The sequence below is a fragment of the Cydia strobilella genome, chromosome 5 (genome assembly GCF_947568885.1).
Source record: "Cydia strobilella chromosome 5, ilCydStro3.1, whole genome shotgun sequence".
NCBI lineage: Eukaryota > Metazoa > Arthropoda > Insecta > Lepidoptera > Tortricidae > Cydia > Cydia strobilella.
Genome location: NC_086045.1, coordinates 19341298 through 19452649, shown reverse-complemented (window position 1 = coordinate 19452649; position 111352 = coordinate 19341298). Strand labels below are relative to the sequence as shown.

General features: G+C 39.2%; 7 protein-coding genes across 9 annotated transcripts in view; 4 read left to right on the top strand and 3 right to left on the bottom strand.

Moving 5' to 3' along the window:
- Positions 1 to 6284: 6284 nt before the first annotated feature.
- Positions 6285 to 45922, bottom strand: LOC134741567 (THO complex subunit 2). Its single transcript, XM_063674394.1, has 30 exons — positions 45782 to 45922; positions 45277 to 45442; positions 44341 to 44582; positions 43258 to 43391; positions 41654 to 41910; positions 41406 to 41555; positions 40747 to 40916; positions 38566 to 38731; positions 37222 to 37391; positions 36779 to 36977; positions 34930 to 35177; positions 33699 to 33816; positions 32655 to 32787; positions 31889 to 32049; positions 27991 to 28247; positions 26716 to 26875; positions 24654 to 24902; positions 23082 to 23302; positions 21078 to 21246; positions 20888 to 21001; positions 19301 to 19436; positions 17076 to 17160; positions 16814 to 16883; positions 15284 to 15353; positions 13911 to 13951; positions 12284 to 12385; positions 11541 to 11598; positions 10672 to 10742; positions 8067 to 8116; positions 6285 to 6440 (listed from the first exon to the last, which is right to left on the bottom strand). The coding sequence occupies exons 1-30, from the start codon at positions 45850 to 45852 to the stop codon at positions 6407 to 6409; spliced, it is 4272 nt and encodes a 1423-aa protein (XP_063530464.1). The 5' UTR covers positions 45853 to 45922; the 3' UTR covers positions 6285 to 6406.
- A 605-nt stretch (positions 45923 to 46527) lies between these two features.
- Positions 46528 to 47139, top strand: LOC134741566 (small ribosomal subunit protein bS6m). Its single transcript, XM_063674393.1, has one exon. It carries the CDS (start codon positions 46605 to 46607, stop codon positions 47055 to 47057), a length of 453 nt encoding a protein of 150 aa, XP_063530463.1. The 5' UTR covers positions 46528 to 46604; the 3' UTR covers positions 47058 to 47139.
- A 212-nt stretch (positions 47140 to 47351) lies between these two features.
- On the top strand, positions 47352 to 48651 carry LOC134741793 (ferritin-2 heavy chain-like). Its single transcript, XM_063674689.1, has 2 exons — positions 47352 to 47754; positions 48415 to 48651. Exons 1-2 carry the CDS (start codon positions 47389 to 47391, stop codon positions 48649 to 48651), a joined length of 603 nt encoding a protein of 200 aa, XP_063530759.1. The 5' UTR covers positions 47352 to 47388.
- Positions 48652 to 55486: 6835 nt separating this feature from the next.
- On the bottom strand, positions 55487 to 62868 carry LOC134741500 (Bardet-Biedl syndrome 7 protein homolog). 2 transcript variants are annotated; one of them, XM_063674299.1, is made up of 15 exons: positions 62701 to 62868; positions 62495 to 62618; positions 61562 to 61676; positions 61353 to 61506; positions 60990 to 61183; positions 59728 to 59908; positions 58998 to 59179; positions 58615 to 58732; positions 58285 to 58425; positions 57903 to 58126; positions 57270 to 57428; positions 56916 to 57025; positions 56739 to 56841; positions 56201 to 56325; positions 55487 to 55683 (listed from the first exon to the last, which is right to left on the bottom strand). In XM_063674299.1, the coding sequence occupies exons 1-15, from the start codon at positions 62800 to 62802 to the stop codon at positions 55502 to 55504; spliced, it is 2214 nt and encodes a 737-aa protein (XP_063530369.1). In that variant the 5' UTR covers positions 62803 to 62868; the 3' UTR covers positions 55487 to 55501. The 2 variants fall into 2 exon arrangements, with proteins under 2 accessions (XP_063530369.1, XP_063530370.1); XM_063674300.1 differs by having other exon boundaries at positions 61353 to 61482; positions 62701 to 62867.
- Positions 62869 to 64548: 1680 nt separating this feature from the next.
- On the top strand, positions 64549 to 75175 carry LOC134741490 (translation initiation factor eIF2B subunit epsilon). Its single transcript, XM_063674282.1, has 10 exons — positions 64549 to 64706; positions 64796 to 64920; positions 65099 to 65290; positions 65685 to 65868; positions 69856 to 70100; positions 70565 to 70684; positions 72152 to 72462; positions 72631 to 72813; positions 73494 to 73774; positions 74906 to 75175. The coding sequence occupies exons 1-10, from the start codon at positions 64620 to 64622 to the stop codon at positions 75107 to 75109; spliced, it is 1932 nt and encodes a 643-aa protein (XP_063530352.1). The 5' UTR covers positions 64549 to 64619; the 3' UTR covers positions 75110 to 75175.
- Positions 75176 to 76730: 1555 nt separating this feature from the next.
- Positions 76731 to 84986, bottom strand: LOC134741492 (anaphase-promoting complex subunit 10). 2 transcript variants are annotated; one of them, XM_063674283.1, is made up of 4 exons: positions 84836 to 84986; positions 84571 to 84694; positions 79017 to 79253; positions 76731 to 76943 (listed from the first exon to the last, which is right to left on the bottom strand). In XM_063674283.1, the coding sequence occupies exons 2-4, from the start codon at positions 84665 to 84667 to the stop codon at positions 76732 to 76734; spliced, it is 546 nt and encodes a 181-aa protein (XP_063530353.1). In that variant the 5' UTR covers positions 84668 to 84694; positions 84836 to 84986; the 3' UTR covers position 76731. The 2 variants fall into 2 exon arrangements, with proteins under 2 accessions (XP_063530353.1, XP_063530354.1); XM_063674284.1 differs by lacking the exon at positions 84836 to 84986 and having other exon boundaries at positions 84571 to 84701.
- Positions 84987 to 100852: 15866 nt separating this feature from the next.
- The window catches only part of LOC134741792 (protein timeless-like), an 18082-nt gene continuing 7582 nt past the window's right edge, over positions 100853 to 111352 (top strand). Inside the window, exons 1-12 of the mRNA XM_063674688.1 lie at positions 100853 to 100952; positions 104537 to 105087; positions 106180 to 106333; positions 106425 to 106471; positions 106530 to 106694; positions 106783 to 107060; positions 107157 to 107517; positions 107607 to 107798; positions 108441 to 108541; positions 109529 to 109727; positions 109877 to 110046; positions 110403 to 110875. Coding sequence (XP_063530758.1) covers positions 100856 to 100952; positions 104537 to 105087; positions 106180 to 106333; positions 106425 to 106471; positions 106530 to 106694; positions 106783 to 107060; positions 107157 to 107517; positions 107607 to 107798; positions 108441 to 108541; positions 109529 to 109727; positions 109877 to 110046; positions 110403 to 110875 — 2788 coding nt within the window. The 5' untranslated portion in view covers positions 100853 to 100855. The remainder of the gene's footprint in view (positions 100953 to 104536; positions 105088 to 106179; positions 106334 to 106424; positions 106472 to 106529; positions 106695 to 106782; positions 107061 to 107156; positions 107518 to 107606; positions 107799 to 108440; positions 108542 to 109528; positions 109728 to 109876; positions 110047 to 110402; positions 110876 to 111352) is intronic.

Genomic DNA, 111352 nt, shown 5'->3' with positions numbered 1-111352 from the left:
ACGACCATATTTATAACATGTTGGAAGAATGGAACGTACCTGTCAGTGCACATTTCATTTCATTCACCACTCTTTGTTGTTGACTTAAAACTTTCGGGGAATTCATCGTGATGCTTAAACAAGACTTAGTGAATTTTATCTTCGTATACAAACTAATCATTGTCTGTATTTAGATGATAATCGAAAGGTATAACCTTAACATAGCACCTCCCTATTTATCATTATATTTATCGATGTAATTTGTATGCTTTGTAGCGCACCTCCGGCTCTCATTAGGTTATGTTTATGTACTTATCTACAGTTTTCAGAATAGTTAAGTAGGTACTTGCCTATTATTTTGTGATCAGAATCTCTTTGTTTTTCTTTACTTATCAAGTTACTAGAGATACAAGGCGAATGTTGGTGCCCATGCCTTGTCCGTTTACGTCACAGACTACTTAATAAGATTGGAGTTCACAATTCCAAGGTTATTAATTCAGTATCAGTAGCAAATTTTTGACGAAGGATTAATAAATGAATTACGGGACACACGCTTCATTACATATTTATATTAATTTAGTAATTAGTGTAGAAGCGTCTTTATCTTCAGTATTGGTTTGGTTTGGTTTGGTGAACAAACTTCTAACCTCAAAATACATACGTAAGTTCTTCGGGAAAGTGGGGCAGATTCTTAAATATTTAGTCAAATAATGGGGGGGATTAGAGTAATAGGCACGTTTTAGCATTAGGACTGCTTCTAGAAAATTTATCTGAAACCATAAAATAAACGTACATATTTCCAAACTGGAATTCAGGACCAGACTCCCAAAGAGTAAAGTAAGTATGTAAGGTAAAGGTTGCCATACGTCAGGATTTGTCGGGGCATGTCAGGATTTTTGACCCTTTGTCCGGATTGCGGCTGGACTTGGCAAGTGTCCGGATTTTTAGGAATGGCCCACCGCAGAGCGCAGCGCACCGCCGGGGCGTCGTTCAAGCTACGCCAAATCTCTGTTACAAGAAATGGGTGATGTCAGGATTTTTATCAGGATATTTAATTCTTCCATATGGCAACCCTACTGACAAGATTTTCTTGACCAACTACACTATACACAATAATTGCACTATAAACAAGCATATTAGAAAAAGGTTGGCGAAACCTGAAATGTTTACTTTGTAGTCTGTGCTTTACAGCAAGGGCCTGACACTCTTTGATAGAGAAAGATAGTCTTATTGCGATTCCTAAAATAGTGCCATGCTTTGTCCTTATCACCGACCGGGTTTTTTTTCATGGTGGCGATGGCGAAATACCGAAATTTATAATCATGCTTAAGCATATACGTAGAAAATAGAAGAGGAAAGATGCTTGGACACCTGCTACGACACGACGAATTTATCAAGAACATAATTGAAGGGAGAGTTGAGGCAAGGAGGCGGAGGGGCAGACCAAGGAGAACATACATAAATCAAGTAAAGGAAAAACTCAACGTCGTGTCGTATCAGGCTGTCAAGGAGAAGGCAGAGGACCGACACTTATGGAAATCGCTCCACCGACAAGAGTATAACTCTTAAATATATGATGATGAAGGATATACGTGGCATAGACATAGTATAGTAGTGACGTAAGTGATATTAACAGTGACGTATCTGTCGTAGTTTTTTGGTACCTATATTATATAATAGGTACCAAATCCTAAATTATATTAATTATATTATATAGGTATAGGTCCAAAAAAACTACGACAAATACGTCACTGTCAATATCACTTGTGTCACTGTCAATTAAACATTTCACGTTTCGCCAACCTTTTTCTAATATGCTTGTTTATAGTTGGTCAAGCAAATCTTGTCAGTAGAAAAAGGCGCGAAATTCAAATTTTCTATGGTACGATATCCCTTCGCGCCTACATTTTTTAAGATTGCCGCCTTTTTCTACTGACAAGATTTGCTTAACCAACTATATATAGCCGGTCAAACAACTTTGTCAGTAGGAAAAGGCGGGTAATTGAAATTTTCTATGGGACGTTAACCCTTTGTGCCTATATTTTTTAAATTTACCGCTCTACTACTGACGGAAATGACTTGACAGACTATATTGGCCAACATCATTGATAGAAAAGGTATGTCAAAAAAAAATACAACTTTTGTTCCGCCGACTGCACAATAAGTTTTCAACAGTCAACTAAAATCGAGACAATTTTAACTTGCTCTAAAGGGCCCTCCACACTCATGCATGAATCACAGCGCGAACGCGAGTGTGGAGCGAACTAGGCTCCACACTCGCGTTCGCGGCTTCGCGCCGTGATTCGCGCATGAGTGTGGACGGCCTTAAGAATTTTAACGAACCTACAGTATGGCAAAAAAAGAGCAGAAATTAAAAAGTGGCAACACTGTAGTGTCGTCCCTTTCAAATCAATCTAAGAAAAACGGGACGACACTACAGTGTTGCCACTTTTTAATTTCTACTCTTTTTGCCAAACTGTAAACACAATAAGGTTGCATTGTTCTAGCACCCACAGAGTATGCCTAAACTAGTCTTTTAAGTCTCACTCAAACAAAACCAATTCTAACACTGAACAGAGAGGCTTCCGCGAAAATCGAAGTTCGCAAATTGCAGGCATCTTTCTCTGTCACTCTAATTAATTAAGCCTTCATTGGAGTAAAAGAGAAAGATCCCCACAATTTGTAATTTAGTAAAATAGTGCGCAAATTTGAATAAAGCATCTGAAAGTGTATTAATTTACGATCAATATAATTATACAGGACCAAATCGATTTTGTCTAATTATGCATAAAATTATATGTTTTTTGTTGTGTAGGCTGCATCCATCACTATGCATTTAAGGGTTAAATAAAAAAATTAAAATTACCAATAAATAAATTATCTTAGCGTATTTTTTCTAAAAAAGGAATATATACAAACATTTTATTGCATTGGCGACATTGTCGTAGTTTTTTGGTCTAGAATTCCAGCTTAAAAGGTATATTAAAAAATAAATAAAATAACCTATTTTGCAAAATACTCATATCTTCATATTGTCGTGACCAAGACCTTGTGACGTATTAAAACACAACACAACGCACTCCATATATCTATCTAGGTAATGTTTAGGGCTCAACATCATATTCCTAGCGCGCAATAGCGTTGTCACGGCTCACTTGAGAACCCTTGGTTCCGCTCGGAACCCAATCTCAAGAAATTACACAGACAATTTTTTATCAAAGCATCTGCTATCTGACCTTTTCAACCCAGAGGGGAAGCTAGGCCTTATTGCGAATAGTCTAGTCAGTGCCGGCCCGAGTCCTTGATCAGGGTAGAGCGAAATCGGGTTTTGGCGCCCTTCGTTAAAGCTTTTTACCCAAGAGCAAAACGAACCGATTATGGGCCCGCGTCAACTCGCGTCTTTTAACTTTTTTTTTTTCTCATTTGCCATTTTGGCGCCCCCCTTGGTGTAAAAATGCGTGAGAATCCTAGCCAATATCCACCAACCAAATAGCTGTAGACCATATTTTAAAAATCTGAAACTTTTAACCCTCCCCTCTCTTTACATTTTTAAAGTAGGTACACCTTTTAAAATTTTGCCAAAATGCCAGACGCAAACAGTATTTAGAACTTCCGGAACCAAAACTAAAGATCTACAAAAACGGCCCCTATTACAGAGCTATTAAAATCTACAACAAGATTCCTGCTTATTTAAAAACATACAACCAATTTGCAACAAATCTAAAAAGTAAACTAGTCGAAAATAGTACATTATGATACAAGTGTGCTAAGTTGGTCATTACACACGAGGCGATATTGTGCGCGCGAGCTGTAAGCGAGCGCGCAATAAGAAAGCCGATGTGTGTAATGACCAATGCACACGCGTTTCATACGACGTTTTTCAACACACTTGCGAGAGAAAAAAGATACTCATATTAATCAAATTTTAATAGTTAAAACAGTTAGTATTGTGTGTTTCATCTGTCATACTCGTACTGCCGGCCGGCCCTCGCTCGCCCCGGCCGCGGGCGGGCCGGCCGGGCCGCGCACCGCGCAGGCGCTCGGGCGCGCCCATGCCCGCCAGTCCGACCAATTAAAGAAGGCTCCCTTTCCATGCATATTATTAGCAATCAGTTAGCTTCTTAACTCAGTCGGATAATATAATGAAAAATCACGAGTGGAATAATACACTGAAATAGCACGCGTGTTTAATATCTAGGATTATGAGCCAAAAATCGGTGGAATAAAAACGTCGTTTTGAGCAAGTGTGTTAAAAATGCTATTACAGTATATCTGAATTTATGGAGGATACCTTGTTATAAGTAAGTAAAAACACATTTTAGTTAAGTACCTATTAAATTGATTGTTCCTAATTGTTACCTACTCTTAATATTTATTTTAATTTATGTTATGCTTGTCACATATAATAAAACTTATATTTGAATGTTATTTTTAGCAGGTTTACTTACTAATGTTTTTGCGATACCCTACCAGGGTCCATGTGCCTATATGTTACTATATAATATAAATATGTACATTGCATGCAAATAAATCTCTATCTAAAAATTGGTATTGGATGGTATTGGGTAAACTAGGGAAAAGTGTGGAGGATTCGTACCTCTGTAAATTTCTAGCATTCGTATGTTAGCCAAATCGTCTATGTCAAAAATTGTGATGATGAACAACATAACTCCAAATCTATTATGTAGTTGTAATTCTTTGTTTCGAGATATCATGGTTAATATCTGTATTGCTAGATTGCTACTTAGCTTCTAGAGAATCTAGATGTTTTGAGACTTGAGTTAGGTATCTTCTTAAATAGAAGGGGTGTGTCTACGGAGCCACAATTTTTTTTTACAAATAATCATGGCTTGAAAATTTAGCTTAATAAGTTAACAAGTGGAGAGGATTAATAATAAAACTTATCAGAGTAAATATTTCAAATATGTAAAGTATTTTTTATGACATGGGAAGTAAACGAGTATATAGTCAATGTAGCCTCAGCGATGCCTACGACTTCGCGAGGAAGCGGGGCCACCTGCCACTGGGTTGACGACGGTGGAGAAAAGCCTGAGAGCAAGGGCTAAAAGACCCACACCTGACACTAAACCGTGCAGAGAAGAGGACAGGGAGGGCCGACCCCAAGTAAATGGGATAAGATCTGGGAAAAAGAAGAAGATGGGAAACAAACGAGCAGACAATCGCCTGTATTACCATCGCCCATGGACACCCGTAACACCACCAGGCCTATGGAACTCTCCGCGCGAGCTCGGATTTATACCTACGGCTCGCTTGCCGCCGGCGGGACTCAAGCTAGCCAGTTGGTTGCCACACGTGCTCACGCACGCATGTCACCGCGCGCTATGCTAAAGAAATGTCTTCGTTACGAACAAATAACACAGATTGTAGTGTGGATGGATGCAGAAACAACAAAAGAAATAAAAAATATAGTTTTTTCCTCTTTCGACGGATGAGGAAAAGTAAGTAGACATTCTCAATATACCTATTGTTATTATTTTTACGATAGTTACAAGCTACGTAGGTACTATTAAATTGTTTTAAAGATGTAGGTAATGTTTTTTACGACACATTTATAGCTAGATATCTACAAGTATTTGAAAGAAGCGTCGGCAACCCTAGCGTTGTGCCGGTGCGCGCGGTGCGGGGAGCGGCGCGTTGAAGGTAACTCCATTGTATTTTTGTGTAGGTATCAAAACGGTAGGTATTTGCGTTTTCTTTGAGAAGGTTCCTTCACACTCATGCGCGAATCACGGCGCAAAGCCGCGAACGCGAGTGTGGAGGGCCTTAGAGATAAGTATCTGTTCGTAAGAACTATTATATAATCTGTGACACCACATTGGGGTTGTAAGTGCGTTGCCGACCATTAAGATGGGAGTACGCTTTAAATATACTACTACTACTACTATGAATAAACAAATAAAAATGAATATTTGTGGATAATCTTACACAGATCGACCTAGCCTCAAACTTGGCAAAGCTTGAACTACCTGTAGAACAACCTGTACTGGAGATAGACGATCTTTGCTCCCGAGATTTGAACGTCGAACGTGCCGCCAGTAGACATTTCTAAATGGGGTTGGCAACTGTCAAAGGTTTGCAGAGATGGCGACATCATAGTTTGCCCCTTTTTCTATGAGATTTGGCTTAAAGGGCTGGCATCCAGGGCATTAAAAAAACAAAAATTTGACACAATTCTAGGGATTGACAGGGCAAGCTATGCTGGCGCCATCTGCTAATTATTTCGACCGGCCAACCCCATTACCATAAGATCATACTTGTTCATCAATCATATTCAAATAAAGCCATTCTGAGTTGTCAAGAAAGATATTTTATTGCATTTGTCATAGTTGTCATGCAAATTTATTTTCTTAATCCGACTGTTTAAATTATAACTACACTCAGGCGCCACGAATGTTCTTCTCTCTTCTTATCTTCTCATCTTTGACTCGTTGGACCGCCTAGTATAGCATAGTTAAGGAATGTTATAATACAGTTTATTGTAATTCCTACCCTTTTGGATCAACAGCAGTCACTATCTGCATCTCAAAGTTGAAAGATGATAGGCAGAGGTAAAATCGCTAAGACGAAACTGTGATTTCATGACACGCAGATTTTCTCGTGCTTACGCGCGACACGCGCACATTGACATATCGACGGCGAGCGATGAATGGCATAAGCTTAAACCGGTAAATATGTGGCTTTCCATCACAGAAGGGTCCTTATGCTTCAAGTGCAATAATGTCCTTTTTATCTGAAATTCCAACAGAAATACTGATAGAAAGCCATGGAGCTCTATGGAAAGCCAACATATACGTGTGTGCGAAAGCAAAAACTTCACAAAAATGAAGTCATTTTTTTAGAGCAACTCAATAAACTTGTGCGCATTCAAAATGTCTGCATTCGGTTCATATTCGGGTTACGCAAATATGACCATATTTCCAGTTTCCAATCCCAACTCAAGTGGCTCCCTAATATCCGTCATCGTCGTGACTCTCACATACTTTCCTTTCTTTGTTCTATTCTTTTTAATCATGCCACTCTCCGCTATCCCAACAAACGTTTCTCTTATCTTAATTCTTTAGATCCTCTCAATATTTGCTCCTATTTGTCCCATCTTCCTCTTCCAAATTTTATAATTGTTACTACTTTTCAGGTCACTCAAATGTTGAACTCTCTCCCCGTCACCTACCGTATATTCTTATTATGAGACAATTGTCTCCGATACCCAAAGGTTGTCTGGAAGATATCACTCTTAGCGATAAGACCGCCTGCTGTTACCTCTATCCAATTGTCTTGGTTTATGTTTCTGTGCGTTTATTGTAAAGTATGTGAGGTGTGCAATATAGAGTATTGTATTGTATCGTAAGTCAACGTTTTATCTCGAGCGACCCTGCCTCTGTCTATCTTTCAACGTGTCAGAAATATAGTACTTTTGCGTTCTATATTAATTTATTAAGACATCATACCACAGGGCGGACACGCTATACATCAAAAATCACTCGCGTTTCTATGTGTGAACGGCACGTCCGTACACGCGTCATGCATCGTTAGAGTAAGTTGCTTAAAAATAGTACTAGAGCACGCCAGAAGTCCGCCAGATTTTAGGTAATTCGAGTCGGGGCGGGGCGGTGCGTGGCCGTTCTGTATGATAATACTATTACTTATTCTGTGATCATACAGTGATTTTCTAGGATTCCGTTAACTTCAACGGAACCTTATTTACGACATTAGGTTTATTTTTTAATATTATGTAAGCAATTATCTTGAACAGCATGCAAGCAAAAATATTCCCTCTAAATCTCTCTAAATTAATAAATTATGAAATGTAAATATAGGTACATACTTTTATCGTCAGTCAACGAGTGGCGATAAAATAAAACACGACCGAAGGGACACTGCCTCTCTCCTTTAAATCGACACAAGGTGCGAATTAACTATTCGCACATGTATCGTACAATTCGTACGTTTTACAGTACATATAGCCCTTAAAATTTTCGAGATAGTTACGTAATGTACTAATTACCGCACTAGTGGGGTAAAGTAGCACCATATTATGTATTTACTGTAAAAGATATTAAAAAGGATATTGTTTATCTCTTGGTTCTTCATGCGAACGATCCCTGAACGGCGATTTTTCCTGTAAAAAAAAGATGTTTTTTTATTTTATTTAATCTGACACCGACAACTCGTACTATTTTAGTAACTACTACAATTATAAGTATTGTAACTGAGTACAATATTGTAGTACACACAATATTTAATATAGAGAACATTCATGTTGTTGATCGTTACTATACTTTACAGGTCTGTCAAAGCCAGTTTCAATCAATCTTTATGTAGAATGGCTCCATCGATACTGTCGATGATTTCGCCAACATCAAAGTGGGATCCACGTGGGATCGAGTTATATTTCTTCAATCTTGATGTAAATCAGCCAGTGTACGGTAAAAGTATAAATAATACAATTATGGCCTCTAGGGCTCTATCCAGATACGGTTAGAGGTAGAAATACCAAAAGCTCTTAGAGCACGACGTTGTTCGGTAGTTGTGATAATGAGCTCTTGTATAGCGATAGCGACTATACAAGGGCCACGTGGAGCTACTTGGCGTTGACGCCAAAACGGTGGATAAACTCGTATCTAGATTAATTCTTCATTATCCGCACACGTCTTCATTAGTTTACTGCATAATAAGCTATCAGTATTACACTTCAAACAACGTTAATGAGCAAAAACAAAAAATTAATCCCGACTCGATGTCGCCAAGATGGCGGTCGTCAAGCAACTCACCCATCGACCCCTCGATTTCGACCCATAAAGTGAATATTTCAACCACTCCGCGCTACTAGCACACGATGCTTGTAGTATTTGCTTGTTTTTTTTAGCAAACAAGAAATAAAAAATGTATAAAATCCACCTGTCAATAACAAACTAAAGGTAAACGCATTGTATTTTAATTCTAATAATCGTAAACGACTAACTGGAAAGTTTGTTGCGGCGATTCTTCTCGACCGATGTCGTAATTTCCGAAGTGCTAGTAGTCAGACTTGCGCGTGTGGCCTATTTACAAAACAAATACTTTACTTAGGAATCGGTTTTATTGTTCTAAACCGGTTAATCTGACAAGAACTTTATGGAAATGTTCTCCTATAAACCGGTTTAAAAATAACGGTTTTACTAACGAAACCGAAATTAAAAGGTTTTGCACCAAGTACATGATAAACGGTTTGGAAATATAACCGGTTTCCGAGCCTTGCTCATTACTCTCATTAGGCTTGCGTTGCAAAAAATGAATGTGTTGTTTCCTTTTTTTACATATTTCCACTCTATTGCTATTTGCTAAATCGTTTTTTCTTGTATATTCTGAGTTCACAACAACAAGAGACAAAGATGCCAATCGTGTGTAAAATCAATGGAAAGGTGTCAATGTTCATACCATAAATGAATTCAGCATCCCCGATTTATACTAAAACGATACCAAACCCGGCCTAGCAGCTTCACTGATGTAGATAATCAAGATAAAAATAAATAAACATTCAAGAGCGGATATCTCAAAAACTATACTGGATATCGAAAAACTGACTTAATAAAACTTGTAACAAATTAAATCTCTTTTCATTTTGTATAAGTGGCCAAGTCGCTCAGACGCATAGGTTCCGAGATATAATCGAAAAACCGAAAAATGAAACCTTCAAACCCCCCTCTCCCCCCAGCACCAGGGTTACGGCCGGGGACTTTTGATATGTGCCTAACTAGTCCAAACAAAGCTACGAAGTCGAAAATTGTGTTCCAAGCATTTCCCTCTATAACTTTTTTTGGGCATTAATTTCCTGGCCTAGAGAAGATACGAGTATATAGAGAGAGATAACTACGTTACGCTATATGATTGGCATCTTGTCTACACACCCTGACCTCAAATATTAGGATCTCACATCTAGTTTAGCGCGACCCGCCAAAGGGTTAGCTACAATTTGAAATAATTTCGTATAATAGATAGATAGATAAAAACTTTATTGCAAAACATTATCGTGACAAAAAAAATAACTTATAATAAAACTAAAACCAAAGATAGATATAACTCCGTAATAGATGGATACAGTCTAAGGAAAAAACGTGCCTCGAAAATCTGATTCTCAATTAGATGGCGCCACTAGTTTTGGCTTACTCTCATATAGAGGGCGTTGACGGTTTCGTTTGTTTAACGCATATCAGTGAAAGAACATGGCTCAAAATCATATAAAAATAATTAATGCAAATAAAAAAACCATTTATCCATGTTTTATCGTATTTTTATAAATCTTCCTTTTTAGTTATAAAGTATGTCGATAGATGGCAGTGAATTTACAGTGGTTACAAAATTTACTATGACAGTACCGCTCTATCTTATTATATCCTCTTTGCTAAAACTAAGGCCTATTATATTGAACTAATTACTAACTACTAGGTTTTTTTTTGTCACGACTGTGTAGTCGCGAAAAGGCGCCGACTCAGCATGTGCTGCAGCATTGCTGGTATTCTGCCGGGACCTAGCAGTGCGCGCGCAGACTCACGGTATGATCAACCATGCACCAGTGACAAAAGAGACCGCAGGAAAAAAGTAATAGAGTATCGTATTTATTTTCATTTGTCCATTGTTTCATAGTCACACTATGGGTTTCCATTCTAGTCAGAAAGTATATTTGAAGTTTCTTACCCGTTTATGATATTTCTCGTAATGATGATCTTCCTGCGCTCCGTTTTGGTGACCTCCCATCTTTAAAACAGCTGAAACATATAAGCTACATTTGAGCATTCTTTATGTAATAGGTACTTCTGAAAGAAATAAACTTTTCACATCACCTATACGGAAACTGGATTTTTCTTCCCTGCTAGGAGGGATCAAAGTGGCACTTTTCTGTTCAAGGACATTTTGTTGCCAGTATGAAATATTGACACAAAGGCATATGAAATTAGTATGCATATAATCGATTACGTGCATACAACTTAAATAATATTTTGTTGTAATTGTAAACAATAAATGTAATTAGCGTATTTTAAATTAATTAATAGCATAAATTAAAAACTGTAATAGATGTCATATATTAAAGAAAAAGTGACGAAGCCCTCCAGTGGTGAAGGCCGGATTCGAACCGGCGTCTTTAGCTATCGCGGCTAACGCCATGAACCCCTAGGCCACCCCGCCACGGCGGTGCCCGTCCGAATTTCTCGACTATATGCCATCTTAGTAAGACTAGGCGTCTTTGACCAGCTCTAAGGGCAAGCAGTGCGCGCTTGCACCTCCTACACGAACTCCTTACGGATTTACGTTGTAGCGAGAGAGACTGGTGGTGGTGGTGGATTTAAAAAAACCGCATCAAAATCCGTTGCGTAGTTTTAAAGATCTAAGCATACATAGGGACAGACAGACAGCAGGAAGCGACTTTGTTTTATACTATGTAGTGATAATTTTATTACGATCACAAAATCATGTGATTATGCAAATGAAAATTGCAAAATATTGAATTGATTTATCTATTAGGTAGATTCCTCCCATCTAAGGTAAGAAGTAAAAGCTGTCATTACCCTTTTGCTCGTCGCGCCGTCTTTTCTGTTCTAAAATTGCTGATTCATCAGCTCTATCCTACAGAAGAAAAAATCTTATTATATTTTCAAATATGCGAGGTTTTCTGTATAAATAATGTGGAGAAGACCCGCATGTAAAACTTATTGCAGGGAAGACCGTCATAAGAACTCTCTTATTTGTGTACGTACGTCGCGCAGAGCTCAAACACAGTCAGAAAGGAAGAGCTTCACTCCTTCTGCTCTACCGATGTGTAAGAGGGAGTATGTGTAAAAACGCAAGAGTTAAAAGCGACGATAGAGTTTGCACTTAGACGGTCTTCTCCACATTGACCTTAATCTGTTTCTATACCCACATATTAAAGTTGCATTTGTAAAGTATTGTGCTGATATTACCGAAAATCCTTTGTCAAATTGTTAACGTTTTTTAAATTTTTTGTTAAATTCCGATGCATTTTTCGATGTTTTGGGGCTATAGTAGAGGCTTTATATAATATTGCAAGTAAAAAGGGCACCAGACTATCCGTGCAATATCACATAAATTTGTTCCTGAGTTATGAATGTTATCTAATGTCTATGTATACAAGTATGTATTTATCTATATAAGTATGTACATGTATATCGTCGCATAGAGCACAAGGTTTGCTTAAATTGGGGCTAGGTTGATCAGTGTAAGATTGTTCCCAAATAAATATTTATTTGATTTATTATTTATTTAGTGTATGTGCAGTGTCGGTCCAACTTACCCGCTTGCGGCTCATCTTACGTTCTTTACGCTCATCACCTCTAACTTTAGTCTTTCGCTTTTCCTTCTCGGGTGATCTCTCTCGGTCCTCTATCTCTTTGCCCTGCTTATTCAAAAAAACATGTTAAATCATGCATTCAGATGACCGAGCAATAATAAAATTCATTATATAATTACCATCTACATATTTACAGCTTATGAATCTAGATATGTTTTTACTAGCTTTTATACAATTGAGTCAAAGGAAACATAGAATACGGCAACTGGGATATATTTGTATTCAGACATCAAGTCCTTGCGTTCCTTCCAGAAGTATATTTCTTTTGTAACAATACTTCATCTGTCCACGACGGTCTTCTTCATTTCTACTATAAGTCCACTTAATCTGTCCGGTATCTCTCAGCAGGCTGTATAAACATTATGTTCGGATTCCTCTTGCATGGTGTAACTTCCTTTTTGACAGTAATAATTAGTTGCACATATTCGCTGGATCATTTGACTCAACCTCGTTACGACAAATAATATTAACCTTACCATAGCGTACTTGGACTGGGCTGATAGACCAACGACTCACAGCTTTTCTGATTTTACGGCTTCCTGGTACGAAAAGTTTAGTAATGTTTGATAGTATTTAATATTTATAAGGTTTTTTTTTTTTTTTTCTTCATCTTCGTTCTTCATAAAAATCTTGATGGAAGTTTCACACAGGGTTATTAGATTATATAAATTGTTTCTTCAGATTCGCAGCAAGCTTGTAGCAGTATGATAAACAATTTCATTGATATTTTGTGTTTTCAATTCTCGTGCATCTTCTGTCTTGTCTTTTTACATTTGAACACGAAGCGTCGTCTTAGTTGTCGATGTTCACAAAATAGTGTGCGAATGTGGACGATTGCCAACTTTTCCCTTCTTGCAGGTTATGGCTAATGGTGCGGTTGATGGTCTTCAATAAAATCAAGTTTTCTATTTTATCCTATTTTTCTATTTTCTTAGTATTTACATTTGTCGTCATTGTTTTCACTTGTTACTTCGTTGTTCATGTTGGTTTTGATTTTTTCTTACACTATGCTTTCTTAATTTCTTACTTTGTTCTTTATGCTGTATTTGATGTTTCTTTCACAATACGTTTTTTATCCTATTTTTCTATTTTCTTAGTATTTATATTTGTGGTCATTGTTTTCACTTGTTACTCCATTGTTCATGTTGGTTTTGACTTTTTCTTACACTATGCTTTCTTCATTTCTTACTTTGTTCTTAAGGCTGTATTTGATGTTTCTTTCACATTACGTTTTTTTTTTTCATTTTTCCTTTGTCGTTTGTGCCGTTCTCAATTATTCTCTTACAGTTTGCATTTTCTTTATATCTTACTCAGTCGTTCTTGCTGTGACGCCGGAGTTTATTTTTTTATTTTTACATGTTACAGAGTCCGTTGTTTTTAAATTGATTTGTTAGACACTTATTTATCACTGGGTAATGTTTTTAAAGTCTGTTACACTATTTGTTGAGGGTCCAGGTAGTTGGTTAGCAAGCACTTGTACTTGTTTAGGTTCCGGTGCGGTCGTGGCCCAGCCCAATCCTCAGTCCGGCGCCGGCGCGACGCGAGGCCGGCTACTTACAACGATACTCACCTTGCCGTTACTGCTGCTTTCCACTTTACGGCGTTTCACATCTGCAAACAATTTCGAATGTTATAGGTTATAGGTCTAACGCTTCATTCAGATTAACCACAGACACCAAACTGACATACGTATTTGTTCCTGAGTCATGGGTATTTTCTGTGTATTTAACTATATATTAAATATATCGTTGTTTGATTACTATGATTACCCACAACGCGAGCCTTCTTGAGCTATGAGACTTATTTTTTTCTATGGTATCAGTCGATCAGGTTTTTTTGAGGATTAAATGTCTGTATGGGACCCATTGTCTTAAAGCAATACAAAAGTCACAAATGATGGTCAAAGTCTGGCATCGCCACTTTACTGAGCAAACGCCCTAACACAAATGGCAACACGTCGTGACGTCACTGTGTCACTTTGCTTAGAAGCAGTTTCGATGTATGGAAAACAAAGAAATTGCGATTTTGTCGCTGAAATGTTGCGTTTATGTATATTGTTGCCGAGCAATATTTTTTTCAATAAAATGTACGGAATCGATTCATCATCATCATCATCATCATGTCAGCCGATAGACGTCCACTGCTGGACATAGGCCTCCCCCAAGTACCTTGGGGGGATTGCCGTAGTCGCCACGCTTGGCAGGCGGGTTGGCGACCGCAGTTTGATAGAGGTAGTTCTCGGAGGACGCTGCTGCCCATCCACCGGATTTCCTTAAGTCGCCTCTTACGACACCCACGGAAAGAGAGGGGGGGGGTGGTGCTATTCTTACCCGACACCACACGGGACAGGAATCGATTGGTACCGTTATTTTTTTCCTATTTGAGTTTAAAAAAATTTTTTTTTCGAAACGTCTTTTTTATTATTATTCCCATATATTTTTTAAGTTTTCAATTTATTGTGATAAATTGCTCATGTTCTATCTATTTAACTAGATTTAGTTATATAATTCAACATGTGTAAATACCTATAAACTTTACACAAGTACTGGTCGATATGAAATAAGCAGTCGCGCACACATACTATATTTGTATTGTACGGGAGCACTAATGCGTACTGATCTCGATTGTCTTAAGGGGCCCACTGACTATCAGTCCGCCGGACGATATCGGCCTGTCAGTTGTTCGGAACTGTCAAATTTTTGTTCTAACTGACAGGCCGATATCGTCCGGCGGACTGATAGTCAGTGGGCCCCTTTACTCGTACGTGCCCCGTTTAGTTGATGGGGTGGTCCGTGAGATCAACATATAAGCAGCTCTCTATATCTAATAATGGAAACAAGGCGATCTGTCATCTGTCAGCAGGTGCAGAAGGACATCGAAGTGGGCAATAAGTAAGTACGGTACTATGCAGCCATATATTTGAGCAGTAGGGTGATTGCTTACCTCGATCGATGTCATCGGGCACGTGGCGATGTTCTTGCGGCGGCGACACGGTCTCCAGGTACCGCTCCTCCTGCACCAACACATACAACATAACACCTAGAGTCCCAAGGACGCGATACAGTACGAATACATACAAATTTTATGTATGGTCTATACTTCTCATCTCATTAGAAAAAGGGTAAACAATCTCGACGTGTCTTTTTAGTGAAAGCCGCTTTAAAAAAAGGTTACTATAACTTATGAAAATGATCATATTATATGCTATGTAATTGTTACATACATATTTGCTGTTACTTATTTTTCAAGTGTTTTTCAATAAAAAGACCCATCAAGATCGTTTACCTTCTACTAATGATAAAAAAACCGGCCAAGTGCGAGTCGGCTCGCGCACCGAGGGTTCCGTACTTTTTAGTATTTGTTGTTATAGCGGCAACAGAAATACATCATCTATGAAAATTTTAACTGTCTAGCTATCATGGTTCATGAGATACAGCCTGGTGACAGACGGACAGCGGAGTCTTAGTAATAGGGTCCCGTTTTTACCCTTTGGGTACGGAACCCTAAAAAACGAGGTATAAAACCCATGGGGACTTGGATGCTTTTTTGCATTTCCTAATCTGACTGGTTGGGAGGGGTTAAACGATAATTTCGATGGCGCGAGAACTATCGACGTTAGTTCTTTTGATAGCATTACAGAATTCATGTAATCTGGTCGTAATTTCATGGGTTTGAATAGTTTACTTTGTTAGTACCAAAGCAGGGAAAAGGAACAAAATTCAAGGAATAAGGGAAGAAAAAGATACGAGTGATGCACTTTTTAAACCAGGCCAAAACGGTTGTGTGTTCGGCCCATTTCGTTGTTACTAAGTCAATAATAGTACATTATTGTCGAGGCTCGGAACTAGCTACTTGCTGGCTGAAGATTCGTTTTAAACGGACAACCTCGGGAGTCCGTTTAATTGAATCCGAAGCCAGCAAGTAGCCTTCCAGCCGAGTCATATATAGTGCTTTTCTCAAAAATGGTGCAAGAAATATTAATATAATAGAAATATTTGACATAAGCAAAGTTTTAATGTATATATTTTCACAGGAAAAAGTAAAAACAATTGAAAAGATTTGCTTTGCCGCCTTTTTTTTTATTATTAAATAAAGAATTGTATTTTTCTGCTGAAAATACGCCAACTTATTTGAGACACCTAAATAGTCGCGGTACAAACATTATAATAATAAGTACTGATCATCTGTTTGGCTGTTTAATGGACCTATCCCTTCATTTGATATGGCAACTTCAACTTTTAAAAAGCTTGGAACTCGACAAATAATGGAATTTGTATGCAACATTGCAGTCCCGAAATCGAGACTGCAACTTTTTAATTTTTTGACTGACCATAAACTACACACTTCGCGACCTATTTTTTAACCGGCAACGTCGACTTTGCCGTTCATTTTTGAGAAAAATACTTATTAGAGATTAGTTAGGTAGTCTACAAAATATACTATTTTATTTAGTTCAGGATTCATTCAACTTACTCTGTGTTGACGTTCTCTCGGTGATCTTTCTTTGCTTTTAATCTCTTCTTTTGCTCTTTCTTTAGATGTCCTAAATGTAAGTATAATACATCAATTTAGTTTAATTTGTACAATATTAAATAAAGTTCAATGTGGTAGTTAATTTGTTTCAAAGATTATTATAACGTCAAATGTTAGCATGTTTAATGAATGAATGAATTGTCTTTTATGGAATAATCGCATAATAAATGTTGTAATTTTGTAGTAATAAAGCTGGACTCACACTCGCGCTTCGCGTTTGGATTCTTTGTCGCGGTCGGACTCCTCTCGGCGCCGGTCGCTCGTGCGCGACTCCCGTTTATCGGTTTCTGATGAAGATAAAGTGAAATGTTAAGTTTTATTACGAAAAACAATGCAAACCAATGTGTTTTATTTGCTTATCAATTATCAATAGCAGTTGATAAATTTAAGGTGGATGTATAAATTCGACACTTTGCATTTTTAGTATAAAGTAATGCTAGAGTCAGACCAAGTTAACTCTGCATGGCATATAATTGTAAGTGTGGGTATGTTATGATTAATGCCAAATTTCTAAGAAAATATGACGTTTAGAATGTTCATAGCTCATTTCTATTTCCCACAACGTTATCAGCTACTTGTTCAAATTATCGTTTTTAGGGTTCCGTAACTTTCGTATTTAAAATGAATATTGTATATTTTTGTTATCATATGAGAATAAATGACTGTATCGATCGTCCAGTGGCGACCTCATTAGGGGGATTGTATTTTCTAATAAATCAATTCATTACTGTAAAATTTAGACAACAACTTTAATAGGTATATTTAATTTTACAGTAATGAATTGGTTTATTAGAAAACACAATCCCCCTAGAGTGTGCAGAAAGAGAAGAGTCGTGAAATGTATAGGATCCAATAAATTCTACGACTCTTCTATTTCCGCACAGCACAGACCCTTATGTGGACGCCATCGCCACTGGACCAGTGGGGAGACACTCCTCTTTCGGGCAAACTCGGCTCCGTTCGGCTCAGCATTGCTACGAGCAATTATTAGGGTTGGCACAACTTGACGTCCCTTTGCGTGTACGACCACAGATAACATAATGACTTGAATTTTGACAAACCTAAATAGCCGAAAGAGATAGTGCCATAAATTAGAAAGGGACAGCATGATTCGACCCTGAATCGCTGTCAAACTTCGCGTTCGTACGAAGTGTCCTTTCTGTACGTTAGTACTATTACTAATTCTGTGACTGGACGGACGATGCCCTCCCTCTTAAACCATAAGCTTCGTGTTACAACGATAAACATAAAGTTTCCGATTGTCACCTCTCGCGAAGGTGACAACGATTTCGTCAGTCATATTTTGGTTTTTCTCAGAAACGCTTATTTTTTCAGGATTGCCATAATACAAATCTACCCTAACCTATCTATAGGATAACCTGAGGAAAATCCTGAAAAATTAACGGTTTCAGAATTATGAGATTATGACTAATGATAATATGACAATCATTACATTATGACTTTCAATAATTATGTCAAACAATGGGACCCCTTCCTCCGCATCTCTGCAACGATTCGCTGCCACGCTCTATGCTTAGCAAGAATGCGCCGCGACACCGACAGTAGCTCGCGCGCGAGATAGACTTCCCGTCTTTTTCTAACTGTATTAAAGAGGAATCATGCACACAATTTTGCGCGCGAGATACTAACACAATAAAATAATATAAACATCAGAATTTTTAAAGAAAAAACATTGTTAGTTTGATTTTGAATGTTTTTCTTAGTTCATAAGTGTCTTTTGACGACCGGTCTGGCCTAGTGGGTAGTGACCCTGCCTGTGAAGCCGACGGTCCTGGGTTCGAATCCCGGTAACGGCATTTATTTGTGTGATGAGCACAGATATTTGTTCCCGAGTCATGGGTGTTTTCTATGTATTTAAGTATTTATATATTATATATATCGTTGTCTGAGTACCCATAACACAAGCCTCCTCGGGCTTACCGTGGGACTTAGTCAATCTGTGTAAGAATGTCCTATTATTTATCCATACTAATATTATAAATGCGAAAGTCTGTCTGTCTGTGTGTGTGTTCCCTCTTCACGCTTAAACCGCTAAATCGATTTAGATGAAATTTGGCATAGAGATAGGTTGAGTCCCTGAGAAGGACATAGGATAGTTTTTATTCCGAAAATCATCCCTTAAGAAACTAAAAAGCGGGGTGGAATTGAGATAATTAATGAAGTGTCTGCTAATTTGTGTGCATAATATGCTCAAATTGAATAATTGCTATAAGATTTTCTCCAGGCGCTATTCTTAATCTAGCTGGGGTTACTAGGTCCACGCAGACGAAGTCGCGGGCAAAAGCTAGTTTATTATAAGTATGACTGTGCAGCAGTTACCATCAAGTTGTTACCAGTGGCAACAACTGAGGTTTTTTATCTCATCTGTCTCGGTGGTAACTAGTGGGAATAACCTTTAGTACATACCCGGCATGGGCGGCGGCGCGGTCTCCGGCTCCTGCTTGGGCGCCTCCTCGCGCGGTGCGGGCGCTCCACCCCCCGCCCCCGCCCCCGCCCCCGCACCCGCCGCCGAGTGCTTGTCGCCCGGCTGCAGCTGCACCACCTGCCCGGAGCCCAGCCCCAAACACAATATTACTTATCTAACTTCACATCTAAGTGTAAGGCCCGAGTGGACGCTCGCTCGGCGGGGCGCGGGGCGCGGGGCGTGCAGCGTCGCGTCGGGCTCACAAGTGATGTGAGCAGCGTGCACTACTCGTAAGCCCGCTCCTATACGTTTACATTTGTTTAACATGCACGCCGCACGCCCCGCCCCGCTGCACGCTCAACACGAGCGTCCACTAAGGCCTTACACTAACATTCCGACGCCTTAAGGCCGCGGACTGGCAAATCGAGACCATTCGTACATGGGTGAATCGACTATTTCTGGTTGTTATTGTGTCCCGTCAGCCAGGGGACAATATTAGCACAGTTTGTTAGACGGAATGTTGTATAATGATCCACAAACGTGACAATGTATTGCCGACCATAATATGAACGGCCTTGATTTGAAGCTCGCCACGCCGCGCCCGGCTCGCGTCCAGTCCGCGGCCTTAGACGGGTTGTAAAGCCAGGAAATTAGAAGTGAACAAAATATATGGCGTACCCGCGCGAAACTTGAGGAAATTTGTCCATAGCGCGAATTTGTTCGTTAAAAATATACTTGTCTAAAATTTTGCTCGTCGCGTCTCGGCCATGTAACTAGCTATGTTATACTACAATTACACTGGTGTGGTATGCAGAGTAACGATATACAATTGAAATAAAACAAAACTTTTAGCATAAGAAGTTTTCTGATGTGGTAACACATTGACAATATTCACACGACTTGTAAATGAATAATTGGCCCACGAGCCAAGTAACTGCCTCACATATCGATTGAATCGAGTTAGAAATTAATAGTACTGATAGGAATCGAGTTATGTTCGCCTCGCCACTATGACCTAGACCAGGGGTCGCCAAACTTTTTGACCCGAGTAAGCAGGTCGGATTGTATGGAATAATTCTTTTCATCTATCATGCTCTAAAAGAGGGTCATTGTTGTTCTAAAAGGTGTGCAGAAAATGATACGTTCCTACACTAGAGCATTTTACGTTCCAAGTACGATTTTTCAAATTTTTTTACGATAAGAAATTGAAATTTGGGTTTAAATGAATTTGTTATAAAATTTCCATTCTGATATTTATTAAATATCTATTATTTTTCGCAGGCCTAAATGTATGGATTCCTTTTGAGTTCCGTAGTTAGGAGAGCCTTGACCTACTTCAACTGGGGTACCTTTGTTTGACATAATTATTGAAAGTCATAATGTAATGATTGTCATATTATCATTAGTCATAATTCCGAAACCGTTAACTTTTCAGGATTTTCCTCGGATTATCCTATAAATAGGTTAGGTATGTTTTATGGCAATCCTGAAAAGTTACGCGTTTCTAGTAATCTATAATATCACAATCATTACATTATGACTTTCAATAATTATGTCAAACAATAGAGATCCACTTCAAGTGCACCGACCTGATGGAACTCGCTCTCCCTCATCATGGTGGGCATGCGGTTGCGCAGTTGTCCGCTGTAGCCCGTCGCCAGCACGTACAGATCTTGCCTCTGCGTCTTCTCCTCTTCTCTCACCTGACGAAACGTGTTCATCATTAGTTTGTTTCCTTTATTCGATTAGTACATGACATTTTTAAAATATATTCCTCACTTTCTCAACTTTCTTCTCGATGATCTGCGCCAGTTTAGCGAGCACGGGGAACCGGGGCAGCACCCGGATGAGCACGATCAGCGCGTTGCGGATCTGAACGTAGTCGCCCGACTCCAGGCACACCACCATGGCCTTGGTGATCTTGTAGTGCCACTTGTGGCACACGTGTCTGGAGAATACATTTATCTAAGGCTTAATATTAAATGATAAACTATAACAAAAAAAAAACAAACGTTTTAAAAACCGAGTTGAAATAAAATGTTATATGAAAAACCAATCCTGATTTTATACGATCTGTGGTGTAAGTAAATATACAATGTGGAAGGAATGAATGGCCTCTGGAGGGGAAGTACCTCAAAACCTTAAGTTAGCTCATTTTGCTCAAAGGAAACATTCTTTTATTTTTGAAAATAAAGAAAACTGAATTCAAAGATTTTTATTTTTCTTTTCAATTTTGCTTGTCTAGTAATATTCTTGAATATTAAATTTCCATTTTATGGATATTTTGTACGACAGACAAGTGTAAGGCCTAATGTTTCCTGGAGAAATGTAATCCTTAACATTAACTGTATCGAATAGTAGAATAGAATAGCGCGTGTTTATTTTTATTTATTTTTTAGTCGGTTCGATTCCCGGGTGAAACAAGCGAATTTTCAACAAACAACAATCTTTGAATGCAGTTTTGTTTCTTTTTTAAAATAAAACAATGTTTCCTTTCAGCAAATTGAGCTAACTTAAGGTTTTAAGGCACTTTCCTTCCAGGGCCCATTCATTATTTCCACACTGTATATTATTTTCCATCGTATTTTGACGGAAACGTACGAACGTGTCTTGCTATTTCAGTCAGTCACGGTACAAAAAGTACTGACGTTGGCTGAAGTAGCATGACAAATACGAACGTTTCCGAGAAAACACGATGGAAAACAAATTATGTGATCATTTCCTTGCATTATTTAACCCCTGAATCCCGCGATCGCCATGTCACGTCCAAAATGGTCCCATGTCACGTCCATTAATTACGCGAGGGTTTCAGACGGGGGAGAGGATTAAGCCGAATCTTACTAAATCACACGTGGGGCAGGGCAGAGAGGGGTTTTGGCAAATATCACGTATTTTTTTCCGGGTATAATATAGTGTAAAAATTTAGGAGAATCAGATTAATTTGAAGTAAAACATTGTTCTAGACTAAAATATGCCAAAACCTATATATTAAAATCCATGAATGTATGTAAAACTATATTATACCCTATACATATATTATTGGTATTGATATATTAAAGATTCGGTCTCCGTCGTCTTTGCTACTCTTGATAAAAATAATAAAGCAAATTGTTTTGTTTAATAAATAAAAGTGTTCAATATTTTTGTTAGCAATTATGTATGACGTTCAAAATAACACTTGCACAGTCAGTGCTATCAAAATCGCTGCCAACTTAGCTTGGTCTAACTCTATGTGCATAACGCTGTCTCACTAAAGCTCTGGTTTCCTAGGATAGCGGTACCGTCATATAGCGGCCGTAATACAGCGGTCAATGACGTCACTAGAACGTTGTCTATGTAAACAAAATGGCGCGGTGATTGACACCGTAACGTCAAAAAGCGGTGCCCGGTGTCGCCATTTGCATGACAGCCGTCTTGATGGTGTCGATAAGTTCGTGAACTTTATTTGGATAGCGGCGAAGCCATTTCTATAATTACATTATAGGTATTTGGGTTTTTTTGACCGGACCCACGTGCAAAATGAGTTCAACTGGAGCAGCGAGGACGACGAAATTTCAAATGCACCTTCTGTACCACGGGATTTGAATAAATGATTGGTGGCCGACGTTGTGTTATACGGCCGTGAAACTTTCCACGTGTCGTCACTGTAAAGACGGCCGTCTTTTTGCGTCCGTAATATTACGGCCGCTATGTGACGGCACCGCTTTCCTAGGAAACCAGAGCTTATCTCGCAAATCCTCGTTTTCGATCGGCACTCAAAGGCCCTCAGCAGTCAGCACTGACCTGTAGTTCTCGTAGCCGACGTGGTCGTTGGCCTCGGTGAACTGGTTGGAGACGCGGTACTTGGTGACGAAGCCGGGGTAGTGCGCGCACTCCTTGTGGAAGGTGGCCTTGTCGGCGTGCCAGCGCATGGCCGTGCCCAGCACGCGGCACAGGAACAGCGCGTAGCGCGCCGCCTCGCCCTCCGTGCACGACATCACCGAGTACGTGATGTCGCAGAACAACTGCCAACGACACATGCTTGTTATACCTACTTATCCCGTCCCGTTGAGCGCATCACTCACACTATTTCAATTTTTAAGCCGACACAAGTCTTGTCATAATTTCTCGTCGGTAACGAAACGGTTTATACATTATAATGTAGGATTTATTAACGGCCGAGTGGATTCTGGGCATTAAACACGAATCCGACGAAGTTAAACGTCAAGTTGACTATTTCGAATAATTAATTCTTAGGGTCGGTTGCACTACAATGGGTCATCGTCAAAAAAATCGTTAAATTTAATCGAATGGGGAGTTCTACAGTTCTCCGCACAGGGACGTTTATGAGTCCGTCCGGCGCGGTCGGGGCAACCGGTCTATAGAACCGAAGTACACTTATAAAACAAAACATTTAGCGATCGACGGGTGACGAAAATAAGCTAGCTCGAGTCAGTGGCGTGCCTAGTTTATTGGAGTAGGGCAAGCCGAAAGATATGTTTTCGTAACAACTGCCTAATCTTCACTCTTCAGACTCAAATGCATCTGCTAGCGTGTCGAGACGAGCTAATCATAGCGCACTGAGAATTTTGCAAACATATCAGCAATTTCAATGTCTGAGAAATACACAAGTCGGGTGTTGGTTTTGGCGCCGAAATGATATCCCGTTTTTCCACGAAGTTTAATGACTTTACCTTGCCTTCGTCGAGTAATACGTAGAAGCATCTCATACCGTCACAAGGAACAACTTAATCCATTGTTTTGTTAACAAATTAGACACTTATAAACACGCCACAACAAATGAACAAATCCACATTTACTAATTCACTTAAACAAATTGAACTTTCGTTACTTTCTTTTAAATAATAATACACTTGAAGTTTGAAGTAAACGCGCGCTCGTGCGAACTTAAATGCACCCAACTTCACACCAAAAGCCAGGCTTAAATTAAATCGCCTTATAAAATTGCTATACATACCAACAAATAGTTACATCGTTCTGTGGCGGTTTGTAGGCTTAGAGCGCCTAGAGCGGAACGAAAAAGTAAGCCCGGTTGCAAGCCGACGAGAGCGAGCAGGATAGCCGAGCTGAATATCCTACGACTTATTTCTTTCGCGCGGAAGTGGCGCCACGGCAAAAATATGCAACGCTCGCGCTGCGGTCCGAGCGCTGTGACTCGAATTTAATAATACTGGTTCTTGTGGTGCGCGGTTTAAAAATAATCTATATCGATTTTATCACTACGTAATTTCGATAAGGCATCTAAGCTCGAGTGGACGTTCCGAACGAGAATTATGAAAAGGATAAACAAAGGCACCGCGTAAAAAAAAACATCGGCGGGTGGGCCGACGCAGACGCAGACGGCAGCACACTCACCCGGTCGTAGCACAGCAGCGTGGAGAAGTTGGGCGTCTTGAGCGCGTGCACGGCGTGCACGAACTCGGCGCAGAAGAGCGCGTCGGCGGGCGTGAACACGCAGCGCGGGAACAGGCACAGCTGCATGAGGCGCGTCACGGTCTCGTTCTTGGCGGACTTGGCGGCGCGCGCCGGGAACCAGCCGCCGCACTCGCGCGCCAGCCGCGCCGCCACGCGCGCCACGTGCGCCTGCTGCCGCACCTGCTCCTCCTGCACGCGTACGCAAAGATAGATATAACTCCGTAATAGATGGATACAGTCTAAGGCAAAAACGTGCCTCGAAAATCAACAAAATTTGATTCTCGTTCAGAGGGCGCTACTAGCTTTGGCCTACTGTCGTATAGATGGCGTTGACGGTTTCGGTTGTTATTTAACAATTTTAACGCATATCAGTGCAAGAACATGGGTCAAAATCATAAAAATAATTAATGCAAATAAAAAAAAAAAAATTATCCATATTTAAATACATTTTATCGTATTTTTATAAATCTTCATTTTTAGTTTTAAAGTGTGTCGACAGATGGCAGTGACTTTACTGGGGTTACAAAATTTACTATGACAGTACCGCTCTAGTATAAGTTACTCTATGGTGTACGTGTACGATCACAGACACGACTTTATACAACGAAACTATGTAGCGCGCCGAGCGAAACGAGCGACGGAACATATGGCCGTCGAGCGGGTTAAAACCTTTCGTCTCGATTACTCTGAAAGTATTCTTCTGTATAAAATTTTGGTCTTCAGATTTTATACTAAAATTATACTGCCGTGCGGTGCAGTATATAGTGTATGCAGGGGTAACGATATACAATTGGAAGTAAATGAAAGTTAGACATGTTTTTTTTCTATCGAGCCGACTTTAACCTTTTAAGGTTTTGACCGGAGTCTGCTAGTTAACGTGTGATTTTTTTCATAGTATTTGCGAATAACACGTGTAAAAATTTAATATAAATACTTAAATTTTGCGTTAGGCCCATCTAAATGACGTAACGCTTTGAAGCCCCGGTCCGATCGACCCGGGGGCGCGGTACGTTTAGGCGGATCCGTAGGGAACGTGCCGCTTTACCTCGCGGAGCCTCCATCGGTGCTCGTTCTGTAGAGCCCGCCTATTGTCGGGACTCAAAAACACAAGATGTAAAATAACTTTGCTCTCGTGTTGCAAATATAATTTTTCACTTCAGCAGTGAGAACATATTAAAGGTTAAAATGTATTTCTAATTACACAGGCCTTCACTAAATTAAAAAAGCTACTTTGTTTCACTCCCTGGAGTGAGGAAAGTCGCACTTTCCTCACTCTAGGGAGTGACGAAAGTAGGCTTGTTCGAGCTGCTGAGGTGAAAAGAAATATGTAATCAAACGTGGCGAAATGGCCCTGACTGAGTCTTTGTCACATAATGATGACGATTCATCGTGTCACCGTACAATGTTGGTCCGACGAAAAACGTTGACGCCAAGTACCGTCATCACTCACCGAGCCATAAACGTACAGGAAATTGTCATTATCACATGACAATTGGCAAGTTGTTGTAATAGGTACCAGTAAGGAGTATATTATTATATTAAGTTCTTAGATATAATATCTGAAGTTAGATCTAACACTACTCATCATAATCTTCCTCGCGTTGTCCCGGCATTTTGCCACGGCTCCATGAGAGCCTGGGGTCCGCTTGGCAATTAACCCCAAGAATTGGCGTAGGCACTAGTTTTTACGAAAGCGACTGCCATCTGACCGTCCAACCCAGAGGGGAAACTAGGCCTTGTTGGGATTAGTCCGGTTTCCTCACGATGTTTTCCTTCACCGAAAAGTGACTGGTAAATATCAAATGATATTTCGTACATAAGTTACGAAAAACTCATTGGTACGAGCCGATTGTTGGATTGGTACTAGATCTAACACTACTATAGATTGTATTTATAGCATATAATGTACATATATGTTATTAGTTTTGTGTAAGTATATGAAGTGCTTTGTGTTTCTTTCTAAGTTAGTCCGATATACTTCTAAACACTATCTATCGTTTACCTGCAGTTTATCTATGAGCGTATTGAACCGCTCCTGCTCCTTCTTGCCCTTCGTGCCTTGCGACGAGTCCTTGGCGGCGGCCGCTGCGGCCGCTCTCAATCGTTCTATCTCTCTGTCGTAACATTCTTCGGGAACTTTTAGATCGTACATGGACAGGGACCTGCGAAAACAGCAGTTATTTGAACATGATTTAGAAATTTGCCACAGCAAACAATAAGTACATTATTGTCGAGGCTCGGAAGTAGCAGAGTCATATATAGTGCTTTTCTCAAAAATGGCGCAATAAATACAAATATAATAGAAATATTTTACAGAAGCAACGTTCTTATGTATATATTTTCACAGAAAAAAGTAAAAAGATTTGCTTTGCCGACTTTTTATTTTTTTAATTAAAAATAGAAGTGTATTTTTCTGCTGAAAATACGCCAACCTATTTAAGACACCTAAATAGTCGCGGTACCAACATTATAATAATAAGTACTGATCATCTGTTTGGCTGTTTAATGGACCTATGCCTTCATTTGACATGGCCACTTCAACTTATAAAAAGTTTGGAACTCGACAAATAATGGAATTTGTATGCAACATTGCAGTCCCGAAATCGAGACTGCAATGTTTTTAACTTTTTAATTTTTTGACTGACCATAAACTACGCACTTCGTGACCCACTTTTTAACCGGCAACGTCGACTTTGCCGTCCATTTTTGAGAAAATTATTTTTAGATAAGCTTTTATTACTACAGTGAAATGTGGATAATTGATATTTGAAGGGAACTGCAATTTTGTGTCAATTAACCAGATTTTCGGTTTCCAGGTCCGCAGCAAGCTCTGCCGAATTTCACCTCCCATACAAACGGTGTTTCTTTCTCATTTTAAAACCTAGTGTTGGATTGTAATGAAACTTTGCACATACATTGACATGAGGTACATCTAGTCCTATAATTAGTTTATATAAGCTTTAGTTTAAATATAAATTAAACGCAATAGAGCAAAAACAAGTTTTGTATGAAAAACTTAATTTCTCTGTTTAACTATGACATCTGAAGCTACATAAACTAATAACAGGACTAGATATACCTTATCCTATTGTAAGTACAAAGTTTCAGAGCAATCCAGGCCGTCGCAGCGTAACTTGCGGAGGTTGCGGTGTAGCAAATTTCTTTTATGGAGGTACAAATAACCGTTGAAACTATAAAATTCCGAAGAATCAAACATTCGAACGAATATTCCTATTGATATTCAGCAAAATTACGATAAATATGTAAAAAGGTATACCAGAACGTAACGTAGAACTCTGGTGATATATCCTCCCAGGTCCTGAGAGGCAGGAGGGGAGTGACGGAGTGCACCACCGGCTCCAGGGCCTCCTTGGCCGCGACGCTGTACCGCTCTAGCGCCATCTCCGGGCTGGTGGTCTTGCTGTCAGAACTTTTACGCAGCAGTTCCACTTTAGCGGCGATTTTTTGGGCTAACACTGGGCGGTGGAGGAAAAACGCCACGTCCGCGTCTACGTGGTAATCGCGCAGGAGCTCCTGGAAGAAAAATTAAGGTCATTATTATACCTATTTTAGTTTTTACTTTATGGAATATATATAGTCATTTAGTCATTTATTCCATATTGCATTGTCATGTACATAATAAGGTGTTACATTTTATATAGCCAGTTCATGACACCCTGTAAGGGCACACAATAGTACAGTTTTTCTATTCTATTAATTCTAATTTACACATTGTAATTAAGGTAACATAATAAAATTAACATATTAGCGTATCAGTGGTTTAGTAACCTATTAGTTAGTCTCATAAATTAATTTAGTAACTTCAACAATAGCAACGTCAACAATATATATATTTTATACGATCAGAAGGTCGTTATACAATGATTGTTTACGTTAAAAGTGTGAAATAAAATGTTAACTAAACCATCAGACATTATCAATCAAACGTCTCTTGTGGTTCTAGAAATCTTACTAATACATTTATAAAAGCGAAAGTAAATCTGTATGTCTGTTAACTTTTTCTGCTTAAGGTGGTTCGATTTTCATACAAAATTCAATCTGCTTTAATTAAGGCACTACAAACTATTACTACAGAAATATTTGCTCATTTATCTACTTTCGAATATTCATTTGCGCTAAATTAATAGAAAAACTTTGTTTCATACAGAAATCATACATAAATCAACGTAATTTTTTCATCAATTTTACGTATGTGTGTGTCACAAATGTCGTGTACAAATACGTTGCGTGCGGCGTTGCCACTCTATGACGTTGGCGACGTTGCCTGGCCGACCTGGCAGGATTAACAGTGCCGTCATGTTTAGTGCATTTTTATTTGACAGTGTTGACACTGACACATAGGGTCATGTTTATTGTGACATCAATTTGTTTGTATAAATTGAAAATGATAGCAACGTCTAAATCAAGTTACAAAAATCATCGGTGTTCTGGTCCGCGAAAATCCAGAAAAATTCAGACTCAATTGAAGCGGAATTCATGATGGTGAAGTTTCGTAGGTACGGTACAGTCATTCCTTCATTGTACATTGTAATTTTCTCGTGCCGATCTTTTTAGAAAATAATTCTCACTTCTTCCGTAATGGTAGATATAAGCAGTGAACAATACCTATATAATGTAATTATTACTGTTTTGGTTGCCGAATAGTCAATGAGTCACTAACTCTAGGTTTTTTTAGGTATTGTGCAAAATGAAGAGGCATTCTTGGAAATAAAATGTTTTCTTTCATTAGAAAGAAAAAATCAGGACAGCCTCACTGCAATAAAGTAAAATAAAACATTTCCTGGGGATGAAAATTATGGAATTTTGTCTATGAATGAAAAACACAATTATTACTAGGTAAGTAAATGATAACTTTATTAGAATCCATATTGTTGCATCATCTTTCTTCCTATAACATTAGAGAATTTGTGCTATCATGATATTATTTTTCTTTCAGGTACAGGGACAACTACGTATAACAAATATGAAAAAATGTTATTTCATTTGTTGTGTGAATCCATCTACACCAACAAGACATCCACTGCTGGACATAGGCCTCCCCAGGGATCTCCACAACGACTGGTCTTGCAAGACCGGCCAAAATATCGAGAAATAAATAATATAAATAAACATGATAAATATCCCGTTTTCTATAATAGTTATAATTAGAAGGCCATGCAATGTTGTTACTCACTGTACCTACTTGAATCCAAAAAAAAATATATAAAAAAAGTTTTAATTTTATTTTACAATTACTACTTTATTATTAGTACATTACGATACAAGTGCGAAAAGTAGGGAATTGGCAACGAGTGGCGATAAATTGAAACACGACCGAAGGAAGTGTTTTAATCGACACGAGTTGCGAATTACCTTTTCGCACGTGTATTGTACAACGTTTTACAGTACATAATTATGGCCCTTTACATTTTCGACATATGCACGTATTGTACTAATTACCGCACTAGGGCGGTAACGTATATGTAGCACCATATGTACTAAAAAGTATTTTACAGTACATATGGTGCAACTTTCTCGCCCTAGTGCGTAAAGAGCACTTTTCATGCATATGTCGAAAGTTTAAAGGGCCATATGTACTGTAAAACGTTGTACGATACACGTGCGAATAGGTAATTCGCAACTCGTGTCGATTTAAAACACTCTCTGCGGTCGTGTTTTAATCTGTCGCCACTCTTCGAATTTTCTCTTTTCCGCACTTGTATCGTAAATAACTATTTCAAACTGCAAGGGTACGATGATAGATCTCAATTCAATATAAATTTGCAACATTTGGCATTATTAGGTTATAAATTGTATGGAGATGAAATCTATCATCGTACCCTTCCAGTTTGAAAAATACTATAGAGGCTGGGCAGTAAGGGATTGCTTTACTTGTAGAACTATATTTAGCGCTTTAAAAAAAAACTGATACCTGACACTTACAAACCTGGACTTCCTTGGGCTAGTGCTACTAAGAATCGTCAGTATTCTCCATCCTTTCTGAGTTGGAAGAACCCAAAAAGGTGAGATTTGTGAAAGTCAGGTTTTCAATATATGTGGCGTTTTCAACCAAACGGGTACCTACTTATTGTTGTCATATTTCCATAAAGCTTCAAAATGAAATCAACCTAATCGACAACCGACAATGTGGTACCTTTTAGTTCAAAAGTCACATATTTTTATAAGACGTTATAAACTAATTTATTAATAATACTGAATATCTGGGAGAAAAAGAAAACATAAGTAAAAACTCAAAAATGCTCGTTTTCCCAGAGATAAGACCTAGCTAGATCGAACCCCTTACAGCAAATTTCATCGAAATCGTTAGAGCCGTTTCCGATATCACTGAAATATATTTCGGTTATATCGGAATCGGACAAGAATTCGAAGACTAAAAGGTATAAGAAACATAATACAAAAAGGACAAAAAAAAGTACCCCTGACGTACCAGTCTCGAACCCGAATCCTCTTGCACGTATTTCCACGAACATACCGCAACGCCATTGCAGCATACTTACACTGCATGAAATTGTCTACTACAAGCATCACGGAAACACTGTTTGCATGTGTGAGTAATAGTAGGAAATAGCATGACAGAAACACTCTGTCGACTTTAAAAGTGTTTTTTGCACTAATGAAGTATTCAATGTTTATTATAATAGTTCAATATTTATGTAAAGAGTGCGCTAAACATACTTTTAAGTATACAGATACAAACACTATTCCACAAAAAAATAAAACCTGAAAATTTGCGAAAGTGACGCCATCTAGCGGGGTTTAAGCTTTGGGTAACCTAGTCGAACCACCTTAAACAGCTGAATCGATTAAGATAGAATTTGGTATAGCCATGGTTTGATTCTCGAAAGCCCTTAAGTAAGTAAGTAAGTATTTATTTGCAAAGAATAAGGGGTTGAAATCGGGTGGTAACATTTACTATGGAAGTGAAATGGTAGGGTCTACGATTGCATGACTGTTAATTGTGTCGCTTAACTAATATATAGGTAAATAAATAGAAATATCTACCCTATTACATTACCTTTTCATAATACCAAAATCTGACAGTTGGTTTTACCCGAGTTTGGAGTTAAGCGACTCAATTCATAGGAATAGGCCCTTTCAGATCCAACCTAGAAAGCTAAGACGAGGAGAAAAGAAGGTAAGGCAAGGCAAGGTACCTGTAGCGGCGGTAGCCTGGCCGCGTACTCGTCGGGGGCGTGCGAGGAGGCGAGGAAGGTGCCGAGCTGCACGAGCGCGTCCTGGCACTGGTCGGCGAGCCGGCCCACCACTTTTAGTTGGGAGCCGGGGGGCTCGCCGTGAGAATTGTCTTCATCGATATCTAAGACAAATTTGCAGAATATTAGCTATTTGTAACGTTTCATGGTGAAGGTACCATTGCGGTGCTACGCGACGTAAGCGCCAACCGCAATAGACCGGCCTTTACCCGTGGAACGTCACATTTTATAAGCAATAAGAAAGTTGAATTTAAATCAATTATTTCATACCACGCACGCAACAAAACAGCTGCAGAAACAGTTAAATTATTTATTAAAATTGATAAATCAGAATTGAATTAAATAAAAAGTAAGAAACTTGACCGTGAAACCGTGGTCATCATCATCATATCAGCCCTTTATCGCCCACTGCTGAGCATAGGCCTCTCTTCCGTAGTCACTTAAAAACGTATTAGCCCCCATTGATCTCTACTATTCCATACACATTTTTAAAAGTTATTCTATAGGTAGTATTTTTTAAACAGCTCGGGTACCGAGACAGATGTCATCTCTATAGAATTTATAACCTTAAAACGAAAAATGTGGTCTCTGTCACCAAACGGTTGGAAAATAGTATTTTTAAAATACTATACCTACCATAACTACACTTTTCTCTCAAGTGATCACAGTTTTATCTGTCATCTCTTCTATTGTTTCTTTAACAGCTTACCTTTCCATACGCAGCAGTGGCGTTGCTGAGCCGCCAGTATGCAGAGTGATATGTCTAGGTTGTTTCCAACTATGGCCTCTTTTAACCGCGCTGACGACCTTCTAGTATTGCGCACTTGAGAGAAGTAACCAGCCTATAAAAAAAAGTTTTTGGAACACACAGTCAAGAATTTGTGTAAAGTAAGACCAAGAAAAGTGTGCAACGATTTTGATAGCACACGCAGTGCAAGTGTCACTTATACGTCATAATTTCATAGAAGTTTGATGTTTAAAATAACACTTGCACTGTGTATGCTAACAAAATCGTCGCAGACTTTTCTTGGTCTAACTCTATGTATTTTGTACCTGTCACAGTGACAATCAATATGAAATTATGAACTAGGGATCTCATAAATTATTGTATCTGTGACAAGGTACGAAATGGTACAGAAGTGGAATTATTTAACAGTCTCGAAATTAATTCGCCGTAATCGTTAAAACCCGGCCAAGTGCGAGTCGGACTCGCGTTCCAAGGGTTCCGTACATAACACAATTTAAACAATGTATATTTTATGTGAAACATGAGTGAAATGTCTTTAAAAAACCCGTAGGGGTCGGATCAAAAACTAAGTAATTAAGTCCTACTCACGCTTGACTGCACATTTCTAATAAGTTATCCTGTGATCTATAGGTAAAGATCTAGTTTGTGTACTTTTTCAAAATTTTAGACCCAGTAGTTTTGGAGATAAAGGGGGGGGGGGGAATGGTCATTTTTTGCCTATTTTCTTTAGTAACTCCTAAACTGTTTATCCTAAAATTATAAAAAATATATATTTGAGATTCTCATAATGAGATCTTTCATTTGATATGTAACACGATATAGTTTGAAAAACTTTTTTTTTTAATTTTCTTGTTTTTATGAGCACCTCGTTAAATTATTAATCATGGTATTGGTACAGGGAATAGTGATAAAAATACCAACCGGTCCAGCTTGCTATATTCTAGCTAACTAAGAAACTTTGCACGGTGAAAATAAGCAAGATTGGTTTCTGTAAGAATGACTTACCTCTCCTTTTAATAGTTCACCTCCAGCCATGGCATCTAATTGTTCCGGTGTCATTTCTTCCGCAGCCTCTATGCCAGCCATCTTTTGCACTATTTCCTTCAATATAAGCAGGTCTTGGCTGTAATGACACATAAATACGGATTCAAATGAATTTATGTGAAAATTTTAATTAAAAATTCATATCACGCTATCTATCTAAGATAATAAAGTCGTGTTCACATATTATCGAGCCATTTGACTAGATCGATTTCTTTGCCTTCGACTGTACACGCGGCGGGAGGCGGCGGCATGCCGCTAGGGGCACTTTTTTTTGGGGACTTTTCGTAACTTATATTACCGTGGCTAACCGCTCAAAAAGAACCCTGTATATAAAAAATTTCAAATTTCGAAAACTATCCCTAGAAGGTAGGGAAAGGTAAACGAACCAATCGAGTGGAAATCGGATAAATCGGATTAACTTGTACAAGGAAGTTTCGCAGCTGGAATTGAACGAATGTATAGAATTTCAGGGAATTCAGGGTCTCGAAGTATAATAGGGAAAAGTTTAGTCAGGGGGGTGTCACTGCGCAGTTTAGGTATATTTGGCCGGCGCACCGCCCAGGCAAGTGTATGGCAGTGGACTGCCGCTCGGCTCGCACGTGGCGCTCGCGCAAAATTGAAAATATCAAAATACGCAATGGCTTCGAAACCTAAATCGCGATCTAATCTGTATAAAAGATTATGTTCTGTTTACGGATGTCTGAATAAACGGAAGAACAAGGAAGCAGAAAAAACATTTTTTTTAAATTCCGGACTATATTGACCGACATATTTTCAAATGAATAAGTACTTCTGTGGCATACCTACTTCCGTGAGAATCAGACATACTATCCCCGGCTAAAAATTTTTTGTTTACAGAATCAACGTTTGTAATTCCTACATATTTATGTTAAAAATAATAAATCAGTAGGTATAGGTACAAAAACTTGTCAAGTGACAACCCCGTGCCGACACTCGCAGCTCGGTCATAAAACTGCGGCGTGCAAAGAAGATTCACGGTTCGTGCGCGGTTATAAGTTTCAATTTTGCTTGCAGGCGGCGAGTGTAGGTATAATTTTATACCTAAATCTGGCTTTTGTGAAGGAGTGAATTTTCTGTACGGTAGTACTATTAGTTATTGTGTGGTTTAGTGTGCGATCTAAGTGCACGCTCAACCTCCGGCAGGAGGTAACAGGTAGGAGGGGAGACGTACCTCTGGTGAGCCTTGAGCCGGTTGGCCACGAACTGCAAGAGCGCCGTGAGCTCGACGTTGTGCTTCTTGAAGGCGGCGCCGGCGAAGGCGGCCAGCGCCTGCAGCCACGGCGGGGCGGCGGCGCCGCGCGCGCCCCGGCCGCCCGCCAGCGCCTCCAGCAGGCTGCAGCCCAGCACGTCCAGCGCCAGCGCCGTCAGGTACTTCAGCGACTCCACCACCGGCCCGATCAGGTTGTCGTACGATTGGATCTGGAATCGTTTATCATTAGCGGAGGCCGGAATTCGAGTGCCGGTTTTACTTCTCATTGGGGACTTATCTACTTTCGATGTCATAATTAAACGTGATTCAAAGTAGGTGGAGGTCGATAACGAGCGATCTTATAGGTAAAGAGCGATCTCTTCTAGATAACTTTTGAGTAAAGTCGTCGTCGATAAAACTTGCAAATGATGTAAACGAATATACTTTGTTAGCGTTTGACACGTAACCAATTTATTAATATTGAAAATGATGAAATTACTATTATCACATCTGGCGGCCTAGCTGAGGTGACGATCGCTTACGCTTCGCCATCGAATCGCTTTGTGTCTCTCTATCGCTCTTCCATATTAGTGTGACGGGGTCAGTTGCGTTTCGTTCGCTACGGAGCGATAGCGATTGGCATGTTGTCTACGGGGCCCGTTATCCCGATTCATTTTTACTCTTCGGTTAGCGTTCCGCCCCGGATCTGCATCGCTAGCTGCTCGAAGTACGCACGCGAATGGCGCCGAAACCCTCTTATTTATCAAATATATATATATGCGTTTCATGTGTATGATGCTTGATGTTGTATACCGGTAACATGATCGTACCTGTAGCAACATGTAGTCGAAGAGGAACTGCGGGGCCGCGTGCGACAGCTTGCCGATGAGGCGGCCCTGCGGCTTGATGTTCTCCTTGGACACGCGCTTCATGATGTGCTTGATGTTGTATAGTACCGGTAACATGATCGTACCTGTAGCAACATGTAGTCGAAGAGGAACTGCGGGGCCGCGTGCGACAGCTTGCCGATGAGGCGGCCCTGCGGCTTGATGTTCTCCTTGGACACGCGCTTCATGATGTGCTTGATGTTGTATAGTACCGGTAACATGATCGTACCTGTAGCAACATGTAGTCGAAGAGGAACTGCGGGGCCGCGTGCGACAGCTTGCCGATGAGGCGGCCCTGCGGCTTGATGTTCTCCTTGGACACGCGCTTCATGATGTGCTTGATGTTGTATAGTACCGGTAACATGATCGTACCTGTAGCAACATGTAGTCGAAGAGGAACTGCGGGGCCGCGTGCGACAGCTTGCCGATGAGGCGGCCCTGCGGCTTGATGTTCTCCTTGGACACGCGCTTCATGATGTGCTTGATGTTGTATAGTACCGGTAACATGATCGTACCTGTAGCAACATGTAGTCGAAGAGGAACTGCGGGGCCGCGTGCGACAGCTTGCCGATGAGGCGGCCCTGCGGCTTGATGTTCTCCTTGGACACGCGCTTCATGATGTGCTTGATGTTGTATAGTACCGGTAACATGATCGTACCTGTAGCAACATGTAGTCGAAGAGGAACTGCGGGGCCGCGTGCGACAGCTTGCCGATGAGGCGGCCCTGCGGCTTGATGTTCTCCTTGGACACGCGCTTCATGATGTGCTTGATGTTGTATAGTACCGGTAACATGATCGTACCTGTAGCAACATGTAGTCGAAGAGGAACTGCGGGGCCGCGTGCGACAGCTTGCCGATGAGGCGGCCCTGCGGCTTGATGTTCTCCTTGGACACGCGCTTCATGATGTGCTTGATGTTGTATAGTACCGGTAACATGATCGTACCTGTAGCAACATGTAGTCGAAGAGGAACTGCGGGGCCGCGTGCGACAGCTTGCCGATGAGGCGGCCCTGCGGCTTGATGTTCTCCTTGGACACGCGCTTCATGATGTGCTTGATGCGCTGCAGGGAGTTGCCCCGCACCCTCATCAGCGCCGGCAGATGCTCGCCGGATTCGTTCTTCCAGCGGGAATACAGGCAGTATCTAACAACAAGAGTCCATCTATGACATTGCTACAATTTGTTATGTACATATAATATAATAAAAATACGAAGGATTGCGTGGCTTTCCAATAAATAAATAAACAATGTTTTGATATTAGTCATTGCCATGACCGGTACTGACATTTAGATGAAAATCTGTTCAGTGGTTTTTGAGTTAATCGCGAACATATAGACAGGCAGACGCGGCGGGGGACTTTGTTTTATAAGGTGTAGTAATTTTTTACCTGCATTGATATGGATAAAGTTTGAGCAGGGTGTAAACTTCCTCGGCCATGCAACAATTGCCTTCCATCAGGGTGAGCGAGGGCAATATGGCAGCGTCGAGCACAGTGAGGGCTTCATGTTGCAATGGATCTTCTTTTAGTGAACGGGATGTTCGCAGTATACGTATTATCTGAAAACAAATGTTTAACTAAGTTTATTCTATTCTATGACTCGATGAAGATCGCGTAATTACCACGCTTCTTAACGCGTGTCGAGTTGGTTAAAACCATCGAGTTGGTAATAGTAGCCGCCGTGCAGGTCTCGATGACTCAAATAAAACTTCGATTTGAAGTAAACTGATGTAAGGCCGACGCACTCGCGCGAGCAGGGGCTAAGAGGAAGAACTACAGTCCTGAGCCGTTTTGTGGTATTCCCGGAAGCCTAACGCGGCTCACCCTAAAGACCTACTGTCATTACAAAACCATTCAACTCTGGAGGGAAAAACCAGGTTTGAACCATTCCAAAGCGCTTATCAAGGCCTTCAGCAAGAAGGCTTCTTCGAACGCCTTAACGCTGTCTAGGAATCCACTGCGCAACTTGGTAAGGGTGCTTACCGGGCAATGCGGCTTAAATAAGCACATGCACACTATGGGGAAACGTGACACGGGGCGGTAGACTCTGTATGGAGGCAGAGGAGACGCCCCTACACATCATCACATAGTGCCCTTGCCTAATGCGTACTCGTGACTTAATCCTGGGCGGACAGTATATAAATAGATCCTGCAGCTGTTTGAAGTTGCAGGTTTGGATCGAGAGTTGTAGTAGGTGGCGATCACAATAGATCAGGGATGGTCGCAGTGATACATTAGGCTTTGGAGCCTTATATAGCCCCTAACACAAAGAATAAGAAGAAGAAACTGATGTAATCTTCCAAATACTGGTTTACAAAAGTAGAGTTGCCCAAAACGGTTAAAAAGTGAAGTGGTGGTTGTTGTATGGAGGCTGATGAAAGAGTGATCTAGCAAAATTGAACGTTAAACAAGATTTGAAGCACTACATATACATACAAAGGTAAGTATATACGGGGTCAAGCTAAATAAAACCGTTTAAAAAGAAAAGGTGGTTTAAATTTAGGTGCCTCTAATTGGCCGCGATACAAATTGTGTGGAGCGCTCCTATTGGTGCTTTAGAAAAAGCCCGACGGCTGCGTTTAGCTACTGCATGGATAATTTATATAATAAAAGAGTTGCGTTCGCAACAGTAACTAAGACATTTAATATTGAACATCGTTCCGACCCTTATTTTGCGCGTCCGGTTTGTGATTTTAAAAATATAACTGAACTAGAAATGTTTTATCGACTTACTTTGTACATTAAAATGGGATCATAATGGAGCGAAGGCCCCAAGAGGACCAATGCAGGGATGACGTTCTCTTTCATGTCTTCGAATGTGACGCACGCGGGAGGGGCCAACGGAGACGTGAGCGGTGGGATGGGTGTGCCCATGATCTTTGGGGCAACTCGACAGTGTCTGAAAAAAAAAAATGTTATGTATCAATAAATTAAACATGGAAAAGCAAAATCTTAAAGGTAACTCTTTTTTAAAGTTTTCCGTTTTACACTGGAATTTCAGTAATCAATCAATACAAAGTGTTTATGTAGCAGCCTTGGTAGCAGCCAACTAAACTTTCAGTGGCAGTTTGTTAGTTATCACAGGTGCTGTTATAACACAAAAATACTGGGTTAAAAAAATCACGTCTTCTGACTTGGTGAACTTGGTCTACAGACCTTATAATAAATCGCATCCTTACTTCCTGCAGAGCGGCTCGACGAGCAGGCCGCTCGGCAACCCCAGAGCCCAGCAGCCGCGCCGCCAGCGCCTCGCTCAGCACCAGCTGGTCGCCCCATTAACCCCGCAACCGCACTTACTTCCTGTAGAGCGGCTCCACAAGCGCGTGCAGCATGCCGGCGAGCGCGCGCGCGGGCCGCTCGGCGACCCCCGAGCCTGGTAAACGCGCCGCCAGCGCCTCGCTCAGCACCAGCTGGTCGCCCCATTAACCCCGCAACCGCACTTACTTCCTGTAGAGCGGCTCCACAAGCGCGTGCAGCATGCCGGCGAGCGCGCACGCGGGCCGCTCGGCGACCCCCGAGCCTGGTAAACGCGCCGCCAGCGCCTCGCTCAGCACCAGCTGGTCGCCCCATTAACCCCGCAACCGCACTTACTTCCTGTAGAGCGGCTCCACAAGCGCGTGCAGCATGCCGGCGAGCGCGCGCGCGGGCCGCTCGGCGACCCCCGAGCCTGGTAAACGCGCCGCCAGCGCCTCGCTCAGCACCAGCTGGTCGCCCCATTAACCCCGCAACCGCACTTACTTCCTGTAGAGCGGCTCCACAAGCGCGTGCAGCATGCCGGCGAGCGCGCGCGCGGGCCGCTCGGCGACCCCCGAGCCTGGTAAACGCGCCGCCAGCGCCTCGCTCAGCACCAGCTGGTCGCCCCATTAACCCCGCAACCGCACTTACTTCCTGTAGAGCGGCTCCACAAGCGCGTGCAGCATGCCGGCGAGCGCGCGCGCGGGCCGCTCGGCGACCCCCGAGCCTGGTAAACGCGCCGCCAGCGCCTCGCTCAGCACCAGCTGGTCGCCCCATTAACCCCGCAACCGCACTTACTTCCTGTAGAGCGGCTCCACAAGCGCGTGCAGCATGCCGGCGAGCGCGCGCGCGGGCCGCTCGGCGACCCCCGAGCCTGGTAAACGCGCCGCCAGCGCCTCGCTCAGCACCAGCTGGTCGCCCCATTAACCCCGCAACCGCACTTACTTCCTGTAGAGCGGCTCCACAAGCGCGTGCAGCATGCCGGCGAGCGCGCGCGCGGGCCGCTCGGCGACCCCCGAGCCTGGTAAACGCGCCGCCAGCGCCTCGCTCAGCACCAGCTGGTCGCCCCATTAACCCCGCAACCGCACTTACTTCCTGTAGAGCGGCTCCACAAGCGCGTGCAGCATGCCGGCGAGCGCGCGCGCGGGCCGCTCGGCGACCCCCGAGCCTGGTAAACGCGCCGCCAGCGCCTCGCTCAGCACCAGCTGGTCGCCCCATTAACCCCGCAACCGCACTTACTTCCTGTAGAGCGGCTCCACAAGCGCGTGCAGCATGCCGGCGAGCGCGCGCGCGGGCCGCTCGGCGACCCCCGAGCCTGGTAAACGCGCCGCCAGCGCCTCGCTCAGCACCAGCTGGTCGCCCCATTAACCCCGCAACCGCACTTACTTCCTGTAGAGCGGCTCCACAAGCGCGTGCAGCATGCCGGCGAGCGCGCGCGCGGGCCGCTCGGCGACCCCCGAGCCTGGTAAACGCGCCGCCAGCGCCTCGCTCAGCACCAGCTGGTCGCCCCATTAACCCCGCAACCGCACTTACTTCCTGTAGAGCGGCTCCACAAGCGCGTGCAGCATGCCGGCGAGCGCGCGCGCGGGCCGCTCGGCGACCCCCGAGCCTGGTAAACGCGCCGCCAGCGCCTCGCTCAGCACCAGCTGGTCGCCCCATTAACCCCGCAACCGCACTTACTTCCTGTAGAGCGGCTCCACAAGCGCGTGCAGCATGCCGGCGAGCGCGCGCGCGGGCCGCTCGGCGACCCCCGAGCCTGGTAAACGCGCCGCCAGCGCTGCGAACTCGCGCCACGCGTTCACGAGCAGCAGCGCCTCGCTCAGCACTAGCTTCTGGTTGCCCCAGTAATCCTGCAAAAAATCAACTTTGCACAGGGTGGAATTTTTAAACGGGGCACTGAGAGCGGCTAGCTGATCCCTTGTCGTTCCCTAACATTTTAATTAAGGATGACACTAGAAATTTAAAGATTTTGAAAAAAAAATTGGTCAGCAACATAATCGTCAACATTGACTTTTTTTTATGTCAATTAGTAACCAACCTAGGAACACTAGAAAAACCACAAACGAAAGAAAATGTTTATCATACATTTAGTATAGATAGAGGATTTAGTTGTATGCTCTACTACCCAACAAGGTTCCAATTCCAAACTGACTTCCTCGAAAAATTCCAAGACACATTGGTTTAGATATTTTTCATAGAACATACATACATAGGGAGAGGAGTGTTAGTACAGTACTGGAGTTGCAGGCGTACATAGGCTACGGAGACTGCTTAACATCAGGCGGGCCGTATGCTTGTTTGCCACCGACGTAGTATATAAAAAAAACAGCCTAAATTACCTGTGGATCAGATTTATCTTCGACAAATTCAGTGGGAGCATTGGCCTGCGGTCCTTTAGTGGACACAATGTTAATCTTGCGAATGTACTCCTGAACGGCTTTAAATTCCTTGTCTGCTTCTTTGGCCATTATTGTATCGTCAGGGCGCAACTGTAAAAGAATAAAATGTTACAACTAGTTGATGTAGCAGCTCGCGTCAGTTCAGATCTTCGGCGGTTAAAACGTTAAACAGACTTTACAATGCTTACCCAAGGATAGATATTATCCAGAGCTATTACTTGATGTTGTAATAACAGTGCTATAACTGTCATGAGTGGTGGTGGTTCTTCGTATTTATCTAGCACTTCCATATTGCCAAGTTTGAATCCTAAAACTTCTGATACAACTTGTGGGTCACCCATGTAGTTCTTGATTAGGGATATGAATAGCGAGTCTAGGTGGGGACGAGCCTCAAAAGACTCTAATATAATGTCTAAAACTCTGTTTGGATCCAAATTGAAACAACCTGAAAGGCAGAAATATAGTATTAAATCATTGCTTACAAGTGCTAACATATTTTTTAGGGTGTATTGTTTAGGGAGTTTTAGCATTAGGACAATCTTCCGTCCCCATACGAAAGTCAGGCAGTTGCTGCGCTCTCCAAAGGACAAGGACCCGCTGGGGAGCCCGGGGGTATACGAGATACCTTGCGATTGTGGTAGGGCGTATGTATGTATGTATGTAAACACTTTATTGTACATAAGACAGATTACAAACACAATAAAAGAACATAAATATATACAATGTACAAAGGCGGACTTATCCCTATAAGGGATCTCTTCCAGTCAACCTTTATGTCGGTGAGACCGGAAGGAATGTCTCCACGAGGTTGTCGGAACACATACGCAGCGTAAAGAACATGGACACCAGGAACTCAGCTGTGGCAGAGCACGCGAACGATATAGGCGCGTCCCATTTCATTCGTTTCGATAAAGCGAGAAATGTTTTGTGCCGCGTAAGATTCGCGAGGCGATTGAAATTGCACGCCGCCCTAATTCCAATCGGGCCCTACCAGACCTTCACTTGACGACTCCATCTGCGGACTGCCCCGCGCCCCCGCCCCCGCCCCATCAGCGCGTGCGCAACGAGCGACGAGGCGGGCGGCGCGGGCAGTGCACGACGTACAACCGCCGCGGACACTCGTGTCTGAGGAAGGATTCCCAAAGAATCCGAAACATGTCGCCAAAAGCGACTAAAAATAATAGTGAGTAAAAACCGTACTGATCTAAATATTTTGAACTTATTAATGAGTTTCTTTATCAAGTGCCGGTAATATCATATGAAGGTACGGAACTCATGCCAGGCCCAACATGCAGTTGGCTGGGTTTTATAATATTATTTCATAAGTATGCAGGAAGTGATGACAACTAAAATGTTACCTATGTATATGCAGCAATACTTCTCTCGTCTCTCATACTTAGTTCGAAAACTTAACATAAGATTTGCAGAATCTATCTTTTGTCATATCTTTCAATGGCGTTATTCATACACGTGTATCAAATCTAATAAACCATTGATTGAATTGAATGTCCCTTTCCGTCATTTTAATATTTGTATTGTGTTAGAAAGAGGCAAAATTTAACAAAGGTTTGCAAGAGGTTGCTAAGTTTTAGGAATAAGGGGGTAAGACTGGACAGTATATATGTATAGTGGTGATAGTTCCGATGGATCCGACTAACTAGGTACATTTTGCTACCTGTGTTCATAGTTATTAGATGTCTAATGTTAACCCATATTCAGCAAATAAATAATCTAGCTGGTCTTGAAATACAGTTTCTAAGATTACAGATGTTTGAAATTAACTCTTACATACCTATAAGTGATTGAATGATTTCTAATAATCCTTTCCATTCTGTTTCTTCAGTGACCTCTTGATTTAACTCTACAATTAACTTCGCATATCCTTCACTCTCTTCTCTGAATAAATTAAATTTACGTTGTTTGTAACTGAGAAAAAAAAACAATCATTTATAGTTGAAATTTTTAAGCTGACCATTTAGGACTATGAGAGCTCATAGTTCTACTCGGTAAGCCTAAAAAAATTCAACTATACAAGGTTAGTTCATAGACAATTATGTAAATCTAAACATGGCAATGGCATTATAATTGTATTTTTTTTTTCAAACCAAATACACAAGTAAATTACCCACAATACAGATAATACATTATTAATGATTTGATTATAATTGCAGAATGGGTTGCTATGGTTTCCATGTCAATTTTTTTACTATGTACAGTCAAGAGCATAAATATATATACATTCCCAAAGTGTCAAAAATATGTGGACGCTCTTACACCTTAGACAATAAAGTTGTGTTCACATATTTTTGAGCCATTTGTCTGGTTCGATATTTTTGCCTTTGACTGTACATAGTCAGCATCAAAAATAGGATTAGACTATATGTCAATAGTATCTACACCATCTACTATTCTCTAATAGCTTAACAAAGAGAACATATTTCTCCATATATAGAACAATTAAATTGTAACAGAGACTTTAGATTAGAAGGACTGAAGAGATGTCAATTTGCAAAAATATTGCAGGGTGGCAGATTCTTTTGTTGCTTCATTTCATCTGCTACTATTAACCTTTTGGACGCCAATGACCGATATATTGGCACCACAGGTCCAACGCCAAAGACCGATTAATCTGTCACAGACCTCAGAGCAACAAAGACCTACGTGCATGTGCATAAAGTCCAATTTTCAGTTTTGACACTTTGGTGATGTGTTGTCAGAGTGACAGCTTTTGTGTTTGACACGGCGTCGAAAAGGTTAATGCGGAATGTATATACATCAAGTTTGTTTGTAGGTGGCAGGTAGTAGGTTCACACATTCCCAAATAAACTGTTGAGATGTATTTTTATTTTAGGGGTGAATTAAAAATTATACTTACTACAACTTCGTCTTAATTTTAATGAATTTGGTGTAAAAGTTTTTGTTCTTCAATGTACCAACATCCTGTAAGGTATCAATTTCCAGTCTTTCCTTCAACAGTTTTTCAGATATAAATGATTCTAGTTCCCGCACTATATAGCAGAAGTTGGAGCGCTCCTCACTCTGGATGTCTGAACAGGTCTCTGCATCTAGTACACACACCACGTCCAGTACTATAGATGGTATATCTGCATGTAAAGCCTAAAAAATACCACATAACAATAAGTTTAGAAATAGTTATTTGTTTTACAAGGGGGCAAATTTGTATTGTTTAACATTTTGGATGCCAAGGACGGATATATCCGCACCGCACAGTAGGTCCAACGCCAAAGACGGATTAATTAGTCACAGAACACAGAGCAACATCGACCTATGTCCATATGCAGAAAGTTCAACTTGTGTTTTGACACATGATGACCTGGCATCTGAGTGACAGCTTTTGTGTTTGACACGGTGTCGAAAAGGTTAACCCTTCATGCTAATATTTATACCCAAGCAAGCGAAAGATTCCAAAAGTGAAATCTGGAGTGTTGCAAGGGTTTCAAGGGTTAAACCAGTGATCGGCAACCTTTTAGCAGCCAAGGGCCACATAGTAGTTAAAGAAGTTGAAGCGGGCCGCACTTTGTTAATATTTGTGACTATCCGATATTTTCATTTGTTAATATTACATACAAAATAGCCAGGGAGGCTCGTGGACCGCAAGTGAGAAATCATTCAAAATCTCAAGTCAATTCTTTCAGCTAACATGAGGAAACAACTCAAATTTGCATCTGATTACTTTGGCCACTCTTGTGGAGACAATGCAACTTTTTCATAAGGTTTTCAAACACAAAGAGTGCCTTTAAAAGCTGGTGTGGGGAAAATAAACATTCTCAATATTACACATCATACTGACACATATTTCTTGGAGTGCAGACAATACAGCATCTCTTTTTAGCGCCCCTCGCAGACCGCAAAGCAGCAGATCGTAAATGTTCTCAGACAATCCTGATAGCTTCCCAGATTTAGTCAACAATGGACTCTTGTCTTCATCTTTAATAGATTGTGTCACAGTTTTGATACTGAAATAAACAATTGTTTTATTTATATTTCTTGAATAGATATATGCTCGACTTGGCAGGGGCACCGCCGTGCCCCCAGATTTTATGTGATTATGACTGATAATATTGTAGAGTAAACGGTCTGTAAATTTAATATGAGATAATGCCATAACTGTAAAACTACTTGACTAAATGCATTAATGTATTGTAGAGGATTATCCGTAACTTAAATACAATTTTACTGATTTCATACTGACGAACGCTTATATTAATAAACAAAGGTTACGCATTTTTTAACATGCGGTAGATGTTACAAACAAACATATCTGGTGTGGAACATAAGTAACAACTTATACGTACAATTGTTCTTTTCCTGATTTTTCCCAAGTTTTACAATATTCTGATACAAACTTAGTAAACGATTTCATCATGAATGCCAAAAATTAATTCTACAATATTAGGAAAACAGCAAAGCAAACGCCTCCACGGCCATGACGGACATGACGGTAAGGTAAGACAATGTTACCATACGTAGTGATTATACTGATTATATGCTCTTTGGTTACTATACCACGTATTACCATTGTTAACACACCGTCGCACCGCACCAAGGTCATTGTGCGATGCAACCATAAGATATCGCTTTCTCGCTCTTACTTATGGGTGAGTCGCACCACGACCTTTATGCGGTGCGGTAGTGTGTTAGATTTTAATAAATTTCCCAAAAAAACGATTGAATATGTCTATGGTAAGGTTGGTCAAGAAGGTGATATCGCTTTCTCGCTCTTACTTATGGGTGCGTCGGTGCGTCGCACAATGAACTTGGTGCGGTGCGATGGTGTAAACAGCAAAAGGTCCCTCCACACTCGTGCGCGAATTGCGGTGCGAAGCCGCGAACGTCAGTGTGGAGTCTAGTTCGCTAATCAGCGAAATCGACTCCACACTCGCGTTCACGGCTCCGCGCCGTGTAGTCTGGAGGTCTGGAGCGAGCTCAAAGCGAGCTAAATATCAAAGTATTTGACCAAGTATTTGACCGCTACAACACTTTTTTTTTAATGTGTTGTGTTACAGAAAATACAGAAGTAAAAAAAAAACAGTTGTCAAAACAAAAGTCGGCTCTCGGTTGGCTTTAATTTAATTTTCTAGGTTACTAAACAAACATATTCCCTAATCTGTTGTAAAAATGCCTAGTTACGAATTAGCGCTAATGTTACGCGCCATGCCGAAACCTGAATTGAAAACTGCACTTAAACGTGTCTCACATGCGATATTTAATCGTGGAGGTATCATACGAGATATCGAAAACTTAGGTTTTCGTGCAATGCCGTACAAAACCAGTGCTCACGGTTTAGTTCATCGAGAAGCAAACTATTTCGTGTTCAAAATTGATACAGCGACACAAGCTGTAGCCGATCTGAAGGAAGAATATAGCAGAGATGTCGATATCGTGCGGCAGCGTGTGTATAAGGTTCAAACAGACAGTGATCACAAGTGCACCCTGGAGACAGAACTGTTGCCACCTGCTTACCGAAAAGAAGTCCAGAAAATGATAGAAGTTGTAAAAACTCAGGTCAACCGTTTTACTTACAAATTTAAATATAATTCTGGCTTGGACTATTATCCGTTCCAAAAGTAATGTAATATTTAGATAATATAACTTAACCATAGATAGTTGTTATTGTAGATAAGTAGGCATTGTAATAAACATGATCCTAGTTTGTTTGTGTTTTATTTACCTGTAAATTCACCCTTATAGTTACCACTAGCTTACTGTCATGTTACATGAGGCAGTCTTACAAATCTATTTGGTCTCATAAATTTTGACAACAGCTTATAGGTACTTTTGTTTATGTTTTGGTTGTAAATGAAGAAATTCTAGTATAAGTAGTGGCTAAATTATGTTTGTTCTGAGACAGCAAAAGTCTTTAATTGCTTTAAAAGGATTTTGGTGTCTAACAGATACAGTAATGCAAAATGTATTGAAATATTCAATCAACTTCTTTAATGACAGTTGTTACTATAAACACCAGTACAGTAAAGATTTGGAAGCTGGTGTAAATAAACAAATTCAGACGGAACAGCAAGCAGCTCATGAGTATTTGAACTTGTCAGTAACATTTTTACACCCAAGTGTCTCTAGACTTGGAACCGGGGGTTTCTTCATGAGAATGTACCATGAAGAGCTTCAGCATATGGAGGATTTAATAGAGTATCAGCTTTATAGAGGAGGCATTCCCACAATTAAGGCATTGAATGCACCTGCACTGAAAGACAAAATTACCCTGCTCGAAGCTTTCAAACATGCATTAAATATGGAACATTGTGTCACAGAGGTATGTATCATACTTTTTATATCAAGATTGGAATACGATGGATTGGATGGAGACGATGTAACAATAAGGGTTTTTTGCCATTTTGGCTATGGAACCCTAATAACAAAATCACATTTTGTCATTTTTATTAACATTATGAATTAAAACTATTTGAATGGAAAACGCGTATAATGAATATACATCTCGACATCCCTTAACCTCTTGTGTGCCGAGATTATTTTGTTATTTTTTTCTAATAGTTTCCTCATATGTGGATTTGCATTCCGGCATTCAAGGGCTTAATTTACAGAGGTGCATGGTTAACTGGAGGCTGTAGTATATACGTACTGGAGTATGCAAAACTACCCACATATGAAAATAATGAACAAAAACTATAAATAATGAAAAACATTGGGATGTATTTTAAATTGAATATACACAATATAATCCATCCAAATAGTTTTATTTCATGCCAATTATTGCGGTAACCAAAGTTGTCTTTGGTATTTATTTATTTAAGCTTTATTGCACAATACATGAAGGTACAAAAGGCGGACTTAATGCCTTAAGGCATTCTCTACCAGTCAACCAATGGGTTAAACCAGAAAGATTAAGTAGGTGACTTTTAAAGTAAATGAATTAGTATTGTTACTTTGTTAACATTAATTAATTTTCCTGCAGCTAATAAAAACTCTGGTTTCAATGGCAGAAAAGAATAAGGATTATCATTGTGTTAATTTCCTTACAACAGTTTTCCTCAAAGAACAAATGAATTCCATCCATAACTTATCCCAGCATGTGACTCACATTGCCAGAATCAGTGAAGATCCTGATGCGCTACACCAGTATGATAAATATCTTCAAACAACTTATCCTAACAAATCTAAGTCTCCGCACTGTAAGCATCACAATAGTTAATATCCTATATGTGGCCTAATACTACTGATAATTACATGTAGTATGTACCTGGCTCTATACTTTTGATTGTTGTATCTATGGTCATTTTAGTTTTGAAAGAGAGAGCTGTCAGATTTGGCGGCAGGCCGGTGCGCGAGGTTATGTTACTTATGTTCGATTTGATCTTTATGTAATCTTATAATTAATCCTGTATATCAATGTAATAAAAGAAATGTCAAAGCAAGCACTGGTTTGTGTGCTAAACCCCTTTTACTGAGCATTAAATCTATGGATGATTTCAACTCAGAAAGCGGGATTGTGAATTCAAATGCCCACATAGAAATTGGATGATTATTTTCATCTATATAGAGATGAAGCACACATCTCGAAGAATGTGAAAAAAAAAACGCTTAGTTAAGGCGTATATCTGGAGCATTGCTTTAAATGTTTGTGAGACGTGGACAGTGACACAACGGGACAGAGAGCGATTGGAGGCCTTTGAAATCCGGTGTTGGCGGAGGATGCTAAGGATTAGCTGGACAGAAAGGAAGACGAACGTTGAGGAACTGAGCATGGCAGGAGAGAAGAGATGCCTGTTAGGCACAACAGCTAACAGAAGGTGCAAGATGATTAGTCATCTAATACGGCACGACCCGCACGACAGATTCTTTTTAAACATCCTGAAGGGCAAGATTGAGCGAGAAAGACGCAGAGGAACACATATCTCAGCCAAATGAAAGATAGAGTTTCTGTCATGTTGTACGAGGGAGTCAAAAGGCTGGCCCAGCAAAGAATGGTAATTACTCCATCAACAAGAGCATAGCTCTTAAAATTGATGATGATGATGAAAGAGGTACATAGTAATGTAAGTTGCTTGGTCTTTTGAATGTTAATTTCATAATCAAGACAATAGTGTATATATATATAAATATATATGATACACGATTTCATTAGTTTGTTTTGTACGGTAAACAAAATGATTGACAATTGGTTTCATTTGTTTAAAATAAAAGTTGTTTTAAATTTGCAATGCACTGAACATTTGCTATGTATTGATCTAGTTATTAACCTGTGTTTTTTGTCATTGTTTGTTTTTGGACTGACACGTTGAGACACGTTGGAATACAATGAGAATAGATCTCGACGAAAATGCAAGCAAACGACCATCACGGTGAGATTGGTGAGACGCAGAGAACTATCATTAAGAGCCAACATGGTTATAAGAAGTCAAAATGGTAAGGATGGTATTGTGCACTGTTCAGGTACAATTCAGGTGCTCAGTGAAGTTAATTATTAACAATGAGTTGTAAAATGACAATAATTGAATATTTACTAGGTATTATTACTATTATTTTTTGGATAGTCTAATGACACTAAAAGGTTTTTTTTGTTCTAATGATGCATGAGTATATAATGCCTATATATGGTAAGAGATAACAAAAAAAGGTGATTGATTAGTATTGCAGAAGTTATTGACTGACAGCGGGCTAGAATTGTAGGAGATTGGCCCATGACGGTTGTCGATGGGAAGATTTAGAAAAGGCCTTTACCAAGCATCACACTTATTGAGATAAATACCCGGTCTCTAATTCAGAATAAAAGAATCTTAATAGATAAATGTGCATATCGGTTATTTAGGTGAAAAGACAAAGAAACTAGTTTTTGTTTTGATGCAAACAAATTATTTATAAACATTTGTATATAGGCAAATGTAAAAAAAAAAAATGTTAATTAAAGATGGTATATTCTACATAGTAGTACTGTAGGTACATGCATTTAGTTGCCAATCATTGTTGTACTGAAAATTATTAGTCTGGATACTCCGAGAGATGCATATAGAAACAATAATGAATTAATGGAATTACACACAGTATGAATTCTAAATTTGAAATGAATGACATTGATAGTTTTACATCTATTTCATACTACTGTTTTAAATGTCATGCAATTGAAAATCAAAGTAACAATTTTAAAACATCATTATTATCATTCAGGGAGCATGATTTACATGATGACTGGTTGCGTTGTGGATATTGACATAGCATAAGAAAATGAAAAAAATGAAATATAAATGTTTATTTTCTGATAACAATAAGTACAGTTCACTTTCAGTGGTTAAGATCTCCTAGTAGGTATTTAAAAGAAGTTATATTTCACTCTATTTAGAAATCTTGAATACCTACTTCATACCTTTGAATTGGTGACAAGCGGTATTTATATTTAAACCTTATTGCACAAAATATACACCAATGTACACATTTGTTTCTCTAAATTTATAAGTTTAGTGCAAGTTCTGTCTAGTAAAAGCAGATTGGCTAAACAAGAACAGATTACTTTTTCCATGCTGTTGACACAATATTCAATATTTGTATTAAGCATATTGCATAGTATTCAGTTATATTTTGCAGTTGTACAATACAATAACAAACCACAAATGAAACTATGAATTGTTGCTATGAAATACAATTAATTTGTGACTTTATGGTTTCATTTGCATAAAGGGTGAATCTGAAATAATTATTGTATGACAGATTCAGGTTAAGAAATTTTACAGTTAGTGATGCCTAACTAAGTTAATCAAACTCTTAGGTCACAAATTATAAAATTCAGGTTACTAATAGGTAAGGACCATAAAGTGTCAAGAAAAGGCAAAAGCAGCATACTTGTGTATACATTATCAAGTTAAGAAAGTCTATTTGTAAAATTAAAAAGTTTATAAAAACAGTCCCTGTTTGAAAACAAACAAGACTTAAAGAATTCTCATTGAAAATTGACTTGAAATGCAAAATCGATGAATAAGTACAACCACTGTCACAAGTGTTAGTACAAAATTTTAGTATGGTCCTGAGCAGAAGTCTGTGACTGACCTTAACAAAAGAATCAACACCAGAGTAGGTAAGTTAAATAAACGAAGCTAAAAGTAGATAACATTCAAACTTAAAGAAGCCTTATAAGGAGCTTGGAACTAATTTTTATTTTTCATTTCAATTCATGAAACTTTGTATTCTTAAAATTTGCTTGATCAGTGGGTTTAACAGAAGGTACCATGGAAGGTAACATGTATGATTTTATGACAGAGACACAGTGATGACAAGAAATAAGTTGGTAATATTAATTAAAGTATAGTAAGGCAAAAGAACCATGATTCATAAAGACAAAATGTATGGTTGCATTTTTGTCATTAAGTGCGTTGTCGCCACGATTAGCATAGCCAGGAAATATTGGCTGTATCAATTAACAAAAAGTGAATAAATGTATATTGGAATAACTTTTAATCACTTCCAATACTTCCAATAATATAGTAGGTGGGGTAATGACACTAATGACGCTAGTATATGTTACGGTGTACTCGGTGTAGTACCTATACGCTATTATTTAGAGCTACTTTTTTTGGGTGCATGTCATCCCGAGATATAGTTGCTGCGTTCTTGCCGATTCCTGGGGCTGAATATTACCATTGTGAAATACTGAACGAAGTTTAGGACGAAACATCAGGATCATAAGGTCATTGAATAAATAATTATCTGTTTATATAAGTAAATTAATAAAAACCTGTTTTAAATGTAATCTTCTTAAAGTTGATGAATCGATGGAATATTTGTCATTTTATTTAATTAATGTTGAGGATTTTTCGATGAAGATAATGACTGATATCCATGACGTCATTGACGTCTGATTACGATTTCAGTAACGATGAGTAGGTATCTAAGGAAGATCTTAGGTAACAGAGGTCCGAGAACGATGATTATGTATATGACCGAACATATCGATTACAGTGTCGATGTCAACGAATGTTTGCCTCGATGTCCACGACAGGGTCAATAACTGACCATATCGATGATGAAAACGGAGCTGAACGACTTCGATAACAATGTCGGCGATAATGCTTGACTGACCATATTGATGATGATATCGATGATGATTACCGAACAAATCGATTTTGATGACGATATAGATGATGATAGATGATGATTAGGTATATAGTAAGATTAATTGATGATGATAATGATTGACTGAGTCGATGTTTATATTTCAATTATTAAATTGTTGAGGATGACTGTGACTAAAATTATCTTTGCTACTGCTAATGATTATAACTATTTTTATTTTTGTATGTTTCAACGCTGGTAACCTGGCTGAACGGATGAAGTTGATGATAAGCGAGGGCATCGCAGCAAGAGCTGACTGAAGCAAAGGAGGTGAAACTGTTAAGACAGAGCTGCCAGCAGTGGGCAGGGCCCAAGCTGCCGATGGTCAGGGCCGCAGAGTGAGCAACCGACGTACTATGCGCCGTGTCCACGATTACCGTCTTATGCATCTGATCAAGCGACTCGGCGAGAGTCTCTCTCGGTGTTGGTCGAGACTCTTCGCTGACACGACTGCTAGTTATTATATTAATATTATGAATCTAGAATATAACCGTTGAGTTTTGGCAGACTGTCTAGTGCAGGCCGTAATGGCAGACTGTTTATTATGTTAGTTTATATTTTGGCAAAGATAGGTACTTGTAATATGGACCTTGTAGTTAGATTCAAAAATAAATAAATAATTAGTTATACTTTGGCAAACTGTCCAGCGCAGGCCTTGAGGGCAGACTGTCTGGGGCAGGCCGTGATGGCAGACAGGCCATAACAAATTAAATGATTAGGTTGGCTATAGGTATGAATGTTGGCAGACTGTCTAGAACAGGCTTTGATAGCAGCCTGTCTTCTAGAGCAGGCCGTGATGGCAGACTGTCTAGACTGGTCTAGTCTAGAGCAGGCCATAACAACAGTCTAAATAAATAATTAGATTGACTAGGTTGAATGTTGGCAGACTGTCTAGAACAGGCTTTGATAGCAGCCTGTCTTCTAGAGCAGGCCGTGATGGCAGACTGTCTAGACTGGTCCAGTCTAGAGCAGGCCATAACAACAGTCTAATTAAATAATTAGATTGACTAGGTTGAATGTTGGCAGACTGTCTAGAACAGGCTTTGATAGCAGCCTGTCTTCTAGAGCAGGCCGTGATGGCAGACTGTCTAGACTAGTCTAGTCTAGAGCAGGCCATAACAATTTTTATACTTTGGAATGATGTCTAGAGCAGGCCTTAAGGGCAGACTGTGATTGTTTATGATGAATTATACTTTGCCAAACTATTTAGAGCAGGCCTTAAAGGCAGACTGTGATTGTTTATGATGTGTTATACTTTGCCAAATTGGCAGGCCTTAAGGGCAGACTGTGGTTGTTTATCATGAATTATACTTTGCCAAACTATTTAGAGCAGGCCTTAAGGGCAGACTGTGATTGTTTATGATGTGTTATACTTTATACTTTGCCAAATTGTTTAGAGCAAGCCTTAAGGGCAGACTGTGATTGTTTATGATGTGTTATACTTTGCCAAATTGTTTAGAGCAGGCCTTAAGGGCAGACTGTGATTGTTTATCATGAATTATACTTTGCCAAACTATTTAGAGCAGGCCTTAAGGGCAGACTGTGATTGTTTATGATGTGTTATACTTTATACTTTGCCAAATTGTTTAGAGCAGGCCTTAAGGGCAGACTGTGATTGTTTATGATGTGTTATACTTTGCAAAGCTATTTAGAGCAGGCCTTAAGGGCAGACTGATTGTTTATGATGTGTCATACTATGTCAAACAGCTTAGAGCAGGCCTTAAGGGCAGATTGTGATTGTATATGATGTATTATGCTTTGCCATAGAGCAGGCCTTAAGGGCAGACTATGATTGTTTATAACGTGTTATACTTTACCAAACTGTTTAGAGCAGGCCTTGAGGGCAGACTGTAAATGTTGATGTTGGTTTATACTTTAACAGACTGTCTAGAGCAGACCATGACTGTAAGTTAGTTCATATAGTGAAAGACTAGAAGAAGGCTGTAAATGCTACTATAGGTGCTGGTTGTATGAAATGACTGTTTACATGATCTCAGGTTAAAGCATCAGGTTAATATACATATTGTCACTGGCTGCGATTGATTAATGAGGAACTGAATAACCAGAAGGTTAAAATAATGTTGTTATGTATGTTTATCTTTCGTTAGTGTTAAGGTGGATGACATGTTATGATATATGGTTGTTGATATAAATGTTTAATTACTTTAGTGAGAGGACTCACTAAAATAAAAAGGATGGCCGAGCTGTAAGCATCACAATAGTTAATATCCTATATGTGGCCTAATACTACTGATAATTACATGTAGTATGTACCTGGCTCTATACTTTTGATTGTTGTATCTATGGTCATTTTAGTTTTGAAAGAGAGAGCTGTCAGATTTGGCGGCAGGCCGGTGCGCGAGGTTATGTTACTTATGTTCGATTTGATCTTTATGTAATCTTATAATTAATCCTGTATATCAATGTAATAAAAGAAATGTCAAAGCAAGCACTGGTTTGTGTGCTAAACCCCTTTTACTGAGCATTAAATCTATGGATGATTTCAGCACAAATAATGTAACAATTTTTGCAAATAAAAACAACAGCCGGTACAGTCAAGGGCATAAATATATATACATTCCCAGTTTCAAAAATATGATGATATGAAGGGATAAGTCCGCCTTTGTACATTGTATATATTTTTGTTCTTTTATTGTGTCTGTAATCTGTCTTATGTACAATAAAGTGTTTACATACGTATGTACATACATACATGTGTACGCTCTTACACCTTAGACAATAAAGACGTGTTCACATATTTTTGAGCCGTTTGTCTGTATCGATATTTTTGCCTTCGACGATGACATAATTAGAGTCAAACCAAGAAAAGTCTGCAGAGATTTTAACCAATGACTATTGCCTGTTAAAAGAAAGTACAGTCGGCGATAAATGCTATCATGTATCAAAAATGAAATTTATATAATAAAAAACTTATTGCATGTCTATAATTTATTGATTAAAAGGTCTGGTGATGATGGCGATTGAGATTTATTACTAAGTATTTTATATATGACGTCCAAGCTACAATCTTTTAGAGCAGGAAGTAGCTCTGATTTTTCATTGCCTGGTTCGGTTCTGTATAATGTGTTCTTTTTCCAGTCTGTGTACCATTGCATAACAATATCTGCAAAAGAAATATTTTTTTAACTTAAAGAGCTGCCTAAATCAAACTCTTAAGCCGCTCCAGACTACGCAGCGCGAAGCCGAGAACGCGAGTGTGGAGTCGATTTCGGTGATTAGCGAACTAGACTCCAGACTCGCGTTCGCGGCTTCGCGGCGTGATTCGCGCATGAGTGTGGAGGGACCTTTACAGGTACCTATATAATCATTGTTGTAGATGGCGTCACTGTCAGGTCTCGTCCTTTTTTATTAGAGTTCCGTAGGGAACCCTTTAAATTTTCGATTTAGGCCACATGGCGGCAGACTCTCCAACGTGCACCGTGCACGGTCCCTATAAATTATAGTTGATCAAGGAAATCTTGTCAGTAGAACAAGGCGGCAAATTTAAAAAATGAAGCCGCGAAGGGTTATCGTCCCATAGAAAATTTGAATTTCGCGCCTTTTTCTACTGACAAGATTTGCTTGACCAACTATATATCGCCTATTCTTCTGGTAGTTCTGATTCTATACCTATATCTTACCAACAAGAATTTGAAAGTATGCGTCTGCCTCATCATCTAACGGTGCCTCCCATACTCGGAGATAGTCTTCACATAATACAGCATGTTCACTGTCAGCTAATACATTTTCGTCTAAATCTAAAGCACTGAAACAATAATTTAATTAGTTTAGTATTATTATAATAAGTATTAAATTACATAAACCAAAATTGAAGACAAAGAAAATATGTTTTGTGACAAAACAAAGTGACAAAGTATTCCAATTTAAACCGAATCGAATATAAAATGCCTAGCGGCGAACGTCCTTATACCGTCCATAAAGCTATTTCCACGGCCTCACTTTGGTCGAGCATTTTATCCCAATTCCCAAAGAAAAAGCACGATAAATTGGCTCCGGCTTGCCCTGCGGGAATGTAAACTCCGTAACAGACTACCGCACCGCACCGCGACCTTGGTGCGCCGCACCCATAAGTGAGAGCGAGAAAGATATATTACACCAAACAAGACACCCCATCACTGATTACATTTCCTAATGATAACCAATGATACCAACACTTACTTTAATGCCTTTTTTAAACCAAGATCTTTATATTTTTTATGCTCTGCCTTGAATTGCTCTTCTATTCTTTGGAAAGATTTTATGCAAGCTGCCACTGGAATATCTGCAACATATAAAAAACTTATTTAGTTTATGAAATGGGAAACTTCAGCAGGGTAAGTCAACAACACAACATACCACAAGATGTTTCCAGGCGAATGCTTTTTCGTAAGGAGCAGTTAGAAATTACGTCTCTCATCGTAGCTATTGTGGAAACGTTATCCGATTTGAACACGGCTTGGCCACGCCTGCAACATTGAGAGTTGAGAACTATATAAGTATAGTTGGTAAAACCAAATTGCCAGTAAATAAGAACAAAAAGAACTATACTCATCCTTTTCTTTTGGGTGCTAGTAGTAGTGTAAGACAAAGATAGTATGATTATCTCTGTCTATGTTTGAAATGAGACAGTCCTTTGACAAAATAGGTACCTAGATCATAAAACACACAACAAAAACAAGCTGTCCCTTCTGTTCCCAAAAGGACACTTACTGCAAGCGACACACGAGGATTGTTTTGAGAAGAGAGTGCGACCGAGCGACGGCCACTGACGCAGCAGGCCTGGGGAGCTCCCCTGGTAACGCCTCTGACAGCCATGCTGTCATTTCGGCCACAGAAAAACTGCCTGATACACTCAGTACACACCACGCTCTGGAATAAAACAATGCAATAAAAAAAACATACCACCGAATTGAGAACCTACTCCTTTTGGAATTATGAAGTCGGTTATAAAAATAAAACCGGCCAAGTGCGAGTCGGACTCACGCACGAAGGGTTCCGTACCATTACGGAAAAAAGCAGCAAAAAAATCACGTTTGTTGTATGGGAGCCCCATTTAAATATTTATATTATTCTGTTTTTAGTATTTATTGTTATAGCGGCAACAGAAACACATCATCTGTGAAAATTTCAACTGTCTAGATCACGGTTCATGAGATACAGCCTGGTGACAGACGGACAGCGGAGTCTTAGTAATAACGGGACCTTTTACCCTTTGGATACGGAACCCTAAAAAGGAAAGTGATGACTAAAATTTCGACCAGGATCCTTTTATCAAACATAGACAAAAGGTTAAGGGCAGTAAGAGAATCAACTGGTACCTAAGGCCTGTTGTAAAATACTAACCGGCTCTCACTATCCGAATCCGGATCTTCGTGTTGGGAATAGTAAGGCAGCGCCGGCAACCTTAGTATCATGAGACGCGCAACCCGCGGCGCGCCAGCTGGCAAAGCGTATATCAGTACCCGGGCACATTCTGCCTGCGGCGGACCCGCGTGCCGCATGCGGATCCACAGTCGTCGGGTGCCGGCTTGGCATCGCACTGTTGCTAGGAAATCTGATGATGATCCCTGATTAAATAAATGTCAGAATCAGATGTGAAAACTGGGTAATACTTTTACTCGACAAAATTGGACACTGGTAGTACCCGGGTTTTTAAGGGTGTCGTAAGATCGTACTGATCGTATCTTTAATTATAAACTTACTAAGTCACCAATTTGTATATTACCTGGGACGGACATACACTAAGCACCGCTGCGCTGTCAGTCTTCATGTCCAACTTTCGGTTGCAATATATAAAGAGCATATCTAGAGGCACGGGGGCCATAATTCTTGCTTCTTGCCAACCGTCTTTAGGCGCTCCTAACAACTGCAACACATGAAAGAATTTTTATGTCAAGCCATATAATTATCATCATCATAATCATAACTTAAGAAATATGCTTCTATCGATGGAGTAATCGGTCATCTCATGGTGGATCTACTCGTACCTACTTTAGATATCTAGAAAATCTGAACTAGTTTTTCTATTTGGGCCCTATGATTGAACTTTACTCGCCTCATACTGAATGTCCAACAGCGGAGGAGTGGTCACTCCACCTTCCAAGGACCGGGTATTTCTGTGATATTTCTCTCGTTCATTAGCTGCCTGTTTTTCCAATCGAGCTACCTCAGCCCTTTGGACAATAGAAATATGTTAAATATTTTGCCCAGCATCATCTTACGTTGAGGTGGGATGATGACATTAACACGAAAGTCAAGTTAAATTGGATGAAGGAGTGGATAAATGGACCGGACATTGTATAGATTATACCTATACACATAGGCCTGTGGGCGTCGTTCGGCTGATATGAAGAAAATATTCGGCGGATAGGAGGGTTAATATGATCATGATGACATTGATGACTAGATGAATTATGAACCAGCTACTGATCAACATACTCTAGTTTACTCCTTCTCGTCGCTATAACGTCTGGGGGAACATTAGTAAACATTCCGGAGCCGGAAACCAGCCGACGAGATCTCAGAGCAAATACTCGGCCCGAAAAGGTGGTGACCAACAATTCGCTCTCTTCCGTGCCGACACATCCGCCGCTGATTGACGTAACGGGTTCTCCGGAAAACTGTAACAGTAAATCATTTGTAAATCGCGTATTTAATACGACCTGTAATACCCATACTACTACCTACTTACTTACTTACAGTCCACACACACACACACACACACACACACACACACACACACACACACACACACACAGTCACAGTCACACACACACAGGTCACAGGTTACAGTCAGTTGTGTACTTAAAGTCCGCGCTTCAATCTTCGGATTTGTATGAAGTTTCCTTTCTGTACGGTAGTACTATTATTTATTCTGTGGTTTGATTATGGGCATCATTTACTTTTGGCTATTCAAACTATAAATAGCAATTATTTTTCCGTTCAATAGCAAGTTCAAAACTAACTGCAAGATTGACCAAAAAGTTTCTTAAAGGTATTTAGCTTAACTGTCGTGTACTTAAACTTAAATCACTGTTACTCATTCGTTATTTCTACCATATTTCTACACAGTTTTGCTGCGCTGCTATGTAGCTGTGTGTGTAATTCACCTATACTCTCCTGCCGACCCCTATAGCTTTGCCTATAGGTATAATAAATTTGAACTCACATATGTATATTTTAGTCGAGGCTTGTCCCCAAGGTTCTCCATATCGACGAAGTAGAGCTGCACAGATCCATCATGGCGACCGACGGCGAGGTGCGAGCTTCCGTTGGAGAAGTACCAGCCCAGGCACATCACTGAGCCCAAGCCTTTGCCCTCCACCAGGCATTTGCTGGTGAGCGTTGAGCTAAAAAAAAACACAGGCATGAAAATAAATGTTTGATATATGTATAGAGAGTTCATAACTCGTGGATTGGATGTGACAATGACATTACTGGATATTACAGTCAACAAGTATTTTTTTAATATAGCTGCTCAAACCTCAGTTACTTTACGTAGCTGTTAAGCGTGCGCAGGGGCGTAGCTAGAGGATATGGCGCCCGGGGCAGTCACCAAATTTGCGCCCCCTGACGACTGACAAAAGTTTCCCTGCTGCTGCCTTTTGCCCATTTTGACGCCCCCCCTTGGATGGCACTTGCCCCCTCTGCCCCCCCCCCCCCCCTAGTTACGCCACTGAGCGTGCGGAAAGTTGGTTTTCGCGAACAGTTGCTTTTTAAATTTAATTTTGACTGTTGTAGGGTAAATATGAGAGTTCTAGCGCACAGGGGGTGGGGGCACACCCCAAGCAACGCCTATTTGGACCACGCCCCCTTTTGGTCACGCCCATTTGGTCCCAAGTCACGCCCTTTGTGTCACGCCCATTTTGGCCACGTCCCTTTTGGTCCCAAGCCACGCCCTCTTTGGCCCAGGAATTGATTTTTGGACAACTTCATTTTTTCGACTCATCATCATCAGTCAATGATGTTACAGGATTAATAATATAAAAGTTACGAATTCCTTACTTGTTGTTTTTCTTATTTTTTCGCAACTGTATTAAAAAAACGTCGATCGATATACGTGCGGAAATGTCATTCTTCACTTGTCCCGAGTCTTGTTAAGTCCCGAGTTAAGATATCTCGGTACTCGTGAAGTAATAATGACATAATCGAAATTAAACTATCGTGAGACATATTTCAAAAAATTAAAAAATAATAGTGTGTGAAACCGTACTGATCTAAATTTTTTTTTAGTTATGACATACTTTCCGCACTAGCATCAAAATGTACTATATTCGTTTTAAAATGTACCAACTGAGCACAGGACAGGATGTAGTGCGACAATGGGCCCATAACCTGTTGCTTCGTTTTTGATACCAGCTAGGGAGCCAGCTGATTGAAGACGAAGAGGTTGATATTAGGTGAGGAGTAGTATTTGAAATAACTACTTACTCTTCAAAAGCAACGAGTCCAACGGAACCATCCGCAGCGCCGTAGAACGCGTAAAGGTCCGAGGCGTGCCGGTGCGGCGGGACCAACAGTCTTGAAGGGCCGGAGGTGACCACCGCCCTGGCTGCGACCTGCCCGTTCTCTAGCATCACTGCTCCTTTGTTAGCGATCAGGACTAGAAGTCGCACTCTGGTGTTCTGTAAATAAATTGGTGGATGGTGGGTCTAATAGTGGACTTGGTGGTGGTAAACTACCATCATATCATATCGTCCCCACGTCGTCGTTAACTGGCAATATCAATTTCTTTATTATTGATTATAAGTAGGTAATAGTAATACCTACAGATGTTCTGAAAAAGCCACTTACATTGGGAGTAGCAAATGACGCAATATCTAGAACTCTATCCTCGCAAATGTACGAATTAAATTCCCTCAAATCCCTATAATGGGTCACGGTCCGGCCACTGCAGAGAATCAGATCGCCCGCCAAAATGGACCTGCAATGATTTTTACAATAACTTCTGTAAATATTTATTAAAAGAATCACTTCCCTCTCGTAAGGTGAAAACAACATACATGGACGTGATCGTATCCGACAGAGCTGTTTCGATTGAAAGAAACACTTTCCCCTTTCTCGTGTAACCTTTGACTTCATTACCTGATGCAGCAAACACTTTATCTGCTTGGGATCCTGTAATGTAACTTACATTAAATTTGACTAAACCTTACGCTGACAAACTACGCCTAATGCTAACTTTCCCATGGTGTAAGAATAATGATTGAGATCCTATTAGCTACTTGGGTGACGGGTGACCTGACTTAGGTATTGCACGGTTGGAAGAGAACCGTCCAGGTATGGCGAGTTGTAAGGATAACTAATAAATACCTATATTTTAATATCAATATACTCTTATACCTTTAAACGAGCAATTCTAGTATATAAGCGGCGACGACTTCGTTGTATATATATTTCGGGGATCTAGGAAACGGCTCTGACGATTTTTTATTGGTACCGGTTGGTATTGGTTGGTTGGTTGGTTTATGGTACCGGGTTCAAATCCTGGTAAGGACATTTATTTGTGTGACGAGCACGGATATTTGTTTCTGAGTCATGGGTGTTTTTCTAAATATTTATATCGTTGTCTAAGTACCACTAAGTATCCACAACACAAGCTTTATTGAGCTTACTGTGGGAATTTTTAAATTTGTGTAATAATGTCCTAGAGTTAAACCAAGAAAAGTGCAGATTTTGACAGCATAGAAGTGTGACGTATTAAAATAACTGGCACTGCGTATGGTGTCAAAATCTCTGCACTTTTCTTGGTCTAACTCTATAATATTTGAACAAGTTTGGGAACAAATCAAATTATTTTATTAAATATTTTGATTTGTGTTTTTTTAAAGTAGTCACACTACTATATATAAATTAAAAACTGTAATAGATGTCATATATTAAAGAAAAAGTGACGAAGCCCTCCAGTGGTGAAGGCCGGAGGTAATTAGGCATACCATCGTCGGTAGCTAGCTGAACAGCTGTTATCGGTTTCCCCGGTAGGGTTTTAAATTGAACGGTTGCCTCTTCATCTTTTATACTCAAACATTGTAGAACGCCGTTTTTGTCGCCGATTACAAACTGGGAAAATAAGAGATTAATTAATTCATTAAGTACTTATGATTAAAACTGTGTAAATTTGTCACTTTAGCTACCTACTCACCTTCTGCTGAGATTTTGGTCCAGGCGCAGGTAATATCTTTAAAGTATCCGGGTACGTAATACCACATATTGCATAGTCTATTCGCGAAAAATCATATTCCATACTTCCTGATTTTACTATTATTAGACAATGTAGATATAGGCTCTTAACTGTTGGAAACTAGAAATTTCTTGCTTAAGTAGGTCCTTATATCGAAATATTATATTTAAGTGCTTTTCTACCTACTCTAAAGTAGTTTTACCTACATTAAGCTAATGTTACGGGTAGACTAGCGTCACTCCCGCGACATGTTTCGGAGTCTCCATTTTCGAGCACTAACAGTGTATTCTGAGTAAGTAGCGGTCACGACGGTCGGGCGTCACGTACATTAGCTTAATGTTAGTATGTCTCACGATAGTTTAAATTCGATTAGTTTTACCTACTTATAAATCGATAGTACCTTGGAAACCAGAATACAAACATTGGATTTACGCTGTAAGTTTTAAGTGTAATCAGAGACTATAATATTAATATAGCATCTTTTATTACACCTGAATAGGTGCAACCCATGTACTACCTAAATACCTACCCGCTAGGTATATACTAGACCTAGATAAGATAGACTAGTCAGAACATAATTATTTAATCTAATGGCTCTTGCACATGGCACATGTAAGCCGCGCATGTTGAGGCCAAAGAGTAGTATAATATGGTTGAGGCGCAGGCTACCGCGCCTTTCCTTGCTCTAATTATTATTATGCAATCCTCGCGGGTCCTATGCGTGGGTAGCTCCCGACAGCACGCACTCGCTTGGGGATGGTATACTCGCTGGACCCTTGGTACTTGTTCGCGTACGTACGATGCGTATAAAGCTCGCTCCAGACTACGCGGCGCGAAGCCGCGAACGCGAGTGAGGAGTCGATTTCGCTGATTAGCGAACTAGACTCCATACTCGCGTTCGCCCTTTTGTGTGGAGGACCCTTAATCTGCACAAGGGCCTAAACATATCGCTAGTAAGAAGCTTTTATGTTGCTAGTCAGGAAACTAGCTGAGAGAATGAAACTACCTACTTTTTTCTACCAGTGTTGCCAACTCAGAATTTGAAAAAATGCCAGACTTATGTCTAAATTATGCCAGAAATATGCTAAATAATTTTGAAATGTAAAAAAGATGCTAAAATATTATAGGTAACTAAAAACCGGCCATTATGACATGACATTGACTATACCATAGATAACACAAAAAGATTAGTGAGTGTAGACGAGACAATTTTTCGCACAATCTAATTGACAATTTAATTGGTAACGCGTATGAAAAAAAGGTCGCGGTGCGGTGCGGTAGTCTGTTATGGCTTATTATAATTCCTCGTATGTATAAAATTTCCTTTGACGGTTGTGCCATGGATTGTCTATCACTGCCAAGTCGGTTTCAAACTTGGCTTAGGGACATAATCACTTGATTCACTAAATTATGCTAAAAAAGATGCCAGATGCTAAATGGAAATTTTCGATGCCAGAGTGTGAAATTATGCCATATCTGGCACCAATTATGCCAAGTTGGCAACACTGTTTTCTACGCTATTGTTTTATATTATCATAATATTCATATAGGTTGTCAAAGGACTTTCTCATTTCAAACATAGACAGAGAGAATCATACTATCTTTGTCTTACACTAGTACTAGCACCCAAAAGAAAGGGATGAGTATAATTTTCCTGGTTGTTACTGACTGACAAATTGGTTTGACCAACTATAATTATAAATTCAAACACCAACATATTGAGACGCAAAAGTGCCTCAAACAGGTTATGCCAAAAAATTGTTTATGTTAATGTCAATATTGTCAAACGTCAATGTCAGTTGAAATTAAGTGACGTACGCCCCGTACTTTTCTAACCTAAGAAAATATTTTAAGTAAAAGAAAAATATTTATTATCAAAAATGGAGAAAGAAAATGCCGTTCAAGCGGTCGTTGTGATGGATATCTTTAATAACAACTTTGATCCTATAACAAAATACAAACCTATGGTAAGAAATATTACGTTATACTGTACTGACAAGATTGGTTTCATCATCTCTTACAAATTCAAATATATAAATGAAAACTTTATTTTTAGGGATTATTTACGGTCGCCGGGGTGCCTCTAGTTAACTACGTTCTGGAGTCTCTGGCTTTGGGAGGAGTTGATGAAGTGATTTTATTTTGTTGCAATGACGGAGTTAAAATCAAGGAACATTTAAGGTTATTCATAAACATCATTAATAATGTTTTAATAAAAATTAAATGCTAACATAATTTTTAGTTTTCAAAATGCTAAAGTTTTAATTAATGTTCTTGTATTTGGCTTACAAACTTCTGTGCAACAGAGGCAGCGATATCTCCAGTTGACTGTACCTATTTTGTCAATTATAAATTGCAGGAGTGCAAAAGAACAGCGGGCTCCGTGGAGTCTAACCGTGGACACACAGGTCTTAATGTCCGACACTTGCCAGACGATGGGGGATGTGATGAGAGAGATAGATGCTGCCGGTTTGATCCGAGGCTACTTTGTGCTGATGTCCATCAACAGCATTGCTAGCATACCCTATGCTTCCATGCTGGAGCAACATAAGTAAGTCTTATATTTATGTTTCATTCTCAAAGAGCTTTATTGCACTTAATATATTGCATAAAGTCAGTCAGGCAAGTATCTATTTGGGTACATAAGACTGACTTTATTCCTGACAACATTCTACACCAGTCAACCATAGGGCCAAGTCATGCCAAATATGCGTAGTGTATGACAAATATGTTTCTAAGCATACAAATTTCAGGGTTCAGATGTCATAATGCATTGCATACGTTTCGTACGTGGGATAAGTGTGTCCCGAGCTTAACTATCGCGGTAACCAAAGACAATATTAAATTAATAGAATTCTTATTTTAGTCATTTTTATATAGTGTGTCCAGTTATGGGAAGGTTGCCAGTAAGACGATTCATTCTATTATTACTATTTCTCTTACAGAACATTATGCAAGAAAGATAAGGGTGCAGCCATGACTCTAGTCTACAAGAAAGTGTCCTGGGAGCACCCCCTCATAGGCACTGACAAACCAATTTTCCTGGCAGCCGACGGTCACACAAGGAAAGTGCTGATCCACAAGAAATATAAACCCAAGTCTAAAGATAAAACTATCACATTGCCCTTGGTAAGAAAGATCCAACTTCTGTAGCTTTATAGTATTTCTCAAACAGCTTGGGTATGGTGACAGTTGTCATCTCCATACAATTTATAACCTTAAAACGCAAAATCCCGCAAAATTGTATTGTGATGTCATCTGTCACCGTACCCAAGCTGTTTGAAAAAAAAAAACTATAATATTCAATTGATATTACTGGCAGAGTGTACTAGTCCAGGACTTTTCTGTTGGTTTACCAGTTGGGACCAATATTAAAATTTCAGTCTAGATACTAGGTCAAGTGGGATAGCATTTGAAAGAGCTCAAATTGAACATTCCGAAACAATTACTACTAACACTAAACTGTGAAATCATGCCTGTCTAGTGATGGGCAGCGGTAACATTCCCGCTACCAGTAAGTTTCCATTTGGGAATGTTACTAGTAAGTTACCAATGTTACCAGTAACATTCCCAAAAGCCGGTAACATACGAAACTGATGATAGTGATGACTTATATGAGATAAAATACGGTTCAAAACTTATTTTTTTAGTACAACTTACACAAAAATATGTCCCATAGTTCTTAATTCGCTGACATAAGAGCTATGGGATCAGTTTTATAAATTTGGTATACAGATAGTGAGTACCGGGGAAGGACATAGGATACTTTTTTATCCCAGAACTCACCCCTTAAAGGGATGGAAAGGGGAGTTGACATTTGTATGGGGAATCAATAACCGCTGAACCGATTTAGATGAAGTTTGGTATGGAGATAATTTGAGTCCTGGGGAAGGACATAGGATAGATATTCGCGGGCTTGGTTTCCGCAACTCGACGTCTTACTATTGCGCCTATTTTGCGTGAGGAACATAGGATAGGTTTTACCCTAGAAATCAACCCTAAAAGGGGTGAAAAGGGGAGTGGAAATTTGTATGGAACCCAATAAAACGGATTTAGATGAAATTTGATATGGAGATAGTCTTAATTGTTGGGGAGGGTGTAGAATAGTTTTTATTCCCGAAGTTCTCTTGATCTTGTTCTCTTCTCCACTCTTCTAACACTCACTCATAGTGCCGCTGGTAATGTATGATGGAGGCAGCTCAAGACCTGGAACACCTGGAGTGCTCCTGGGTGCAACGGGTCAGGGGTAACAATCGCTCAACGTGCTGCTGGTAGTATACGATGGATAAAGCTCAAGACAATGTGGAGTGCTACTGGGAGCAAAGGGTCAGGGGTAACACTCGCTCAACGTGACGCTGGTTGTATATTATGAGGAAAGCTCAAGACCTGGAACACCTGGAGTGCTGCTGGGTGCAACGGATCAGGGGTAACACTCGCTCAATGTACCGCTGGTAGTGTATTATGGGAAAAGCTCAAGATCTGGAACACCTGGAGTGCTGCTGGGTACAAAAGGTCAGGGGTAACTCTCGCTCAACGTGTCGTTGGTGGTGTATGATGGAGATAGCTCAAGACCTGGAACACCTGGAGAGCTGCTGGATGTACCTGATGAGGGTAAAACTCCTTTAATCTAAAGATGGTAGAGTATGCTGTAGGCAGGTTAAGTTCTCCAAGACCTGGAACACCTGGAGGTCTGCCAGATGAAGCAGGCGTCTGACGCTTAACGTGCAGTTGATACTGTTTGCTGTAATCAGGTTGAATTTTCCAAGACGTGACCTCACCTCCTGGAGGTGACTTCCCATGGGTCACTCGATGCCTGCAAGACTTTGGTGACCAAGTTTCTGCTGGAGACACTGCTGATCTCCCACCAGGGGGCTACCAAAAGCTGAATGTTCAGCGGGTAAAATTTCGGTAGTAAAAAGGGGTGGAAGTTTGTATGGGGAAACAATAAATCTAGCTGATTGTTTAAAAATAAGCTACCCAAATTACTAATTCCACGCATACGAAGTCGCGGGCAAAAGCTAGTATTTTATATGAAACTGTGATCATTATTTATTATCCCTTTACTCTACTACTACTACTCTAATTTCAAATTTGATTAATTAATATAAAATCGAAATTCCACCAACATAAAAATTTAAAAATGACGTTTGCCACTTGAAACGTTATACAAAACTAGCTTTTGCCCGCGGCTTCGCCCGCGTGATTTAAGAATCTATGTCGTTTTGTCTAATGTACAGGGTGGGGGGGATGCAGGGGAAGGAGAAAATATGGTTTTATAACGACTTACAAAAGATGGTTTATATGGTATATGGTTCGTAGGTAGAATACATATATATGTCCTTACGATGTTTTGCATTTTACTTAGAATGGAAACCTAAACTTATAAGAAGCAAACAGACAACCACCTTCTTGTAGCACCTTGAATGTACTCAATACGGATGCAGGAAGTTTCTCGATGACTTACTCCTTCCGCCCCGTCCGTCCCGCCGCGCCGCCCGCACTCGCCTAGGTACCGATTGACGACGATCGAGATGGCACCGAATACAAATTTAAAAATCTATTAGGATAACGCGGGTCTCCATACCTCAAAAGCAAAATTAGAACCTTTATATGATCACGTGTGGCTGTCTGTCAGTCCGTCTGTTACAACCGATTTGCTCCGAAACTACTGGACCGTTTGAATTGCAATTTGGCACAAATACGAGTACTTTCAAGAATTTTCATGAGCACATTATTCAATTTCAAAATCGATGCGATTTTTGTAATTAACGTCCCAAAAAACCATAAAAACGACACCCATATCGATATTTAGACATTTCAACCCCATTGCACCCCAACAGGGGAGATGGTTTTTCACGTCCGTCACGTTGGATTTTAAAATCGTTCTTGTTTTCCTAATTAGCAACCCGATAAACCATAGAAACAATACCCATGTTGATTTTCAGACTTTGTCACCACATTTCCTATTCCATTCCTATTAGGGGGGAATTTGCAAAAAAAAAACTGTAACACGTGTTTATTCATTTATCGTTAGGAATACTCCTGTGAAGTTTTGAATATAATAGTCTAACTAATCTTGTTTCCCCATACAAACTTTGAACCCCCATTTAACCCCCTTGGGGGGTGAATTTTCAAAAAAAATTTTCTTAGTGTACCCCTAGACCTTATAAGAAACCTACGTGCCAAATTTGGAATCTCTAGAACCAGCGGTTTGGGTTGTGTGTTGATATGTCAGTCAGGCAGTCAGTCAGTCAGTCAGTCAGTCAGTTTCTTCTTTTATATATTTAGATCTTGATTGGTTTATTCTAATAATTAAACTGATTTATACACATATTTTCTTTTACTTTATAGAGTTGAGCATTACTTTAATCATTATTTCCAGATAGTAATGTTCCCAGTAACTTTGGAAAAATACCTGGTAATATTGGGAATGTTACCGGTAACATTGGGAATTTACTCTCTCAGAGATTCCTTGACTGTTTTATGACTGTAAATAATAGCAATATTATTTTCTTAAGTATTTAACACGAAAAAAGCATATACAATTCTAATATTTTTTTCAAAGTTACTCAATGTTACCGATCTGGGTAATGTTACTGGTAGCATTACCGGGAATATTCCCACTTTTGAGTAAGTTACTGGTAACGACCCATCACTATGCCTGTCTAAAACGAAATAATAATAAAAAAATTTTTGCATGGTAAAAAAAAATGTGCCATTTTCAATCAAAAGGGTACTTATTGTCGGTTGTCAATAAGGCGCTATTTCCATACAGCTTCAATTTGAAATCAACCCTATTGACAAGCGACAATGTGGTACCTTTTGGTTGAAAATGTCACAAATGGATTCATGAAGGAAAAAATGTGAAAAAAAAGATACCTTGTGCTTAAAATCTTGTAACATTTTGAACCACTTCCCGGTGTCAGATTAACATGGAACATGGAGCTGATCTGTTGATGCAGCTGGAAGGTAGCCAATTGAAGTTTAGTTCTGTGGAGTTTAGGCTAGAAAGATCTTGGGGAGCACTTGATAGACATACAAAGGAGAGAAAGTATAGTTGGCAATAAAAGTATCGAAGAATGTGTTTGACGGTAACTTGTTTCGTTCTATTTACAGGAAAGTGTACTCAGCCATTCCGAAGTGAAACTGCACCACAACCTGCTGGATGCTAACATAGCGCTGTGCTCACCGTCCGTGCCTCCTCTGTTCTCTGACAACTTTGATTTTCAAACCAGAGACGACTTTGTCAACGGCGTCCTCATCAATGAGGAAATATTGGCCAGTTCGTTGTACTATGTGCTGTTGAAGGACAACATGTACGCTACCACAGTGACCAATTGGAGGACATTTAAAATTATAAGGTAGGTAAATTAAGTACTATGGCCCCACGAGAATAACCGGGGATCCGGCAGACCTCGTTGGCGATGGCGGGATAACTTGGACTCCTTTTTGAGAGGCTGGCCAGGTATAGCACTTAAAAGAGACGAGTGGAAAAAGAGGGGGAGGCCTTTGAATTAAGACTATGAAGAGTCACACGAACCGAGCGTGACCTAACCTACTGTAATTTCCGGAAATCGCTTTTTCCATGTTGCGATTTCTGCCATTCGCAATTTTGACCACTTTATTTTTTCACAATAGCTTCCTTTCCTGAAAGTGTGTAACCATTCGCATATTTTCCCATTATATTTATTATATTCTTTTTATGTGCAAATAAATGATTATGATTATGATTTAATTGCTTATTTTTCTAACAATTAACCAAGGATTTTCAAGGAATTGCAACATTTGTAACGGGGTTTGGTAACAAATCTTTTTTTTTTGACAGCCGTGACATTATACATCACTGGGCTCTGCCACTATCTATCGAGAGTGGTTCACTCTATCAAGATAACTACGAATTCTTGGGTAACCACAATTTCTGCAACAAGACTGCTACTTTGAGCAGGTAAGACTAATTTACATACCCCGGTCTCACTAGGACAATTTAGGTTTGACGTTAAATTGTGCGAGGGCAAATAAAAGTTGCTTTATAAGTCGATATCGATAAACTTTAACATGTCATACCATTGTGTAATTTTAGAATATTATAACCGTGATTAATCTAAATTAATATTTAATGTAAGTAATTTTTAATTTTTTTGGAGTGACTCAAATCAATGTCAGATGTTGGATGTTTTAGTTTCAATAAGAATAAATGAGAAAGTTTTTTTTTTTGGTATTCAGGATAACAACAGCCGTAAATATAACTAAGCGCCACTTGCACCATCCCACTAACCTTAGGGTTAACTCGTTAACCCAGTGTTAAATTGTACTAGTAACCATGGTAACTCCAGGTTTAACCGGTTAACCCCGGGCTAGTGGGATGATGCAAGTGGCACTAAGACTTATTAATGCTTACATAAAATAAGGCCATTAACAGTCATTCATTAATAGTTATTTACAACGTTTTACAGTACATATGACCCTTTAAATTTTCGACGTAGTTACGTAATGTGCTTATTATAACACAGGGTGTCGTAATGGAGCACCAGATGTATTGTAAATTACATTATGTAACGATTAAACAACAAAAATAAGAAAACAACGAGAATGTACAATACACACAATGCTCGATACGCTAGAAGTACATACCTACCGGTCGTTAAATATTTAAGTAATCTAGTTTAATTTACATCTGATACAAAACCATGACATTGCATTAGTTGCATATCAGACATCAACAAAAATTTACAAGTAGTAGGAAATGAAAGAGTTGACATTTTTAATTAATAACGTTTAGTTAGAGGAGGAGTCACATTTGTTATTATTTATTACTATTATTTATTTGATACACTAGCAGCTCTTGGAGCAGCTCTAGCAGCTATGGAGAACTTGTATTTTATTTTGCACTTTTCTAAGTTCTAAAATGTGTATCTCGTCTATTTTGGAAAGTGTTCACTGACGGTGCACTAACAACAGTTTCTGGTAGAGAGTTCCACACATTTACCACACGATTCGGCAAGAAGTGTTTCCTAGGGTTAGGGGTAGGGTAGGGTAGGCCGTAGGGTGTTAGGGTGTATTATGATTTAGAAATTGCTTCATATTGCTATCGAAAACATCCAAGTCGATATTTAATAATTCACTAGCGCTGGTGCATTTTGACATACCTATACCTATTGTAGAACCTCGCTAACCCGAACTCCTGATAATAGGTAAAAATTAGTATTGAAGATGTTTGTCAAAACTACTTCGGGAAATAGGTACCTATAATTTTGCAATACTTCTTTCTTAATCTTACAATTCTTATTCATGATTCCTGAGTAGAGAAAACCCAAAAATTAGCTAGTTTTTCGCATAAAAGGAACCTGTACAATAAGTACACGTTTTTTTGAAAATGTTCGCCTCTTAAAGTATTGTCAATTGTGTTTTTAAGGTGTTGCAGTGTCCAAGAAGATGTTTTAATAGGAGCCAATACTAAAATCAATGATAACACAGTCGTAAACAAATCTGTTATTGGGAGCAACTGTGTGATAGGCAGTAACGTTGCTATCTCCGGAAGCCATATTGGAAACAACACTGTTGTAAAAGACAACTGCAAAATCATCAACAGTTACATTGATGAAAACTGCATAGTTGAGAATGATTGTGATTTAGAAAATGGAACGATTCTTACTTCAAATGTGAAATTATCAAGTGGAACTAAATATAAGGGTTCAGTGGTGGAAGGAGGTCTGGAATCAAATGGTAAACATGCATACATTATATTGCTGCGAGCATAATTATATATTGCTGTTTCGCTCGCGGCACAGCAATATAATTACGCGCATGCGATTGAGATAGGAACAGGTACGAAATTATCCATGCTTAGAATCCTTACTTTATGAGTATACATTTCAGAAAAATTCATTTCAGATCATAAACTTGCAAAATCTACTTCTGAAAGTGGAACGGAATGGGAAAATGAGTCAACCGGAAGTGAAGAGGATGAAGCAATCGGTTTTGAGAAAACTTGGAGCGACAGCGAATCATGCTACTCGTCGGACAGCAGTGTGGAGTCTTCAATACCTGATTCGCCAGTACCTGATGATACTAATAGTAAGTAAAAGCCTGCTATTTAATATGAGATCCTTTTGTTTCGCCTCATTTTCTCAGATTGAATCATAACTGAGCATGTTTGTAAAAAGCATGCGAACTTTGATGGTTGCCATTTGGTTCTGGTGATTTGACGTACCTACCTACCTACATATTAACGTTAAAATATAAAACACCTGATAAAAGTTCGGATAAACTAAATAAATAAAATAAAAAACCGGCCTAGTGCGAGTCGGACTCGCCCACCGAGGGTTCCGTACTTTTTATGTTATAGCGGCAACAGAAATACATCATCTGTGAAAATTTCAACTGTCTAGCTATCACGAGATACAGCCTGCTGACAGACAGACTGACAGCGGAGTCTAAGTAATAGGGTCCCGTTTTTACCCTATGGGTACGGAACCCTAAAAAGCCCTTTATATAATGTAAAAACGGTTACATATGAATTTGAAAAAATAAAACAAACTTAAAATTAGTGTTTTAACTACATGAATCCCTAGTGGGTGAAGGCCTCCTCCAGTGCTGCCCATTTGTCCCTGTCCTATGCTATTGTCATCCAGTCTGTGCCAGCTGTTCTTTTTATGTCATCTTCCCAATGCGTAAGTGGTCTGCCTTGGCCTCTTTTACACATGTCTAAATTAGCGTTCCGATAATCAAGGTATTAAGACTTATTTTATTTTCAGTTTTCCTTCATGAAGTAATTGACAGTTTAGCCAGAGGTTATGAAGAAAAATTAAAATGTGATTACCTGATTCTGGAAATAAACTCATCTAGATACGCTTACAACATTCAGTTGCACGAAGTAAACTTCTTCGTGGTGAGGGCCCTACTCAGCCTACCAAATCTCACGGATGCCAAGAATGTAGTGTCTATGGTCAAAGATATCTTGAAGTTCTTCCGGCCAGTTCTGGCAAACTACATTAAGACTAAATCTTCCATCATGGATTGTCTGAAAGCTGTCGAAGTAAGTAGTCTTTTCGCACAATTTAATGTGGCATACTTACTACTTACTGCTGTGGCGCGACGACCCGAAGTGGAACTTGGCCTCCGACACCAAAGACCGCCATGCTACTCTGTCCAAAGCCGTTTCTGTCCAGTCGACGGCGCCGACTTCGCTGAGGTCTGTCTGCACTTCGTCTTTCCAGCGGTACCTAGGGCGTCCAGACGGTCTTCGACCACTTGGTACTCCAGAGAGGTACTTGGTGGTTGGCATGGGTGTGGATTATTATAACATGTGACCGATCAAATCAGGGGGAACGGACGCAAAAATGACAATTTTCGACGCTAGTATGCGCGTTTGGGGGCAATGTTTTTATTTCATGTGCTGTACTGTCACCATAAATCTAAAATCGGTTATTTAATCTTGTACGTGTGGACGCTAGATGAACGTTGATCAAATTGTCATTTTGTCATCCCCGTTTGGACAGCCTGTGGGGGCCGATTTTTGAATTTCGACCACTCGATTTCGTGTATTTCGTTCAATAATATCTCCACTACACCAGGCATTTAAATTCTGCTAATAGAATTGAAAACGAGTGGTCAATACCACTAGATTACCAATTTCAAAAATTAGCATTTCGTCGTTTTCCACCGATTTTCGAGACGAAATCGAGCGATCGAAATTCAAACATCGCGGCCCTGGACCTGGACCACTTATAATTAATTATAATATAGACGTCACAGTGACGCTAATGCGCTAAAAGCATGACTGATATGAAAATTGTTTGTACAGTCGCCATCAGATATTTGTGAGCACCTCGGGCGCTCCGATGTATCTGATGGCGACTGTACACAAAAAAAAATTGATATCTCAAAACATTTATTTTTGGGGTTTTCTTTTACAGTCAGTTGTGAGCAAAGAAAAAATATATGTAAAATATATTCATCAGTCATCACATTATAGTACGAACTTTTTTTTAATTGTATGTGCGTGACACATGTCCAACTTTTTTGTTCCCTAGATCGATAGCGGTAGGGATACTAATGAATCTGATCAAGAAAACACCAAAAAAGGTTCCGACAAAAAATATTTTGCACAAAAAAATAATCTTGCATACAATGTGCAAGTGACTAATAAAAAAAAAACTATTTTCAGGAAAGTTGTATCAAATGCGAATGGCTGAATGGAAAAGTGGGCCAGGTTATACAGTTGTTGTACGGAGCCGACGTTGTTGATGAGGACTCGTTACTCGAGTGGTACAATGACTTGCAAGAAAACGAGAGTCCTATTGCCAAACAGCCATCGTTGGTCAAATTTTTTGAATGGCTTCAAGAGGCAGAGAGTGAAGAATCAGACTGAAAAATTAATACAAACTTGTGTATACTGTACAGATTTATTCAGTTAATTTAATATAACATGATAATTGTTTTATAGTTTTTGATTTAATGGTCAAGCAAATGAGGTTGGATGGTCGAAGCTTTTTACAGTACTGTAAATTCTACCAATAGTGTGAAATTCTTTTTTTTTTGGTATTTTATGACTCTGATGCCAATAGAACAAGACTAGTAACGGGAAACCTATGTTGGCACCATCTATAAAACCTTTGACAGTTTCCGACCCCATTAGTACTGATTTCAGGCAAAAATAAGGCTTGATTATCCAAGACTATTTTCAGCCGCCTAAAAAAGGCACCGTATAAACACTTTCGGCGCCATTTTTTTGCGGCATGCCAGCGCTGGCACGGAATAGAACACTTGGCTATTTTTTGGCGCCAGTGACCTCCGCCTGCGTCTCTCGCTGCCCCCGCGCCTATTTTTCGGACTCGAAATTCGAAACGAGTGGCGATAAATTAAAACACGACCGCAGGGAGTGTTTTAAATCGATACGAGTTGCGAATTACCTATTCGCACGTGTATCGTACAACGTTTTACAGTACATATGGCCCTTTAAACTTTCGACATATGCACGAAAAGTGCTATTTGACGCACTAGTGCGAGAAAGTAGCACCATATGTACAATAAAAAAAATTTGAAAACAAATAGCACTAGTGCGGAAAAGTAGTACTTTCCGCATGATATGGCTCCGTAGAAAACGCACTTTTCGAGTACATGCATTGTAAAGTAAATAAGGGTGTAATTAGACTGGCGCAAAACTAGCACCGTCGGCCGTGGCGGCGTGCTAATGATTGGTACTGAAAAGGCACCGTGTAATAGTACATTATTGTCGAGGCTCGGAAGTAGCTACTTGCTGGCTGAGGATTCGTTTCAAACGGACTACCTTGGGTCCTTTTAGTTGAATCCGGAGCCAGCAAGTAGCCTTCCAGCCGAGTCATATATAGTGCTTTTCTCATAAATGGCGCAATAAATACAAATATAATAGAAATATTTTACAGAAGCAACGTTCTTATGTATATATTTTCACAGAAAAAAGTAAAAAGATTTGCTTTGCCGACTTTTTATTTTTTTAATTAAAAATAGAAGTGTATTTTTCTGCTGAAAATACGCCAACCTATATACCTAAATAGTCGCGGTACCAACATTATAATAATAAGTACTGATCATCTGTTTGGCTGTTTAATGGACCTATGCCTTCATTTGATATGGCCACTTCAACTTTTAAAAAGTTTGCTACTCGACAAATAATGGAATTTGTATGCAACATTGCAGTCCCGACATCGAGACTGCAATGTTTTTAACTTTTTAATTTTTTGACTGACCATAAACTACGCACTTCGCGACCTACCTTTTAACCGGCAACATCGACTTTGCCGTCCATTTTTGAGAAAACGACTATTGTTTGCTGGTCACTGGCGGCAAAATTTAGGCGGATGAAAATAGTCATTGTCTAAACTAAACGGTCTGAAGATGTGCTGTACGGTAGAAACTGGCGCCGTAATTAAGCGGCATTAGGCGGCTGAAAATAGTCTTCGTCTGTTTAGACCTTTAGCATTCAGAAGTTTCGGCACAGAAGAAGAAACACATTTATCGGATAGTAGTGTACTGCTGGAATTGGACTGTAGAAAAGTTCCTAAATTTATTAATATCAAATGAAGTGGGTTCACAAGGAGAATGCACCTTGATCTGTCTCATGTGTGTGTCTCTCCCGTTCTGGTGGTTACTCAATACTGCTATCTGGATCATAAATGTTCTTATTGGTCTGTCATGCATGTCTTTGATCGGTATCATTTCCCATCCTGAAAGAAGAAAGATTGAAACAATTTTAGCATAGATTTTAATCTCGGCTTCAATATGTTAGAAAAACTAGAATAGGTACGAATTTAGTAAAATTCAGTATTCATTTATTTCTTGCTCCCATGGTATATTTTTGGGTAGTATTTTGGCGTTTTCTGAAATAAATATTGAAAACCTGATTCTCACAGATCCTGGTGTTTTTGGGTTCTTACAACTCAGAATCACTAGCATATTTCAATCCTGATGATAAAAAAATGACCCAAAAATGTGTATGAAAATTGTACATTCCACTACGTCACGCACATACAAATAAAAAAAATTTCACACTAAAACGTGACGTAATGGAATGGACATTGTGGGACATCTTTTTTTAATGGCAGGATGGAGAATGCTGTCGATTCTGAGTAGAATGAGCCCAAGAATGTTCAGATTTGAAAGAATCAGGTTTTCAATATTTATTTTAGAAAACGCCCAAATATAAACATAGCAAATACAATTAAGTTACAGTTACGGGCCCGGCAAGCTCGGTGCTCCATACAAAAGTAGTTACGCTCTCATTTTAAAACGACTAGCTAGTTTGCTCTGAAACTTTGTACTTACAATAGGATAACGTCTATGTCTGTAATTAGTTTATGTAGCTTCAGATACCATAGTTAAAAAAGTACAGCGAATTTAAGTTTTTCATACAAAACTTGTTTTTGCTCTATTTCGTTTGTTTTATAAACTGGAGCATAAACTAATTACAGACCTACCTTTTAATGACATTATGTCATTGTATGTGCAAAGTTTCATTACAACCCAACACGTTGTTTTAAAATGAGAACAACACTCCGTTTGTATGGGATTGGGAAGGTGAAATTCGGCCGAGCTTGCCGGGCACTCTTAACATAATATATCTAGTGGCTTTTACAAACTTATAACTATGTATATAAAATTCTTAGGGGAATTGTAATTTTGATGTATTCTGAGGACAAGTAACAGGAAACTGTCAACAGGCATGGCTTAGTGTTATGTATTGCGTTTCAAGCCATTTTTTTTTCTATTTTATGTATTTTTGAATACAACATGTTATAGTAACTTCTCATTTCCCTCAACAATCGTTTCAATACGAGTATTTGCGAGTATTTATGGATTTCCACACTGTATGTTGCATTATAATTTGGTGTGACAGATTCTCAAGTTATTCTCGATCCACGAAAACATTCCACTACAGCAAACTACAACAGGAGTCCGCAATCCCCAGCCGCAAGTCCCATGTGGCTCTGGAGGACAGTGGGCCGACACTCCTCCTTTCGAGCATTCTGGGCTCCACTCGGCTCCGAATTGCTCCGAGCAATTATTATAGGGTAGGCACAACTTGATGTCCCTTTGCGTGCACGCCCACAGATAAGATAATGACTTGAATTTTAACAACCCTAAATGATTCGTCCCTGAATCGCTGTGAAACTCCGGTTTTGTAAGAAGTGTCCTTTCTGTACGGTAGTACTATTATTTATTGTGCTCTGGACCTATAGGGCCTTCCACACTCATGCGCGAATCACGTTCGGGGCTTCGCGCCGCGATGCGCGCACGAGTGTGGAGCGGGGTTAAGATTTGCTCAAACAATTAAGATACAGTACGTTCAGAGTTTTTGAAAAATCGTATCGTGTTTTAGGTCACAAAACGGCTGCCAAAAATTTTGGTAATTAGGAATCTTGTGGCCTCTCTCGAGGAACTCTTGTCTATTTGAAACCTGGGTTTTTAAGTCTAAACTGCACTTTATATTTGTAACAAATTTTGCACAAAAACTTATAATATGAAAATTGCTTCTAAAAATCGGCAATATCATATTTAAGGGAACTTATCCGCGCTCCCGGGCAAGCACATCCATCTCGCTCTCGCTTACGCTCAGTGAGAGTGAAAGAAGAACACGAACCTAGTCGGCCCTTAGCATTTGGTGGACTTACACCAGTCAATTTAGCTTTTATGGCTTTTTGACATTATGATTTCTACTATGATTGGATCTTCCCTACAAAAGTTTACCCCTCCTTAGTACTCCAAAAACACATCCGAAGATTGGATTAAACTTGACTTACCACTCGGCTCGATTAATTCAATAACTTCAATTTCCTGTAAATCATTGAAGTGAGTTCCGGCCCTGATGGATATCCTGCTGGGAGTGTAGCTCTCGTCCAGTTTGTAGTCAGTGTAGAGGTAGATGTGCGACACCATAGTCTTTCTCTGAAATTGTATGTTGACTAGGTGTGGCAGTTGTCCGTCTGACTGCCAATATGTGTCCATACAGTCATCCCTCAGCTGGTCTATACCAAAACCTGTTAGGATAATAATGTTATGTAACAGAGTGTACATGTATGTACATGTACACTGCAGCACATCTCATAGACCACTACATCCAATTTTTCAGACAACAATCTCTTATTCAAGCTTTTTTGTCAAAACTTAACTTTTAAATGTGCAAGCAAGCTAGTTAACTGTTCGTATGCTGTGACATCTTGGACCCCCAACAATTTATTCGTATGAAAATTCGGTTATTAACCGACTTTTCCATACAATTAAAATTCGGTTTTGCATTCCCTACCCCTGGGGCTTCGCATACCCCACTTTGAGAAACCTTGGCATAGATATAATAACTTTATTTTAGAGATAGGCCGTATATTCGGTAATTATTCGGCATATTTTTCAACAATGTTCGTATTCGGCCGAATAGTTCGGTTCGAACACTTCGAACTGCCGAATATTTACCGAATAAAAAAAATATTTTTTAAGTGCGTCCGCTAGCTGGCGCGGTTGCTCTTCGCGGTCAGAGGGCCTACCGCGAACCACGTTCGACGTGTTGCCTCCCTGTCACACTTACGTACGAATTTACAAGTGCGACAGAGAGGCAACACGTCGAACGTGGTTCGCGGTAGGCGCTCAGGCATGATGAACCGGTTCCGTTTCTTTTCATAAACATTCCCAGCCGGTCCAGAGGGGAAAGGTCAAAAACACGTGCGGGTGCAATGGCGGACTTATATGAACTTTTTTTTCATCGTTTTAGGCAGTTTTAGCCCAACCGAATATTCGGTTCGGTATGATCTGAACCGAATATTCGGCCGAATATTCGGCCGAATATTCGTATTCGGCAAAGTCCATATTCGGCCCATCTCTACTTAAGTTGGAATTTATCTACTTTATCTCTAATTTAGTCAGCATCAAATAAACAGTGACAACCAGTGGCCAAATGTATTGTAACACACCTCTGTTACTCTATAGTGTAATAATGTGGATGTGTTCTGATATATTTGGCCACTTTGGCCATCACTATATTCACTACCTATTTGAAGCTGACTGTAGAATCCATAACCAAAATATGTTTACAACATAGAGGTACAATAATATAGAGATGAAGTGGGGGAGGGGCCAGATGACCGAACAAGATGCACTTATGGAACTTTCAGTAGGAGTAGCAGAGAAAGCGCCATTATTGTCCTTGTCAGTCTCACATTTTTTTAGTCTCCACTGTAAATTTTAGAATGGTTTTGGTGGGTAACAAATAACCCGACCAAATTACGTTGGTTGTTTTTTGGTATGTTGTGTTGTCAGGAATGTTAAAACGTGTTGTTAATTTTGTCGCATAGTGTATGTCCTGTCTGCTCCGACTTCAAGTACCTCGGTTCGCTCGTACAGTGCGATGGCGATATTGATCGTGACGTGAAAAACCGGATTAGCACAGGATGGATGAAATGGCGACAGGTTACGGGAACCATTTGTGACGCCCGTATGCCCCTTCGGATGAAGGGTAAAATTTATAAAACGATCATAAGACCTGTCGTCATGTATGGATCAGAGTGTTGGGCCCTAAAGGTGACGGATGAAAAGAGATTGCATGTAGCGGAGATGAGAATGTTAAGGTGGATGAGTGGAGTGACGAGAATGGATAGGATAAGGAATGAGTATATAAGAGGAAGCCTGAAAGTTGCACCCATAACAGAAAAAGTAAGGGCAAATCGCCTAGCATGGTACGGGCATGTGATGCGGAGGGATGAAAGTCATGTGACGAGAAAGGTATTGAGAATGAATGTGGAGGGAGGTACGAGGAGAGGAAAACTGAGGAAAAGGTGGATGGACTGTGTGAAAGATGATATGAAACTAACGCAAGTGAATGATGAGATGACGGGTGACAGAGAGGTATGGAAGAAAAAGACATGCTGCGCCGACCCCAAGTGAATGAGACAAGGGCAAGCGAATGATGAGTGTATGTTCTGTCCCTCACGGGTGCACGCGTATAGCTCATCTATGTAATACTAGGTCTATGGTTTACAAATATCTACCTTTCTCCATTGAGATTTGAGTAGGAATCTTTATATATATTTACCATATTGCGTAAGAACAAGTTATTATCTCTTGAATGATAATCAGATGTCAAGGTACCCATGTTATACTCCGAATGTTATACTAAGACCGTGTTACGCGTTTCGGTGGCTGCCATTCCTCAACCCATCAACGGAGCGACAGCTGACATTCACGAGGGTTCATCATTATATGAGGTAACCGTTAACAACTATACGAGTTTTCGCATGGGAGGCGATTGGGCATGGAAATCTGTTCCTGGCCCACGGTCTATACTTACTTACTTACTGCTTACTGCTAGCCTTTCTCCGCAGACGTCTTGTCTGGTTGCCCTTGGCATAGGCCTCTCCCATATTCCTCCACGAGTCCCTGTCCAGAGCCTGTCTTCTCCAGAAGGCTCCAGCCACCTGCCTGAACTCGTCTTCCCATCTCATTTTTTGTCTTCCATCATCCCTTTTTCCGTCTCTTGGGTACCATGTTGTGATGTCTTTTGACCATTTTTCTCTTTTGTCTCGGAGCATGTGGCCGGTCCACTTCCATTTTAGTTTTTTCATAGTGTGGTTTACGTCGATTATTTTTGTTCTCTTTCTAATGTCCTCCAGTTTTATTCTATCTCTAAGTTTTATATTCAACATGCTTCTTTCCATACTATTTTGGCAGACTTGGAGAGCTTTCCTCTCCTTGACAGTTAGGGCCCAAGTTTGACATCCATATGTAAGGCAGGGAAGGATACAAGTGTTAAATACTTTGGACTTAATGTTTGTTGGTATTTGGTTGTTCTTCACTATTTCCTTTAAAGACCAATATCTTTTCCATGAGTTCCCGATTCTAGTGTCTACTTCTTGTTGTGTCAAGTTTTAAGGTGATATAACTTGTCCAAGATATGTGTATTGTTCTACATAGGCAATGAGGTTGTGGTCTATGTATATGTCTTCCTTTACACTGTTGGTCATTATCTTGGTCTTTTCAGTGTTCATAGATAGCCCCACTTCTTTGCTGCGGTCTGCAAGCTGTTGTAGCATTAGGTTTAGGTCCTTCGGGTTGTCACTCAGTAGAATAATGTCGTCAGCAAACCTTAGATTTGTTAGTTTTGCTCCATTTATGTTAAGACCAAAAGATTCCCAGTTAAGTTTTCTAAATACATATTCAAGAACTGCAGAAAACAGCTTTGGTGATAAGGGGTCTCCCTGCTTAACTCCTTTCTGCATGTTAAATAATTGACCATCTCTTTCTGTTCGTATTTTAGCTGTTGAATTTTTATGTAGTTCTTGGATTATCCTTATGTATTTTGTTGGTATGTTTTGTGTCCTCAACGCTTCCCATATGTACTTATGTTTCAGTGAGTCGAACGCTTTATTGTAATCTATGAAAGCAAAGTAGTAGATTTTGTTGTATTCTTCATATTTTTCTATCAGCTGTTTGATTGTATGGATATGGTCGACAGTTGAAAATCCACTTCGAAACCCAGCTTGCTCCTTAGGTTGGTTTTCCTCTAATTCTCTGTTTATTCGGTTTAAGGTAACTTTGGAAAATATTTTGTACAAGTTTGTTATTAAGCTGATGGGTCTGTAGTTGTTGACTAGGCTTTTGTCGCCCTTTTTATGAAGTAGTATAATTGTAGAGGTTGTCCATTGTTCTGGTATAGTTTCCGCTATCATAATGTCATTAAATAATTTTGTTGTGGTTCCTAAGATTTGGTCTATACATCCTTTTATTATTTCGTTAGGTATTTTGTCATCACCAGGGGCTTTTCCATTTTTTTGAGATAGGATTGCTTGTCTTACTTCACTTTCCAGAATAGTAGGGACTTCTTCCTCATCTTCTTTATATTCTAGGGGACTGTTGGTGTTCTCTGTATCACTGTATAGTTCCAGATAGAATTCTGTTGCGGTGTCTATGATCAGTGGGCGGGTAGAGACTTTAGTTGCTGTTACTTTGTTGTGTAGGTTGGGTATCCATTCAGTTTTATCCCTTAGTTCTTTTAGTGCCTTTTTTGTTCCTCCTGTTCTCTCTATATGGTGTTGTATCGTCTGCAGTCTAGATCTTGCTGTATGTTTTCTAATTTTGTTGTTGATTTCTTTACTCAATTCTGCAATTTCTTTTCTGTTCACGGTTCTGTTCACTATAAGACGCTTTCTAGTTTCCATCAGAGCCCTTGCTTCATCCCCAATCTTATCTTTGTATATTTTCGAGTTGTTGATTTTGCAGGATATAGCTTTTAGTTCTCTTTCTAGTGTATTGTACTTATTCTGAATTGCATCCTCATTTTTGTTTTTGATCATCTGGAGATTAGTTTTTAAAGGTGTTAATAGGTCTTTCGGGAGCGGTAGGTGTATTGGTCTACTGTTTGTTGCTCTAATTATTTGTTTTCTACTTGTTTTAGGCTGCTTCATATTAATTTTGCTTCTTACCATGCGGTGGTTTGTGTTGAAGTTGAGTTGGTTTACTGTGTCTAGATCTTTGAAAATGGATGGCTTGTTGGTCAGAATGTAGTCTATCTCATTTTTTGTTTGGCCATTTGGCGAACCCACGGTCTATAGTGTAAGACAAAGATGATTCTCTCTGTCTATGTTTGAAATAAGACACCTTTGACAAACTATACCTACTCATAATTCAGGGAACTAATTTAACCATAGACATAGTATAGTAGTTATAGACATGAAACCGAGCGACCAGGGGTAAGAGAAAGACATATTCATGTATTGACAGGTTAATGTATGCCAGCATAATCCTTTTTCTCTTTCACTTATAAATTTCGGTATTTCGCCATCGCCTCCTACCTATGCTGCCATAACCCGACCATGAAAAAAAAACCCGGTCGGTGATAAGGACAAAGCATGACACTATTTTCTCTTTCCTCTTATAGGAATCGCAATAAGACTATTTTTCTCTATCAAAGAGTGTCAGGCCCTTGAATTTAACCTTTAAACATCATGTCAAACACAAAAGCTGTCACTTGGACGCGACGTCACCGAAGTGTCAAACTGAAATTGAACTATGCACATGCATCTATGTTGCTCTGTGGTCTGACGGATTAATCCGTCTTTGGCGTTCGACCTGCGGTGCCGATATATCGGTCATAAAAGAGGCAGTTAGCAACCTAAAAACATTGCTAGGCTTCATGGAGGAGCTAGCTATGGGGTGGTTAGAGTAGCGCTACCTCATTTTAGGCAGAATAATTGTCGAGTTGCGGAAAAGTGCCCAGAAGCACTAACTAACTAACTATATCGGTCATTTGCGTCCATAAGGTTAACAAGCTACAAAAAAAAAACATGTGAGCAAAGCAAATTGGGGCTATACCTGGCTTACAAGATGACAGACTCCAAATAGCGTGATTACCGACTTCTCTCACTCTTCCAGATCTCTCGCTGGTTAGCGGGTCTTTATCAGATGACATGCTTCGTATTGGTTTGAAGAAACACGGCTTAAATAGAAAGATAACGCGAAATTAATACCTTCGAAAGTAAGATTCAGTAAAGCAAGCTTCTATTTTATAAAATAGTGGTCCATGATAAGCTAACCCATGATGAAACAATAATAGAACAAAATAAACCATGATTCGTACCCGACACAACACAAATGATATAAAATAATTGGATATTTCTGGAAAATATTACAACAATAGAATACTATGTAAGCGCAGTTTAAATTTTGTTAGAGTAGTAGTTGTTTTCATCTATTTGTTAGATAAATACTGTTATAATTAAATTAATGATTAGACATAGAGACGCAACATTCTATTGTAATTATATTCTGTTATGACACTGACAGACTGACACTACTGACAGTGACAGCAGTGACAGCTGAGAATTTCGATTATTTTTGTTTTCAATTCCAAATTATAATATTTATTTGTTTTAACTATTCTGTCTATGATTTGTTTATTTGTTAAACATAGACCAGGATTACACTTGTAAGTTTTACTTACGTAGGGACACAGCTATACTACAGAATGAGATATGATATGAATATCGTTATCGTTATCGTTATCGTTTGACGACCGGTCTGGCCTAGTGGGTAGTGACCCTGCCTGTGAAGCCGATGGTCCTGGGTTCGAATCCCGGTAAGGGCATTATTAGTGTGATGAGCACAGATTTGTTCCTGAGTCATGGGTGTTGTTTTCTATGTATTTTAAGTATTTATATATTATATACATCGTTGTCCGAGTACCCATAACACAAGCCTCCTTGGGCTTACCGTGGGACTTAGTCAATCTGTGTGAGAATGTCCTATAATATTTATTTATTTATTTATTTATTTATTTATTTATTCTAGCAAATAGCTTTGTCCCTACTTACGTAAGTAAAACTTACAAGTGTAATCCTGGCCATAGGTATAGTTAAATCATTTTACGGTTTAGACTCACTTGTTTTAGTCACTCGCGCGACATGTTGCGCCAGGAGACCTAGGCTCTCCGAAACATGTCGCGCGAGTGACTAAAACAAGTGAGTCTAAACCGTAAAATGATTTAATGTTAGTATGTCTCACTACAGTTTAAATTCGATAGGTATAGTTGGTCAAGCAAATCTTGTCAATAGAACAAGGCGGCAAATTTAAAAAATGTAGGCGCGAAGGGTATCGTCCCATAGAAAATTTGTATTTCGCGCTTTTATCTACTGACAAGATTTGCTTGACCAACTATAGTATCACTATGTTGAGGGCCCTCCACACTCATGCGCGAAGCCGCGAACGTGTGTGGAGTCGATTTCGCAGATTGTTCACTTCGCGCCTAGCTCTCCGTTTTTTGTCGGTTTATCGGCACGCGTCAAAAGAGGCGCGAAGCGCGTCATGGATTCTATACCATCCATAAAGCGCGTACTGGCAAAACTATGGATGGTATAGAACAAGACTCCACATTATACTATTTTGGCTAACTAGTTGTATATACTATAGTTGGTCAAGCAAATCTTGTCAGTAAATAGAAACAAAAAAACTACACTCATCCCCTTCTTCTGGGCGCCAGCACCAGTGCAAGACAAAGACAGCAAGACTCTCTTCGTCTACGCCCGAAATGAGACAGTCCCTTGACAAACTATATGTCTATGATTTTGGCTCATCACGCCGAGGGGGATGACCGAATGGTCTTATGTATCTTTCAGTAGGAGTAGCAGAGAAAGCGCTATTATTGTTTGTCCTTGTCACAGTCTCACATTTTTTTTATTCCCCATATTCCTAAATTTAGTATAGTTTATGGTGGGTAACAAATAACACGACCAAATTACGTACATTGTTTTTGGTATGTTGTCAGGAATGTTTAAACGTGTTTTTAATTTTGTCGCATTCGTATGTTCTTTGGTTCTGTCCCGGGCGCAAGCGTATAGCTCATCTATAGGATCCTACTATCTATGGGTCCAAATCTCATTCATAGTTTTAAGATATGCGACATAAAGTTGATAAAAATTTTATTATACAAAAGTAAAGACTGCTGCTATATAAATCGCAAGTCAGACCCCATATGGAGTACTGCTGTCACCTTTGGGCAGGAACACCTGGATGCCAGCTTGGACCCTTCGACTCAGTCCAAAGGCGCGCTGTACGAATCGTCGACGATCCCAAACGTGAGTATTATATTCTTTGTCCCAAACTCACAAGCGGTATTGAACCTTTAAGTCTAAGGAGAGACTTCGCCTCTTTATGCGTGTTCTACCGCTTGTACAATGGGCTGTGCTCTGAAGAACTGTTTGACATGATGCCAACGGCCGCTTTCTATCACCGCACCGCTCGCCATCGGCAGGGTGTTCATCCTCACACCCTAGCACCTAAATGGTCGCGTACTGTGCGGTTTAAGAGGAATTTCCTCCCGCGTACGCTTTGGCTGTGGAACGAGCTCCCTGCCGAGGTTTTCCCGAGGGGCTACAGTATGGGGTTCTTCAAAAAAGGAGTGTACAGGTTTTTAAAGGGTCGGCAACGCGCGTGTAATATCTCCGGTGTTGCAGGCGTCCATAGGCTACGGTAACTGCTTACCATCAGGCGGGCCGTATGCTTGATTGCCACCGACGTGGTATAAAAAAAAGTAATTGTAATTGAATAAAGTAATTAATAACAAATTTTAATTACAAAATGTTATTATGAATTTGATTAATAATTACACGTTGTAATTGTAATTATTAATTTTGCCCTGCTTATTGCATGTTCAGTACTTGCATGAAAAACATCGTTTAAATAAAGAACTTATTTAAAGGGAACAAGATTTTTACAAGTAATTGTTTTTACTAATTACAATTACATTTTGTAAATGCAATTGTTAAATTGTAATTCAATTACTTTTTGTCCAACACTTATACCTGGGTACTAAATTACAGCACTTGAAATACAGCCCGCTGAAAAACGGACAGAGAGCTGAGGCTTTGTCACCATAAGGAATCCTAAAAACTGGCCAAGTGCGAGTCGGACTCGCGCACCGAGAGTTCCGTACTTTTTAGGGTTCCGTAGCCAAATGGCAAAAAACGGAACCCATATGGATTCGTCATGTCTGTCTGTCTGTCTGTCTGTCTTTCCGTATCTCACAGCCACTTTTTTCCGAAACTATAGGAACTATACGGTTAAAACTTGGTAAGTAGATGTATTCTGTGAACCGCATTAAGATTTTCACACAAAAATAGAAAAAAACAATAAAGTTTGGGGGTTCCCCATACTTAGAACTGAAACTCAAATATTTTTTTTCATCAAACCCATACGTGTGGGGTATCTATGGATAGGTCTTCAAAAATGATAGTTATTGAGGTTTATTGAGGTAATATAATTTTTTTCTAAACTGAATAGTTTGCGCGAGAGACACTTCCAAAGTGGTAAAATGTGTCCCCCCCCCCCCCTGTAACTTCTAAACTAAGAAAATGATAAAACTAAAAAAAAATATATGCAAACTGCCACCGAAAATTGGTTTGAACGAGATCTAGTAAGTAGTTTTTTTAATACGTCAAATCGTAAGTAAACCGCAATTTACCTTTCATTCAATCAACGCAAATATAAAAGTGGGGCTCCCATACAACAGACGTGATTTTTTGCCTTTTTTTGTACAGAACCCTAAAAATATATATTAACTTGCTGTTGCGCACGACTTCGTTCACGTGGATTTTTATGTGATTTTTACGAGTATATTGGTTGTTTTATTTCTACATAAACTTTGCGCAGGAAAAAAAGCGGTTGAAAACACGTGACCTTTGTGTCACAATGTCTTTTTCCAAAGTTTCGACTCCCTCAATCGAAAAAAAAAATGTTTCGTAAACCGGTGTTACTTTAGTCAATTTTAGAGTTAGGCACCATTTTTTGACGATCATAATATACGTAAAAAATATGAAATTAAAATATAAGTAAGGGTTTTTTCTGTTTTTTCAGCCTGCCAAATAAAAAAATGTCCTTACTTATATTTTTTCCAAAAATAAAAAAACAACGCGATCAAAGTTATATTAAGAACTAGCTGTGCCCGCGGCTTCGCCTGCGTGGAATTCGGTCTGTGTCAGTAAGCTAATTCACCCCTAATTTATCTCCCTCTCCCCTGGAGGCGGAACTGTATAGGTAGTCCAGATAAAATATTTTACAATTAAGTAGGTACCACTAAATAAAACTACACTCCAAAATAATTTTTTTTTGCCCTTATTCAAATTTTTGACGTGATTTAAACGACATAGAGTACGTAGTAGAGTAAGTAGTAGGTGTATATCGAACGATACAGTACCATTTTTGTATTTTTGCGTCCTTGACTGTACCTATCCAAATCATGTCCATGGCAAATATCATCCAAATCGGTCCTCCTGTCAAATCAGTCTAAGCATGACGCCGGCGGCGCGCAGCGTCTGCCCCTACGACTTGTTGATGGTCATGGCGAAGCAGACGCTCACGGGAACCTGTAGGCGCTTGAAGTGAAACGGGAAGTTGCTCGGGATGGGGGGGATGCGCGGGATGAACACGGCTTCTCCGGCGCCACCCTCCGTCAGGATCTGCGCCTACATATTATGTATTGCGTACGATGTCTTTGGGATCACAATCGAGACTCGCGCTGGCTTGCCGTTTCAGCCGAAAGCGAACCGACCTGCCTGGCTAGAGCGCCACTGGGTTTCTCACCTCTCACTGTGGTCTTTCTCAGACTGCTGAGACCGTGCCCCTTGTAGCCTCAATGCGTTGCGAGACTTTCGCGAAAGATTATTTTTTTCAGGAAGGCATGGTAACGCGTATAAGTCCCAAATCGTTTGACATTTACTGAAAAATGTTTTTTTTTTAAGTATGGGTACTTAAAAAAACGCCTTCGTGACCATTATTATGAGGAAAGGGCACGGCTGCTTCTCCATACAAACACAGTCTCCATTTTCCTCTATCATAATGAAAATATTTTTAGGTACATAATTTGATGTATATTTACCATAGCTAAACGCTACGTTTTCTACGTTTGACTTTTTTTAGATTTATTGATTATTGTAAAAATTAGGAGCCAAAAACAGATTTCATGCAAATTTTTTAATGCTTCTGACTTTTATAATAAGTAATTAAAAATACAAAAAACACAAACTTACACGGGGCATAGCTGTGGTGGTTGATACACAACTAATTGTGTCAAAATATTTTGAATAATGTCAATATCAAGAGAGGAAAATGAGGACTACAGTTGTAAGAAAAGGTGATTTCGCGCGGGTCCTCCACTTTCGTCTTAAGTGCTTTAAGGAGGTGATACGTATGAATATGAATGCGATATAATTACGATTAGGTATATTTCCTGATGGAGAAAATTAATAATTTTAAATAATTACCAATGCAATTAAACGCGTGTTGATATGCGTGTTGATTTTACCACTACGTAACTATGAATACTTGATTACTTAATGTTTACTCTGTTCCCCAAAAGATGGCACTAATGTGCAATGTGTGGCAATTAATGTATTGTTCAATAAAAAAATTATATTTGTTGATATCCGTACCCCCTCTTCTAGAGTTAATTTGGCAAAATCCTTTTTCGGTGGCTTAATCATGTCACAACGTATTAATTTCAGTCATCTGTTAGTTTGGCACTCGGGTACTCAATAGTCGTAGCACATATTTGAAAAAAAAGTTTGCACCTCCTTCCTAAGTAGCGCTATAAGATTCAGGTGCATCCTAACTCAATTAGTCGAGTGTGCTCAAGCGATAAAAATGTCAAATACGGCGTTCTCTGAATAAAAGATTTCCTTAGGCAGAAAAGTAATCTTGTCGTTCCTAACATGTATTTAAGAAGTGTAGCTACCCAGATTTTTGATGTAGGGGGGTGGGGATGTTTAAGATTAGGTTCTAAGTCGTTTAGTATCATTTTCAACTAAATCAAAAGACGTATACGTAAATTTCGTGTAAATCAGTTCAGGCGGTTATTGATTCCCCCTACAATATTACACCTTCCTTTTCAGTTTTAAGGTAATTTTTTGGTATAAAAACTACCCTTCTACGGGACTCAAACTATCTCTATACCAAATTTTATCTAAATCGGTTTAGCGGTTTAAGCGTGAAGAGAAATAAAAAAAAGTATTTTTTTTCTTCATATTTTTGGTGTTTTCACTCGGGAATTGTGTCATTTTGATATCATAAATGAATTCGACATACCCGATTTATACAAAAACGATACCTAATTTGGCCTAGTAGCTTAAATGATATAGTTATCAAGATAAAGTTTTCAACCCCTTTTTCACCACCTTGGGGGATGAGGTTTTAAAAACGCTAATAGTAATTTTCTTGCTTTTTAATGTAATACCTTTTTGCAAAGTTTCAAGTTTCTAGCTTAAAATAAAATTTTCACCCCAAGACAAACTTTCATCCCCTGTTCAATCCCCTGAGGGGTTAAATTTCCAAAAAACGTCGAAATTACTTTTTTTGTAATCGTCTATTATACCTTTCTAAGAAGTTTCAAAGCATTTGTAATGGATTAAAACTTTCAACCCCCTTTTAACCCCGTTAGGGGACGAATTCTTGATACGCTTCGAACGAAACGAAAAAATCACTTTTCCTGTATATTATAATAATATGCCCATATACAAAGTTTCAAGTAACGCACTCGAAAAAAAATTTGATCTCCATACAAACTTTCAACCTCTATTTCACCTCCTTAGGGGATGAATTTTCAAAAACGCTGAAATTAGTTTTCTTGTATTTCAATAATATATCTTTTTACGAAGTTTGAAATTGCTAGCTTAAAATAAATCTTGAACCCCATACAAAATTTCATCCCCTTTTTAACCTCCTTAGGGGTGAAATTTCTCAAATTTTTATAGCCTATAACCTGGCCGTGGATTTTTCCGACAGATTAGTAAAGTTTGCATCAAAATCCGTTCAGCCGTTTTCATTTGATGCGCGGTCAAATAAACAGACAAACAGATAAACAGACAAACAGACAAAAATTCTAAAAACTGTTGGAACGTGTTCTGTTATAGATTCTAAGTATCCCCAGCCAATTTTTTTTTGAATATCTTCCATGTACAGACTTTCGACCCTCTTCCGCTTTATTATACGAGTATGTACAGAAGATAGATGAGGTTACTTATAAGTACTTTGAACCCACAACTTTTTTTACTGACAATCTAAACTAAACCCGCTAAAAAGCCCGTAAAAAAAATTGGATGTGTACTTTTTAAGTTATATATCTTTTTAATGTGTGGGTTACCCCACACGTAGTTACGTAGATATACCAAATGATACAAAAGTTACAAATTATTGACTTTAAGGGCTCTAAAAACAACGTAGTAACATTACTTATTCAGCGCACTTAGCAACAGATTTTAGAATTAGCCTCAATCATGCATGAAGTTTATATTTGAACGAAATATTTTTTATTCGGATGTTTGTTACCGTTATATCATGTTACAAATGCATTTCCGTTATTAAATTATCATTTAATTGCTTAAAAAAAAGTACAAAAATTTGCCCGCGAAAAGCTAGTGAGCGAAATGCGCGAAACGTTAAGTGACGTCACGCGTTCGACAGATTAGTTCGCATAAGTGTCATGTCAGTTGGTTCGTCCAACGTGTGACGTCATCACGCTCTGTCGAATTCGCGCTCAAAATTTTTCAACATTTTAAATAAACTAGCTTTTGCCCGCGACTACGTCTGCATGAAATTAGTAATTTGGGTAGCTTATGTTTTATCCTATGAGCTATTTATTGTTACCCCATACAAACTTCCACCTCCTTTTCACCCCCAAATTGTACCTGCTGAACATTCAGCTTGTGGTAGCCCGGTCTCCCAACCTGATTACAGCAAACAGTATTAACTGCACGTTAAACGTGTAGTAGCTTTGGTCAGGCGCCTGCTTCATCTGGCAGCTGGCAGCCCTGCAGGTGTTCCAGGCCTTGGAGAACTTAACCTGCTCTTGAGCTTTCCCCATCGAACACTACCAGTAGCACATTGAGCGATTGTTATCCCTGACCCGTTGCACCTAGCAGTATTCCAGGCGTTTCAGGTCTTGAGCTTGCCCCATCATACACTACCAGCGGCAGATTGAGCGAGTGTTGCCCCTGACTTTTTGCACCCAGCAGTGTCCTAGTTCCTTCCTCGGGACTCAAACAATCTCTTTACCAAATTTCAACTAAATCGGTTCAGCGGTTTAAGCGTGAAGAGGTGAACATACAGACAGACTTCCTATTATAATATTAAGTATGGATTGTATAAATTTTTAAGAAAAAAAAACCGACTTCAATGGGGGATGCCGCTGAAATTTCACTTATTGTTGATGGTGCACTCTTAGATTCCAGACAATGAAATGAAAAAGACAGCATCTTTTGCCTAATTATGTAGAAAAGGAGGTAAAACCACCCACTTTTCTAGTAGCATTTCGTTTTTGTAAGGGTCGCAGTTCTAACCTAACCTAGCCAAGTCCGCGACCAAATTGCACCGTACACCTGATTACTAAAATGTCCCCATCAGCTATATAAAACTAAAACTTAAAACTAAACTCGCGGAAGAGAAGGCACTGTTATACAATAATCCAAACCATTGTAAATACACAAAAACATTATTTCCCACTCACGAACAGCTAATGGACTACGTCAACAAAAATCCACTTACCTTTGCAACAACGCAATACCTCAGCAACCACGGGTTTCACAAGGCTTACCTATTAAGATTTAAAATTGTAAATAATGACCACTGTCCCTGCGACCCTCCAGAACAAATCAAACAAACATTGGAACACTTAATAAACGAATGTCCAAGGTTTGCAGCTAAACGAATTAATCACGTTATAACATGTCAAAACTTACACATAGACCCTAGCAATATACAAGAAACCTCAGTAAAGAATCTACAACAGAAAGCTTTCACGACTTCATTGAGTATATAGTTAAAAAACTAAAAAAATTCAACGGTACCTAATCCCCAAAGAGATGATACTGCAAGCCTTGATATACCCTACCATACTCCTCTCATCCATTCTCCCTTACTTTTCTAAATTCTACTTCGCATTGCATAGAGCTTCTTACACTGATAAACACGTAGGTACACTCAACACACACAACACACTTCACAATTCATCACACTTACATCTAGACACTTAAATCTTTCCCGGTTCACACAACTACACACCCAGAAACAACGCGTATACCGATAGCGCCGAGTTTCTGGCAACAAAACACTTTACAGGGTGGAGGGGTTTAGTCCGTAGGCGGCTAAATCTCCAGAGCAGCCGAGTCGGGCATGCTGTCGTATACCGGGCCGGCAGTATCCAATGAGGATTACCTCCACCTCTGACATAAAAAAAAACTTAACCTACTTTTCTGATAGCATTTCGTTTCTGTAAGGGTCACAGCTCTAACCTAACCTAACCTACTTTTCTGATAGCAGTTCTGTTCTGTGAGAATCGCAGTTCAAAACCCACCCACCCACCTAACTCACTTTTCTAGTAGCATTTCCGGATCCGGGTCTGGGTCCGGGTCCGAATCCGGGTCCGTGTCCGGCTGTCCGGGTCCATGTTTGGGTCAGAGTTCGGTCCGGGTCCGGGTCCGAGTTGGGGTCCATGTCCAGACCCGGGTCCGGGTCCGAGTCCGGGTCCAAGTTTGGGTCTGGGTCCATAAGGAAGAGAACAAATCCCCAAACGTGAACTATGTGTCATTGAAGAGTTCCATTCTGATCATCATCAGCAGTTCCACTTCATCAAATATCACTTATTTTAATGTAAATGCTGGAATTGTTGATGAAAATACAAAAATCACTATATGTATGCCTTTCACATTTGAGGAGTTCCCTCGGTTCCTCGTGGGTCTCATCATCAGAACTCGAGCTTGACAAAAATATGTCTTAAAAACTTAAGTTGCTTAACAAACATAAAGAAGAGGACAAATCGCCAAACGTAAACTATGCGTCATTAAAGATCTCCATTCTGATCATCATCAGCAGTTCCACTTCGTCAAATGTCACTTTTTAAAATGGAAATGCTGGATTTGTTGATAAAAATACTAAAATCACTATATGTATGCCTTTAACATTTGAGGAGTTCCCTCGATTCCACATGGATCCCATCATCAGAGCTTGAGCTTGACAAAAATGTTTCTTGAAAACCTAACTTGCTTAACAAACATAACGAAGAGGACAAATCGCCAAACGTGAACTATGCATCATTGAAGAGTTCCGTTCTGATCATCATCAGCAGTTCCACTTCATCAAATGTCACTTTTTTAAATGTAAGTGCTTGATTTGTTGATGAACATACTAAAATCACTATATCGCCTTTAACATTTGAGGGGTTCCCTCGATTCCTCATGGATCCCATCATCAGAACTGCTTTTAAACAAAAACGGGACCAATCTGTACTTACAATAAAAAAAAAGAATTTTCAAAATCGGTCCAGAAATTACGGAGTTATGGAGTAACAAACATAAAAAAAAAAAACGAAAAAAAAACAACCGAATTGAAAACCTCCTCCTTTAAAATCTTGAAGTAGGTTAATAAAATAATCTGAAGGTTTACAAAAGTATTTTAATTTTTTCCGGTGTTCAAACGATATAAATTATGAACACAAAAATTAAAAAAAAAATGTCCGTTGAACAGTTTGCTTTTATGATCTCTTACTGGCATTCAAAGTCCCTGTAATATACAACCCCTTCTGGCTAGTTCTGAACCCAATGTCTTAAAACTGTAACGCCTTGTTCCATCCAACCCCCCCCTCTCGCCCCTGTAATGCATCGTATCATTGTACAAGACCACCCTCCTCCCAAATTGCGTTACGTAATATTTGAACACCCCCTTGCCGTCCTTGCGACTTTAAAATTTTTGTATGGTGAAATTTTTTTGTGATGAAATCCACCCCGCTATAGCTTGGGCACGTGCGCCGGTCACGTGTCTCGCGAGCGTCACGTACATGTACAAGGTTTCCTCAATTCTACTTAGTACTTCGAGGAGGCGGATTTTAAAAATGCATTTATTGGGATTCCTATTCGCTCGACAGAGTTTTAAATTCAAATGGCGTTTCAATTGTAAAGTAAAACGTTTAGGTCGTCGGTTTTTCCTTTTTAGGGTTCCGTACCCAAAGGGTAAAAACGGGGCCCTATTACTAAGACTCCGCTGTCCGTCTGTCCGTCTGTCACCAGGCATCTCATGAACCGTGATAACTAGACAGTTGAAATTTTCACAGATGATGTATTTTTGTTGCCGCTATAACAACAAATACTAAAAAGTACGGAACCCTCGGTGCGCGAGTCCGACTAGCACTTGGCCGGTTTTTAGGATTCCTTATGGAGACAAAGCCTCAGCTCTCTGTCCGTTTTTCAGCGGGCTGTATTTCAAGTGCTGTAATTCAGTACCTAGGTAGGTATAAGTGTTGGGCAAAAAGTAATTGAATTACAATTTAACAATTGCATTTACAAAATGTAATTGCAATTACTAAATACAATTACTTGTAAAAATCTTGTTCCCTTTAAATAAGTTCTTTATTTAAACGATGTTTTTGATGCAAGTACTGAACATGCGATAAGCAGGGCAGAGTTAATAATTACAATTACAACGTGTAATAATTAATTAAATTCAACATGACATTTTGTAATTAAAATTTGTTATTAATTACTTTATTCAATTACAATTACTTTTGTATAATAAAATTTTAATCAACTTTATGTCGCATATCTTAAAACTATGAATGAGCTTTAAATTTGACTAACTATAATGTTAACTCTAAATATAACTGTTCAACTAAGGTTAACTCTACATATAACTGTTTAACTGTTTAACAAAAAAAATTATGTAGTGTGCACATTTTAATTGTATTGTGTAAATAAATGGGGCCCACTCTACATATTGAAAAATAAGTTAGTGACTTTATCGCAAGAATTTGTACAAGGGGGAAATTATACTTAAAAATAACTTAAAATATTATAAATGCGAACTTACTACTATTGGTAAGGCTTCGTCCATATATGACATTACACAAAATTTTGATATTGTGAGTTTGCAACTCTGCACCTACCAATAGTCGACAGTTCGACACCTACCAATAGTGGCACCTACCAATAGTTGGGACCTACCAATAGTTGGCACCTACCAATAGTTGCTACTATTAGTTAGTACCTACCAATAGTCGACACCTACCAACAGTCAGCACCTACCGATAGTCGACAGTCGACACATACCAATTCTGAACTGATAACGACCGCTTGAATTTAACAAACAGCGCAAGATGATTGTTCTATAGAAAATTCTCGGTTTGGTTTACGTGTGCAGTTGGGTAAGAAAGTAATTGAGTAATTTAATTACAATTTAATGTAATTGTAATTAAAAATTGTGTTTAGTAATTTCAATTGCAAGTAATTCAGCTACATGTATTTCAATTACAAGTAATTTAATTACATTTAATTCAATTAGTAATTAAATTACAGAAGTAATTAATTACGCCTAACGCTGTCAGAGTCTACGTGATACCTACCGTAAGAATTGTTTAACAGCTGAGTATAGATACCTCATACCTACCATGGATTCATGGTAGGTACAATACCTTAGGTACCTTAGGTATTCATTTATTTCTTGCAATCCATGGTAGGTATGAGGTATCTATACTCAGCTGTTAAACAATTAATTCTTACGGTATCACGTAGACTCTGAATAGGGTATACCTAAGCAAATATAAGTATTATTGTTATAGACAGCTGAATGGTAGGTATGAGCAAAGAGGGATATATTAAGATAGAGCGGTACTGTCATAGTAAATTTTGTAACCACAGAAAATTCACTGCCATCTATCGATACACTTTAAAACTAAAAATGAAGATTTATAAAAATACGATAAAATGTATTTAAATATGGATAAATGATTTTTATTATTTCCATTAATTATTTTTATATGATTTGATCCATGTCCTTTCACTGATATGCGTTAAAATTGTTAAATAACAAACGAAACCGTCAACGCCCTCTATACGAGAGTAGGCCAAAGGTAAGGGCGTCATCTAATCGAGAATCAAAAATTTTGGTATGAGCGTATGAGGTAACTAATGTAGGTATCTACAGGGTGGATTTTCTTTTTGGGTCAGTGAGGGCAACTACCAGATCCCGTGCTGCTACGCGAAAACGATCTTAGAAGACCTCCCCTTGATTTCAAATTAAGTAATGAAGATTGCCGTTTACAAATTTTGGAAAATACATACAGGTGCGAGAAAAACTTAATTTTTGACAAACTTGTTTTTGATGCTAATCGATCCCATTTCTATCGAGGATCAAAAGCTTGTATGGCACCAAAAAAAAAAACCGGCTAGAAAAGCCACAAATCGAGGAAAACTCCCAAACAATTTGAATGAAAATGAAAACTTTAATGTTCACATGTTATTTTGTTGTTAGGTACTGTAATGTCTTTATCTTCATTCAGTATTATGGTCCTTAAAAGTAACATGGACTGATTGGCGAGATAGAAAAATGTGAATAAAATTTCACGTTTTCTCCATAGTAAATTCTAAATCTTATTCTAATACAGGACACCAAAAGGGATGCCACTCAGCCTGTGCCGATGACTATCGTCCTTAGCCATGGCGCTGGTTTTCAGGGCAACCAATTTAAATTAAAAACACACAAATCTTAACACAACATGTGAGAGTTGAGTTAAACTATAATTAGCCTCATGCATGAAGTTTACGTTTTAACGAAATAGTTTTTATTCGGATGTTTGTCACCGTTATATAGGGCCCTCCACACTCATGCGCGAATCACGGCGTGAAGCCTCGAACGTGAACGCATCTGGAGTCTAGTTCGCGTTCGCGGCTTCGCGCCGCGTAGTCTGGAGCGGGCTTATCATATTGATACTCGATAGGAATGAAATAGAAATCGAGTACTACGCTCAGGATGCTGTGGCGGCTGCATGTCGTGGACTCTGCGGAGCGTCGCGAAGCTGAGCAGCGCTTAGCGCTTGCATAGCGTCGCATGAAAACCGTCAACGTGCGCGTTCGCGAACATGCCAGTAAATACCGCGGCAGCCGCAACAGCACCCTGAACCCGTAATGTATTAAGCGCGCGCTGCGGCTGCTTGTATCTCGACCTTAAGCTGCAGGTATATAGCGTAATATAGGGATAGATGGAAGTCCTTGGAGGAGGCCTTCACCCGATGAGGGGTTCTTGTCCGCAAACTTAATCTTTGTTATAGATTATAATATCAAATTACTTAATAATATATGTGAAAAATTGACTTATTTAAATTGACAAACTAAGAATACATAAATTATAAATAAATAAATTATATAAATGCTTTACTGTAACAAAACTGACTTATTTAATGTAATTAACTTGGACTCGAAATAAAAGGCTTTTTTTTATAGCGTAATTTTAGCTTGCATATAACAGTCTCTACAAGTGTACACCGAAGCGATGAAAATGGTGACACCAAGTTCGCGCGTCAAGGCATGTCAAGGCCAAAGTCGCCATGAGGCGGGAAGGCGACTAAATAAAAGGCGTCTTCATAAACGGTTGAAATCATGAATTAAATTCTGTCCCTCTCTCCTGTCACACATACATCCGTTATGTTAGCTTGTACAGTCGCCATCAGATATATCGGAGCAGCCAAGGTGCTCAAAAATATTTGAACACGCAGACACGCACTCTAGCGCCTTGACAATAGAGACGACTTGTTCGGATATTTGTGAGCCCCTTGGCCGCTCCGATATATCTGATGGCGACTGTACCTATATACCTACTTAATTATATCTGTGCACACCTGCACTCCCTTTCCTATAATGTTTCTGTCTCGTCATTGTGTAGTGACTCAGGCATGTGTCTAGACAATATTTATAGACGTCGAGTAAGCATCATCCGAGTGTAGGTATGTAAGTGTACGCCTCTACTGGTAGAGTTACATAGGTGCATTGCAATTGTACTTCATTACTTTATCAGTTATGTTTACATTATGTAAACTTTATTCCATTATAGGATTGGATATGTAAAATTTATACCTACTTTTCACCTCAGCAGTTCGAACATAGGCGCAGTTAATTGGACTTTTGCTACCTACCTTGCACACTTCGTTATTGTTTCTTATGAGCAGCTTATGAGGGTATCGCTGTACTGAAGCACAAAAAACGAAAATCCTATTATTATGCATTATTTTTTCATAAATATGAATTCTTAGAAAAGCATAACACTTATTCGAAAACAAGAAAAAACATTTTAGCGTTTTTCAATTTTCATTCTTAACCCTAGTGTTCGCGCTTGCGCTGAGCTGAGCTTTTGCCGCCCCGCCCGCGGCGAAAAATTCGTGATTACCTGAAAACGGTACGTTTGTCAAGAGTCAAGACCAAGCGTCCTAATAGCCCCCCCCCCCCGTTTCTCACCTGTGTATTTTTGCAATTTGAGGAATTTAGTACGTGGCTGACCGCAGGAAGTAAAGGTTGTTGCACAGTCACAACACAGTCTGTGTCGCGTTTAGCGTGAGTAAAATTTGTCTGTTTTTTTCTTCGGTCAAAATATTAATAGTTAATGTTGCACGTTTAATGTTGTTTTTAAAATTAAAATAATAGGTAAAATTTCTAGAAAATACTAAGCACATGTTATTGTGACAATCGTTTTTGAAAAATCTTCCTCGGGCTTTGCGGCATAAACGGCTATATCTTTTTTTTATTCGCGTTAACTTAGAAGTTTGATTTTTTCACAGCTTCAAGGGACCGTAGACTGAGTATATATAATTATGGTTTAATTTTAACTCAATACCTCCACGCGGTCCACTTATAAAGGGTCTTGATACTCTTGACAGACAGACGGACAACATAGTGATCCGGGTTCCGTTTTTTCCTTTTGAGGTACTGAACCCTAAAAACCGTTATTTATTATGTAATACAACTAACAAAGTTTCATAAACTTGATAAACACTTGCATCTAAACAAAAAAAACCGGCCAAGTGCGAGTCGGACTCGCGCACCGAGGGTTCCGTACTTTTTAGTATTTGTTGTTATAGCGGCAACAGAAATACATCATCTGTGAAAATTTCAACTGTGTAGCTGTCACGGTTCATGAGATACAGCCTGGTGACAGACGGATAGACGGACAGACGGACAGCGGAGTCTTAGTAATAGGGTCCCGTTTTACCCTTTGGGTACGGAACCCTAAAAACAAAGATCTTATAAGTAGGTTTTTCTAGAACTCTTTGGACTCTTATTTTTCTTGTTGCAGGTCAAATATGGAGTGGGTTCTTAGGAGTCCACAGATCCATAGCATATTCAGCAATCTTGGCTTTATGCACGCAGGTGGATATCACGTAAATGACAACTGTAATGGTGAGTTTAATTCATTGGTCGATTAAATTTATTACTTATAAAAAAAATGAACTTCATAACTAAGAACAAATTAAATTATTTTCTGTGAAAATAGTTTGTGTTTTGGACACTGGAGGCTTTTGTCATTTTTTCCTTCGTATATGACATTTATTTCAGTTGGGAACTTCATAAGTTTATTATAAGTTTAGTATTGTATTGCCCAAAAAAAAATTAATTATGTTGTAACATGATATATTTAGTTCCGAAAATAGTCAATGTGATACTTTTACACTTAAGGCTGGCGTCCACTAGGCTCGCCGAGGCGGATCGCAATAACTCGCCTTCTATACATTTACTATGAAACTGCGTCTATTGACGAAGAGCCGCGGCGCGTCGAATTGAATTTACCATTCATAGTAAAGGCTGGCGTCCACTAGACTCGCCGAGGCGAATCGAATCGAATCGCAATAATTCGCCTCCTATATTTTCTAAGGCTCTTCGCCAATGGACGCAGTTGTATTAGAAAATATAGGAGGCGAATTATTGCGATTCGATTCGATTCGCCTCGGCGAGTCTAGTGGACGCCAGCCTTTAAACTCAACTACAAAATAAATGTCGGTTATGTTAGTTGATTTATTTTTATTTTTTTATTTGTGTTGGTAATGCAGTCCTGATATTAAGAGGAAAGGGAACGGCCGCTTCTCCTTACAAACGTAGTCCCCATTTTCCTGTCTGGATATTGACATTACGGAAAATATTTTTACATTATTTGATGTAAGTACGTAAGGATATTTAACCATAGCTATGCCCCTACGTTAGACTTTTTTTAGATTTTTGATTATTGTAAGCTATTTTACTTACTTTACTCTTTGATTGTAAGAATTAGGAGCGAAAAACAGATTTCATACTAATTTTTAAATGATCCACTCTTATTTGAGAAAAAAAAAAAAACAAAAAACAAACGTACCATAGCTGTGGTTGATATACAACAAATTGTGTCAAAATATTTTCAATGATAATACGTAGATAATACTACTACCATTCTGTCTTCTTCCTTGCCGCATCCGGCAATGGCGACGACCCCATTAACAATTCTTGTCCGGATTATGAAATGCCTGTGGCTCGCAAAACCAAACTTTGTCTTGAAGATGCGGTCACAGGATGCGCAATGGAGTTGTCCAGTCGAGTTGCGGGTGTACATGTCCTAGGAGGGCTTAGGTCGTGTGTACGAATACTACGTACCAGTAACTTATACCATAGAGTAACTTATACTAGAGCGGTACTGTCATAGTAAATTTTGTAACCCCAGTAAATTCACTGCCATCTGTCGACACACTTTAAAACTAAAAATAAATATTTATAAAAATACGATAAAATGTATTTAAATATGGATAAATGTTTTTTTTTTATTTGCATTAATTATTTTTATGATTTTGACCCATGTTCTTTCACTGATATGCGTTAAAATTATAAATAACAAACGAAACCGTCAACGCCCTCTATACGAGTGTAGGCCAAAACTAGTGGCGCCCTCTGATCGAGAATCAAATTTTCGTGATTTTCGAGGCACGTTTTTTCCTTAGACTGTATCCATCTATTACGGAGTTATATCTATCTTTGCTTATACTAGAGCGGTACTGTCATAGTAAATTTTGTAACCCCAGTAAATTCACTGCCATCTGTCGACACACTTTAAAACTAAAAATGAAGATTTATAAAAATACGATAAAATGTATTTAAATATGGATAAATGATATTTTTTATTTGCATTAATTATTTTTATGATTTTGACCCATGTTCTTTCACTGATATGCGTTAAAATTGTTAAATAACAAACGAAACCGTCAACGCCATCTATACGACAGTAGGCCAAAGCTAGTAGCGCCCTCTGAACGAAAATCAAATTTTCTTGATTTTCGAGGCACGTTTTTTCCTTAGACTGTATCCATCTATTACGGAGTTATATCTATTTTTGCTACGTACTATATGGTAGGTAGGTATGTACTATACGAATATGATCGGACTACTACCCGCTCATCATTAAATGCGATTTTAATATTTTAAACATCCAGTCTTTTGTTTGATCATATAGTTAAAGATAAGGTAATGGGTAACCGAGATGTGAAACAGAGGGACGTGTTCACAAGTGAATATTGTCTTCGCGGTTACCGCGACAGTTACTCATCAAATAAATGATGTTAATGTCCAGAGAGGAAAATGAGGACTACGTTTGTGTGAAATGGCGATTTCGCGCGGTTTCGTCTTAAGCGTCCCCGGAAAGCTCGGTTCTCCATACAAACGTAGTTACGCTCTCATTTTTAAACTAGTAGCTAGTTTGTTCTGAAACTTTGTACTTACAATAGGATATGGTATAGGTATCTATGTCTGTAATTAGTTTATGTAGACTCTGATACGATAGTTAAAAAAATACTGCGAATACGAATTTTTCATACAAAACTTGTTTTTTCTCTATTTCGTTTGTTTTATAAACTGGAGCTATATAAACTAATTACAGATCTAGATATATCTCATGTCATTGTATATGCAATGTTTCATTACAATCCAACCCGTAGTTTTAAAATGAGAACGATTCTCCGTTTGTATGGGAAGGTGAAATTCGGCCGAGCTTGCCGGGGACTTAAGTGGAACAGAAAACTGCTGCTAACTAGGGTGGTAGCAACGGGGTGACACTCATGCTTTCGGCAAACTCGGCTCCGTTCGGCTCAGCATTGCTCCGAGCATTGTTTGGGGTATTTCTGCTCCTACCTATAGTTTACTTAGAATAGAATAGAATAGAATATAATATTTTTTATTTTGTTTAAAAATGTGGTACAAGAGATGTTATAAAAAATATATCGTGGTCACACACATTCCACCAGAAACAGGCATGCAAAATTTAAAGTACCTAAATATTAAAAGAAAGCATGCAACGGTACGCATTTAGAGTACTTACAACTAATATTCTAGTGCTCTTAAATCTAGCGTATTACTAAAATGTCAAAATTACAATTATATTACCAATATGTCATAACTACAATACAGATTCAATAACTAATTATATCATAAAATCTCAAGTTTGATGTCTAAAGTAATCGAAATATTCTTCAACAGAGTAAAAACATTCTTCAATGAGCCAGTTCTTAAGTTTACGCTTAAATAAACTAATAGGCAGATCTTTAATGTCACAATAATAATAATGTCTTTAATGTCTTAGGGGCGCAAAGTTACCCCATTGTGCACCAAGTTAAAAGACCCCGCCAAAATCGTCAGAATATTATATGACTAACGTAGCAAGCAATACATATAAATATATATATATAAATGGAGCATACTTACACACCGGTGAGCAAAGTAGGACCATTTTACGGTATTCCGAGAAACCCTTGCTCGAAACGAATCCTTTAACGATTCCTTTAGTTGATATCTTACATATTTGTATAAGTACTACAAAATTATCATTTGTTAAAACAACATTAATCTACTGTATTAGATATGTGTAGTCAATGTAATTCTTACCAAACTAAACAGTGTCTGATAATAATGTGGTGCGACATTCGGTCCGTAATAAGATAACAAGGAATTAATAACTTAAAATATTTTTTCAGCTGACCTAGAAACCATTTTACACAATATTTTGACTGAAGACAAGTATCTACGGACATACCGCAGGAGCATCAGTTTCGGACAGAACATAAAAAAAGACTTAATACCTCTCTTGATACACGCCAAGGAAGATAAAACTATAGAACTACTAGTGAGAATACTAGTCAATCTGTCCATACCCATAGAGTGCTTGCTATCAGTTGAAGTAACATCGCAATCAGATTTTGGTTTACATATAGTATTTGAAATAAACCAGTTACTGACCGCCGCAAAAGCGGCCTTTACTGGTCCGCGAGCAACAAAAGTAGTTGTCGACTTTTTAAAGAAAAATGTGGATCCTAATCAACCAAGAGTGTCACTGGAACAATGTGACAATATAAGTAATATTCTTTTGTTATTAAGAAACATACTGCATATACCAGACAACGTTGAAAGTCTTATTTCAGGCAAAAATAATGGATCTGGTCACGCCGTGCAAAATCAGATTCTCTGGAACATGTTTAGCCAAAGCGTTGATAAAGTCTTGATTAAGCTAATGATTATACCGGAAGCGGTAAGTGGATCACTGTGATTAGCTCTCCAATGTTTAAATATTTGCTTTCGAATCTCGCAAAATGGTTGTTTGCTATATCTATTAAAAGCAGTTCCCGATTGTATGATTCGATTCGAGTACCATATAAAGTTAGTTTAGTATTATGATTTACGATACAACTCTCGAATTCGAATCGTGGAATATGGTAGGTGCTTCCAACATAAAAGCAATATCCGATCGTATGATTCGATTTCTAGCAATGCAACAGTTAAACAAAGTTAAAAATACAGTTGAACAGTTAAGTATTGTCAAAAGTAGTTTAAATTAAAACGATACTAAAATTATTAATTAAAATAGATTGGGATGCCCACGCGGATATTTTCTAAGTGATCCCTCCGTGCCTTGTGTTATGTGTTTGGGTTAACACGACGACTCCTGCTCCTGCGCTGGCGCCTGGCAGGTCCCGTGCTCCAGCGCCGCGCTGACGTCTCTGCTCAGCTCTCCCGTTCACCGCCTTTTTTACACACCGACTTTTACACACGACTGCCTGCCAGAATTCAGATTCAGATTTTCAGATTTAGTTTATTCAAAAAACAATTAAAGCATTGTGTTTGAAATCCTTACAATATAAAAATTACAATATATATACAGCCTTAAATTAAATATAAGTTATAAAACTATGCATCTACAATTTAACAAATTATTAATTAGAATGTATATTCTCCAGGTGGTTCTATAAAGTATAAACTTCTCACTTACAAATATCAGGGAAACTTTCTATTTTTTTAGAAGATAGAGCTCATTATTAGTCATTAAACAGTTAAAGAGCTCTCACATATTGTACAACATGAGAACTACATATACATAATCCTTAGTAGAGCTGTGATTTTTTTTCCTGTTTATTGCTTTAAATTCTTCAAAATAAAAGATTAATAAAACGCTAAGCTATTAGTTTATTGGTTTAACTCACTCAAAATACGTAATTTAAACCGTATTATTATTAGCTTAGTGTTAGTATGACTCACGTTAGTTTAAATTCGAATTATACAAATATATAATATTGCGATTTTGAATGAGATTAGGTGTCTGGTTTGTACTTATTTTATATTCCAGACTAATTGGGGAGTAACAATGGTACAAATTGTAGCACTGATGTATAAAGATCAACGTGTTGTTAAATTGCACAAACTTCTCAATATGTGGCTGGAGTCTTGTAATTCTGAGAGTTCAGAAGACAATGAAAGTAACACTTCTCCACTGGATAGAGGTACTTAATAAATTTAGTAAAATTATATAGATGTTGTATGAGATGTATTCAGTAGTAGGTACCAACATTAAAAACATATCACATGTTTTAGGTAGTGAAGATTCGTCACCTATGCTGACATCAGATTCGTCAGATCCGGTATGTGATTGTCATCTTTCATTGTATTGTTTTCGGACATTGGTTCCGAAATAATATACTTAACGATGAACCAAATTCGGAGACCAATGGATGGGGAATGTCCGAAAACAATACAATAAAAGATGTCAATCAACAGTTTCAACCTCCGTTACCTGATGAGAATGACATTCACATGAGGGACCAACACGCATCGACTGGCGATGGAAATATGAAGTCTGATAATGTATGCTACGTTTTTATTATTGAAATTAGGTTTTCAATTCCTATTTATAAATGAGATCATGATTGTTGATGTAACTTAAATATTACAGAAAGAAAAAGGGATGTCAGAAGATTTACCAACCGAGACAAATAATAATCAACAGCCAGCAAAAGCTAAGAAGAATGGGAAAGGAAAATTATCTGAAATCAAAAATCAAGAGTCATTTTCTACTTCAAGCAACGATGACGAGATATTATTATGTTTTAATAAACCAGTTCATCAAAAACCTCACAATCCTAAACAAAGAGTGAACACTAAGGCACGGACTGGTGATACATTACAAGAGAGAAAGCGTAAAAAGATAAATAAAAGGGGTAAAGCGAACATGTAAGTTAATTATTCATGATTTTTTGATTTACATAAAACAATAAAAGAAATTCGAGATTCATTGCATTTCAGTGAAAATCTAATTCGTTATTTCAGCATAAACGTACAAGGGCTCACTAATAAAGTTCCAACAGATGATGATATATGCTATGTACTTAAAGAATTTACTGTTGACTTTTTACTCAAAGGTTACAATTCTTTAGTACAAACACTACATAGTCAAATCCTCACAAACCTATTATTGGAAATCGACACGTCACATTTTTTCTGGTTAGTGACCTATTTTCTGAAGTTTGCTATCCAAATCGAGGTGGACATAGAAGACATTTCCGGTATATTATCCTTTGATATAATATCGTATTTGACCGCTGAGGGTGTCAATTTATGTGAACAATTTGAACTGGATGTTAAGCTAGACAGAAATGACTTGACCCTAAGTAGTCGGCGACTTCATCTGGTAAGTGTTAAGATGTTATACTGCATTTATAGTAGTCCTGTTCTTGTATAGTAAAATTAGTAAACTCTTAAATAACCTTGACTTTTCAGGTTGTTACAGCCATCAGAGAGTTTGTACAAGCCATTGAAATGTACAAAAAGTTTCCGCATGTTAGCACCGTTGATAAAGATGCCCTTATAACATTACAAAACAAAATGTGTGAAACCGATGAATTGAGGTCACTTTTAGTGCTGCTGTTACGTCACTATAATCCTAAATACAATTCCAAGCAGTATTTACAGGTAACAATTAAGAGCTTTTAAATAATATTTCTGCTTTAAACCAATTTTATTTATTGTTTCGTATATATTATTGAATGTTCGCTATGGCGAATTCAATAATACCCCGGCCACATACTCGACGAGTGACATGAGAAGTAGCGGGTAGCGACGGAAGTAGGTAGAGGCAGAGACGTAGTGTAGTGTGGCCGCGCTATAGTTCTTTTAAAACGAATCCACGAGGTCTCCAAGAACCATTTTCTGATAAAGTGAATATTTTTGGAAATAATCGCTCCAAAAGAAAGAAAATATGAGTCCCCCCCTCTAACTTTTGAACCATGGGTCCAAAAAATATGAAAAAAAAATATCTTAAAACAAAAGCTTAACAAGTATGATCGGTCCATTTTCGAATTATTGCAAAAAGTCTTCTCTGCTTAGTAAAAAGACGTACAAAGCGCTGCGAAGGTACTCCCTTATGCTTATAAGGTACATGATACTAACTAATAAATAGCCCCCGTTTAGCTTATTCTGATAGAATGGTAACTATGGAACCCTACACTGAGCATGGCCCGACTATGGACAAGGACACACATGTAAAACTAAAACCAAATAATTGCGGGCATTTTATGTTCTTACATAATTCTGTTTCATAATTATGTTTTACAGGACCTCGTTGTAGCAAACCACATACTGCTGACATTTTTGGATAGCGCCATGAGAAACGAGAACTACACTGGATCTACCGACATTGTAGAACACATTAAACAGTACGTACACGTAATCCCTATCTCGTGCGGTTAGGGTTGCCATATGGAAAAATTAAATGTCCTAATAAAAATCCTGACATAACCCTAAAAATCCTGACATAACCCTAAAAATCCTGACATTTCTTGTAACAGTTTGGCGTAGCTTGAACGACGCCCCGGCGCGGCGGCGCGCTGCGCTCTGCGGTGGGTCATTCCTAAAAATCCTGACACTTGCCAAGTCCGGCTAAAATCCGGACAAAGGGTCAAAAATCCTGACATGGCCGGACAAATCCTGACGTATGGCAACCCTAAGTGTAGTATATCGTTAGGTATCAGACACAATAGTGACATATTTTTGTAAACGCATGCCGTGCCGCGTGATTTACTAGGTTTTGTTTCATGTAGGTATGTTAACATTTCTTCCTTACCTATTCCTTATTCCTTTCGTTCCTTATTCACCGCGGTAAACAAACTATTTACCTCATGTTACCTGAACATCATGAAATATTGATGTACCTACTTGCTTACGGCTTTCATGATGGATCACTTTGTTGCGTTATTACTTTATGTAACAAATTGTAACTGGTGGGCGGATATTGCATAAAATCTAGGGTATGGTTAACGAAAATTTAACCTATTAAATTCAATTACGCGGAAATGCTTTGTTCAAAACCGAACGAAACAAAAGAAATGTGACTCTGTCCCAATTGTAAGTTGTAAGTGGTTCGAATTGTATTGAAGTCATTAGTACCTACTATTGGCACCACGGGCAACAAAACAATGATTAGGTATAATTAGGTATTATACAAGCTGTAACTGATAATTGCTCAACAAAAGAAAAAGCCAATTTGTAAGAGAAACATGTCCCTCTACGGAAACTTCGAGTTAACAACGAAGCAGTGTTATCGCGAAAATAAGTTTAAAAACAATCAACTTTCGTTATCCAACACTATTGATACGTGTTCAGTGTCTTGATTGATTCGCGCACTCAAAGGAGTTTTGATACAGGTTCGCGACCCCTGAAATAATGTACCAATACGGGCTACTGCTAGAAGACTACGCAGTGAACGGGGAGTTCGTCAACGACTGCGTGTTTACGATCATGCACCACGTGGGAGGGGAGCTGGACAGTTTGAACACTTTATATCAACCTAAGATATTAAAGACGTTCACTTCTATTTGGAAGTCTGAATTTGAAGTTTGCGACGTAAGTGAAAGATATTAATTGATTTTGACAAAACATAATACCTAGGCATCGCTTTATTTTTAAACTGATTTTTTACTTTTGAACGAAATTGTAAGTGAACGAAGCTTAATGATATTGACATTTATGAATTAATTTAATTGATTTTACAGGATTGGTCTGATTTAATACAATACGTGATAAGCACATTCACAAAGAAGCCGCACGCGCTGTCAACTATTGCCAATTTTAGAATAGATACAAAGAAAGATCTCGAGTCTGTGGCCAAAGGGGGGAAGAAAAAGTCTGTACACAGCAGTGCGGGTCACTCATCTAATTCAAGGTACCTATGTATTACAGCATTCTATGTCATCTATGTGTACAGCATTCTCCATTCCGCGATTAAAAATGATGTGCCAAAGTGTCCGTTCCATTACGTCACGGTTTAGTGTGAAAAGTTTTTCACTTGTAATGTACGTGACGAGTGAAATGTACAATTTTCATACAATCTTACAGGATCTGTGAGAATCAGGTTTACAATATTTATTTTAGAAAACGCCCAGGTTCCAGCAATATTTCTTATAATAAATTATGTTTTGTTGTCTACTGACTGACGGGACGCCGCAAACAGACAATCCACCTTACTTTTACATTTACTGTTTTCTTATTAATATTCTTTAATATGATTTTATTCTGCAGGTGGACTGAACATGAACTGTCAGCTTTAAATTGGAATTATCTGCAATGCAACACTCATCCAGATGTCATCGGCGAAATATTAAGATGCCTTAAAGAACACGGCACAGTTAAGTCTAAATATTCTGTGATCAGAGAATTATTCATGAGAAATATAATAAACAAACAGGAATATGAAAAACTATCCAAGTCTGAAGTTAAGGCCGATAAGGGCGCTAAGATGAACAACGAAATAAGGGGTGTCAATATTGGAAAGCTTTGTGAGCAACTAAGACAAGACGGAAAAACGAAATGTTTGGACTGGGTTCAACAAGTTTTACTCGAAACTTGTTACGCAAAATTGCAAATCGAGAAGAGGTATCGTAGGGAATGCGGCACGACCGCGGGTCAAACGGGTATCCATTATTTCAAGTTGTTTAATCAAGGCCAAGGGTTCAATTCGCCAGTGATGTCTCCTGTGTCCTATCACGCTCTACGTAAGTATTTATATACAGTCGCCATCAGATATATCGGAGCGACCGTGGTGCTCAAAAATATCTGAACACGCACTCTAACGCCTTGACAATATAGGCGTAGTAAGAGTAGGCCTTAATAGTAAGATGGCATATATAGTTTGTCAAAGGACTGTCTCATTTCAAACATATAGACAGAGAGAATCATACTATCTTTGTCTTACACTAGTACTAGCACCCAGAAGAAAAGGATGAGTATAGTTTTTTGTTCTTATTTACTGCCAATTTGGTTTGACCAACTATAGTCGAGATTTGGAATGCAGTGTAGTTGACTGCGATCAGTGAACGGAAATAAAACCACTGCGATAAATTCTCGAATTCTCCATTTTCTTTTATGATTGACGGCCCCTCTCAAAATCCCTGCTCCTTTCCAAAACTGTCGTTTAATCAGCCCGGTACAATTAAGCCGGGGGACGGTGCGTAAATGCATTTCCCACTCCA

What these genes read in the sequence shown, in the direction of transcription:
- LOC134741500 (XM_063674299.1), bottom strand. Translation starts at nt 62,802, where the DNA reads ATGGAATATGATTTTTCGCGAATAGACTATGCAATATGTGGTATTACG. An exon ending in TCAGCTAGCTACCGACGATG is followed by an intron (nt 61,677 to 62,494) that starts GTATGCCTAATT and finishes GTTACATTACAG; the next exon opens with GATCCCAAGCAGATAAAGTG. An exon ending in ATCCTCGTGTGTCGCTTGCA is followed by an intron (nt 57,026 to 57,269) that starts GTAAGTGTCCTT and finishes TCAATGTTGCAG; the next exon opens with GCGTGGCCAAGCCGTGTTCA.
- LOC134741793 (XM_063674689.1), top strand. Translation starts at nt 47,389, where the DNA reads ATGCAAAATGTATTGAAATATTCAATCAACTTCTTTAATGACAGTTGT. An exon ending in TGGAACATTGTGTCACAGAG is followed by an intron (nt 47,755 to 48,414) that starts GTATGTATCATA and finishes ATTTTCCTGCAG; the next exon opens with CTAATAAAAACTCTGGTTTC.
- LOC134741490 (XM_063674282.1), top strand. Translation starts at nt 64,620, where the DNA reads ATGGAGAAAGAAAATGCCGTTCAAGCGGTCGTTGTGATGGATATCTTT. An exon ending in TCCATGCTGGAGCAACATAA is followed by an intron (nt 65,291 to 65,684) that starts GTAAGTCTTATA and finishes TTTCTCTTACAG; the next exon opens with AACATTATGCAAGAAAGATA. An exon ending in AAACTATCACATTGCCCTTG is followed by an intron (nt 65,869 to 69,855) that starts GTAAGAAAGATC and finishes TTCTATTTACAG; the next exon opens with GAAAGTGTACTCAGCCATTC.
- LOC134741567 (XM_063674394.1), bottom strand. Translation starts at nt 45,852, where the DNA reads ATGATGAAATCGTTTACTAAGTTTGTATCAGAATATTGTAAAACTTGG. An exon ending in CGAGAGAACGTCAACACAGA is followed by an intron (nt 15,354 to 16,813) that starts GTAAGTTGAATG and finishes GTGTTGGTGCAG; the next exon opens with GAGGAGCGGTACCTGGAGAC. An exon ending in GCCCGATGACATCGATCGAG is followed by an intron (nt 13,952 to 15,283) that starts GTAAGCAATCAC and finishes AATTGTTTGCAG; the next exon opens with ATGTGAAACGCCGTAAAGTG.
- LOC134741492 (XM_063674283.1), bottom strand. Translation starts at nt 84,667, where the DNA reads ATGTCATCTGATAAAGACCCGCTAACCAGCGAGAGATCTGGAAGAGTG. An exon ending in TCTGTCATCTTGTAAGCCAG is followed by an intron (nt 79,254 to 84,570) that starts GTATAGCCCCAA and finishes TTATCCTAACAG; the next exon opens with GTTTTGGTATAGACCAGCTG. An exon ending in TGAATTAATCGAGCCGAGTG is followed by an intron (nt 76,944 to 79,016) that starts GTAAGTCAAGTT and finishes TTCTTCTTTCAG; the next exon opens with GATGGGAAATGATACCGATC.
- LOC134741566 (XM_063674393.1), top strand. Translation starts at nt 46,605, where the DNA reads ATGCCTAGTTACGAATTAGCGCTAATGTTACGCGCCATGCCGAAACCT.